Here is a 139,500-nt window from a genome sequence, read left to right on the forward strand (position 1 = left end):
TGTCGACTCTCCTCTCCTGTGGGGAAGGCACTGGCTTAGTCCCCGATTCCACGCGAGCGCTAGTGCAAAAGGCCTAGCCTTGCCTATGCCAGGACATGAAGTGAGCATAGAGTGCCATCCTAGGCAACGCACACTGCTGTAGGTTTGTGATTGACCCTGCTTAGTTCGTCTTGTCAGGGAGAACGCACGGCGCGAACATGGAGCCCCGGAAAGCAAGGCCCAAGATACACTAGCTCTCCCGCAGCCCTTCTTCTTTGAAGTGTCAGAGCGAATGCCCAAAGCCTTGCTTTGAAGCAGCAGCGAAGGGCAGTTCGCGCCAGCTGAAAACCTCTGCGAACGTATAGCAGTAGCTGGTAAATCAGAGTCGGATCTGTAGGCTGCTGTGGCTGCTTGCCTTAGCCTAGTATTCGTAGGACGGTGGGGGAGCCCCGCATAGAGCGAAAGCCTCTTTGCCCGGGCATCCCCTCTGGGAAGGCACAGCTTTCGTTGGGAAATCAGAGTCGCGTCTGAGGGATGCTGCTGCTGCTTCCCTGAGCTAGTCTCCCCTGCACGTTGTAATAAACCCGCATGGAACGAAATCCTTCTATGCCCAGGCATCCTCTCTGGGAAAGCATAGCATTCGTTGGGCAATCAGAGTCGGGTTTGTGGGAAGCTGCTGCTTCTTGCCTGAGCTACTCTGCTCAGGACAGTGCAAGATACCCGCATGGAGCGAAATTTTCTTTCACCTAGCATCCCCTCTGCCAGAGAGAGAAGCGTGGTTGCACCTCTGGAAAGGGCCTTAAGGAAAGGGACACGTCTGTCACCGTGCTCCCCAAGAGCAAGTCTGGGGAAGGTGCAGCACGCTGCCACGGGCAAAGAGGAGCCCTTGGCTTTGTGGTCGGGGCACGGTCGCGAAGCAGGAGAGATGGCACTGGCAGGAACAGCCGGCCTGTTGTAAGACAAGAGTCACCAGCTACTTGTGAAAACAGAGTCGCGTCTGAGGTATGCTGCCGCTGCTTCCCTGATCTAGTCTCCCTTGCACGTTGTAATAATCCCGCATGGAACGAAATCCTTCTATGCCCAGGCATCCTCTGTGGGAAAGCATAGCATTCGTTGGGCAATCAGAGTCGGGTTTGTGGGAAGCTGCTGCTTCTTGCCTGAGCTACTCTGCTCAGGACAGTGCAAGATACCCGCATGGAGCGAAATTTTCTTTCACCTAGCATCCCCTCTGCCAGAGAGAGAAGCGTGGTTGCACCTCTGGAAAGGGCCTTAAGGAAAGGGACACGTCTGTCACCGTGCTCCCCAAGAGCAAGTCTGGGGAAGGTGCAGCACGCTGCCACGGGCAAAGAGAAGGAGCCGTTGGCTTTGTGTTCGGGAAACGTTCGCGATGCAGGAGAGTTGGCACTGGCAGGAACAGCGGGCCCGTTGTAAGACAAGTGTCACCATCTACCTGTGCTGAGGGTCGGAGGCCTGGCTGCTAAGGTGACAGAAGAGTATGACTATGGCAGGCAGGTGTGCTCCACACTGAGGAAGGAGTCTGGGCAGAAGGCAGGCCTGTCCTGTGTCTCTGGTCCCAAGGGGACAGCGTCTCCTTGACCACCTGTGCCTAGGGCAGACTTGGGCTTGCCACCAAGCGCCATAGCTTCAACTCGCAGAAACAGCTCCCTGGACGAACGGGCAGTCCGATGCCGTCTTCCTCCAAGATGTGACAACGTTGTTGGTGTCAGGAAGTGTGCCGGGGCAGCAGGGGGGACAGACCCAAACAGATCCCCAGCCCAGTGCACGGGCAGTGTGCAGGGTTCATGTCGACTCTCCTCTCCTGTGGGGAAGGCACTGGCTTAGTCCCCGATTCCACGAGAGCGCTAGTGCAAAAGGCCTAGCCTTGCCTATGCCAGGACATGAAGTGAGCATAGAGTGCCATCCTAGGCAACGCACGCTGCTGTTGGTTTTTGATTGTGCCTGCTTAGTTCAGTTGGTAAATCAGAGTCAGATCTGTAGGCTGCTGTGGCTGCTTGCCTTAGCCTAGTATTCGTAGGACGTTGGGAGAGCCCCGCATAGAGCGAAAGCCACTTTGCCCGGGCATCCCCTTTGGGAAGGCACAGCTTTCGTTGGGAAATCAGAGTCGCTTCTGAGGGATGCTGTTGCTGCTTGCCTGAGTTAGACTTCCCTGCAAATTGTAATAAACCCGCATGGAGCGAAATCATCTATGGCCAGGCCTCCTCTCTGAGAAAGCAGAGCATTCGTTGGGCAATCAGTGTCGGGTTTTTAGGAAGCTGCTGCTTCTTGCCTGAGCTATTCTGCTGAGGACAGTGCAAGATACCCGCATGGAGCGAAATTCCCTTTCACCTAGCATCCCCTCTGCCAGAGAGAGAAGCGTGGTTGCACCTCTGGAAAGGGGCTTAAGGAAAGGGACACGTCTGTCACCGTGCTCCCCAAGAGCAAGTCTGGGGAAGGTGCAGCCTGCTGCCACGGGCAAAGAGAAGGAGCCGTTGGCTTTGTGTTCAGAAACGGTCGCGATGCAGGAGAGTTGGCACTGGCAGGAACAGTGGGCCCGTTGTAAGACAAGTGTCACCAGCTACTTGTGAAAACAGAGTCGCGTCTGAGGGATGCTGCTGCTGCTTCCCTGATCTAGTCTCCCCTGCACGTTGTCATAATCCCGCATGGAATGAAATCCTTCTACGCCCAGGCATCCTCTCTGGGAAAGCATAGCATTCGTTGGGCAATCAGAGTCGGGTTTGTGGGAAGCTGCTGCTTCTTGCCTGAGCTAGTCTGCTCAGGACAGTGCAAGATACCCGCATGGAGCGAAATTATCTTTTACCTAGCATCCCCTCTGCCAGAGAGAGAAGCGTGGTTGCACCTCTGGAAAGGGCCTTATGGAAAGGGACACGTCTGTCACTGTGCTCCCCAAGAGCAAGTCTGGGGAAGGTGCAGCACGCTGCCACGGGCAAAGAGAAGGAGCCGTTGGCTTTGTGTTCGGGAAACGTTCGCGATGCAGGAGAGTTGGCACTGGCAGGAACAGCGGGCCCGTTGTAAGACAAGTGTCACCATTTACCTGTGCTGAGGGTCGGAGGCCTGGCTGCTAAGGTGACAGAAGAGTATGACTATGGCAGGCAGGTGTGCTCCACACTGAGGAAGGAGTCTGGGCAGAAGGCAGGCCTGTCCTGTGTCTCTGGTCCCAAGGGGACAGCGTCTCCTTGACCACCTGTGCCTAGGGCAGACTTGGGCTTGCCACCAAGCGCCATAGCTTCAACTCGCAGAAACAGCTCCCTGGACGAACGGGCAGTCCGATGCTGTCTTCCTCAAGATGTGACAACGTTGTTGGTGTCAGGAAGTGTGCCGGGGTAGGAGGGGGGACAGACCCAAACAGATCCCCAGCCCAGTGCACGGGCAGTGTGCAGGGTTCATGTCGACTCTCCTCTCCTGTGGGGAAGGCACTGGCTTAGTCCCCGATTCCGCGCGAGCGCTAGTGCAAAAGGCCTAGCCTTGCCTATGCCAGGACATGAAGTGAGCATAGAGTGCCATCCTAGGCAACGCACGCTGCTGTTGGTTTTTGATTGTGCCTGCTTAGTTCAGTTGGTAAATCAGAGTCAGATCTGTAGGCTGCTGTGGCTGCTTGCCTTAGCCTAGTATTCGTAGGACGGTGGGAGAGCCCCGCGTAGAGCGAAAGCCACTTTGCCCGGGCATCCCTTTTGGGAAGTCACAGCTTTCGTTGGGAAATCAGAGTCGCGTCTGAGGGATGCTGTTGCTGCTTGCCTGAGTTAGACTTCCCTGCAAATTGTAATAAACCCGCATGGAGCGAATCATCTATGGCCAGGCCTCCTCTCTGAGAAAGCAGAGCTTCGTTGGGCAATCAGTGTCGGGTTTTTAGGAAGCTGCTGCTTCTTGCCTGAGCTATTCTGCTGAGGACAGTGCAAGATACCCGCATGGAGCGAAATTCCCTTTCACCTAGCATCCCCTCTGCCAGAGAGAGAAGCGTGGTTGCACCTCTGGAAAGGGCCTTAAGGAAAGGGACACGTCTGTCACCGTGCTCCCCAAGAGCAAGTCTGGGGAAGGTGCAGCACGCTGCCACGGGCAAAGAGAAGGAGCCGTTGGCTTTGTGTTCGGGAAACGGTCGCGATGCAGGAGAGTTGGCACTGGCAGGAACAGCGGGCCCGTTGTAAGACAAGTGTCACCATCTACCTGTGCTGAGGGATGGAGGCCTGGCTGCTAAGGTGACAGTAGAGTAGGACTAGGGCAGGCACGCGTGCTCCACACTGAGGAAGGAGTCTGTGCAGAAGGCAGGCCGGTCCTGTGTCTCTGGTCCCAAGGGGACAGCGTCTCCTTGAGCCCCTCTGCCTAGGGCAGACTTGGGCTTGCCACCAAGCGCCATAGCCGCAACTCGCAGAAACAGCTCCCTGGACGAACGGGCAGTCCGATGCCGTCTTCCTCCAAGATGTGACAACGTTGTTGGTGTCAGGAAGTGTGCCGGGGTAGGAGGGGGGACAGACCCAAACAGATCCCCATCCCCGTGCACGGGCAGTGTGCAGGGTTCATGTCGACTCTCCTCTCCTGTGGGGAAGGCACTGGCTTAGTCCCCGATTCCACGCGAGCTCTAGTGCAAAAGGCCTAGCCTTGCCTATGCCAGGACATGAAGTGAGCATAGAGTGCCATCCTAGGCAACGCACACTGCTGTAGGTTTGTGATTGACCCTGCTTAGTTCGTCTTGGCAGGGAGAACGCACGGCGCGAACATGGAGCCCCGGAAAGCAAGGCCCAAGATACACTAGCTCTCCCGCAGCTCCTCTTATTTGAAGTGTCAGAGCGAATGCCCAAAGCCTTGCTGTGAAGCAGCAGCGAAGGGCAGTTCGCGCCAGCTGAAAACCTCTGCGAACGTATAGCAGTAGCTGGTAAATCAGAGTCGGATCTGTAGGCTGCTGTGGCTGCTTGCCTTAGCCTAGTATTCGTAGGACGGTGGGAGAGCCCCGCATAGAGCGAAAGCCTCTTTGCCCGGGCATCCCCTCTGGGAAGGCACAGCTTTCGTTGGGAAATCAGAGTCGCGTCTGAGGGATGCTGCTGCTGCTTCCCTGAGCTAGTGTCCCCTGCACGTTGTAATAAACCCGCATGGAACGAAATCCTTCTATGCCCAGGCATCCTCTCTGGGAAAGCATAGCATTCGTTGGGCAATCAGAGTCGGGTTTGTGGGAAGCTGCTGCTTCTTGCCTGAGCTACTCTGCTCAGGACAGTGCAAGATACCCGCATGGAGCGAAATTTTCTTTCACCTAGCATCCCCTCTGCCAGAGAGAGAAGCGTGGTTGCACCTCTGGAAAGGGCCTTAAGGAAAGGGACACGTCTGTCACCGTGCTCCCAAAGAGCAAGTCTGGGGAAGGTGCAGCACGCTGCCACGGGCAAAGAGGAGCCCTTGGCTTTGTGGTCGGGGCACGGTCGCGAAGCAGGAGAGATGGCACTGGCAGGAACAGCCGGCCTGTTGTAAGACAAGAGTCACCAGCTACTTGTGAAAACAGAGTCGCGTCTGAGGTATGCTGCCGCTGCTTCCCTGATCTAGTCTCCCTTGCACGTTGTAATAATCCCGCATGGAACGAAATCCTTCTATGCCCAGGCATCCTCTGTGGGAAAGCATAGCATTCGTTGGGCAATCAGAGTCGGGTTTGTGGGAAGCTGCTGCTTCTTGCCTGAGCTACTCTGCTCAGGACAGTGCAAGATACCCGCATGGAGAGAAATTCCCTTTCACCTAGCATCCCATCTGCCAGAGAGAGAAGCGTGGTTGCACCTCTGGAAAGGGGCTTAAGGAAAGGGACACGTCTGTCACCGTGCTCCCCAAGAGCAAGTCTGGGGAAGGTGCAGCACGCTGCCACGGGCAAAGAGAAGGAGCCGTTGGCTTTGTGTTCGGGAAACGTTCGCGATGCAGGAGAGTTGGCACTGGCAGGAACAGCGGGCCCGTTGTAAGACAAGTGTCACCATCTACCTGTGCTGAGGGTCGGAGGCCTGGCTGCTAAGGTGACAGAAGAGTATGACTATGGAAGGCAGGTGTGCTCCACACTGAGGAAGGAGTCTGGGCAGAAGGCAGGCCTGTCCTGTGTCTCTGGTCCCAAGGGGACAGCGTCTCCTTGACCACCTGTGCCCAGGGCAGACTTGGGCTTGCCACCAAGCGCCATAGCTTCAACTCGCAGAAACAGCTCCCTGGACGAACGGGCAGTCCGATGCTGTCTTCCTCAAGATGTGACAACGTTGTTGGTGTCAGGAAGTGTGCCGGGGTAGGAGGGGGGACAGACCCAAACAGATCCCCAGCCCAGTGCACGGGCAGTGTGCAGGGTTCATGTCGACTCTCCTCTCCTGTGGGGAAGGCACTGGCTTAGTCCCCGATTCCGCGCGAGCGCTAGTGCAAAAGGCCTAGCCTTGCCTATGACAGGACATGAAGTGAGCATAGAGTGCCATCCTAGGCAACGCACGCTGATGTTGGTTTTTGATTGTGCCTGCTTAGTTCAGTTGGTAAATCAGAGTCAGATCTGTAGGCGGCTGTGGCTGCTTGCCTTAGCCTAGTATTCGTAGGACGGTGGGAGAGCCCCGCATAGAGCGAAAGCCACTTTGCCCGGGCATCCCCTTTGGGAAGGCACAGCTTTCGTTGGGAAATCAGAGTCGCTTCTGAGGGATGCTGTTGCTGCTTGCCTGAGTTAGACTTCCCTGCAAATTGTAATAACCGCATGGAGCGAAATCATCTATGGCCAGGCCTCCTCTCTGAGAAAGCAGAGCATTCGTTGGGCAATCAGTGTCGGGTTTTTAGGAAGCTGCTGCTTCTTGCCTGAGCTATCCTGCTGAGGACAGTGCAAGATACCCGCATGGAGCGAAATTCCCTTTCACCTAGCATCCCCTCTGCCAGAGAGAGAAGCGTGGTTGCACCTCTGGAAAGGGCCTTAAGGAAAGGGACACGTCTGTACCGTGCTCCCCAAGAGCAAGTCTGGGGAAGGTGCAGCACGCTGCCACGGGCAAAGAGAAGGAGCCGTTGGCTTTGTGTTCGGGAAACGGTCGCGATGAAGGAGAGTTGGCACTGGCAGGAACAGCGGGCCCGTTGTAAGACAAGTGTCACCATCTACCTGTGCTGAGGGACGGAGGCCTGGCTGCTAAGGTGACAGAAGAGTACGACTAGGGCAGGCACGCGTGCTCCACACTGAGGAAGGAGTCTGTGCAGAAGGCAGGCCGGTCCTGTGTCTCTGGTCCCAAGGGGACAGCGTCTCCTTGACCCCCTCTGCCTAGGGCAGACTTGGGCTTGCCACCAAGCGCCATAGCCGCAACTCGCAGAAACAGCTCCCTGGACGAACGGGCAGTCCGATGCCGTCTTCCTCCAAGATGTGACAACGTTGTTGGTGTCAGGAAGTGTGCCGGGGTAGCAGGGGGGACAGACCCAAACAGATCCCCATCCCCGTGCACGGGCAGTGTGCAGGGTTCATGTCGACTCTCCTCTCCTGTGGGGAAGGCACTGGCTTAGTCCCCGATTCCACGCGAGCGCTAGTGCAAAAGGACTAGCCTTGCCTATGCCAGGACATGAAGTGAGCATAGAGTGCCATCCTAGGCAACGCACACTGCTGTAGGTTTGTGATTGACCCTGCTTAGTTCGTCTTGGCAGGGAGAACGCACGGCGCGAACATGGAGCCCCGGAAAGCAAGGCCCAAGATACACTAGCTCTCCCGCAGCCCTTCTTCTTTGAAGTGTCAGAGCGAATGCCCAAAGCCTTGCTTTGAAGCAGCAGCGAAGGGCAGTTCGCGCCAGCTGAAAACCTCTGCGAACGTATAGCAGTAGCTGGTAAATCAGAGTCGGATCTGTAGGCTGCTGTGGCTGCTTGCCTTAGCCTAGTATTCGTAGGATGGTGGGAGAGCCCCGCATAGAGCGAAAGCCTCTTTGCCCGGGCATCCCCTCTGGGAAGGCACAGCTTTCGTTGGGAAATCAGAGTCACATCTGAGGGATGCTGCTGCTGCTTCCCTGATCTAGTCTCCCCTGCACGTTGTAATAAACCCGCATGGAACGAAATCCTTCTATGCCCAGGCATCCGATCTGGGAAAGCATAGCATTCGTTGGGCAATCAGAGTCGGGTTTGTGGGAAGCTGCTGCTTCTTGCCTGAGCTACTCTGCTCAGGACAGTGCAAGATACCCGCATGGAGCGAAATATTCTTTCACCTAGCATCCCATATGCCAGAGAGAGAAGCGTGGTTGCACCTCTGGAAAGGGCCTTAAGGAAAGGGACACGTCTGTAACCGTGCTCCCCAAGAGCAAGTCTGGGGAAGGTGCAGCACGCTGCCACGGGCAAAGAGAAGGAGCCGTTGGCTCTGTGTTCGGGAAACTGTCACGATGCAGGAGAGTTGGCACTGGCAGGAACAGCGGGCCCGTTGTAAGACAAGTGTCACCAGCTACTTGTGAAAACAGAGTCGCGTCTGAGGGATGCTGCTGCTGCTTCCCTGATCTAGTCTCCCCTGCACGTTGTAATAATCCCGCCTGGAATGAAATCCTTCTATGCCCAGGCATCCTCTCTGGGAAAGCATAGCATTCGTTGGGCATTCAGAGTCGGGTTTGTGGGAAGCTGCTGCTTCTTGCCTGAGCTAGTCTGCTCAGGACAGTGCAAGATACCCGCATGGAGCGAAATTATCTTTTACCTAGCATCCCCTCTGCCAGAGAGAGAAGCGTGGTTGAACCTCTGGAAAGGGCCTTATGGAAAGGGACACGTCTGTCACTGTGCTCCCCAAGAGCAAGTCTGGGGAAGGTGCATCACGCTGCCACGGGCAAAGAGAAGGAGCCGTTGGCTTTGTGTTTGGGAAACGGTTGCGATGAAGGAGAGTTGGCACTGGCAAGAACAGCGGGCCCGTTGTAAGACAAGTGTCACCATCTACCTGTGCTGAGGGTCGGAGGCCTGGCTGCTAAGGTGACAGAAGAGTATGACTATGGCAGGCAGGTGTGCTCCACACTGAGGAAGGAGTCTGGGCAGAAGGCAGGCCTGTCTTGTGTCTCTGGTCCCAAGGGGACAGCGTCTCCTTGACCACATGTGCATAGGGCAGACTTGGGCTTGCCACCAAGCGCCATAGCTTCAACTCGCAGAAACAGTTCCCTGGACGAACGGGCAGTCCGATGCCTTCTTACTCCAAGATGTGACAACGTTGTTGGTGTCAGGAAGTGTGCCGGGGTAGCAGGGGGGACAGACCCAAACAGATCCCCAGCCCAGTGCACGGGCAGTGTGCAGGGTTCATGTCGACTCTCCTCTCCTGTGGGGAAGGCACTGGCTTAGTCCCCGAATCCACACGAGCGCTAGTGCAAAAGGCCTAGCCTTGCCTATGCCAGGACATGAAGTGAGCATAGAGTGCCATCCTAGGCAACGCACGCTGCTGTTGGTTTTTGATTGTGCCTGCTTAGTTCAGTTGGTAAATCAGAGTCAGATCTGTAGGCTGCTGTGGCTGCTTGCCTTAGCCTAGTATTCGTAGGACGTTGGGAGAGCCCCGCATAGAGCGAAAGCCACTTTGCCCGGGCATCCCCTTTGGGAAGGCACAGCTTTCGTTGGGAAATCAGAGTCGCTTCTGAGGGATGCTGTTGCTGCTTGCCTGAGTTAGACTTCCCTGCAAATTGTAATAAACCCGCATGGAGCGAAATCATCTATGGCCAGGCCTCCTCTCTGAGAAAGCAGAGCATTCGTTGGGCAATCAGTGTCGGGTTTTTAGGAAGCTGCTGCTTCTTGCCTGAGCTATCCTGCTGAGGACAGTGCAAGATACCCGCATGGAGCGAAATTCCCTTTCACCTAGCATCCCCTCTGCCAGAGAGAGAAGCGTGGTTGCACCTCTGGAAAGGGCCTTAAGGAAAGGGACACGTCTGTCACCGTGCTCCCCAAGAGCAAGTCTGGGGAAGGTGCAGCCTGCTGCCACGGGCAAAGAGAAGGAGCCGTTGGCTTTGTGTTCGGGAAACGGTCGCGATGCAGGAGAGTTGGCACTGGCAGGAACAGCGGGCCCGTTGTAAGACAAGTGTCACCATCTACCTGTGCTGAGGGACGGAGGCCTGGCTGCTAAGGTGACAGAAGAGTACGACTAGGGCAGGCACGCGTGCTCCACACTGAGGAAGGAGTCTGTGCAGAAGGCAGGCCGGTCCTGTGTCTCTGGTCCCAAGGGGACAGCGTCTCCTTGACCCCCTCTGCCTAGGGCAGACTTGGGCTTGCCACCAAGCGCCATAGCCGCAACTCGCAGAAACAGCTCCCTGGACGAACGGGCAGTCCGATGCCGTCTTCCTCCAAGATGTGACAACGTTGTTGGTGTCAGGAAGTGTGCCGGGGTAGGAGGGGGGACAGACCCAAACAGATCCCCATCCCCGTGCACGGGCAGTGTGCAGGGTTCATGTCGACTCTCCTCTCCTGTGGGGAAGGCACTGGCTTAGTCCCCGATTCCACGCGAGCGCTAGTGCTAAAGGCCTAGCCTTGCCTATGCCAGGACATGAAGTGAGCATAGAGTGCCATCCTAGGCAACGCACACTGCTGTAGGTTTGTGATTGACCCTGCTTAGTTCGTCTTGGCAGGGAGAACGCACGGCGCGAACATGGAGCCCCGGAAAGCAAGGCCAAAGATACACTAGCTCTCCCGCAGCTCTTCTTCTTTGAAGTGTCAGAGCGAATGCCCAAAGCCTTGCTGTGAAGCAGCAGCGAAGGGCAGTTCGCGCCAGCTGAAAACCTCTGCGAACGTATAGCAGTAGCTGGTAAATCAGAGTCGGATCTGTAGGCTGCTGTGGCTGCTTGCCTTAGCCTAGTATTCGTAGGACGGTGGGAGAGCCCCGCATAGAGCGAAAGCCTCTTTGCCCGGGCATCCCCTCTGGGAAGGCACAGCTTTCGTTGGGAAATCAGAGTCGCGTCTGAGGGATGCTGCTGCTGCTTCCCTGAGCTAGTCTCCCCTGCACGTTGTAATAAACCCGCATGGAACGAAATCCTTCTATGCCCAGGCATCCTCTCTGGGAAAGCATAGCATTCGTTGGGCAATCAGAGTCGGGTTTGTGGGAAGCTGCTGCTTCTTGCCTGAGCTACTCTGCTCAGGACAGTGCAAGATACCCGCATGGAGCGAAATTTTCTTTCACCTAGCATCCCCTCTGCCAGAGAGAGAAGCGTGGTTGCACCTCTGGAAAGGGCCTTAAGGAAAGGGACACGTCTGTCACCGTGCTCCCCAAGAGCAAGTCTGGGGAAGGTGCAGCACGCTGCCACGGGCAAAGAGGAGCCCTTGGCTTTGTGGTCGGGGCACGGTCGCGAAGCAGGAGAGATGGCACTGGCAGGAACAGCCGGCCTGTTGTAAGACAAGAGTCACCAGCTACTTGTGAAAACAGAGTCGCGTCTGAGGTATGCTGCCGCTGCTTCCCTGATCTAGTCTCCCTTGCACGTTGTAATAATCCCGCATGGAACGAAATCCTTCTATGCCCAGGCATCCTCTGTGGGAAAGCATAGCATTCGTTGGGCAATCAGAGTCGGGTTTGTGGGAAGCTGCTGCTTCTTGCCTGAGCTACTCTGCTCAGGACAGTGCAAGATACCCGCATGGAGCGAAATTTTCTTTCACCTAGCATCCCCTCTGCCAGAGAGAGAAGCGTGGTTGCACCTCTGGAAAGGGCCTTAAGGAAAGGGACACGTCTGTCACCGTGCTCCCCAAGAGCAAGTCTGGGGAAGGTGCAGCACGCTGCCACGGGCAAAGAGAAGGAGCCGTTGGCTTTGTGTTCGGGAAACGGTCGCGATGCAGGAGAGTTGGCACTGGCAGGAACAGCGGGCCCGTTGTAAGACAAGTGTCACCATCTACCTGTGCTGAGGGTCGGAGGCCTGGCTGCTAAGGTGACAGAAGAGTATGACTATGGCAGGCAGGTGTGCTCCACACTGAGGAAGGAGTCTGGGCAGAAGGCAGGCCTGTCCTGTGTCTCTGGTCCCAAGGGGACAGCGTCTCCTTGACCACCTGTGCCTAGGGCAGACTTGGGCTTGCCACCAAGCGCCATAGCTTCAACTCGCAGAAACAGCTCCCTGGACGAACGGGCAGTCCGATGCCGTCTTCCTCCAAGATGTGACAACGTTGTTGGTGTCAGGAAGTGTGCCGGGGCAGCAGGGGGGACAGACCCAAACAGATCCCCAGCCCAGTGCACGGGCAGTGTGCAGGGTTCATGTCGACTCTCCTCTCCTGTGGGGAAGGCACTGGCTTAGTCCCCGATTCCACGAGAGCGCTAGTGCAAAAGGCCTAGCCTTGCCTATGCCAGGACATGAAGTGAGCATAGAGTGCCATCCTAGGCAACGCACGCTGCTGTTGGTTTTTGATTGTGCCTGCTTAGTTCAGTTGGTAAATCAGAGTCAGATCTGTAGGCTGCTGTGGCTGCTTGCCTTAGCCTAGTATTCGTAGGACGTTGGGAGAGCCCCGCATAGAGCGAAAGCCACTTTGCCCGGGCATCCCCTTTGGGAAGTCACAGCTTTCGTTGGGAAATCAGAGTCGCTTCTGAGGGATGCTGTTGCTGCTTGCCTGAGTTAGACTTCCCTGCAAATTGTAATAAACCCGCATGGAGCGAAATCATCTATGGCCAGGCCTCCTCTCTGAGAAAGCAGAGCATTCGTTGGGCAATCAGTGTCGGGTTTTTAGGAAGCTGCTGCTTCTTGCCTGAGCTATTCTGCTGAGGACAGTGCAAGATACCCGCATGGAGCGAAATTCCCTTTCACCTAGCATCCCCTCTGCCAGAGAGAGAAGCGTGGTTGCACCTCTGGAAAGGGGCTTAAGGAAAGGGACACGTCTGTCACCGTGCTCCCCAAGAGCAAGTCTGGGGAAGGTGCAGCACGCTGCCACGGGCAAAGAGAAGGAGCCGTTGGCTTTGTGTTCGGGAAACGGTCGCGATGCAGGAGAGTTGGCACTGGCAGGAACAGCGGGCCCGTTGTAAGACAAGTGTCACCATCTACCTGTGCTGAGGGATGGAGGCCTGGCTGCTAAGGTGACAGTAGAGTAGAACTAGGGCAGGCACGCGTGCTCCACACTGAGGAAGGAGTCTGTGCAGAAGGCAGGCCGGTCCTGTGTCTCTGGTCCCAAGGGGACAGCGTCTCCTTGAGCCCCTCTGCCTAGGGCAGACTTGGGCTTGCCACCAAGCGCCATAGCCGCAACTCGCAGAAACAGCTCCCTGGACGAACGGGCAGTCCGATGCCGTCTTCCTCCAAGATGTGACAACGTTGTTGGTGTCAGTAAGTGTGCCGGGGTAGGAGGGGGGACAGACCCAAACAGATCCCCATCCCCGTGCACGGGCAGTGTGCAGGGTTCATGTCGACTCTCCTCTCCTGTGGGGAAGGCACTGGCTTAGTCCCCGATTCCACGCGAGCTCTAGTGCAAAAGGCCTAGCCTTGCCTATGCCAGGACATGAAGTGAGCATAGAGTGCCATCCTAGGCAACGCACACTGCTGTAGGTTTGTGATTGACCCTGCTTAGTTCGTCTTGGCAGGGAGAACGCAAGGCGCGAACATGGAGCCCCGGAAAGCAAGGCCCAAGATACCCTAGCTCTCCCGCAGCTCCTCTTCTTTGAAGTGTCAGAGCGAATGCCCAAAGCCTTGCTGTGAAGCAGCAGCGAAGGGCAGTTCGCGCCAGCTGAAAACCTCTGCGAACGTATAGCAGTAGCTGGTAAATCAGAGTCGGATCTGTAGGCTGCTGTGGCTGCTTGCCTTAGCCTAGTATTCGTAGGACGGTGGGAGAGCCCCGCATAGAGCGAAAGCCTCTTTGCCCGGGCATCCCCTCTGGGAAGGCACAGCTTTCGTTGGGAAATCAGAGTCGCGTCTGAGGGATGCTGCTGCTGCTTCCCTGAGCTAGTCTCCCCTGCACGTTGTAATAAACCCGCATGGAACGAAATCCTTCTATGCCCAGGCATCCTCTCTGGGAAAGCATAGCATTCGTTGGGCAATCAGAGTCGGGTTTGTGGGAAGCTGCTGCTTCTTGCCTGAGCTACTCTGCTCAGGACAGTGCAAGATACCCGCATGGAGCGAAATTTTCTTTCACCTAGCATCCCCTCTGCCAGAGAGAGAAGCGTGGTTGCACCTCTGGAAAGGGCCTTAAGGAAAGGGACACGTCTGTCACCGTGCTCCCCAAGAGCAAGTCTGGGGAAGGTGCAGCACGCTGCCACGGGCAAAGAGGAGCCCTTGGCTTTGTGGTCGGGGCACGGTCGCGAAGCAGGAGAGATGGCACTGGCAGGAACAGTGGGCCCGTTGTAAGACAAGTGTCACCAGCTACTTGTGAAAACAGAGTCGCGTCTGAGGTATGCTGCCGCTGCTTCCCTGATCTAGTCTCCCTTGCACGTTGTAATAATACCGCCTGGAATGAAATCCTTCTATGCCCAGGCATCCTCTCTGTGAAAGCATAGCATTCGTTGGGCAATCAGAGTCGGGTTTGTGGGAAGCTGCTGCTTCTTGCCTGAGCTACTCTGCTCAGGACAGTGCAAGATACCCGCATGGAGCGAAATTATATTTTACCTAGCATCCCCTCTGCCAGAGAGAGAAGCGTGGTTGCACCTCTGGAAAGGGCCTTATGGAAAGGGACACGTCTGTCACTGTGCTCCCCAAGAGCAAGTCTGGGGAAGGTGCAGCACGCTGCCACGGGCAAAGTGAAGGAGCCGTTGGCTTTGTGTTCGGGAAACGTTCGCGATGCAGGAGAGTTGGCACTGGCAGGAACAGCGGGCCCGTTGTAAGACAAGTGTCACCATCTACCTGTGCTGAGGGTCGGAGGCCTGGCTGCTAAGGTGACAGAAGAGTATGACTATGGCAGGCAGGTGTGCTCCACACTGAGGAAGGAGTCTGGGCAGAAGGCAGGCCTGTCCTGTGTCTCTGGTCCCAAGGGGACAGCGTCTCCTTGACCACCTGTGCCTAGGGCAGACTTGGGCTTGCCACCAAGCGCCATAGCGTCAACTCGCAGAAACAGCTCCCTGGACGAACGGGCAGTCCGATGCTGTCTTCCTCAAGATGTGACAACGTTGTTGGTGTCAGGAAGTGTGCCGGGGTAGGAGGGGGGACAGACCCAAACAGATCCCCAGCCCAGTGCACGGGCACTGTGCAGGGTTCATGTCGACTCTCCTCTCCTGTGGGGAAGGCACTTGCTTTGTCCCCGATTCCGCGCTAGCGCTAGTGCAAAAGGCCTAGCCTTGCCTATGCCAGGACATGAAGTGAGCATAGAGTGCCATCCTAGGCAACGCACGCTGCTGTTGGTTTTTGATTGTGCCTGCTTAGTTCAGTTGGTAAATCAGAGTCAGATCTGTAGGCTGCTGTGGCTGCTTGCCTTAGCCTAGTATTCGTAGGACGGTGGGAGAGCCCCGCGTAGAGCGAAAGCCACTTTGCCCGGGCATCCCTTTTGGGAAGTCACAGCTTTCGTTGCGAAATCAGAGTCGCGTCTGAGGGATGCTGTTGCTGCTTGCCTGAGTTAGACTTCCCTGCAAATTGTAATAAACCCGCATGGAGCGAAATCATCTATGGCCAGGCCTCCTCTCTGAGAAAGCAGAGCTTCGTTGGGCAATCAGTGTCGGGTTTTTAGGAAGCTGCTGCTTCTTGCCTGAGCTATTCTGCTGAGGACAGTGCAAGATACCCGCATGGAGCGAAATTCCCTTTCACCTAGCATCCCCTCTGCCAGAGAGAGAAGCGTGGTTGCACCTCTGGAAAGGGCCTTAAGGAAAGGGACACGTCTGTCACCGTGCTCCCCAAGAGCAAGTCTGGGGAAGGTGCAGCACGCTGCCACGGGCAAAGAGAAGGAGCCGTTGGCTTTGTGTTCGGGAAACGGTCGCGATGCAGGAGAGTTGGCACTGGCAGGAACAGCGGGCCCGTTGTAAGACAAGTGTCACCATCTACCTGTGCTGAGGGATGGAGGCCTGGCTGCTAAGGTGACAGTAGAGTAGGACTAGGGCAGGCACGCGTGCTCCACACTGAGGAAGGAGTCTGTGCAGAAGGCAGGCCGGTCCTGTGTCTCTGGTCCCAAGGGGACAGCGTCTCCTTGAGCCCCTCTGCCTAGGGCAGACTTGGGCTTGCCACCAAGCGCCATAGCCGCAACTCGCAGAAACAGCTCCCTGGACGAACGGGCAGTCCGATGCCGTCTTCCTCCAAGATGTGACAACGTTGTTGGTGTCAGTAAGTGTGCCGGGGTAGGAGGGGGGACAGACCCAAACAGATCCCCATCCCCGTGCACGGGCAGTGTGCAGGGTTCATGTCGACTCTCCTCTCCTGTGGGGAAGGCACTGGCTTAGTCCCCGATTCCACGCGAGCTCTAGTGCAAAAGGCCTAGCCTTGCCTATGCCAGGACATGAAGTGAGCATAGAGTGCCATCCTAGGCAACGCACACTGCTGTAGGTTTGTGATTGACCCTGCTTAGTTCGTCTTGGCAGGGAGAACGCAAGGCGCGAACATGGAGCCCCGGAAAGCAAGGCCCAAGATACCCTAGCTCTCCCGCAGCTCCTCTTCTTTGAAGTGTCAGAGCGAATGCCCAAAGCCTTGCTGTGAAGCAGCAGCGAAGGGCAGTTCGCGCCAGCTGAAAACCTCTGCGAACGTATAGCAGTAGCTGGTAAATCAGAGTCGGATCTGTAGGCTGCTGTGGCTGCTTGCCTTAGCCTAGTATTCGTAGGACGGTGGGAGAGCCCCGCATAGAGCGAAAGCCTCTTTGCCCGGGCATCCCCTCTGGGAAGGCACAGCTTTCGTTGGGAAATCAGAGTCGCGTCTGAGGGATGCTGCTGCTGCTTCCCTGAGCTAGTCTCCCCTGCACGTTGTAATAAACCCGCATGGAACGAAATCCTTCTATGCCCAGGCATCCTCTCTGGGAAAGCATAGCATTCGTTGGGCAATCAGAGTCGGGTTTGTGGGAAGCTGCTGCTTCTTGCCTGAGCTACTCTGCTCAGGACAGTGCAAGATACCCGCATGGAGCGAAATTTTCTTTCACCTAGCATCCCCTCTGCCAGAGAGAGAAGCGTGGTTGCACCTCTGGAAAGGGCCTTAAGGAAAGGGACACGTCTGTCACCGTGCTCCCCAAGAGCAAGTCTGGGGAAGGTGCAGCACGCTGCCACGGGCAAAGAGGAGCCCTTGGCTTTGTGGTCGGGGCACGGTCGCGAAGCAGGAGAGATGGCACTGGCAGGAACAGCCGGCCTGTTGTAAGACAAGAGTCACCAGCTACTTGTGAAAACAGAGTCGCGTCTGAGGTATGCTGCCGCTGCTTCCCTGATCTAGTCTCCCTTGCACGTTGTAATAATACCGCCTGGAATGAAATCCTTCTATGCCCAGGCATCCTCTCTGTGAAAGCATAGCATTCGTTGGGCAATCAGAGTCGGGTTTGTGGGAAGCTGCTGCTTCTTGCCTGAGCTACTCTGCTCAGGACAGTGCAAGATACCCGCATGGAGCGAAATTATATTTTACCTAGCATCCCCTCTGCCAGAGAGAGAAGCGTGGTTGCACCTCTGGAAAGGGCCTTATGGAAAGGGGCACGTCTGTCACCGTGCTCCCCAAGAGCAAGTCTGGGGAAGGTGCAGCACGCTGCCACGGGCAAAGAGAAGGAGCCGTTGGCTTTGTGTTCGGGAAACGTTCGCGATGCAGGAGAGTTGGCACTGGCAGGAACAGCGGGCCCGTTGTAAGACAAGTGTCACCATCTACCTGTGCTGAGGGTCGGAGGCCTGGCTGCTAAGGTGACAGAAGAGTATGACTATGGCAGGCAGGTGTGCTCCACACTGAGGAAGGAGTCTGAGCAGAAGGCAGGCCTGTCCTGTGTCTCTGGTCCCAAGGGGACAGCGTCTCCTTGACCACCTGTGCCCAGGGCAGACTTGGGCTTGCCACCAAGCGCCATAGCGTCAACTCGCAGAAACAGCTCCCTGGACGAACGGGCAGTCCGATGCTGTCTTCCTCAAGATGTGACAACGTTGTTGGTGTCAGGAAGTGTGCCGGGGTAGGAGGGGGGACAGACCCAAACAGATCCCCAGCCCAGTGCACGGGCAGTGTGCAGGGTTCATGTCGACTCTCCTCTCCTGTGGGGAAGGCACTTGCTTAGTCCCCGATTCCGCGCGAGCGCTAGTGCAAAAGGCCTAGCCTTGCCTATGCCAGGACATGAAGTGAGCATAGAGTGCCATCCTAGGCAACGCACGCTGCTGTTGGTTTTTGATTGTGCCTGCTTAGTTCAGTTGGTAAATCAGAGTCAGATCTGTAGGCTGCTGTGGCTGCTTGCCTTAGCCTAGTATTCGTAGGACGGTGGGAGAGCCCCGCATAGAGCGAAAGCCACTTTGCCCGGGCATCCCTTTTGGGAAGTCACAGCTTTCGTTGCGAAATCAGAGTCGCGTCTGAGGGATGCTGTTGCTGCTTGCCTGAGTTAGACTTCCCTGCAAATTGTAATAAACCCGCATGGAGCGAAATCATCTATGGCCAGGCCTCCTCTCTGAGAAAGCAGAGCTTCGTTGGGCAATCAGTGTCGGGTTTTTAGGAAGCTGCTGCTTCTTGCCTGAGCTATTCTGCTGAGGACAGTGCAAGATACCCGCATGGAGCGAAATTCCCTTTCACCTAGCATCCCCTCTGCCAGAGAGAGAAGCGTGGTTGCACCTCTGGAAAGGGCCTTAAGGAAAGGGACACGTCTGTCACCGTGCTCCCCAAGAGCAAGTCTGGGGAAGGTGCAGCACGCTGCCACGGGCAAAGAGAAGGAGCCGTTGGCTTTGTGTTCGGGAAACGGTCGCGATGCAGGAGAGTTGGCACTGGCAGGAACAGCGGGCCCGTTGTAAGACAAGTGTCACCATCTACCTGTGCTGAGGGATGGAGGCCTGGCTGCTAAGGTGACAGTAGAGTAGGACTAGGGCAGGCACGCGTGCTCCACACTGAGGAAGGAGTCTGTGCAGAAGGCAGGCCTGTCCTGTGTCTCTGGTCCCAAGGGGACAGCGTCTCCTTGACCCCCTCTGCCTAGGGCAGACTTGGGCTTGCCACCAAGCGCCATAGCCGCAACTCGCAGAAACAGCTCCCTGGACGAACGGGCAGTCCGATGCCGTCTTCCTCCAAGATGTGACAACGTTGTAGGTGTCAGGAAGTGTGCCGGGGTAGCAGGGGGGACAGACCCAAACAGATCCCCATCCCCGTGCACGGGCAGTGTGCAGGGTTCATGTCGACTCTCCTCTCCTGTGGGGAAGGCACTGGCTTAGTCCCCGATTCCACGCGAGCTCTAGTGCAAAAGGCCTAGCCTTGCCTATGCCAGGACATGAAGTGAGCATAGAGTGCCATCCTAGGCAACGCACACTGCTGTAGGTTTGTGATTGACCCTGCTTAGTTCGTCTTGGCAGGGAGAACGCACGGCGCGAACATGGAGCCCCGGAAAGCAAGGCCCAAGATACACTAGCTCTCCCGCAGCTCTTCTTCTTTGAAGTGTCAGAGCGAATGCCCAAAGCCTTGCTGTGAAGCAGCAGCGAAGGGCAGTTCGCGCCAGCTGAAAACCTCTGCGAACGTATAGCAGTAGCTGGTAAATCAGAGTCGGATCTGTAGGCTGCTGTGGCTGCTTGCCTTAGCCTAGTATTCGTAGGACGGTGGGAGAGCCCCGCATAGAGCGAAAGCCTCTTTGCCCGGGCATCCCCTCTGGGAAGGCACAGCTTTCGTTGGGAAATCAGAGTCGCGTCTGAGGGATGCTGCTGCTGCTTCCCTGAGCTAGTCTCCCCTGCACGTTGTAATAAACCCGCATGGAACGAAATCCTTCTATGCCCAGGCATCCTCTCTGGGAAAGCATAGCATTCGTTGGGCAATCAGAGTCGGGTTTGTGGGAAGCTGCTGCTTCTTGCCTGAGCTACTCTGCTCAGGACAGTGCAAGATACCCGCATGGAGCGAAATTTTCTTTCACCTAGCATCCCCTCTGCCAGAGAGAGAAGCGTGGTTGCACCTCTGGAAAGGGCCTTAAGGAAAGGGACACGTCTGTCACCGTGCTCCCCAAGAGCAAGTCTGGGGAAGGTGCAGCACGCTGCCACGGGCAAAGAGGAGCCCTTGGCTTTGTGGTCGGGGCACGGTCGCGAAGCAGGAGAGATGGCACTGGCAGGAACAGCCGGCCTGTTGTAAGACAAGAGTCACCAGCTACTTGTGAAAACAGAGTCGCGTCTGAGGTATGCTGCCGCTGCTTCCCTGATCTAGTCTCCCTTGCACGTTGTAATAATCCCGCATGGAACGAAATGCTTCTATGCCCAGGCATCCTCTGTGGGAAAGCATAGCATTCGTTGGGCAATCAGAGTCGGGTTTGTGGGAAGCTGCTGCTTCTTGCCTGAGCTACTCTGCTCAGGACAGTGCAAGATACCCGCATGGAGAGAAATTCCCTTTCACCTAGCATCCCCTCTGCCAGAGAGAGAAGCGTGGTTGCACCTCTGGAAAGGGGCTTAAGGAAAGGGACACGTCTGTCACCGTGCTCCCCAAGAGCAAGTCTGGGGAAGGTGCAGCACGCTGCCACGGGCAAAGAGAAGGAGCCGTTGGCTTTGTGTTCGGGAAACGGTCGCGATGCAGGAGAGTTGGTACTGGCAGGAACAGCGGGCCCGTTGTAAGACAAGTGTCACCATCTACCTGTGCTGAGGGACGGAGGCCTGGCTGCTAAGGTGACAGAAGAGTACGACTAGGGCAGGCACGCGTGCTCCACACTGAGGAAGGAGTCTGTGCAGAAGGCAGGCCTGTCCTGTGTCTCTGGTCCCAAGGGGACAGCGTCTCCTTGACCCCCTCTGACTAGGGCAGACTTGGGCTTGCCACCAAGCGCCATAGCCGCAACTCGCAGAAACAGCTCCCTGGACGAACGGGCAGTCCGATGCCGTCTTCCTCCAAGATGTGACAACGTTGTTGGTGTCAGGAAGTGTGCCGGGGTAGCAGGGGGGACAGACCCAAACAGATCCCCAGCCCAGTGCACGGGCAGTGTGCAGGGTTCATGTCGACTCTCCTCTCCTGTGGGGAAGGCACTGGCTTAGTCCCCGATTCCACGCGAGCGCTAGTGCAAAAGGCCTAGCCTTGCCTATGCCAGGACATGAAGTGAGCATAGAGTGCCATCCTAGGCAACGCACACTGTTGTAGGTTTGTGATTGACCCTGCTTAGTTCGGCTTGGCAGGGAGAACGCACGGCGCGAACATGGAACCCCGGAAAGCAAGGCCCAAGATACACTAGCTCTCCCGCAGCTCTTCTTCTTTGAAGTGTCAGAGCGAATGCCCAAAGCCTTGCTGTGAAGCAGCAGCGAAGGGCAGTTCGCGCCAGCTGAAAACCTCTGCGAACGTATAGCAGTAGCTGGTAAATCAGAGTCGGATCTGTAGGCTTCTGTGGCTGCTTGCCTTAGCCTAGTATTCGTAGGACGGTGGGAGAGCCCCGCATAGAGCGAAAGCCTCTTTGCCCGGGCATCCCCTCTGGGAAGGCACAGCTTTCGTTGGGAAATCAGAGTCGCGTCTGAGGGATGCTGCTGCTGCTTCCCTGAGCTAGTCTCCCCTGCACGTTGTATTAAACCCGCATGGAACGAAATCCTTCTATGCCCAGGCATCCTCTCTGGGAAAGCATAGCATTCGTTGGGCAATCAGAGTCGGGTTTGTGGGAAGCTGCTGCTTCTTGCCTGAGCTACTCTGCTCAGGACAGTGCAAGATACCCGCATGGAGCGAAATTTTCGTTCACCTAGCATCCCCTCTGCCAGAGAGAGAAGCGTGGTTGCACCTCTGGAAAGGGCCTTAAGGAAAGGGACACGTCTGTCACCGTGCTCCCCAAGAGCAAGTCTGGGGAAGGTGCAGCACGCTGCCACGGGCAAAGAGAAGGAGCCGTTGGCTTTGTGTTCGGGAAACGGTCGCGATGCAGGAGAGTTGGCACTGGCAGGAACAGCGGGCCCGTTGTAAGACAAGTGTCACCAGCTACTTGTGAAAACAGAGTCGCGTCTGAGGGATGCTGCTGCTGCTTCCCTGATCTAGTCTCCCCCGCACGTTGTAATAATCCCGCATGGAATGAAATCCTTCTATGCCCAGGCATCCTCTCTGTGAAAGCATAGCATTCGTTGGGCAATCAGAGTCGGGTTTGTGGGAAGCTGCTGCTTCTTGCCTGAGCTAGTCTGCTCAGGACAGTGCAAGTACCCGCATGGAGCGAAATTATCTTTTACCTAGCATCCCCTCTGACAGAGAGAGAAGCGTGGTTGCACCTCTGGAAAGGGCCTTATGGAAAGGGGCACGTCTGTCACTGTGCTCCCCAAGAGCAAGTCTGGGGAAGGTGCAGCACGCTGCCACGGGCAAAGAGAAGGAGCCGTTGGCTTTGTGTTCGGGAAACGGTCGCGATGAAGGAGAGTTGGCACTGGCAGGAACAGCGGGCCCGTTGTAAGACAAGTGTCACCATCTACCTGTGCTGAGGGTCGGAGGCCTGGCTGCTAAGGTGACAGAAGAGTATGACTATGGCAGGCAGGTGTGCTCCACACTGAGGAAGGAGTCTGGGCAGAAGGCAGGCCTGTCCTGTGTCTCTGGTCCCAAGGGGACAGCGTCTCCTTGACCAACTGTGCCTCTGGCAGACTTGGGCTTGCCACCAAGCGCCATAGCTTCAACTCGCAGAAACAGCTCCCTGGACGAACGGGCAGTCCGATGGGGTCTTCCTCAAGATGTGACAACGTTGTTGGTGTCAGGAAGTGTTCCGGGGTAGGAGGGGGGACAGACCCAAACAGATCCCCAGGCAAGTGCACGGGCAGTGTGCAGGGTTCATGTCGACTCTCCTCTCCTGTGGCGAAGGCACTGGCTTAGTCCCCGATTCCACGCGAGCTCTAGTGCAAAAGGCCTAGCCTTGCCTATGCCAGGACATGAAGTGAGCATAGAGTGCCATCCTAGGCAACGCACGCTGCTGTTGGTTTTTGATTGTGCCTGCTTAGTTCAGTTGGTAAATCAGAGTCAGATCTGTAGGCTGCTGTGACTGCTTGCCTTAGCCTAGTATTCGTAGGACGGTGGGAGAGCCCCGCATAGAGCGAAAGCCACTTTGCCCGGGCATCCCCTTTGGGAAGTCACAGCTTTCGTTGGGAAATCAGAGTCGCGTCTGAGGGATGCTGTTGCTGCTTGCCTGAGTTAGACTTCCCTGCAAATTGTAATAAACCCGCATGGAGCGAAATCATCTATGGCCAGGCCTCCTCTCTGAGAAAGCAGAGCATTCGTTGGGCAATCAGTGTCGGGTTTTTAGGAAGCTGCTGCTTCTTGCCTGAGCTATTCTGCTGAGGACAGTGCAAGATACCCGCATGGAGCGAAATTCCCTTTCACCTAGCATCCCCTCTGCCAGAGAGAGAAGCGTGGTTGCACCTCTGGAAAGGGGCTTAAGGAAAGGGACACGTCTGTCACCGTGCTCCCCAAGAGCAAGTCTGGGGAAGGTGCAGCACGCTGCCACGGGCAAAGAGAAGGAGCCGTTGTCTTTGTGTTCGGGAAACGGTCGCCATGAAGGAGAGTTGGCACTGGCAGGAACAGCGGGCCCGTTGTAAGACAAGTGTCACCATCTACCTGTGCTGAGGTACGGAGGCCTGGCTGCTAAGGTGACAGAAGAGGGCGACTAGGGCAGGCACGCGTGCTCCACACTAAGGAAGGAGTCTGTGCAGAAGGCAGGCCGGTCCTGTGTCTCTGGTCCCAAGGGGACAGCGTCTCCTTGACCCCCTCTGCCTAGGGCAGACTTGGGCTTGCCACCAAGCGCCATAGCCGCAACTCGCAGAAACAGCTCCCTGGAGGAACGGGCAGTCCGATGCCGTCTTCCTCCAAGATGTGACAACGTTGTAGGTGTCAGGAAGTGTGCCGGGGTAGGAGGGGGGACAGACCCAAACAGATCCCCATCCCCGTGCACGGGCAGTGTGCAGGGTTCATGTCGACTCTCCTCTCCTGTGGGGAAGGCACTGGCTTAGTCCCCGATTCCACGCGAGCTCTAGTGCAAAAGGCCTAGCCTTGCCTATGCCATTACATGAAGTGAGCATAGAGTGCCATCCTAGGCAACGCACACTGCTGTAGGTTTGTGATTGACCCTGCTTAGTTCGGCTTGGCAGGGAGAACGCACGGCGCGAACATGGAGCCCCGGAAAGCAAGGCCCAAGATACACTAGCTCTCCCGCAGCTCTTCTTCTTTGAAGTGTCAGAGCGAATGCCCAAAGCCTTGCTGTGAAGCAGCAGCGAAGGGCAGTTCGCGCCAGCTGAAAACCTCTGCGAACGTATAGCAGTAGCTGGTAAATCAGAGTCGGATCTGTAGGCTGCTGTGGCTGCTTGCCTTAGCCTAGTATTCATAGGACGGTGGGAGAGCCCCGCATAGAGCGAAAGCCTCTTTGCCCGGGCATCCCCTCTGGGAAGGCACAGCTTTCGTTGGGAAATCAGAGTCGCGTCTGAGGGATGCTGCTGCTGCTTCCCTGAGCTAGTCTCCCCTGCACGTTGTAATAAACCCGCATGGAACGAAATCCTTCTATGCCCAGGCATCCTCTCTGGGAAAGCATAGCATTCGTTGGGCAATCAGAGTCGGGTTTGTGGGAAGCTGCTGCTTCTTGCCTGAGCTACTCTGCTCAGGACAGTGCAAGATACCCGCATGGAGCGAAATTTTCTTTCACCTAGCATCCCCTCTGCCAGAGAGAGAAGCGTGGTTGCACCTCTGGAAAGGGCCTTAAGGAAAGGGACACGTCTGTCACCGTGCTCCCCAAGAGCAAGTCTGGGGAAGGTGCAGCACGCTGCCACGGGCAAAGAGGAGCCCTTGGCTTTGTGGTCGGGGCACGGTCGCGAAGCAGGAGAGATAGCACTGGCAGGATAAGCGGGCCTGTTGTAAGACAAGAGTCACCAGCTACTTGTGAAACAGAGTCGCGTCTGAGGTATACTGCTGCTGCTTCCCTGATCTAGTCTCCCCTGCACGTTGTAATAATCCCGCATGGATCGAAATCCTTCTATGCCCAGGCATCCTCTCTGGGAAAGCATAGCATTCGTTGGGCAATCAGAGTCGGGTTTGTGGGAAGCTGCTGCTTCTTGCCTGAGCTAGTCTGCTCAGGACAGTGCAAGATACCCGCATGGAGCGAAATTTTCTTTCACCTAGCATCCCCTCTGCCAGAGAGAGAAGCGTGGTTGCACCTCTGGAAAGGGCCTTAAGGAAAGTGACACGTATGTCACCGTGCTCCCTAAGAGCAAGTCTGGGGAAGGTGCAGCATGCTGCCACGGGCAAAGAGAAGGAGCCGTTGGCTTTGTGTTCGGGAAACGGTCGCGATGCAGGAGAGTTGGCACTGGCAGGAACAGCGGGCCCGTTGTAAGACAAGTGTCACCAGCTACTTGTGAAAACAGAGTCGCGTCTGAGGGATGCTGCTGCTGCTTCCCTGATCTAGTCTCCCCTGCACGTTGTAATAATCCCGCCTGGAATGAAATCCTTCTATGCCCAGGCATCCTCTCTGGGAAAGCATAGCATTCGTTGGGCAATCAGAGTCGGGTTTGTGGGAAGCTGCTGTTTCTTGCCTGAGCTAGTCTGCTCAGGACAGTGCAAGATACCCGCATGGAGCGAAATTATCTTTTACCTAGCATCCCCTCTGCCAGAGAGAGAAGCGTGGTTGCACCTCTGGAAAGGGCCTTATGGAAAGGGACACGTCTGTCACTGTGCTCCCCAAGAGCAAGTCTGGGGAAGGTGCATCACGCTGCCACGGGCAAAGAGAAGGAGCCGTTGGCTTTGTGTTCGGGAAACGGTCGCGATGAAGGAGAGTTGGCACTGGCAGGAACAGCGGGCCCGTTGTAAGACAAGTGTCACCATCTACCTGTGCTGAGGGTCGGAGGCCTGGCTGCTAAGGTGACAGAAGAGTATGACTATGGCAGGCAGGTGTGCTCCACACTGAGGAAGGAGTCTGGGCAGAAGGCAGGCCTGTCCTGTGTCTCTGGTCCCAAGGGGACAGCGTCTCCTTGACCACCTGTGCCTAGGGCAGACTTGGGCTTGCCACCAAGCGCCATAGCTTCAACTCGCAGAAACAGCTCCCTGGACGAACGGGCAGTCCGATGCCGTCTTCCTCCAAGATGTGACAACGTTGTTGGTGTCAGGAAGTGTGCCGGGGTAGGAGGGGGGACAGACCCAAACAGATCCCCAGCCCAGTGCACGGGCAGTGTGCAGGGTTCATGTCGACTCTCCTCTCCTGTGGGGAAGGCAGTGGCTTAGTCCCCGATTCCACACGAGCGCTAGTGCAAAAGGCCTAGCCTTGCCTATGACAGGACATGAAGTGAGCATAGAGTGCCATCCTAGGCAACACACGCTCCTGTTGGTTTTTGATTGTGCCTGCTTAGTTCAGTTGGTAAATCAGAGTCAGATCTGTAGGCTGCTGTGGCTGCTTGCCTTAGCCTAGTATTCGTAGGACCGTGGGAGAGCCCCGCATAGAGCGAAAGCCACTTTGCCCGGGCATCCCCTTTGGGAAGTCACAGCTTTCGTTGGGAAATCAGAGTCGCGTCTGAGGGATGCTGTTGCTGCTTGCCTGAGTTAGACTTCCCTGCAAATTGTAATAAACCCGCATGGAGCGAAATCATCTATGGCCAGGCCTCCTCTCTGAGAAAGCAGAGCTTCGTTGGGCAATCAGTGTCGGGTTTTTAGGAAGCTGCTGCTTCTTGCCTGAGCTATTCTGCTGAGGACAGTGCAAGATACCCGCATGGAGCGAAATTCCCTTTCACCTAGCATTCCCTCTGCCAGAGAGAGAAGCGTGGATGCACCTCTGGAAAGGCGCTTAAGGAAAGGGACACGTCTGTCACCGTGCTCCCCAAGAGCAAGTCTGGGGAAGGTGCAGCACGCTGCCACGGGCAAAGAGAAGGAGCCGTTGGCTTTGTGTTCGGGAAACGGTCGCGATGCAGGAGAGTTGGCCCTGGCAGGAACAGCGGGCCCGTTGTAAGACAAGTGTCACCATCTACCTGTGCTGAGGGACGGAGGCCTGGCTGCTAAGGTGACAGAAGAGTACGACTAGGGCAGGCACGCGTGCTCCACACTAAGGAAGGAGTCTGTGCAGAAGGCAGGCCGGTCCTGTGTCTCTGGTCCCAAGGGGACAGCCTCTCCTTGACCCCCTCTGCCTAGGGCAGACTTGGGCTTGCCACCAAGCGCCATAGCCGCAACTCGCAGAAACAGCTCCCTGGACGAACGGGCAGTCCGATGCCGTCTTCCTCCAAGATGTGACAACGTTGTAGGTGTCAGGAAGTGTGCCGGGGTAGCAGGGGGGACAGACCCAAACAGATCCCCATCCCCGTGCACGGGCAGTGTGCAGGGTTCATGTCGACTCTCCTCTCCTGTGGGGAAGGCACTGGCTTAGTCCCCGATTCCACGCGAGCGCTAGTGCAAAAGGCCTAGCCTTGCCTATGCCAGGACATGAAGTGAGCATAGAGTGCCATCCTAGGCAACGCACACTGCTGTAGGTTTGTGATTGACCCTGCTTAGTTCGGCTTGGCAGTGAGAACGCATGGCGCGAACATGGAGCCCCGGAAAGCAAGGCCCAAGATACACTAGCTCTCCCGCAGCTCTTCTTCTTTGAAGTCTCAGAGCGAATGCCCAAAGCCTTGCTGTGAAGCAGCAGCGAAGGGCAGTTCGCGCCAGCTGAATACCTCTGCTAACGTATAGCAGTAGCTGGTAAATCAGAGTCGGATCTGTAGGCTGCTGTGGCTGCTTGCCTAAGCCTAGTATTCGTAGGACGGTTGGAGAGCCCCGCATAGAGCGAAAGCCTCTTTGCCCGGGCATCCCCTCTGGGAAGGCACAATTTCGTTGGGAAATCAGAGTCGCATCTGAGGGATGCTGCTGCTGCTTCCCTTAGCTAGTCTCCCCTGCACGTTGTAATAAACCCGCATGGAACGAAATCCTTCTATGTCCAGGCATCCTCTCTGGGAAAGCATAGCATTCGTTGGGCAATCAGAGTCGGGGTTTTGGGAAGCTGCTGCTTCTTGCCTGAGCTATCCTGCTCAGGACAGTGCAAGATACCCGCATGGAGCGAAATTCCCTTTCACCTAGCATCCCCTCTGCCAGAGAGAGAAGCGTGGATGCACCTCTGGAAAGGGCCTTATGGAAAGGGACACGTCTGTCACCGTGCTCCCCAAGAGCAAGTCTGGGGAAGGTGCAGCACGCTGCCACGGGCAAAGAGAAGGAGCCGTTGGCTTTGTGTTCGGGAAACGGTCGCGATGCAGGAGAGTTGGCACTGGCAGGAACAGCGGGCCCGTTGTAAGACAAGTGTCACCATCTACCTGTGCTGAGGGACGGAGGCCTGGCTGCTAAGGTGACAGTAGAGTAGGACTAGGGCAGGCACGCGTGCTCCACACTGAGGAAGGAGTCTGTGCAGAAGGCAGGCCGGTCCTGTGTCTCTGGTCCCAAGGGGACAGCGTCTCCTTGACCCCCTCTGCCTAGGGCAGACTTGGGCTTGCCACCAAGCGCCATAGCCGCAACTCGCAGAAACAGCTCCCTGGACGAACGGGCAGTCCGATGCCGTCTTCCTCCAAGATGTGACAACGTTGTTGGTGTCAGGAAGTGTGCCGGGGTAGCAGGGGGGACAGACCCAAACAGATCCCCATCCCCGTGCACGGGCAGTGTGCAGGGTTCATGTCGACTCTCCTCTCCTGTGGGGAAGGCACTGGCTTAGTCCCCGATTCCACGCGAGCGCTAGTGCAAAAGGCCTAGCCTTGCCTATGCCAGGACATGAAGTGAGCATAGAGTGCCATCCTAGGCAACGCACACTGCTGTAGGTTTGTGATTGACCCTGCTTAGTTCGTCTTGGCAGGGAGAACGCACGGCGCGAACATGGAGCCCCGGAAAGCAAGGCCCAAGATACACTAGCTCTCCCGCAGCTCTTCTTTGAAGTGTCAGAGCGAATGCCCAAAGCCTTGCTGTGAAGCAGCAGCGAAGGGCAGTTCGCGCCAGCTGAAAACCTCTGCGAACGTATAGCAGTAGCTGGTAAATCAGAGTCGGATCTGTAGGCTGCTGTGGCTGCTTGCCTTAGCCTAGTATTCGTAGGACGGTGGGAGAGCCCCGCATAGAGCGAAAGCCTCTTTGCCCGGGCATCCCCTCTGGGAAGGCACAGCTTTCGTTGGGAAATCAGAGTCGCGTCAGAGGGATGCTGCTGCTGCTTCCCTGAGCTAGTCTCCCCTGCACGTTGTAATAAACCCGCATGGAACGAAATCCTTCTATGCCCAGGCATCCTCTCTGGGAAAGCATAGCATTCGTTGGGCAATCAGAGTCGGGTTTGTGGGAAGCTGCTGCTTCTTGCCTGAGCTACTCTGCTCAGGACAGTGCAAGATACCCGCATGGAGCGAAATTTTCTTTCACCTAGCATCCCCTCTGCCAGAGAGAGAAGCTTGGTTGCACCTCTGGAAAGGGCCTTAAGGAAAGGGACACGTCTGTCACCGTGCTCCCCAAGAGCAAGTCTGGGGAAGGTGCAGCACGCTGCCACGGGCAAAGAGGAGCCCTTGGCTTTGTGGTCGGGGCACGGTCGCGAAGCAGGAGAGATGGCACTGGCAGGAACAGCCGGCCTGTTGTAAGACAAGAGTCACCAGCTACTTGTGAAAACAGAGTCGCGTCTGAGGTATGCTGCCGCTGCTTCCCTGATCTAGTCTCCCTTGCACGTTGTAATAATCCCGCATGGAACGAAATCCTTCTATGCCCAGGCATCCTCTGTGGGAAAGCATAGCATTCTTTGGGCAATCAGAGTCGGGTTTGTGGGAAGCTGCTGCTTCTTGCCTGAGCTACTCTGCTCAGGACAGTGCAAGATACCCGCATGGAGAGAAATTTTCTTTCACCTAGCATCCCCTCTGCCAGAGAGAGAAGCGTGGTTGCACCTCTGGAAAGGGCCTTAAGGAAAGGGACACGTCTGTCACCGTGCTCCCCAAGAGCAAGTCTGGGGAAGGTGCAGCACGCTGCCACGGGCAAAGAGAAGGAGCCGTTGGCTTTGTGTTCGGGAAACGGTCGCGATGCAGGAGAGTTGGCACTGGCAGGAACAGCGGGCCCGTTGTAAGACAAGTGTCACCATCTACCTGTGCTGAGGGTCGGAGGCCTGGCTGCTAAGGTGACAGAAGAGTATGACTATGGCAGGCAGGTGTGCTCCACACTGAGGAAGGAGTCTGGGCAGAAGGCAGGCCTGTCCTGTGTCTCTGGTCCCAAGGGGACAGCGTCTCCTTGACCACCTGTACCTAGGGCAGACTTGGGCTTGCCACCAAGCGCCATAGCTTCAACTCGCAGAAACAGCTCCCTGGACGAACGGGCAGTCCGATGCCGTCTTCCTCCAAGATGTGACAACGTTGTTGGTGTCAGGAAGTGTGCCGGGGCAGCAGGGGGGACAGACCCAAACAGATCCCCAGCCCAGTGCACGGGCAGTGTGCAGGGTTCATGTCGACTCTCCTCTCCTGTGGGGAAGGCACTGGCTTAGTCCCCGATTCCACGAGAGCGCTAGTGCAAAAGGCCTAGCCTTGCCTATGCCAGGACATGAAGTGAGCATAGAGTGCCATCCTAGGCAACGCACGCTGCTGTTGGTTTTTGATTGTGCCTGCTTAGTTCAGTTGGTAAATCAGAGTCAGATCTGTAGGCTGCTGTGGCTGCTTGCCTTAGCCTAGTATTCGTAGGACGTTGGGAGAGCCCCGCATAGAGCGAAAGCCACTTTGCCCGGGCATCCCCTTTGGGAAGTCACAGCTTTCGTTGGGAAATCAGAGGCGCTTCTGAGGGATGCTGTTGCTGCTTGCCTGAGTTAGACTTCCCTGCAAATTGTAATAAACCCGCATGGAGCGAAATCATCTATGGCCAGGCCTCCTCTCTGAGAAAGCAGAGCATTCGTTGGGCAATCAGTGTCGGGTTTTTAGGAAGCTGCTGCTTCTTGCCTGAGCTATTCTGCTGAGGACAGTGCAAGATACCCGCATGGAGCGAAATTCCCTTTCACCTAGCATCCCCTCTGCCAGAGAGAGAAGCGTGGTTGCACCTCTGGAAAGGGGCTTAAGGAAAGGGACACGTCTGTCACCGTGCTCCCCAAGAGCAAGTCTGGGGAAGGTGCAGCACGCTGCCACGGGCAAAGAGAAGGAGCCGTTGGCTTTGTGTTCAGAAACGGTCGCGATGCAGGAGAGTTGGCACTGGCAGGAACAGTGGGCCCGTTGTAAGACAAGTGTCACCAGCTACTTGTGAAAACAGAGTCGCGTCTGAGGGATGCTGCTGCTGCTTCCCTGATCTAGTCTCCCCTGCACGTTGTCATAATCCCGCATGGAATGAAATCCTTCTACGCCCAGGCATCCTCTCTGGGAAAGCATAGCATTCGTTGGGCAATCAGAGTCGGGTTTGTGGGAAGCTGCTGCTTCTTGCCTGAGCTAGTCTGCTCAGGACAGTGCAAGATACCCGCATGGAGCGAAATTATCTTTTACCTAGCATCCCCTCTGCCAGAGAGAGAAGCGTGGTTGCACCTCTGGAAAGGGCCTTATGGAAAGGGACACGTCTGTCACTGTGCTCCCCAAGAGCAAGTCTGGGGAAGGTGCAGCACGCTGCCACGGGCAAAGAGAAGGAGCCGTTGGCTTTGTGTTCGGGAAACGTTCGCGATGCAGGAGAGTTGGCACTGGCAGGAACAGCGGGCCCGTTGTAAGACAAGTGTCACCATCTACCTGTGCTGAGGGTCGGAGGCCTGGCTGCTAAGGTGACAGAAGAGTATGACTATGGCAGGCAGGTGTGCTCCACACTGAGGAAGGAGTCTGGGCAGAAGGCAGGCCTGTCCTGTGTCTCTGGTCCCAAGGGGACAGCGTCTCCTTGACCACCTGTGCCTAGGGCAGACTTGGGCTTGCCACCAAGCGCCATAGCTTCAACTCGCAGAAACAGCTCCCTGGACGAACGGGCAGTCCGATGCTGTCTTCCTCAAGATGTGACAACGTTGTTGGTGTCAGGAAGTGTGCCGGGGTAGGAGGGGGGACAGACCCAAACAGATCCCCAGCCCAGTGCACGGGCAGTGTGCAGGGTTCATGTCGACTCTCCTCTCCTGTGGGGAAGGCACTGGCTTAGTCCCCGATTCCGCGCGAGCGCTAGTGCAAAAGGCCTAGCCTTGCCTATGCCAGGACATGAAGTGAGCATAGAGTGCCATCCTAGGCAACGCACGCTGCTGTTGGTTTTTGATTGTGCCTGCTTAGTTCAGTTGGTAAATCAGAGTCAGATCTGTAGGCTGCTGTGGCTGCTTGCCTTAGCCTAGTATTCGTAGGACGGTGGGAGAGCCCCGCGTAGAGCGAAAGCCACTTTGCCCGGGCATCCCTTTAGGGAAGTCACAGCTTTCGTTGGGAAATCAGAGTCGCGTCTGAGGGATGCTGTTGCTGCTTGCCTGAGTTAGACTTCCCTGCAAATTGTAATAAACCCGCATGGAGCGAATCATCTATGGCCAGGCCTCCTCTCTGAGAAAGCAGAGCTTCGTTGGGCAATCAGTGTCGGGTTTTTAGGAAGCTGCTGCTTCTTGCCTGAGCTATTCTGCTGAGGACAGTGCAAGATACCCGCATGGAGCGAAATTCCCTTTCACCTAGCATCCCCTCTGCCAGAGAGAGAAGCGTGGTTGCACCTCTGGAAAGGGGCTTAAGGAAAGGGACACGTCTGTCACCGTGCTCCCCAAGAGCAAGTCTGGGGAAGGTGCAGCACGCTGCCACGGGCAAAGAGAAGGAGCCGTTGGCTTTGTGTTCGGGAAACGGTCGCGATGCAGGAGAGTTGGCACTGGCAGGAACAGCGGGCCCGTTGTAAGACAAGTGTCACCATCTACCTGTGCTGAGGGATGGAGGCCTGGATGCTAAGGTGACAGTAGAGTAGGACTAGGGCAGGCACGCGTGCTCCACACTGAGGAAGGAGTCTGTGCAGAAGGCAGGCCTGTCCTGTGTCTCTGGTCCCAAGGGGACAGCGTCTCCTTGACCCCCTCTGCCTAGGGCAGACTTGGGCTTGCCACCAAGCGCCATAGCCGCAACTCGCAGAAACAGCTCCCTGGACGAACGGGCAGTCCGATGCCGTCTTCCTCCAAGATGTGACAACGTTGTTGGTGTCAGGAAGTGTGCCGGGGTAGGAGGGGGGACAGACCCAAACAGATCCCCATCCCCGTGCACGGGCAGTGTGCAGGGTTCATGTCGACTCTCCTCTCCTGTGGGGAAGGCACTGGCTTAGTCCCCGATTCCACGCGAGCTCTAGTGCAAAAGGCCTAGCCTTGCCTATGCCAGGACATGAAGTGAGCATAGAGTGCCATCCTAGGCAACGCACACTGCTGTAGGTTTGTGATTGACCCTGCTTAGTTCGTCTTGGCAGGGAGAACGCACGGCGCGAACATGGAGCCCCGGAAAGCAAGGCCCAAGATACACTAGCTCTCCCGCAGCTCCTCTTCTTTGAAGTGTCAGAGCGAATGCCCAAAGCCTTGCTGTGAAGCAGCAGCGAAGGGCAGTTCGCGCCAGCTGAAAACCTCTGCGAACGTATAGCAGTAGCTGGTAAATCAGAGTCGGATCTGTAGGCTGCTGTGGCTGCTTGCCTTAGCCTAGTATTCGTAGGACGGTGGGAGAGCCCCGCATAGAGCGAAAGCCTCTTTGCCCGGGCATCCCCTCTGGGAAGGCACAGCTTTCGTTGGGAAATCAGAGTCGCGTCTGAGGGATGCTGCTGCTGCTTCCCTGATCTAGTGTCCCCTGCACGTTGTAATAAACCCGCATGGAACGAAATCCTTCTATGCCCAGGCATCCTCTCTGGGAAAGCATAGCATTCGTTGGGCAATCAGAGTCGGGTTTGTGGGAAGCTGCTGCTTCTTGCCTGAGCTATTCTGCTGAGGACAGTGCAAGATACCCGCATGGAGCGAAATTCCCTTTCACCTAGCATCCCCTCTGCCAGAGAGAGAAGCGTGGTTGCACCTCTGGAAAGGGCCTTAAGGAAAGGGACACGTCTGTCACCGTGCTCCCCAAGAGCAAGTCTGGGGAAGGTGCAGCACGCTGCCACGGGCAAAGAGGAGCCCTTGGCTTTGTGGTCGGGGCACGGTCGCGAAGCAGGAGAGATGGCACTGGCAGGAACAGCCGGCCTGTTGTAAGACAAGAGTCACCAGCTACTTGTGAAAACAGAGTCGCGTCTGAGGTATGCTGCCGCTGCTTCCCTGATCTAGTCTCCCTTGCACGTTGTAATAATCCCGCATGGAACGAAATCCTTCTATGCCCAGGCATCCTCTGTGGGAAAGCATAGCATTCGTTTGGCAATCAGAGTCGGGTTTGTGGGAAGCTGCTGCTTCTTGCCTGAGCTACTCTGCTCAGGACAGTGCAAGATACCCGCATGGAGAGAAATTCCCTTTCACCTAGCATCCCCTCTGCCAGAGAGAGAAGCGTGGTTGCACCTCTGGAAAGGGGCTTAAGGAAAGGGACACGTCTGTCACCGTGCTCCCCAAGAGCAAGTCTGGGGAAGATGCAGCACGCTGCCACGGGCAAAGAGAAGGAGCCGTTGGCTTTGTGTTCGGGAAACGTTCGCGATGCAGGAGAGTTGGCACTGGCAGGAACAGCGGGCCCGTTGTAAGACAAGTGTCACCATCTACCTGTGCTGAGGATCGGAGGCCTGGCTGCTAAGGTGACAGAAGAGTATGACTATGGCAGGCAGGTGTGCTCCACACTGAGGAAGGAGTCTGGGCAGAAGGCAGGCCTGTCCTGTGTCTCTGGTCCCAAGGGGACAGCGTCTCCTTGACCACCTGTGCCCAGGGCAGACTTGGGCTTGCCACCAAGCGCCATAGCTTCAACTAGCAGAAACAGCTCCCTGGACGAACGGGCAGTCCGATGGGGTCTTCCTCAAGATGTGACAACGTTGTTGGTGTCAGGAAGTGTTCCGGGGTAGGAGGGGGGACAGACCCAAACAGATCCCCAGGCAAGTGCACGGGCAGTGTGCAGGGTTCATGTCGACTCTCCTCTCCTGTGGCGAAGGCACTGGCTTAGTCCCCGATTCCACGCGAGCTCTAGTGCAAAAGGCCTAGCCTTGCCTATGCCAGGACATGAAGTGAGCATAGAGTGCCATCCTAGGTAACGCACACTGCTGTAGGTTTGTGATTGACCCTGCTTAGTTCGGCTTGGCAGGGAGAACGCACGGCGCGAACATGGAGCGCCGGAAAGCAAGGCCCAAGATACACTAGCTCTCCCGCAGCTCTTCTTCTTTGAAGTGTCAGAGCGAATGCCCAAAGCCTTGCTGTGAAGCAGCAGCGAAGGGCAGTTCGCGCCAGCTGAAAACCTCTGCGTACATATAGCAGTAGCTGGTAAATCAGAGTCGGATCTGTAGGCTGCTGTGGCTGCTTGCCTTAGCCTAGTATTCGTAGGACGGTGGGAGAGCCCCGCATAGAGCGAAAGCCTCTTTGCCCGGGCATCCCCTCTGGGAAGGCACAGCTTTCGTTGGGAAATCAGAGTCGCGTCTGAGGGATGCTGCTGCTGCTTCCCTGAGCTAGTCTCCCCTGCACGTTGTAATAAACCCGCATGGAACGAAATCCTTCTATGCCCAGGCATCCTCTCTGTGAAAGCATAGCATTCGTTGGGCAATCAGAGTCGGGTTTGTGGGAAGCTGCTGCTTCTTGCCTGAGCTACTCTGCTCAGGACAGTGCAAGATACCCGCATGGAGCGAAATTTTCTTTCACCTAGCATCCCCTCTGCCCGAGAGAGAAGCGTGGTTGCACCTCTGGAAAGGGCCTTAAGGAAAGGGACACGTCTGTCACCGTGCTCCCCAAGAGCAAGTCTGGGGAAGGTGCATCACGCTGCCACGGGCAGAGAAGGAGCCGTTGGCTTTGTGTTGGGAAACGGTCGCGATGAAGGAGAGTTGGCACTGGCAGGAACAGCGGGCTCGTTGTAAGACAAGTGTCACCATCTACCTGTGCTGAGGGTCGGAGGCCTGGCTGCTAAGGTGACAGAAGAGTATGACTATGGCAGGCAGGTGTGCTCCACACTGAGGAAGGAGTCTGGGCAGAAGGCAGGCCTGTCCTGTGTCTCTGGTCCCAAGGTGACAGCGTCTCCTTGACCACTTGTGCCTAGGGCAGACTATGGCTTGCCACCAAGCGCCATAGCTTCAACTCGCAGAAACAGCTCCCTGGACGAACGGGCAGTCCGATGCCGTCTTCCTCCAAGATGTGACAACGTTATTGGTGTCAGGATGTGGGCCGGGGTAGGAGGGGGGACAGACCCAAACAGATCCCCAGCCCAGTGCACGGGCAGTGTGCAGGGTTCATGTCGACTCTCCTCTCCTGTGGGGAAGGCACTGGCTTAGTCCCCGATTCCACGCGAGCGCTAGTGCAAAAGGCCTAGCCTTGCCTATGCCAGGACATGAAGTGAGCATAGAGTGCCATCCTAGGAAACGCACGCTGCTGTTGGTTTTTGATTGTGCCTGCTTAGTTCAGTTGGAAAATCAGAGTCAGATCTGTAGACTGCTGTGGCTGCTTGCCTTAGCCTAGTATTCGTAGGACGGTGGGAGAGCCCCGCATAGAGCGAAAGCCACTATGCCCGGGCATCCCCTTTGGGAAGTCACAGCTTTCGTTGGGAAATCAGAGTCGCGTCTGAGGGATGCTGTTGCTGCTTGCCTGAGTTAAACTTCCCTGCAAATTGTAATAAACCCGCATGGAGCGAAATCATCTATGGCCAGTCCTCCTCTCTGAGAAAGCAGAGCTTCGTTAGGCAATCAGTGTCGGGTTTTTAGGAAGCTGCTGCTTCTTGCCTGAGCTATTCTGCTGAGGACAGTGCAAGATACCCGCATGGAGCGAAATTCCCTTTCACCTAGCATCCCCTCTGCCAGAGAGAGAAGCGTGGTTGCACCTCTGGAAAGGGGCTTAAGGAAAGGGACACGTCTGTCACCGTGCTCCCCAAGAGCAAGTCTGGGGAAGGTGCAGCACGCTGCCACGGGCAAAGAGAAGGAGCCGTTGGCTTTGTGTTCGGGAAACGGTCGCGATGCAGGAGAGTTGGCACTGGCAGGAACAGCGGGCCCGTTGTAAGACAAGTGTCACCATCTACCTGTGCTGAGGGACGGAGGCCTGGCTGCTAAGGTGACAGAAGAGTACGACTAGGGCAGGCACGCGTGCTCCACACTGAGGAAGGAGTCTGTGCAGAAGGCAGGCCGGTCCTGTGTCTCTGGTCCCAAGGGGACAGCGTCTCCTTGACCCCCTCTGCCTAGGGCAGACTTGGGCTTGCCACCAAGCGCCATAGCCGCAACTCGCAGAAACAGCTCCCTGGACGAACGGGCAGTCCGATGCCGTCTTCCTCCAAGATGTGACAACGTTGTTGGTGTCAGGAAGTGTGCCGGGGTAGCAGGGGGGACAGACCCAAACAGATCCCCATCCCCGTGCACGGGCAGTGTGCAGGGTTCATGTCGACTCTCCTCTCCTGTGGGGAAGGCACTGGCTTAGTCCCCGATTCCATGCGAGCGCTAGTGCAAAAGGCCTAGCCTTGCCTATGCCAGGACATGAAGTGAGCATAGAGTGCCATCCTAGGCAACGCACACTGCTGTAGGTTTGTGATTGACCCTGCTTAGTTCGGCTTGGCAGGGAGAACGCACGGCGCGAACATGGAGCGCCGGAAAGCAAGGCCCAAGATACACTAGCTCTCCCGCAGCTCTTCTTCTTTGAAGTGTCAAGCGAATGCCCAAAGCCTTGCTGTGAAGCAGCAGCGAAGGGCAGTTCGCGCCAGCTGAAAACCTCTGCGTACGTATAGCAGTAGCTGGTAAATCAGAGTCGGATCTGTAGGCTGCTGTGGCTGCTTGCCTTAGCCTAGTATTCGTAGGACGGTGGGAGAGCCCCGCATAGAGCGAAAGCCTCTTTGCCCGGGCATCCCCTCTGGGAAGGCACAGCTTTCGTTGGGAAATCAGAGTCGCGTCTGAGGGATGCTGCTGCTGCTTCCCTGAGCTAGTCTCCCCTGCACGTTGTAATAAACCCGCATGGAACGAAATCCTTCTATGCCCAGGCATCCTCTCTGGGAAAGCATAGCATTCGTTGGGCAATCAGAGTCGGGTTTGTGGGAAGCTGCTGCTTCTTGCCTGAGCTACTCTGCTCAGGACAGTGCAAGATACCCGCATGGAGCGAAATTTTCTTTCACCTAGCATCCCCTATGCCAGAGAGAGAAGCGTGGTTGCACCTCTGGAAAGGGCCTTAAGGAAAGGGACACGTCTGTCACCGTGCTCCCCAAGAGCAAGTCTGGGGAAGGTGCAGCACGCTGCCACGGGCAAAGAGAAGGAGCCGTTGGCTTTGTGTTCGGGAAACGGTCGCGATGCAGGAGAGTTGGCACTGGCAGGAACAGCGGGCCCGTTGTAAGACAAGAGTCACCAGCTACTTGTGAAAACAAAGTCGCGTCTGAGGTATACTGCTGCTGCTTCCCTGATCTAGTGTCCCCTGCACGTTGTAATAAACCCGCATGGAATGAAATCCTTCTATGCACAGGCATCCTCTCTGGGAAAGCATAGCATTCGTTGGGCAATCAGAGTCGGGTTTGTGGGAAGCTGCTGCTTCTTGCCTGAGCTACTCTGCTCAGGACAGTGCAAGATACCCGCAAGGAGCGAAATTTTCTTTTACCTAGCATCCCCTCTGCCAGAGAGAGAAGCGTGGTTGCACCTCTGGAAAGGGCCTGAAGGAAAGGGACACGTCTGTCACCGTGCTCCCCAAGAGCAAGTCTGGGGAAGGTGCATCACGCTGCCACGGGCAAAGAGAAGGAGCCGTTGGCTTTGTGTTCGGGAAACGGTCACGATGCAGGAGAGTTGGCACTGGCAGGAACAGCGGGCCCGTAGTAAGACAAGTGTCACCAGCAACTTGTGAAAACAGAGTCGCGTCTGAGGGATGCTGCTGCTGCTTCCCTGATCTAGTGTCCCCTGCACTTTGTAATAATCCCGCATGGAACGAAATCCTTCTATGCCCAGGCATCCTCTCTGTGAAAGCATAGCATTCGTTGGGCTATCAGAGTCGGGTTTGTGGGAAGCTGCTGCTTCTTGCCTGAGCTAGTCTGCTCAGGACAGTGCAAGATACCCGCATGGAGCGAAATTATCTTTTACCTAGCATCCCCTCTGCCAGAGAGAGAAGCGTGGTTGCACCTCTGGAAAGGGCCTTATGGAAAGGGACACGTCTGTCACTGTGCTCCCCAAGAGCAAATCTGGGGAAGGTGCATCACGCTGCCACGGGCAAAGAGAAGGAGCCGTTGGCTTTGCGTTCGGGAAACGGTCGCGATGAAGGAGAGTTGGCACTGGCAGGAACAGCGGGCCCGTTGTAAGACAAGTGTCACCATCTACCTGTGCTGAGGGTCGGAGGCCTGGCTGCTAAGGTGACAGAAGAGTATGACTATGGCAGGCAGGTGTGCTCCACACTGAGGAAGGAGTCTGGGCAGAAGGCAGGCCTGTCCTGTGTCTCTGGTCCCAAGGGGACAGCGTCTCCTACACCACCTGTGCCTAGGGCAGACTTGGGCTTGCCACCAAGCGCCATAGCTTCAACTCGCAGAAACAGCTCCCTGGACGAACGGGCAGTCCGATGCCATCTTCCTCCAAGATGTGACAACGTTGTTGGTGTCAGGAAGTGTGCCGGGGTAGCAGGGGGGACAGACCCAAACAGATCCCCAGCCCAGTGCACGGGCCTGTGCAGGGTTCATGTCGACTCTCCTCTCCTGTGGGGAAGGCACTGGCTTAGTCCCCGAATCCACGCGAGCGCTAGTGCAAAAGGCCTAGCCTTGCCTATGACAGGACATGAAGTGAGCATAAAGTGCCATCCTAGGCAACGCACGCTGCTGTTGGTTTTTGATTGTGCCTGCTTAGTTCAGTTGGTAAATCAGAGTCAGATCTGTAGGCTGCTGTGGCTGCTTGCCTTAGCCTAGTATTCGTAGGACGGTGGGAGAGCCCCGCATAGAGCGAAAGCCACTTTGCCCGGGCATCCCCTTTGGGAAGTCACAGCTTTCGTTGGGAAATCAGAGTCGCTTCTGAGGGATGCTGTTGCTGCTTGCCTGAGTTAGACTTCCCTGTAAATTGTAATAAACGCGCATGGAGCGAAATCATCTATGGCCTGGCCTCCTCTCTGAGAAAGCAGAGCATTCGTTGGGCAATCAGTGTCGGGTTTTTAGGAATCTGCTGCTTCTTGCCTGAGCTATTCTTCTGAGGACAGTGCAAGTACCCGCATGGAGTGAAATTCCCTTTCACCTAGCATCCCCTCTGCCAGAGAGAGAAGCGTGGTTGCACCTCTGGAAAGGGGCTTAAGGAAAGGGACACGTCTGTCACCGTGCTCCCCAAGAGCAAGTCTGGGGAAGGTGCAGCACGCTGCCACGGGCAAAGAGAAGGAGCCGTTGGCTTTGTGTTCGGGAAACGGTCGCGATGCAGGAGAGTTGGCACTGGCAGGAACAGCGGGCCCGTTGTAAGGCAAGAGTCACCAGCTACTTGTGAAAACAGAGTCGCGTCTGAGGGATGCTGCTGCTGCTTCCCTGATCTAGTCTCCCCTGCACGTTGTAATAATCCCGCATGGAATGAAATCCTTCTATGCCCAGGCATCCTCTCTGTGAAAGCATAGCATTCGTTGGGCAATCAGAGTCGGGTTTGTGGGAAGCTGCTGCTTCTTGCCTGAGCTAGTCTGCTCAGGACAGTGCAAGATACCCGCATGGAGCGAAATTCCCTTTCACCTAGCATCCCCTCTGCCAGAGAGAGAAGCGTGGTTGCACCTCTGGAAAGGGGCTTAAGGAAAGAGACACGTCTGTCACCGTGCTCCCCAAGAGCAAGTCTGGGGAAGGTGCAGCACGCTGCCACGGGCAAAGAGAAGGAGCCGTTGGCTTTGTGTTCGGGAAACGGTCGCGATGCAGGAGAGTTGGCACTGGCAGGAACAGCGGGCCCGTTGTAAGACAAGTGTCACCATCTACCTGTGCTGAGGGACGGAGGCCTGGCTGCTAAGGTGACAGAAGAGTACGACTAGGGCAGGCACGCGTGCTCCACACTGAGGAAGGAGTCTGTGCAGAAGGCAGGCCGGTCCTGTGTCTCTGGTCCCAAGGGGACAGCGTCTCCTTGACCCCCTCTGCCTAGGTCAGACTTGGGCTTGCCACCAAGCGCCATAGCCGCAACTCGCAGAAACAGCTCCCTGGACGAACGGGCAGTCCGATGCCGTCTTCCTCCAAGATGTGACAACGTTGTTGGTGTCAGGAAGTGTGCCGGGGTAGCAGGGGGGACAGACCCAAACAGATCCCCATCCCCGTGCACGGGCAGTGTGCAGGGTTCATGTCGACTCTCCTCTCCTGTGGGGAAGGCACTGGCTTAGTCCCCGATTCCATGCGAGCGCTAGTGCAAAAGGCCTAGCCTTGCCTATGCCAGGACATGAAGTGAGCATAGAGTGCCATCCTAGGCAACGCACACTGCTGTAGGTTTGTGATTGACCCTGTTTAGTTCGGCTTGGCAGGGAGAACGCACGGCGCGAACATGGAGCGCCGGAAAGCAAGGCCCAAGATACACTAGCTCTCCCGCAGCTCTTCTTCTTTGAAGTGTCAGAGCGAATGCCCAAAGCCTTGCTGTGAAGCAGCAGCGAAGGGCAGTTCGCGCCAGCTGAAAACCTCTGCGTACGTATAGCAGTAGCTGGTAAATCAGAGTCGGATCTGTAGGCTGCTGTGGCTGCTTGCCTTAGCCTAGTATTCGTAGGACGGTGGGAGAGCCCCGCATAGAGCGAAAGCCTCTTTGCCCGGGCATCCCCTCTGGGAAGGCACAGCTTTCGTTGGGAAATCAGAGTCGCGTCTGAGGGATGCTGCTGCTGCTTCCCTGAGCTAGTCTCCCCTGCACGTTGTAATAAACCCGCATGGAACGAAATCCTTCTATGCCCAGGCATCCTCTCTGGGAAAGCATAGCATTCGTTGGGCAATCAGAGTCGGGTTTGTGGGAAGCTGCTGCTTCTTGCCTGAGCTACTCTGCTCAGGACAGTGCAAGATACCCGCATGGAGCGAAATTTTCTTTCACCTAGCATCCCCTATGCCAGAGAGAGAAGCGTGGTTGCACCTCTGGAAAGGGCCTTAAGGAAAGGGACACGTCTGTCACCGTGCTCCCCAAGAGCAAGTCTGGGGAAGGTGCAGCACGCTGCCACGGGCAAAGAGAAGGAGCCGTTGGCTTTGTGTTCGGGAAACGGTCGCGATGCAGGAGAGTTGGCACTGGCAGGAACAGCGGGCCCGTTGTAAGACAAGAGTCACCAGCTACTTGTGAAAACAAAGTCGCGTCTGAGGTATGCTGCTGCTGCTTCCCTGATCTAGTGTCCCCTGCACGTTGTAATAATCCCGCATGGAACGAAATCCTTCTATGCACAGGCATCCTCTCTGGGAAAGCATAGCATTCGTTGGGCAATCAGAGTCGGGTTTGTGGGAAGCTGCTGCTTCTTGCCTGAGCTACTCTGCTCAGGACAGTGCAAGATACCCGCATGGAGCGAAATTTTCTTTTACCTAGCATCCCCTCTGCCAGAGAGAGAAGCGTGGTTGCACCTCTGGAAAGGGCCTGAAGGAAAGGGACACGTCTGTCACCGTGCTCCCCAAGAGCAAGTCTGGGGAAGGTGCATCACGCTGCCACGGGCAAAGAGAAGGAGCCGTTGGCTTTGTGTTCGGGAAACGGTCACGATGCAGGAGAGTTGGCACTGGCAGGAACAGCGGGCCCGTAGTAAGACAAGTGTCACCAGCAACTTGTGAAAACAGAGTCGCGTCTGAGGGATGCTGCTGCTGCTTCCCTGATCTAGTGTCCCCTGCACGTTGTAATAATCCCGCATGGAACGAAATCCTTCTATGCCCAGGCATCCTCTCTGTGAAAGCATAGCATTCGTTGGGCAATCAGAGTCGGGTTTGTGGGAAGCTGCTGCTTCTTGCCTGAGCTAGTCTGCTCAGGACAGTGCAAGATACCCGCATGGAGCGAAATTATCTTTTACCTAGCATCCCCTCTGCCAGAGAGAGAAGCGTGGTTGCACCTCTGGAAAGGGCCTTATGGAAAGGGACACGTCTGTCACTGTGCTCCCCAAGAGCAAATCTGGGGAAGGTGCATCACGCTGCCACGGGCAAAGAGAAGGAGCCGTTGGCTTTGCGTTCGGGAAACGGTCGCGATGAAGGAGAGTTGGCACTGGCAGGAACAGCGGGCCCGTTGTAAGACAAGTGTCACCATCTACCTGTGCTGAGGGTCGGAGGCCTGGCTGCTAAGGTGACAGAAGAGTATGACTATGGCAGGCAGGTGTGCTCCACACTGAGGAAGGAGTCTGGGCAGAAGGCAGGCCTGTCCTGGTCTCTGGTCCCAAGGGGACAGCGTCTCCTACACCACCTGTGCCTAGGGCAGACTTGGGCTTGCCACCAAGCGCCATAGCTTCAACTCGCAGAAACAGCTCCCTGGACGAACGGGCAGTCCGATGCCGTCTTCCTCCAAGATGTGACAACGTTGTTGGTGTCAGGAAGTGTGCCGGGGGTAGCAGGGGGGACAGACCCAAACAGATCCCCAGCCCAGTGCACGGGCCTGTGCAGGGTTCATGTCGACTCTCCTCTCCTGTGGGGAAGGCACTGGCTTAGTCCCCGAATCCACGCGAGCGCTAGTGCAAAAGGCCTAGCCTTGCCTATGACAGGACATGAAGTGAGCATAAAGTGCCATCCTAGGCAACGCACGCTGCTGTTGGTTTTTGATTGTGCCTGCTTAGTTCAGTTGGTAAATCAGAGTCAGATCTGTAGGCTGCTGTGGCTGCTTGCCTTAGCCTAGTATTCGTAGGACGGTGGGAGAGCCCCGCATAGAGCGAAAGCCTCTTTGCCCGGGCATCCCCTCTGGGAAGGCACAGCTTTCGTTGGGAAATCAGAGTCGCGTCTGAGGGATGCTGCTGCTGCTTCCCTGAGCTAGTCTCCCCTGCACGTTGTAATAAACCCGCATGGAACGAAATCCTTCTATGCCCAGGCATCCTCTCTGGGAAAGCATAGCATTCGTTGGGCAATCAGAGTCGGGTTTGTGGGAAGCTGCTGCTTCTTGCCTGAGCTACTCTGCTCAGGACAGTGCAAGATACCCGAATGGAGCGAAATTTTCTTTCACCTAGCATCCCCTATGCTAGAGAGAGAAGCGTGGGTGCACCTCTGGAAAGGGCCTTAAGGAAAGGGACACGTCTGTCACCGTGCTCCCCAAGAGCAAGTCTGGGGAAGGTGCAGCACGCTGCCACGGGCAAAGAGAAGGAGCCGTTGGCTTTGTGTTCGGGAAACGGTCGCGATGCAGGAGAGTTGGCACTGGCAGGAACAGCGGGCCCGTTGTAAGACAAGAGTCACCAGCTACTTGTGAAAACAAAGTCGCGTCTGAGGTATGCTGCTGCTGCTTCCCTGATCTAGTGTCCCCTGCACGTTGTAATAAACCCGCATGGAACGAAATCCTTCTATGCACAGGCATCCTCTCTGGGAAAGCATAGCATTCGTTGGGCAATCAGAGTCGGGTTTGTGGGAAGCTGCTGCTTCTTGCCTGAGCTACTCTGCTCAGGACAGTGCAAGATACCCGCAAGGAGCGAAATTTTCTTTTACCTAGCATCCCCTCTGCCAGAGAGAGAAGCGTGGTTGCACCTCTGGAAAGGGCCTGAAGGAAAGGGACACGTCTGTCACCGTGCTCCCCAAGAGCAAGTCTGGGGAAGGTGCATCACGCTGCCACGGGCAAAGAGAAGGAGCCGTTGGCTTTGTGTTCGGGAAACGGTCACGATGCAGGAGAGTTGGCACTGGCAGGAACAGCGGGCCCGTAGTAAGACAAGTGTCACCAGCAACTTGTGAAAACAGAGTCGCGTCTGAGGGATGCTGCTGCTGCTTCCCTGATCTAGTGTCCCCTGCACGTTGTAATAATCCCGCATGGAACGAAATCCTTCTATGCCCAGGCATCCTCTCTGTGAAAGCATAGCATTCGTTGGGCAATCAGAGTCGGGTTTGTGGGAAGCTGCTGCTTCTTGTCTGAGCTAGTCTGATCAGGACAGTGCAAGATACCCGCATGGAGCGAAATTATCTTTTACCTAGCATCCCCTCTGCCAGAGAGAGAAGCGTGGTTGCACCTCTGGAAAGGGCCTTATGGAAAGGGACACGTCTGTCACTGTGCTCCCCAAGAGCAAATCTGGGGAAGGTGCATCACGCTGCCACGGGCAAAGAGAAGGAGCCGTTGGCTTTGCGTTCGGGAAACGGTCGCGATGAAGGAGAGTTGGCACTGGCAGGAACAGCGGGCCCGTTGTAAGACAAGTGTCACCATCTACCTGTGCTGAGGGTCGGAGGCCTGGCTGCTAAGGTGACAGAAGAGTATGACTATGGCAGGCAGGTGTGCTCCACACTGAGGAAGGAGTCTGGGCAGAAGGCAGGCCTGTCCTGTGTCTCTGGTCCCAAGGGGACAGCGTCTCCTACACCACCTGTGCCTAGGGCAGACTTGGGCTTGCCACCAAGCGCCATAGCTTCAACTCGCAGAAACAGCTCCCTGGACTAACGGGCAGTCCGATGCCGTCTTCCTCCAAGATGTGACAACGTTGTTGGTGTCAGGAAGTGTGCCGGGGGTAGCAGGGGGGACAGACCCAAAGAGATCCCCAGCCCAGTGCACGGGCCTGTGCAGGGTTCATGTCGACTCTCCTCTCCTGTGGGGAAGGCACTGGCTTAGTCCCCGAATCCACGCGAGCGCTAGTGCAAAAGGCCTAGCCTTGCCTATGACAGGACATGAAGTGAGCATAAAGTGCCATCCTAGGCAACGCACGCTGCTGTTGGTTTTTGATTGTGCCTGCTTAGTTCAGTTGGTAAATCAGAGTCAGATCTGTAGGCTGCTGTGGCTGCTTGCCTTAGCCTAGTATTCGTAGGACGGTGGGAGAGCCCCGCATAGAGCGAAAGCCACTTTGCCCGGGCATCCCCTTTGGGAAGTCACAGCTTTCGTTGGGAAATCAGAGTCGCTTCTGAGGGATGCTGTTGCTGCTTGCCTGAGTTAGACTTCCCTGTAAATTGTACTAAACCCGCATGGAGCGAAATCATCTATGGCCAGGCCTCCTCTCTGAGAAAGCAGAGCATTCGTTGGGCAATCAGTGTCGGGTTTTTAGGAATCTGCTGCTTCTTGCCTGAGCTATTCTTCTGAGGACAGTGCAAGTACCCGCATGGAGTGAAATTCCCTTTCACCTAGCATCCCCTCTGCCAGAGAGAGAAGCGTGGTTGCACCTCTGGAAAGGGGCATAAGGAAAGGGACACGTCTGTCACCGTGCTCCCCAAGAGCAAGTCTGGGGAAGGTGCAGCACGCTGCCACGGGCAAAGAGAAGGAGCCGTTGGCTTTGTGTTCGGGAAACGGTCGCGATGCAGGAGAGTTGGCACTGGCAGGAACAGCGGGCCCGTTGTAAGGCAAGAGTCACCAGCTACTTGTGAAAACAGAGTCGCGTCTGAGGGATGCTGCTGCTGCTTCCCTGATCTAGTCTCCCCTGCACGTTGTAATAATCCCGCATGGAATGAAATCCTTCTATGCCCAGGCATCCTCTCTGTGAAAGCATAGCATTCGTTGGGCAATCAGAGTCGGGTTTGTGGGAAGCTGCTGCTTCTTGCCTGAGCTAGTCTGCTCAGGACAGTGCAAGATACCCGCATGGAGCGAAATTCCCTTTCACCTAGCATCCCCTCTGCCAGAGAGAGAAGCGTGGTTGCACCTCTGGAAAGGGGCTTAAGGAAAGAGACACGTCTGTCACCGTGCTCCCCAAGAGCAAGTCTGGGGAAGGTGCAGCACGCTGCCACGGGCAAAGAGAAGGAGCCGTTGGCTTTGTGTTCGGGAAACGGTCGCGATGCAGGAGAGTTGGCACTGGCAGGAACAGCGGGCCCGTTGTAAGACAAGTGTCACCATCTACCTGTGCTGAGGGACGGAGGCCTGGCTGCTAAGGTGACAGAAGAGTACGACTAGGGCAGGCACGCGTGCTCCACACTAAGGAAGGAGTCTGTGCAGAAGGCAGGCCGGTCCTGTGTCTCTGGTCCCAAGGGGACAGCGTCTCCTTGACCCCCTCTGCCTAGGGCAGACTTGGGCTTGCCACCAAGCGCCATAGCCGCAACTCGCAGAAACAGCTCCCTGGACGAACGGGCAGTCCGATGCCGTCTTCCTCCAAGATGTGACAACGTTGTTGGTGTCAGGAAGTGTGCCGGGGGTAGCAGGGGGGACAGACCCAAACAGATCCCCATCCCCGTGCACGGGCAGTGTGCAGGGTTCATGTCGACTCTCCTCTCCTGTGGGGAAGGCACTGGCTTAGTCCCCGATTCCATGCGAGCGCTAGTGCATAAGGCCTAGCCTTGCCTATGCCAGGACATGAAGTGAGCATAGAGTGCCATCCTAGGCAACGCACACTGCTGTAGGTTTGTGATTGACCCTGCTTAGTTCGGCTTGGCAGGGAGAACGCACGGCGCGAACATGGAGCGCCGGAAAGCAAGGCCCAAGATACACTAGCTCTCCCGCAGCTCTTCTTCTTTGAAGTGTCAGAGCGAATGCCCAAAGCCTTGCTGTGAAGCAGCAGCGAAGGGCAGTTCGCGCCAGCTGAAAACCTCTGCGTACGTATAGCAGTAGCTGGTAAATCAGAGTCGGATCTGTAGGCTGCTGTGGCTGCTTGCCTTAGCCTAGTATTCGTAGGACGGTGGGAGAGCCCCGCATAGAGCGAAAGCCTCTTTGCCCGGGCATCCCCTCTGGGAAGGCACAGCTTTCGTTGGGAAATCAGAGTCGCGTCTGAGGGATGCTGCTGCTGCTTCCCTGAGCTAGTCTCCCCTGCACGTTGTAATAAACCCGCATGGAACGAAATCCTTCTATGCCCAGGCATCCTCTCTGGGAAAGCATAGCATTCGTTGGGCAATCAGAGTCGGGTTTGTGGGAAGCTGCTGCTTCTTGCCTGAGCTACTCTGCTCAGGACAGTGCAAGATACCCGCATGGAGCGAAATTTTCTTTCACCTAGCATCCCCTATGCCAGAGAGAGAAGCGTGGTTGCACCTCTGGAAAGGGCCTTAAGGAAAGGGACACGTCTGTCACCGTGCTCCCCAAGAGCAAGTCTGGGGAAGGTGCAGCACGCTGCCACGGGCAAAGAGAAGGAGCCGTTGGCTTTGTGTTCGGGAAACGGTCGCGATGCAGGAGAGTTGGCACTGGCAGGAACAGCGGGCCCGTTGTAAGACAAGAGTCACCAGCTACTTGTGAAAACAAAGTCGCGTCTGAGGTATGCTGCTGCTGCTTCCCTGATCTAGTGTCCCCTGCACGTTGTAATAATCCCGCATGGAACGAAATCCTTCTATGCACAGGCATCCTCTCTGGGAAAGCATAGCATTCGTTGGGCAATCAGAGTCGGGTTTGTGGGAAGCTGCTGCTTCTTGCCTGAGCTACTCTGCTCAGGACAGTGCAAGATACCCGCATGGAGCGAAATTTTCTTTTACCTAGCATCCCCTCTGCCAGAGAGAGAAGCGTGGTTGCACCTCTGGAAAGGGCCTGAAGGAAAGGGACACGTCTGTCACCGTGCTCCCCAAGAGCAAGTCTGGGGAAGGTGCATCACGCTGCCACGGGCAAAGAGAAGGAGCCGTTGGCTTTGTGTTCGGGAAACGGTCACGATGCAGGAGAGTTGGCACTGGCAGGAACAGCGGGCCCGTAGTAAGACAAGTGTCACCAGCAACTTGTGAAAACAGAGTCGCGTCTGAGGGATGCTGCTGCTGCTTCCCTGATCTAGTGTCCCCTGCACGTTGTAATAATCCCGCATGGAACGAAATCCTTCTATGCCCAGGCATCCTCTCTGTGAAAGCATAGCATTTGTTGGGCAATCAGAGTCGGGTTTGTGGGCAGCTGCTGCTTCTTGCCTGAGCTAGTCTGCTCAGGACAGTGCAAGATACCCGCATGGAGCGAAATTATCTTTTACCTAGCATCCCCTCTGCCAGAGAGAGAAGCGTGGTTGCACCTCTGGAAAGGGCCTTATGGAAAGGGACACGTCTGTCACTGTGCTCCCCAAGAGCAAATCTGGGGAAGGTGCATCACGCTGCCACGGGCAAAGAGAAGGAGCCGTTGGCTTTGCGTTCGGGAAACGGTCGCGATGAAGGAGAGTTGGCACTGGCAGGAACAGCGGGCCCGTTGTAAGACAAGTGTCACCATCTACCTGTGCTGAGGGTCGGAGGCCTGGCTGCTAAGGTGACAGAAGAGTATGACTATGGCAGGCAGGTGTGCTCCACACTGAGGAAGGAGTCTGGGCAGAAGGCAGGCCTGTCCTGTGTCTCTGGTCCCAAGGGGACAGCGTCTCCTACACCACCTGTGCCTAGGGCAGACTTGGGCTTGCCACCAAGCGCCATAGCTTCAACTCGCAGAAACAGCTCCCTGGACGAACGGGCAGTCCGATGCCGTCTTCCTCCAAGATGTGACAACGTTGTTGGTGTCAGGAAGTGTGCCGGGGTAGCAGGGGGGACAGACCCAAACAGATCCCCAGCCCAGTGCACGGGCCTGTGCAGGGTTCATGTCGACTCTCCTCTCCTGTGGGGAAGGCACTGGCTTAGTCCCCGATTCCACGCGAGCGCTAGTGCAAAAGGCCTAGCCTTGCCTATGACAGGACATGAAGTGAGCATAAAGTGCCATCCTAGGCAACGCACGCTGCTGTTGGTTTTTGATTGTGCCTGCTTAGTTCAGTTGGTAAATCAGAGTCAGATCTGTAGGCTGCTGTGGCTGCTTGCCTTAGCCTAGTATTCGTAGGACGGTGGGAGAGCCCCGCATAGAGCGAAAGCCACTTTGCCCGGGCATCCCCTTTGGGAAGTCACAGCTTTCGTTGGGAAATCAGAGTCGCTTCTGAGGGATGCTGTTGCTGCTTGCCTGAGTTAGACTTCCCTGTAAATTGTACTAAACCCGCATGGAGCGAAATCATCTATGGCCAGGCCTCCTCTCTGAGAAAGCAGAGCATTCGTTGGGCAATCAGTGTCGGGTTTTTAGGAAGCTGCTGCTTCTTGCCTGAGCAATTCTTCTGAGGACAGTGCAAGATACCCGCATGGAGTGAAATTCCCTTTCACCTAGCATCCCCTCTGCCAGAGAGAGAAGCGTGGTTGCACCTCTGGAAAGGGGCTTAAGGAAAGGGACACGTCTGTCACCGTGCTCCCCAAGAGCAAGTCTGGGGAAGGTGCAGCACGCTGCCACGGGCAAAGAGAAGGAGCCGTTGGCTTTGTGTTCGGGAAACGGTCGCGATGCAGGAGAGTTGGCACTGGCAGGAACAGCGGGCCCGTTGTAAGGCAAGAGTCACCAGCTACTTGTGAAAACAGAGTCGCGTCTGAGGGATGCTGCTGCTGCTTCCCTGATCTAGTCTCCCCTGCACGTTGTAATAATCCCGCATGGAATGAAATCCTTCTATGCCCAGGCATCCTCTCTGGGAAAGCATAGCATTCGTTGGGCAATCGGAGTCGGGTTTGTGGGAAGCTGCTGCTTCTTGCCTGAGCTAGTCTGCTCAGGACAGTGCAAGATACCCGCATGGAGCGAAATTATCTTTTACCTAGCATCCCCTCTGCCAGAGAGAGAAGCGTGGTTGCACCTCTGGAAAGGGCCTTATGGAAAGGGGCACGTCTGTCACTGTGCTCCCCAAGAGCAAGACTGGGGAAGGTGCATCACGCTGCCACGGGCAGAGAAGGAGCCGTTGGCTTTGTGTTCGGGAAACGGTCGCGATGAAGGAGAGTTGGCACTGGCAGGAACAGCGGGCCCGTTGTAAGACAAGTGTCACCATCTACCTGTGCTGAGGGTCAGAGGCCTGGCTGCTAAGGTGACAGAAGAGTATGACTATGGCAGGCAGGAGTGCTCCACACTGAGGAAGGAGTCTGGGCAGAAGGCAGGCCTGTCCTGTGTCTCTGGTCCCAAGGGGACAGCGTCTCCTTGACCACCTGTGCCTAGGGCAGACTTGGGCTTGCCACCAAGCGCCATAGCTTCAACTCGCAGAAACAGCTCCCTGGACGAACGGGCAGTCCGATGCTGTCTTCCTCAAGATGTGACAACGTTGTTGGTGTCAGGAAGTGTGCCGGGGTAGGAGGGGGGACAGACCCAAACAGATCCCCAGCCCAGTGCATGGGCAGTGTGCAGGGTTCATGTCGACTCTCCTCTCCTGTGGGGAAGGCACTGGCTTAGTCCCCGATTCCACGCGAGCGCTAGTGCAAAAGGCCTAGCCTTGCCTATGCCAGGACATGAAGTGAGCATAGAGTGCCATCCTAGGCAACGCACGCTGCTGTTGGTTTTTGATTGTGCCTGCTTAGTTCAGTTGGTAAATCAGAGTCAGATCTGTAGGCTGCTGTGGCTGCTTGCCTTAGCCTAGTATTCGTAGGACGGTGGGAGAGCCCCGCATAGAGCGAAAGCCACTTTGCCCGGGCATCCCCTTTGGGAAGTCACAGCTTTCGTTGGGAAATCAGAGTCGCGTCTGAGGGATGCTTGCTGCTTGCCTGAGTTAGACTTCCCTGCAAATTGTAATAAACCCGCATGGAGCGAAATCATCTATGGCCAGGCCTCCTCTCTGAGAAAGCAGAGCTTCGTTGGGCAATCAGTGTCGGGTTTTTTGGAAGCTGCTGCTTCTTGCCTGAGCTATTCTGCTGAGGATAGTGCAAGATACCCGCATGGAGCGAAATTCCCTTTCACCTAGCATCCCCTCTGCCAGAGAGAGAAGCGTGGTTGCACCTCTGGAAAGGGGCTTAAGGAAAGGGACACGTCTGTCACCGTGCTCCCCAAGAGCAAGTCTGGGGAAGGTGCAGCACGCTGCCACGGGCAAAGAGAAGGAGCCGTTGGCTTTGTGTTCGGGAAACGGTCGCGATGCAGGAGAGTTGGCACTGGCAGGAACAGCGGGCCCGTTGTAAGACAAGTGTCACCATCTACCTGTGCTGAGGGACGGAGGCCTGGCTGCTAAGGTGACAGAAGAGTACGACTAGGGCAGGCACGCGTGCTCACACTGAGGAAGGAGTCTGTGCAGAATGCAGGCCTGTCCTGTGTCTCTGGTCCCAAGGGGACAGCGTCTCCTTGACCCCCTCTGCCTAGGGCAGACTTGGGCTTGCCACCAAGCGCCATAGCTTCAACTCGCAGAAACAGCTCCCTGGACGAACGGGCAGTCCGATGCCGTCTTCCTCCAAGATGTGACAACGTTGTTGGTGTCAGGAAGTGTGCCGGGGTAGGAGGGGGGACAGACCCAAACAGATCCCCAGCCCAGTGCACGGGCAGTGTGCAGGGTTCATGTCGACTCTCCTCTCCTGTGGGGAAGGCACTGGCTTAGTCCCCGATTCCACGCGAGCGCTAGTGCAAAAGGCCTAGCCTTGCCTATGACAGGACATTAAGTGAGCATAGAGTGCCATCCTAGGCAACGCACGCTGCTGTTGGTTTTTGATTGTGCCTGCTTAGTTCAGTTGGTAAATCAGAGTCAGATCTGTAGGCTGCTGTGGCTGCTTGCCTTAGCCTAGTATTCGTAGGACGGTGGGAGAGCCCCGCATAGAGCGAAAGACACTATGCCCGGGCATCCCCTTTGGGAAGTCACAGCCTTCGTTGGGAAATCAGAGTCGCGTCTGAGGGATGCTGTTGCTGCTTGCCTGAGTTAGACTTCCCTGCAAATTGTAATAAACCCGCATGGAGCGAAATCATCTATGGCCAGGCCTCCTCTCTGAGAAAGCAGAGCTTCGTTAGGCAATCAGTGTCGGGTTTTTAGGAAGCTGCTGCTTCTTGCCTGAGCTATTCTGCTGAGGACAGTGCAAGATACCCGTATGGAGCGAAATTCCCTTTCACCTAGCATCCCCTCTGCCAGAGAGAGAAGCGTGGTTGCACCTCTGGAAAGGGCCTTATGGAAAGGGACACGTCTGTCACTGTGCTCCCCAAGAGCAAATCTGGGGAAGGTGCATCACGCTGCCACGGGCAAAGAGAAGGAGCCGTTGGCTTTGTGTTCGGGAAACGGTCGCGATGCAGGAGAGTTGGCACTGGCAGGAACAGCGGGCCCGTTGTAAGACAAGTGTCACCATCTACCTGTGCTGAGGGTCGGAGGCCTGGCTGCTAAGGTGACAGAAGAGTATGACTATGGCAGGCAGGTGTGCTCCACACTGAGGAAGGAGTCTGGGCAGAAGGCAGGCCTGTCCTGTGTCTCTGGTCCAAAGGGGACAGCGTCTCCTTGACCACCTGTGCCTAGGGCAGACTTGGGCTTGCCACCAAGCGCCATAGCTTCAACTCGCAGAAACAGCTCCCTGGACGAACGGGCAGTCCGATGCCGTCTTACTCCAAGATGTGACAACGTTGTTGGTGTCAGGAAGTGTGCCGGGGTAGGAGGGGGGACAGACCCAAACAGATCCCCAGCCCAGTGCACGGGCAGTGTGCAGGGTTCATGTCGACTCTCCTCTCCTGTGGGGAAGGCACTGGCTTAGTCCTCGAATACACGCGAGCGCTAGTGCAAAAGGCCTAGCCTTGCCTATGCCAGGACATGAAGTGAGCATAGAGTGCCATCCTAGGCAACGCACGCTGCTGTTGGTTTTTGATTGTGCCTGCTTAGTTCAGTTGGTAAATCAGAGTCAGATCTGTAGGCTGCTGTGGCTGCTTGCCTTAGCCTAGTATTCGTAGGACGGTGGGAGAGCCCCGCATAGAGCGAAAGCCACTTTGCCCGGGCATCCCCTTTGGGAAGTCACAGCTTTCGTTGGGAAATCAGAGTCGCGTCCGAGGGATGCTGTTGCTGCTTGCCTGAGTTAGACTTCCCTGCAAATTGTAATAAACCCGCATGGAGCGAAATCATCTATGGCCAGGCCTCCTCTCTGAGAAAGCAGAGCTTCGTTGGGCAATCAGTGTCAGGTTTTTAGGAAGCTGCTGCTTCTTGCCTGAGCTATTCTGCTGAGGACAGTGCAAGATACCCGCATGGAGCGAAATTCCCTTTCACCTAGCATCCCCTCTGCCAGAGAGAGAAGCGTGGTTGCACCTCTGGAAAGGGGCTTAAGGAAAGGGACACGTCTGTCACCGTGCTCCCCAAGAGCAAGTCTGGGGAAGGTGCAGCACGCTACCACGGGCAAAGAGAAGGAGCCGTTGGCTTTGTGTTCGGGAAACGGTCGCGATGCAGGAGAGTTGGCACTGGCAGGAACAGCGGGCCCGTTGTAAGACAAGTGTCACCATCTACCTGTGCTGAGGGACGGAGGCCTGGCTGCTAAGGTGACAGAAGAGTACGACTAGGGCAGGCACGTGTGCCCCACATTGAGGAAGGAGTCTGTGCAGAAGGCAGGCCGGTCCTGTGTCTCTGGTCCCAAGGGGACAGCGTCTCCTTGACCCCCTCTGCCTAGGGCAGACTTGGGCTTGCCACCAAGCACCATAGCCGCAACTCGCAGAAACAGCTCCCTGGACGAACGGGCAGTCCGATGCCGTCTTCCTCCAAGATGTGACAACGTTGTTGGTGTCAGGAAGTGTGCCGGGGTAGGAGGGGGGACAGACCCAAACAGATACCCATCCCCGTGCACGGGCAGTGTGCAGGGTTCATGTCGACTCTCCTCTCCTGTGGGGAAGGCACTGGCTTAGTCCCCGATTCCACGCGAGCGCTAGTGCAAAAGGCCTAGCCTTGCCTATGCCAGGACATGAAGTGAGCATAGAGTGCCATCCTAGGCAACGCACACTGCTGTAGGTTTGTGATTGACCCTGCTTAGTTCGGCTTGGCAGGGAGAACGCACGGCGCGAACATGGAGCCCCGGAAAGCAAGGCCCAAGATACACTAGCTCTCCCGCAGCTCTTCTTCTTTGAAGTGTCAGAGCGAATGCCCAAAGCCTTGCTGTGAAGCAGCAGCGAAGGGCAGTTCGCGCCAGCTGAAAACCTCTGCGAACGTATAGCAGTAGCTGGTAAATCAGAGTCGGATCTGTAGGCTGCTGTGGCTGCTTGCCTTAGCCTAGTATTCGTAGGACAGTGGGAGAGCCCCGCATAGAGCGAAAGCCTCTTTGCCCGGGCATCCCCTCTGGGAAGGCACAGCTTTCGTTGGGAAATCAGAGTCCGTCTGAGGGATGCTGCTGCTGCTTCCCTGAGCTAGTCTCCCCTGCACGTTGTAATAAACCCGCATGGAACGAAATCCTTCTATGCCCAGGCATCCTCTCTGGGAAAGCATAGCATTCGTTGGGCAATCAGAGTCGGGTTTGTGGGAAGCTGCTGCTTCTTGCCTGAGCTACTCTGCTCAGGACAGTGCAAGATACCCGCATGGAGCGAAATTTTCTTTCACCTAGCATCCCCTCTGCCCGAGAGAGAAGCGTGGTTGCACCTCTGGAAAGGGCCTTAAGGAAAGGGACACGTCTGTCACCGTGCTCCCCAAGAGCAAGTCTGGGGAAGGTGCATCACGCTGCCACGGGCAGAGAAGGAGCCGTTGGCTTTGTGTTGGGAAACGGTCGCGATGAAGGAGAGTTGGCACTGGCAGGAACAGCGGGCTCGTTGTAAGACAAGTGTCACCATCTACCTGTGCTGAGGGTCGGAGGCCTGGCTGCTAAGGTGACAGAAGAGTATGACTATGGCAGGCAGGTGTGCTCCACACTGAGGAAGGAGTCTGGGCAGAAGGCAGGCCTGTCCTGTGTCTCTGGTCCCAAGGGGACAGCGTCTCCTTGACCTCTTGTGCCTAGGGCAGACTATGGCTTGCCACCAAGCGCCATAGCTTCAACTCGCAGAAACAGCTCCCTGGACGAACGGGCAGTCCGATGCCGTCTTCCTCCAAGATGTGACAACGTTATTGGTGTCAGGATGTGGGCCGGGGTAGGAGGGGGGACAGACCCAAACAGATCCCCAGCCCAGTGCACGGGCAGTGTGCAGGGTTCATGTCGACTCTCCTCTCCTGTGGGGAAGGCACTGGCTTAGTCCCCGATTCCACGCGAGCGCTAGTGCAAAAGGCCTAGCCTTGCCTATGCCAGGACATGAAGTGAGCATAGAGTGCCATCCTAGGAAACGCACGCTGCTGTTGGTTTTTGATTGTGCCTGCTTAGTTCAGTTGGAAAATCAGAGTCAGATCTGTAGACTGCTGTGGCTGCTTGCCTTAGCCTAGTATTCGTAGGACGGTGGGAGAGCCCCGCATAGAGCGAAAGCCACTATGCCCGGGCATCCCCTTTGGGAAGTCACAGCTTTCGTTGGGAAATCAGAGTCGCGTCTGAGGGATGCTGTTGCTGCTTGCCTGAGTTAAACTTCCCTGCAAATTGTAATAAACCCGCATGGAGCGAAATCATCTATGGCCAGGCCTCCTCTCTGAGAAAGCAGAGCTTCGTTAGGCAATCAGTGTCGGGTTTTTAGGAAGCTGCTGCTTCTTGCCTGAGCTATTCTGCTGAGGACAGTGCAAGATACCCGCATGGAGCGAAATTCCCTTTCACCTAGCATCCCCTCTGCCAGAGAGAGAAGCGTGGTTGCACCTCTGGAAAGGGGCTTAAGGAAAGGGACACGTCTGTCACCGTGCTCCCCAAGAGCAAGTCTGGGGAAGGTGCAGCACGCTGCCACGGGCAAAGAGAAGGAGCCGTTGGCTTTGTGTTCGGGAAACGGTCGCGATGCAGGAGAGTTGGCACTGGCAGGAACAGCGGGCCCGTTGTAAGACAAGTGTCACCATCTACCTGTGCTGAGGGACGGAGGCCTGCCTGCTAAGGTGACAGAAGAGTACGACTAGGGCAGGCACGCGTGCTCCACACTGAGGAAGGAGTCTGTGCAGAAGGCAGGCCGGTCCTGTGTCTCTGGTCCCAAGGGGACAGCGTCTCCTTGACCCCCTCTGCCTAGGGCAGACTTGGGCTTGCCACCAAGCGCCATAGCCGCAACTCGCAGAAACAGCTCCCTGGACGAACGGGCAGTCCGATGCCGTCTTCCTCCAAGATGTGACAACGTTGTTGGTGTCAGGAAGTGTGCCGGGGTAGCAGGGGGGACAGACCCAAACAGATCCCCATCCCCGTGCACGGGCAGTGTGCAGGGTTCATGTCGACTCTCCTCTCCTGTGGGGAAGGCACTGGCTTAGTCCCCGATTCCATGCGAGCGCTAGTGCAAAAGGCCTAGCCTTGCCTATGCCAGGACATGAAGTGAGCATAGAGTGCCATCCTAGGCAACGCACACTGCTGTAGGTTTGTGATTGACCCTGCTTAGTTCGGCTTGGCAGGGAGAACGCACGGCGCGAACATGGAGCGCCGGAAAGCAAGGCCCAAGATACACTAGCTCTCCCGCAGCTCTTCTTCTTTGAAGTGTCAGAGCGAATGCCCAAAGCCTTGCTGTGAAGCAGCAGCGAAGGGCAGTTCGCGCCAGCTGAAAACCTCTGCGTACGTATAGCAGTAGCTGGTAAATCAGAGTCGGATCTGTAGGCTGCTGTGGCTGCTTGCCTTAGCCTAGTATTCGTAGGACGGTGGGAGAGCCCCGCATAGAGCGAAAGCCTCTTTGCCCGGGCATCCCCTCTGGGAAGGCACAGCTTTCGTTGGGAAATCAGAGTCGCGTCTGAGGGATGCTGCTGCTGCTTCCCTGAGCTAGTCTCCCCTGCACGTTGTAATAAACCCGCATGGAACGAAATCCTTCTATGCCCAGGCATCCTCTCTGGGAAAGCATAGCATTCGTTGGGCAATCAGAGTCGGGTTTGTGGGAAGCTGCTGCTTCTTGCCTGAGCTACTCTGCTCAGGACAGTGCAAGATACCCGCATGGAGCGAAATTTTCTTTCACCTAGCATCCCCTATGCCAGAGAGAGAAGCGTGGTTGCACCTCTGGAAAGGGCCTTAAGGAAAGGGACACGTCTGTCACCGTGCTCCCCAAGAGCAAGTCTGGGGAAGGTGCAGCACGCTGCCACGGGCAAAGAGAAGGAGCCGTTGGCTTTGTGTTCGGGAAACGGTCGCGATGCAGGAGAGTTGGCACTGGCAGGAACAGCGGGCCCGTTGTAAGACAAGAGTCACCAGCTACTTGTGAAAACAAAGTCGCGTCTGAGGTATACTGCTGCTGCTTCCCTGATCTAGTGTCCCCTGCACGTTGTAATAAACCCGCATGGAACGAAATCCTTCTATGCACAGGCATCCTCTCTGGGAAAGCATAGCATTCGTTGGGCAATCAGAGTCGGGTTTGTGGGAAGCTGCTGCTTCTTGCCTGAGCTACTCTGCTCAGGACAGTGCAAGATACCCGCAAGGAGCGAAATTTTCTTTTACCTAGCATCCCCTCTGCCAGAGAGAGAAGCGTGGTTGCACCTCTGGAAAGGGCCTGAAGGAAAGGGACACGTCTGTCACCGTGCTCCCCAAGAGCAAGTCTGGGGAAGGTGCATCACGCTGCCACGGGCAAAGAGAAGGAGCCGTTGGCTTTGTGTTCGGGAAACGGTCACGATGCAGGAGAGTTGGCACTGGCAGGAACAGCGGGCCCGTAGTAAGACAAGTGTCACCAGCAACTTGTGAAAACAGAGTGGCGTCTGAGGGATGCTGCTGCTGCTTCCCTGATCTAGTGTCCCCTGCACTTTGTAATAATCCCGCATGGAACGAAATCCTTCTATGCCCAGGCATCCTCTCTGTGAAAGCATAGCATTCGTTGGGCTATCAGAGTCGGGTTTGTGGGAAGCTGCTGCTTCTTGCCTGAGCTAGTCTGCTCAGGACAGTGCAAGATACCCGCATGGAGCGAAATTATCTTTTACCTAGCATCCCCTCTGCCAGAGAGAGAAGCGTGGTTGCACCTCTGGAAAGGGCCTTATGGAAAGGGACACGTCTGTCACTGTGCTCCCCAAGAGCAAATCTGGGGAAGGTGCATCACGCTGCCACGGGCAAAGAGAAGGAGCCGTTGGCTTTGCGTTCGGGAAACGGTCGCGATGAAGGAGAGTTGGCACTGGCAGGAACAGCGGGCCCGTTGTAAGACAAGTGTCACCATCTACCTGTGCTGAGGTACGGAGGCCTGGCTGCTAAGGTGACAGAAGAGTATGACTATGGCAGGCAGGTGTGCTCCACACTGAGGAAGGAGTCTGGGCAGAAGGCAGGCCTGTCCTGTGTCTCTGGTCCCAAGGGGACAGCGTCTCCTACACCACCTGTGCCTAGGGCAGACTTGGGCTTGCCACCAAGCGCCATAGCTTCAACTCGCAGAAACAGCTCCCTGGACGAACGGGCAGTCCGATGCCGTCTTCCTCCAAGATGTGACAACGTTGTTGGTGTCAGGAAGTGTGCCGGGGTAGCAGGGGGGACAGACCCAAACAGATCCCCAGCCCAGTGCACGGACCTGTGCAGGGTTCATGTCGACTCTCCTCTCCTGTGGGGAAGGCACTGGCTTAGTCCCCGAATCCACGCGAGCGCTAGTGCAAAAGGCCTAGCCTTGCCTATGACAGGACATGAAGTGAGCATAAAGTGCCATCCTAGGCAACGCACGCTGCTGTTGGTTTTTGATTGTGCCTGCTTAGTTCAGTTGGTAAATCAGAGTCAGATCTGTAGGCTGCTGTGGCTGTTTGCCTTAGCCTAGTATTCGTAGGACGGTGGGAGAGCCCCGCATAGAGCGAAAGCCACTTTGCCCGGGCATCCCCTTTGGGAAGTCACAGCTTTCGTTGGGAAATCAGAGTCGCTTCTGAGGGATGCTGTTGCTGCTTGCCTGAGTTAGACTTCCCTGTAAATTGTAATAAACGCGCATGGAGCGAAATCATCTATGGCCTGGCCTCCTCTCTGAGAAAGCAGAGCATTCGTTGGGCAATCAGTGTCGGGTTTTTAGGAATCTGCTGCTTCTTGCCTGAGCTATTCTTCTGAGGACAGTGCAAGTACCCGCATGGAGTGAAATTCCCTTTCACCTAGCATCCCCTCTGCCAGAGAGAGAAGCGTGGTTGCACCTCTGGAAAGGGGCTTAAGGAAAGGGACACGTCTGTCACCGTGCTCCCCAAGAGCAAGTCTGGGGAAGGTGCAGCACGCTGCCACGGGCAAAGAGAAGGAGCCGTTGGCTTTGTGTTCGGGAAACGGTCGCGATGCAGGAGAGTTGGCACTGGCAGGAACAGCGGGCCCGTTGTAAGGCAAGAGTCACCAGCTACTTGTGAAAACAGAGTCGCGTCTGAGGGATGCTGCTGCTGCTTCCCTGATCTAGTCTCCCCTGCACGTTGTAATAATCCCGCATGGAATGAAATCCTTCTATGCCCAGGCATCCTCTCTGTGAAAGCATAGCATTCGTTGGGCAATCAGAGTCGGGTTTGTGGGAAGCTGCTGCTTCTTGCCTGAGCTAGTCTGCTCAGGACAGTGCAAGATACCCGCATGGAGCGAAATTCCCTTTCACCTAGCATCCCCTCTGCCAGAGAGAGAAGCGTGGTTGCACCTCTGGAAAGGGGCTTAAGGAAAGAGACACGTCTGTCACCGTGCTCCCCAAGAGCAAGTCTGGGGAAGGTGCAGCACGCTGCCACGGGCAAAGAGAAGGAGCCGTTGGCTTTGTGTTCGGGAAACGGTCGCGATGCAGGAGAGTTGGCACTGGCAGGAACAGCGGGCCCGTTGTAAGACAAGTGTCACCATCTACCTGTGCTGAGGGACGGAGGCCTGGCTGCTAAGGTGACAGAAGAGTACGACTAGGGCAGGCACGCGTGCTCCACACTGAGGAAGGAGTCTGTGCAGAAGGCAGGCCGGTCCTGTGTCTCTGGTCCCAAGGGGACAGCGTCTCCTTGACCCCCTCTGCCTAGGTCAGACTTGGGCTTGCCACCAAGCGCCATAGCCGCAACTCGCAGAAACAGCTCCCTGGACGAACGGGCAGTCCGATGCCGTCTTCCTCCAAGATGTGACAACGTTGTTGGTGTCAGGAAGTGTGCCGGGGTAGCAGGGGGGACAGACCCAAACAGATCCCCATCCCCGTGCACGGGCAGTGTGCAGGGTTCATGTCGACTCTCCTCTCCTGTGGGGAAGGCACTGGCTTAGTCCCCGATTCCATGCGAGCGCTAGTGCAAAAGGCCTAGCCTTGCCTATGCCAGGACATGAAGTGAGCATAGAGTGCCATCCTAGGCAACGCACACTGCTGTAGGTTTGTGATTGACCCTGTTTAGTTCGGCTTGGCAGGGAGAACGCACGGCGCGAACATGGAGCGCCGGAAAGCAAGGCCCAAGATACACTAGCTCTCCCGCAGCTCTTCTTCTTTGAAGTGTCAGAGCGAATGCCCAAAGCCTTGCTGTGAAGCAGCAGCGAAGGGCAGTTCGCGCCAGCTGAAAACCTCTGCGTACGTATAGCAGTAGCTGGTAAATCAGAGTCGGATCTGTAGGCTGCTGTGGCTGCTTGCCTTAGCCTAGTATTCGTAGGACGGTGGGAGAGCCCCGCATAGAGCGAAAGCCTCTTTGCCCGGGCATCCCCTCTGGGAAGGCACAGCTTTCGTTGGGAAATCAGAGTCGCGTCTGAGGGATGCTGCTGCTGCTTCCCTGAGCTAGTCTCCCCTGCACGTTGTAATAAACCCGCATGGAACGAAATCCTTCTATGCCCAGGCATCCTCTCTGGGAAAGCATAGCATTCGTTGGGCAATCAGAGTCGGGTTTGTGGGAAGCTGCTGCTTCTTGCCTGAGCTACTCTGCTCAGGACAGTGCAAGATACCCGCATGGAGCGAAATTTTCTTTCACCTAGCATCCCCTATGCCAGAGAGAGAAGCGTGGTTGCACCTCTGGAAAGGGCCTTAAGGAAAGGGACACGTCTGTCACCGTGCTCCCCAAGAGCAAGTCTGGGGAAGGTGCAGCACGCTGCCACGGGCAAAGAGAAGGAGCCGTTGGCTTTGTGTTCGGGAAACGGTCGCGATGCAGGAGAGTTGGCACTGGCAGGAACAGCGGGCCCGTTGTAAGACAAGAGTCACCAGCTACTTGTGAAAACAAAGTCGCGTCTGAGGTATGCTGCTGCTGCTTCCCTGATCTAGTGTCCCCTGCACGTTGTAATAAACCCGCATGGAACGAAATCCTTCTATGCACAGGCATCCTCTCTGGGAAAGCATAGCATTCGTTGGGCAATCAGAGTCGGGTTTGTGGGAAGCTGCTGCTTCTTGCCTGAGCTACTCTGCTCAGGACAGTGCAAGATACCCGCATGGAGCGAAATTTTCTTTTACCTAGCATCCCCTCTGCCAGAGAGAGAAGCGTGGTTGCACCTCTGGAAAGGGCCTGAAGGAAAGGGACACGTCTGTCACCGTGCTCCCCAAGAGCAAGTCTGGGGAAGGTGCATCACGCTGCCACGGGCAAAGAGAAGGAGCCGTTGGCTTTGTGTTCGGGAAACGGTCACGATGCAGGAGAGTTGGCACTGGCAGGAACAGCGGGCCCGTAGTAAGACAAGTGTCACCAGCAACTTGTGAAAACAGAGTCGCGTCTGAGGGATGCTGCTGCTGCTTCCCTGATCTAGTGTCCCCTGCACGTTGTAATAATCCCGCATGGAACGAAATCCTTCTATGCCCAGGCATCCTCTCTGTGAAAGCATAGCATTCGTTGGGCAATCAGAGTCGGGTTTGTGGGAAGCTGCTGCTTCTTGCCTGAGCTAGTCTGCTCAGGACAGTGCAAGATACCCGCATGGAGCGAAATTATCTTTTACCTAGCATCCCCTCTGCCAGAGAGAGAAGCGTGGTTGCACCTCTGGAAAGGGCCTTATGGAAAGGGACACGTCTGTCACTGTGCTCCCCAAGAGCAAATCTGGGGAAGGTGCATCACGCTGCCACGGGCAAAGAGAAGGAGCCGTTGGCTTTGCGTTCGGGAAACGGTCGCGATGAAGGAGAGTTGGCACTGGCAGGAACAGCGGGCCCGTTGTAAGACAAGTGTCACCATCTACCTGTGCTGAGGGTCGGAGGCCTGGCTGCTAAGGTGACAGAAGAGTATGACTATGGCAGGCAGGTGTGCTCCACACTGAGGAAGGAGTCTGGGCAGAAGGCAGGCCTGTCCTGTGTCTCTGGTCCCAAGGGGACAGCGTCTCCTACACCACCTGTGCCTAGGGCAGACTTGGGCTTGCCACCAAGCGCCATAGCTTCAACTCGCAGAAACAGCTCCCTGGACGAACGGGCAGTCCGATGCCGTCTTCCTCCAAGATGTGACAACGTTGTTGGTGTCAGGAAGTGTGCCGGGGTAGCAGGGGGGACAGACCCAAACAGATCCCCAGCCCAGTGCACGGGCCTGTGCAGGGTTCATGTCGACTCTCCTCTCCTGTGGGGAAGGCACTGGCTTAGTCCCCCGAATCCACGCGAGCGCTAGTGCAAAAGGCCTAGCCTTGCCTATGACAGGACATGAAGTGAGCATAAAGTGCCATCCTAGGCAACGCACGCTGCTGTTGGTTTTTGATTGTGCCTGCTTAGTTCAGTTGGTAAATCAGAGTCAGATCTGTAGGCTGCTGTGGCTGCTTGCCTTAGCCTAGTATTCGTAGGACGGTGGGAGAGCCCCGCATAGAGCGAAAGCCTCTTTGCCCGGGCATCCCCTCTGGGAAGGCACAGCTTTCGTTGGGAAATCAGAGTCGCGTCTGAGGGATGCTGCTGCTGCTTCCCTGAGCTAGTCTCCCCTGCACGTTGTAATAAACCCGCATGGAACGAAATCCTTCTATGCCCAGGCATCCTCTCTGGGAAAGCATAGCATTCGTTGGGCAATCAGAGTCGGGTTTGTGGGAAGCTGCTGCTTCTTGCCTGAGCTACTCTGCTCAGGACAGTGCAAGATACCCGAATGGAGCGAAATTTTCTTTCACCTAGCATCCCCTATGCTAGAGAGAGAAGCGTGGGTGCACCTCTGGAAAGGGCCTTAAGGAAAGGGACACGTCTGTCACCGTGCTCCCCAAGAGCAAGTCTGGGGAAGGTGCAGCACGCTGCCACGGGCAAAGAGAAGGAGCCGTTGGCTTTGTGTTCGGGAAACGGTCGCGATGCAGGAGAGTTGGCACTGGCAGGAACAGCGGGCCCGTTGTAAGACAAGAGTCACCAGCTACTTGTGAAAACAAAGTCGCGTCTGAGGTATGCTACTGCTGCTTCCCTGATCTAGTGTCCCCTGCACGTTGTAATAAACCCGCATGGAACGAAATCCTTCTATGCACAGGCATCCTCTCTGGGAAAGCATAGCATTCGTTGGGCAATCAGAGTCGGGTTTGTGGGAAGCTGCTGCTTCTTGCCTGAGCTACTCTGCTCAGGACAGTGCAAGATACCCGCAAGGAGCGAAATTTTCTTTTACCTAGCATCCCCTCTGCCAGAGAGAGAAGCGTGGTTGCACCTCTGGAAAGGGCCTGAAGGAAAGGGACACGTCTGTCACCGTGCTCCCCAAGAGCAAGTCTGGGGAAGGTGCATCACGCTGCCACGGGCAAAGAGAAGGAGCCGTTGGCTTTGTGTTCGGGAAACGGTCACGATGCAGGAGAGTTGGCACTGGCAGGAACAGCGGGCCCGTAGTAAGACAAGTGTCACCAGCAACTTGTGAAAACAGAGTCGCGTCTGAGGGATGCTGCTGCTGCTTCCCTGATCTAGTGTCCCCTGCACGTTGTAATAATCCCGCATGGAACGAAATCCTTCTATGCCCAGGCATCCTCTCTGTGAAAGCATAGCATTCGTTGGGCAATCAGAGTCGGGTTTGTGGGAAGCTGCTGCTTCTTGTCTGAGCTAGTCTGCTCAGGACAGTGCAAGATACCCGCATGGAGCGAAATTATCTTTTACCTAGCATCCCCTCTGCCAGAGAGAGAAGCGTGGTTGCACCTCTGGAAAGGGCCTTATGGAAAGGGACACGTCTGTCACTGTGCTCCCCAAGAGCAAATCTGGGGAAGGTGCATCACGCTGCCACGGGCAAAGAGAAGGAGCCGTTGGCTTTGCGTTCGGGAAACGGTCGCGATGAAGGAGAGTTGGCACTGGCAGGAACAGCGGGCCCGTTGTAAGACAAGTGTCACCATCTACCTGCGCTGAGGGTCGGAGGCCTGGCTGCTAAGGTGACAGAAGAGTATGACTATGGCAGGCAGGTGTGCTCCACACTGAGGAAGGAGTCTGGGCAGAAGGCAGGCCTGTCCTGTGTTTCTGGTCCCAAGGGGACAGCGTCTCCTACACCACCTGTGCCTAGGGCAGACTTGGGCTTGCCACCAAGCGCCATAGCTTCAACTCGCAGAAACAGCTCCCTGGACGAACGGGCAGTCCGATGCCGTCTTCCTCCAAGATGTGACAACGTTGTTGGTGTCAGGAAGTGTGCCGGGGTAGCAGGGGGGACAGACCCAAACAGATCCCCAGCCCAGTGCACGGGCCTGTGCAGGGTTCATGTCGACTCTCCTCTCCTGTGGGGAAGGCACTGGCTTAGTCCCCGAATCCACGCGAGCGCTAGTGCAAAAGGCCTAGCCTTGCCTATGACAGGACATGAAGTGAGCATAAAGTGCCATCCTAGGCAACGCACGATGCTGTTGGTTTTTGATTGTGCCTGCTTAGTTCAGTTGGTAAATCAGAGTCAGATCTGTAGGCTGCTGTGGCTGCTTGCCTTAGCCTAGTATTCGTAGGACGGTGGGAGAGCCCCGCATAGAGCGAAAGCCACTTTGCCCGGGCATCCCCTTTGGGAAGTCACAGCTTTCGTTGGGAAATCAGAGTCGCTTCTGAGGGATGCTGTTGCTGCTTGCCTGAGTTAGACTTCCCTGTAAATTGTACTAAACCCGCATGGAGCGAAATCATCTATGGCCAGGCCTCCTCTCTGAGAAAGCAGAGCATTCGTTGGGCAATCAGTGTCGGGTTTTTAGGAAGCTGCTGCTTCTTGCCTGAGCAATTCTTCTGAGGACAGTGCAAGATACCCGCATGGAGTGAAATTCCCTTTCACCTAGCATCCCCTCTGCCAGAGAGAGAAGCGTGGTTGCACCTCTGGAAAGGGGCTTAAGGAAAGGGACACGTCTGTCACCGTGCTCCCCAAGAGCAAGTCTGGGGAAGGTGCAGCACGCTGCCACGGGCAAAGAGAAGGAGCCGTTGGCTTTGTGTTCGGGAAACGGTCGCGATGCAGGAGAGTTTGCACTGGCAGGAACAGCGGGCCCGTTGTAAGGCAAGAGTCACCAGCTACTTGTGAAAACAGAGTCGCGTCTGAGGGATGCTGCTGCTGCTTCCCTGATCTAGTCTCCCCTGCACGTTGTAATAATCCCGCATGGAATGAAATCCTTCTATGCCCAGGCATCCTCTCTGGGAAAGCATAGCATTCGTTGGGCAATCGGAGTCGGGTTTGTGGGAAGCTGCTGCTTCTTGCCTGAGCTAGTCTGCTCAGGACAGTGCAAGATACCCGCATGGAGCGAAATTATCTTTTACCTAGCATCCCCTCTGCCAGAGAGAGAAGCGTGGTTGCACCTCTGGAAAGGGCCTTATGGAAAGGGGCACGTCTGTCACTGTGCTCCCCAAGAGCAAGACTGGGGAAGGTGCATCACGCTGCCACGGGCAGAGAAGGAGCCGTTGGCTTTGTGTTCGGGAAACGGTCGCGATGAAGGAGAGTTGGCACTGGCAGGAACAGCGGGCCCGTTGTAAGACAAGTGTCACCATCTACCTGTGCTGAGGGTCAGAGGCCTGGCTGCTAAGGTGACAGAAGAGTATGACTATGGCAGGCAGGAGTGCTCCACACTGAGGAAGGAGTCTGGGCAGAAGGCAGGCCTGTCCTGTGTCTCTGGTCCCAAGGGGACAGCGTCTCCTTGACCACCTGTGCCTAGGGCAGACTTGGGCTTGCCACCAAGCGCCATAGCTTCAACTCGCAGAAACAGCTCCCTGGACGAACGGGCAGTCCGATGCTGTCTTCCTCAAGATGTGACAACGTTGTTGGTGTCAGGAAGTGTGCCGGGGTAGGAGGGGGGACAGACCCAAACAGATCCCCAGCCCAGTGCATGGGCAGTGTGCAGGGTTCATGTCGACTCTCCTCTCCTGTGGGGAAGGCACTGGCTTAGTCCCCGATTCCACGCGAGCGCTAGTGCAAAAGGCCTAGCCTTGCCTATGCCAGGACATGAAGTGAGCATAGAGTGCCATCCTAGGCAACGCACGCTGCTGTTGGTTTTTGATTGTGCCTGCTTAGTTCAGTTGGTAAATCAGAGTCAGATCTGTAGGCTGCTGTGGCTGCTTGCCTTAGCCTAGTATTCGTAGGACGGTGGGAGAGCCCCGCATAGAGCGAAAGCCACTTTGCCCGGGCATCCCCTTTGGGAAGTCACAGCTTTCGTTGGGAAATCAGAGTCGCGTCTGAGGGATGCTTGCTGCTTGCCTGAGTTAGACTTCCCTGCAAATTGTAATAAACCCGCATGGAGCGAAATCATCTATGGCCAGGCCTCCTCTCTGAGAAAGCAGAGCTTCGTTGGGCAATCAGTGTCGGGTTTTTTGGAAGCTGCTGCTTCTTGCCTGAGCTATTCTGCTGAGGATAGTGCAAGATACCCGCATGGAGCGAAATTCCCTTTCACCTAGCATCCCCTCTGCCAGAGAGAGAAGCGTGGTTGCACCTCTGGAAAGGGGCTTAAGGAAAGGGACACGTCTGTCACCGTGCTCCCCAAGAGCAAGTCTGGGGAAGGTGCAGCACGCTGCCACGGGCAAAGAGAAGGAGCCGTTGGCTTTGTGTTCGGGAAACGGTCGCGATGCAGGAGAGTTGGCACTGGCAGGAACAGCGGGCCCGTTGTAAGACAAGTGTCACCATCTACCTGTGCTGAGGGACGGAGGCCTGGCTGCTAAGGTGACAGAAGAGTACGACTAGGGCAGGCACGCGTGCTCACACTGAGGAAGGAGTCTGTGCAGAATGCAGGCCTGTCCTGTGTCTCTGGTCCCAAGGGGACAGCGTCTCCTTGACCCCCTCTGCCTAGGGCAGACTTGGGCTTGCCACCAAGCGCCATAGCTTCAACTCGCAGAAACAGCTCCCTGGACGAACGGGCAGTCCGATGCCGTCTTCCTCCAAGATGTGACAACGTTGTTGGTGTCAGGAAGTGTGCCGGGGTAGGAGGGGGGACAGACCCAAACAGATCCCCAGCCCAGTGCACGGGCAGTGTGCAGGGTTCATGTCGACTCTCCTCTCCTGTGGGGAAGGCACTGGCTTAGTCCCCGATTCCACGCGAGCGCTAGTGCAAAAGGCCTAGCCTTGCCTATGACAGGACATTAAGTGAGCATAGAGTGCCATCCTAGGCAACGCACGCTGCTGTTGGTTTTTGATTGTGCCTGCTTAGTTCAGTTGGTAAATCAGAGTCAGATCTGTAGGCTGCTGTGGCTGCTTGCCTTAGCCTAGTATTCGTAGGACGGTGGGAGAGCCCCGCATAGAGCGAAAGACACTATGCCCGGGCATCCCCTTTGGGAAGTCACAGCCTTCGTTGGGAAATCAGAGTCGCGTCTGAGGGATGCTGTTGCTGCTTGCCTGAGTTAGACTTCCCTGCAAATTGTAATAAACCCGCATGGAGCGAAATCATCTATGGCCAGGCCTCCTCTCTGAGAAAGCAGAGCTTCGTTAGGCAATCAGTGTCGGGTTTTTAGGAAGCTGCTGCTTCTTGCCTGAGCTATTCTGCTGAGGACAGTGCAAGATACCCGTATGGAGCGAAATTCCCTTTCACCTAGCATCCCCTCTGCCAGAGAGAGAAGCGTGGTTGCACCTCTGGAAAGGGCCTTATGGAAAGGGACACGTCTGTCACTGTGCTCCCCAAGAGCAAATCTGGGGAAGGTGCATCACGCTGCCACGGGCAAAGAGAAGGAGCCGTTGGCTTTGTGTTCGGGAAACGGTCGCGATGCAGGAGAGTTGGCACTGGCAGGAACAGCGGGCCCGTTGTAAGACAAGTGTCACCATCTACCTGTGCTGAGGGTCGGAGGCCTGGCTGCTAAGGTGACAGAAGAGTATGACTATGGCAGGCAGGTGTGCTCCACACTGAGGAAGGAGTCTGGGCAGAAGGCAGGCCTGTCCTGTGTCTCTGGTCCAAAGGGGACAGCGTCTCCTTGACCACCTGTGCCTAGGGCAGACTTGGGCTTGCCACCAAGCGCCATAGCTTCAACTCGCAGAAACAGCTCCCTGGACGAACGGGCAGTCCGATGCCGTCTTACTCCAAGATGTGACAACGTTGTTGGTGTCAGGAAGTGTGCCGGGGTAGGAGGGGGGACAGACCCAAACAGATCCCCAGCCCAGTGCACGGGCAGTGTGCAGGGTTCATGTCGACTCTCCTCTCCTGTGGGGAAGGCACTGGCTTAGTCCTCGAATACACGCGAGCGCTAGTGCAAAAGGCCTAGCCTTGCCTATGCCAGGACATGAAGTGAGCATAGAGTGCCATCCTAGGCAACGCACGCTGCTGTTGGTTTTTGATTGTGCCTGCTTAGTTCAGTTGGTAAATCAGAGTCAGATCTGTAGGCTGCTGTGGCTGCTTGCCTTAGCCTAGTATTCGTAGGACGGTGGGAGAGCCCCGCATAGAGCGAAAGCCACTTTGCCCGGGCATCCCCTTTGGGAAGTCACAGCTTTCGTTGGGAAATCAGAGTCGCGTCCGAGGGATGCTGTTGCTGCTTGCCTGAGTTAGACTTCCCTGCAAATTGTAATAAACCCGCATGGAGCGAAATCATCTATGGCCAGGCCTCCTCTCTGAGAAAGCAGAGCTTCGTTGGGCAATCAGTGTCAGGTTTTTAGGAAGCTGCTGCTTCTTGCCTGAGCTATTCTGCTGAGGACAGTGCAAGATACCCGCATGGAGCGAAATTCCCTTTCACCTAGCATCCCCTCTGCCAGAGAGAGAAGCGTGGTTGCACCTCTGGAAAGGGGCTTAAGGAAAGGGACACGTCTGTCACCGTGCTCCCCAAGAGCAAGTCTGGGGAAGGTGCAGCACGCTACCACGGGCAAAGAGAAGGAGCCGTTGGCTTTGTGTTCGGGAAACGGTCGCGATGCAGGAGAGTTGGCACTGGCAGGAACAGCGGGCCCGTTGTAAGACAAGTGTCACCATCTACCTGTGCTGAGGGACGGAGGCCTGGCTGCTAAGGTGACAGAAGAGTACGACTAGGGCAGGCACGTGTGCCCCACATTGAGGAAGGAGTCTGTGCAGAAGGCAGGCCGGTCCTGTGTCTCTGGTCCCAAGGGGACAGCGTCTCCTTGACCCCCTCTGCCTAGGGCAGACTTGGGCTTGCCACCAAGCACCATAGCCGCAACTCGCAGAAACAGCTCCCTGGACGAACGGGCAGTCCGATGCCGTCTTCCTCCAAGATGTGACAACGTTGTTGGTGTCAGGAAGTGTGCCGGGGTAGGAGGGGGGACAGACCCAAACAGATACCCATCCCCGTGCACGGGCAGTGTGCAGGGTTCATGTCGACTCTCCTCTCCTGTGGGGAAGGCACTGGCTTAGTCCCCGATTCCACGCGAGCGCTAGTGCAAAAGGCCTAGCCTTGCCTATGCCAGGACATGAAGTGAGCATAGAGTGCCATCCTAGGCAACGCACACTGCTGTAGGTTTGTGATTGACCCTGCTTAGTTCGGCTTGGCAGGGAGAACGCACGGCGCGAACATGGAGCCCCGGAAAGCAAGGCCCAAGATACACTAGCTCTCCCGCAGCTCTTCTTCTTTGAAGTGTCAGAGCGAATGCCCAAAGCCTTGCTGTGAAGCAGCAGCGAAGGGCAGTTCGCGCCAGCTGAAAACCTCTGCGAACGTATAGCAGTAGCTGGTAAATCAGAGTCGGATCTGTAGGCTGCTGTGGCTGCTTGCCTTAGCCTAGTATTCGTAGGACAGTGGGAGAGCCCCGCATAGAGCGAAAGCCTCTTTGCCCGGGCATCCCCTCTGGGAAGGCACAGCTTTCGTTGGGAAATCAGAGTCCGTCTGAGGGATGCTGCTGCTGCTTCCCTGAGCTAGTCTCCCCTGCACGTTGTAATAAACCCGCATGGAACGAAATCCTTCTATGCCCAGGCATCCTCTCTGGGAAAGCATAGCATTCGTTGGGCAATCAGAGTCGGGTTTGTGGGAAGCTGCTGCTTCTTGCCTGAGCTACTCTGCTCAGGACAGTGCAAGATACCCGCATGGAGCGAAATTTTCTTTCACCTAGCATCCCCTCTGCCCGAGAGAGAAGCGTGGTTGCACCTCTGGAAAGGGCCTTAAGGAAAGGGACACGTCTGTCACCGTGCTCCCCAAGAGCAAGTCTGGGGAAGGTGCATCACGCTGCCACGGGCAGAGAAGGAGCCGTTGGCTTTGTGTTGGGAAACGGTCGCGATGAAGGAGAGTTGGCACTGGCAGGAACAGCGGGCTCGTTGTAAGACAAGTGTCACCATCTACCTGTGCTGAGGGTCGGAGGCCTGGCTGCTAAGGTGACAGAAGAGTATGACTATGGCAGGCAGGTGTGCTCCACACTGAGGAAGGAGTCTGGGCAGAAGGCAGGCCTGTCCTGTGTCTCTGGTCCCAAGGGGACAGCGTCTCCTTGACCTCTTGTGCCTAGGGCAGACTATGGCTTGCCACCAAGCGCCATAGCTTCAACTCGCAGAAACAGCTCCCTGGACGAACGGGCAGTCCGATGCCGTCTTCCTCCAAGATGTGACAACGTTATTGGTGTCAGGATGTGGGCCGGGGTAGGAGGGGGGACAGACCCAAACAGATCCCCAGCCCAGTGCACGGGCAGTGTGCAGGGTTCATGTCGACTCTCCTCTCCTGTGGGGAAGGCACTGGCTTAGTCCCCGATTCCACGCGAGCGCTAGTGCAAAAGGCCTAGCCTTGCCTATGCCAGGACATGAAGTGAGCATAGAGTGCCATCCTAGGAAACGCACGCTGCTGTTGGTTTTTGATTGTGCCTGCTTAGTTCAGTTGGAAAATCAGAGTCAGATCTGTAGACTGCTGTGGCTGCTTGCCTTAGCCTAGTATTCGTAGGACGGTGGGAGAGCCCCGCATAGAGCGAAAGCCACTATGCCCGGGCATCCCCTTTGGGAAGTCACAGCTTTCGTTGGGAAATCAGAGTCGCGTCTGAGGGATGCTGTTGCTGCTTGCCTGAGTTAAACTTCCCTGCAAATTGTAATAAACCCGCATGGAGCGAAATCATCTATGGCCAGGCCTCCTCTCTGAGAAAGCAGAGCTTCGTTAGGCAATCAGTGTCGGGTTTTTAGGAAGCTGCTGCTTCTTGCCTGAGCTATTCTGCTGAGGACAGTGCAAGATACCCGCATGGAGCGAAATTCCCTTTCACCTAGCATCCCCTCTGCCAGAGAGAGAAGCGTGGTTGCACCTCTGGAAAGGGGCTTAAGGAAAGGGACACGTCTGTCACCGTGCTCCCCAAGAGCAAGTCTGGGGAAGGTGCAGCACGCTGCCACGGGCAAAGAGAAGGAGCCGTTGGCTTTGTGTTCGGGAAACGGTCGCGATGCAGGAGAGTTGGCACTGGCAGGAACAGCGGGCCCGTTGTAAGACAAGTGTCACCATCTACCTGTGCTGAGGGACGGAGGCCTGCCTGCTAAGGTGACAGAAGAGTACGACTAGGGCAGGCACGCGTGCTCCACACTGAGGAAGGAGTCTGTGCAGAAGGCAGGCCGGTCCTGTGTCTCTGGTCCCAAGGGGACAGCGTCTCCTTGACCCCCTCTGCCTAGGGCAGACTTGGGCTTGCCACCAAGCGCCATAGCCGCAACTCGCAGAAACAGCTCCCTGGACGAACGGGCAGTCCGATGCCGTCTTCCTCCAAGATGTGACAACGTTGTTGGTGTCAGGAAGTGTGCCGGGGTAGCAGGGGGGACAGACCCAAACAGATCCCCATCCCCGTGCACGGGCAGTGTGCAGGGTTCATGTCGACTCTCCTCTCCTGTGGGGAAGGCACTGGCTTAGTCCCCGATTCCATGCGAGCGCTAGTGCAAAAGGCCTAGCCTTGCCTATGCCAGGACATGAAGTGAGCATAGAGTGCCATCCTAGGCAACGCACACTGCTGTAGGTTTGTGATTGACCCTGCTTAGTTCGGCTTGGCAGGGAGAACGCACGGCGCGAACATGGAGCGCCGGAAAGCAAGGCCCAAGATACACTAGCTCTCCCGCAGCTCTTCTTCTTTGAAGTGTCAGAGCGAATGCCCAAAGCCTTGCTGTGAAGCAGCAGCGAAGGGCAGTTCGCGCCAGCTGAAAACCTCTGCGTACGTATAGCAGTAGCTGGTAAATCAGAGTCGGATCTGTAGGCTGCTGTGGCTGCTTGCCTTAGCCTAGTATTCGTAGGACGGTGGGAGAGCCCCGCATAGAGCGAAAGCCTCTTTGCCCGGGCATCCCCTCTGGGAAGGCACAGCTTTCGTTGGGAAATCAGAGTCGCGTCTGAGGGATGCTGCTGCTGCTTCCCTGAGCTAGTCTCCCCTGCACGTTGTAATAAACCCGCATGGAACGAAATCCTTCTATGCCCAGGCATCCTCTCTGGGAAAGCATAGCATTCGTTGGGCAATCAGAGTCGGGTTTGTGGGAAGCTGCTGCTTCTTGCCTGAGCTACTCTGCTCAGGACAGTGCAAGATACCCGCATGGAGCGAAATTTTCTTTCACCTAGCATCCCCTATGCCAGAGAGAGAAGCGTGGTTGCACCTCTGGAAAGGGCCTTAAGGAAAGGGACACGTCTGTCACCGTGCTCCCCAAGAGCAAGTCTGGGGAAGGTGCAGCACGCTGCCACGGGCAAAGAGAAGGAGCCGTTGGCTTTGTGTTCGGGAAACGGTCGCGATGCAGGAGAGTTGGCACTGGCAGGAACAGCGGGCCCGTTGTAAGACAAGAGTCACCAGCTACTTGTGAAAACAAAGTCGCGTCTGAGGTATACTGCTGCTGCTTCCCTGATCTAGTGTCCCCTGCACGTTGTAATAAACCCGCATGGAACGAAATCCTTCTATGCACAGGCATCCTCTCTGGGAAAGCATAGCATTCGTTGGGCAATCAGAGTCGGGTTTGTGGGAAGCTGCTGCTTCTTGCCTGAGCTACTCTGCTCAGGACAGTGCAAGATACCCGCAAGGAGCGAAATTTTCTTTTACCTAGCATCCCCTCTGCCAGAGAGAGAAGCGTGGTTGCACCTCTGGAAAGGGCCTGAAGGAAAGGGACACGTCTGTCACCGTGCTCCCCAAGAGCAAGTCTGGGGAAGGTGCATCACGCTGCCACGGGCAAAGAGAAGGAGCCGTTGGCTTTGTGTTCGGGAAACGGTCACGATGCAGGAGAGTTGGCACTGGCAGGAACAGCGGGCCCGTAGTAAGACAAGTGTCACCAGCAACTTGTGAAAACAGAGTGGCGTCTGAGGGATGCTGCTGCTGCTTCCCTGATCTAGTGTCCCCTGCACTTTGTAATAATCCCGCATGGAACGAAATCCTTCTATGCCCAGGCATCCTCTCTGTGAAAGCATAGCATTCGTTGGGCTATCAGAGTCGGGTTTGTGGGAAGCTGCTGCTTCTTGCCTGAGCTAGTCTGCTCAGGACAGTGCAAGATACCCGCATGGAGCGAAATTATCTTTTACCTAGCATCCCCTCTGCCAGAGAGAGAAGCGTGGTTGCACCTCTGGAAAGGGCCTTATGGAAAGGGACACGTCTGTCACTGTGCTCCCCAAGAGCAAATCTGGGGAAGGTGCATCACGCTGCCACGGGCAAAGAGAAGGAGCCGTTGGCTTTGCGTTCGGGAAACGGTCGCGATGAAGGAGAGTTGGCACTGGCAGGAACAGCGGGCCCGTTGTAAGACAAGTGTCACCATCTACCTGTGCTGAGGTACGGAGGCCTGGCTGCTAAGGTGACAGAAGAGTATGACTATGGCAGGCAGGTGTGCTCCACACTGAGGAAGGAGTCTGGGCAGAAGGCAGGCCTGTCCTGTGTCTCTGGTCCCAAGGGGACAGCGTCTCCTACACCACCTGTGCCTAGGGCAGACTTGGGCTTGCCACCAAGCGCCATAGCTTCAACTCGCAGAAACAGCTCCCTGGACGAACGGGCAGTCCGATGCCGTCTTCCTCCAAGATGTGACAACGTTGTTGGTGTCAGGAAGTGTGCCGGGGTAGCAGGGGGGACAGACCCAAACAGATCCCCAGCCCAGTGCACGGACCTGTGCAGGGTTCATGTCGACTCTCCTCTCCTGTGGGGAAGGCACTGGCTTAGTCCCCGAATCCACGCGAGCGCTAGTGCAAAAGGCCTAGCCTTGCCTATGACAGGACATGAAGTGAGCATAAAGTGCCATCCTAGGCAACGCACGCTGCTGTTGGTTTTTGATTGTGCCTGCTTAGTTCAGTTGGTAAATCAGAGTCAGATCTGTAGGCTGCTGTGGCTGTTTGCCTTAGCCTAGTATTCGTAGGACGGTGGGAGAGCCCCGCATAGAGCGAAAGCCACTTTGCCCGGGCATCCCCTTTGGGAAGTCACAGCTTTCGTTGGGAAATCAGAGTCGCTTCTGAGGGATGCTGTTGCTGCTTGCCTGAGTTAGACTTCCCTGTAAATTGTAATAAACGCGCATGGAGCGAAATCATCTATGGCCTGGCCTCCTCTCTGAGAAAGCAGAGCATTCGTTGGGCAATCAGTGTCGGGTTTTTAGGAATCTGCTGCTTCTTGCCTGAGCTATTCTTCTGAGGACAGTGCAAGTACCCGCATGGAGTGAAATTCCCTTTCACCTAGCATCCCCTCTGCCAGAGAGAGAAGCGTGGTTGCACCTCTGGAAAGGGGCTTAAGGAAAGGGACACGTCTGTCACCGTGCTCCCCAAGAGCAAGTCTGGGGAAGGTGCAGCACGCTGCCACGGGCAAAGAGAAGGAGCCGTTGGCTTTGTGTTCGGGAAACGGTCGCGATGCAGGAGAGTTGGCACTGGCAGGAACAGCGGGCCCGTTGTAAGGCAAGAGTCACCAGCTACTTGTGAAAACAGAGTCGCGTCTGAGGGATGCTGCTGCTGCTTCCCTGATCTAGTCTCCCCTGCACGTTGTAATAATCCCGCATGGAATGAAATCCTTCTATGCCCAGGCATCCTCTCTGTGAAAGCATAGCATTCGTTGGGCAATCAGAGTCGGGTTTGTGGGAAGCTGCTGCTTCTTGCCTGAGCTAGTCTGCTCAGGACAGTGCAAGATACCCGCATGGAGCGAAATTCCCTTTCACCTAGCATCCCCTCTGCCAGAGAGAGAAGCGTGGTTGCACCTCTGGAAAGGGGCTTAAGGAAAGAGACACGTCTGTCACCGTGCTCCCCAAGAGCAAGTCTGGGGAAGGTGCAGCACGCTGCCACGGGCAAAGAGAAGGAGCCGTTGGCTTTGTGTTCGGGAAACGGTCGCGATGCAGGAGAGTTGGCACTGGCAGGAACAGCGGGCCCGTTGTAAGACAAGTGTCACCATCTACCTGTGCTGAGGGACGGAGGCCTGGCTGCTAAGGTGACAGAAGAGTACGACTAGGGCAGGCACGCGTGCTCCACACTGAGGAAGGAGTCTGTGCAGAAGGCAGGCCGGTCCTGTGTCTCTGGTCCCAAGGGGACAGCGTCTCCTTGACCCCCTCTGCCTAGGTCAGACTTGGGCTTGCCACCAAGCGCCATAGCCGCAACTCGCAGAAACAGCTCCCTGGACGAACGGGCAGTCCGATGCCGTCTTCCTCCAAGATGTGACAACGTTGTTGGTGTCAGGAAGTGTGCCGGGGTAGCAGGGGGGACAGACCCAAACAGATCCCCATCCCCGTGCACGGGCAGTGTGCAGGGTTCATGTCGACTCTCCTCTCCTGTGGGGAAGGCACTGGCTTAGTCCCCGATTCCATGCGAGCGCTAGTGCAAAAGGCCTAGCCTTGCCTATGCCAGGACATGAAGTGAGCATAGAGTGCCATCCTAGGCAACGCACACTGCTGTAGGTTTGTGATTGACCCTGTTTAGTTCGGCTTGGCAGGGAGAACGCACGGCGCGAACATGGAGCGCCGGAAAGCAAGGCCCAAGATACACTAGCTCTCCCGCAGCTCTTCTTCTTTGAAGTGTCAGAGCGAATGCCCAAAGCCTTGCTGTGAAGCAGCAGCGAAGGGCAGTTCGCGCCAGCTGAAAACCTCTGCGTACGTATAGCAGTAGCTGGTAAATCAGAGTCGGATCTGTAGGCTGCTGTGGCTGCTTGCCTTAGCCTAGTATTCGTAGGACGGTGGGAGAGCCCCGCATAGAGCGAAAGCCTCTTTGCCCGGGCATCCCCTCTGGGAAGGCACAGCTTTCGTTGGGAAATCAGAGTCGCGTCTGAGGGATGCTGCTGCTGCTTCCCTGAGCTAGTCTCCCCTGCACGTTGTAATAAACCCGCATGGAACGAAATCCTTCTATGCCCAGGCATCCTCTCTGGGAAAGCATAGCATTCGTTGGGCAATCAGAGTCGGGTTTGTGGGAAGCTGCTGCTTCTTGCCTGAGCTACTCTGCTCAGGACAGTGCAAGATACCCGCATGGAGCGAAATTTTCTTTCACCTAGCATCCCCTATGCCAGAGAGAGAAGCGTGGTTGCACCTCTGGAAAGGGCCTTAAGGAAAGGGACACGTCTGTCACCGTGCTCCCCAAGAGCAAGTCTGGGGAAGGTGCAGCACGCTGCCACGGGCAAAGAGAAGGAGCCGTTGGCTTTGTGTTCGGGAAACGGTCGCGATGCAGGAGAGTTGGCACTGGCAGGAACAGCGGGCCCGTTGTAAGACAAGAGTCACCAGCTACTTGTGAAAACAAAGTCGCGTCTGAGGTATGCTGCTGCTGCTTCCCTGATCTAGTGTCCCCTGCACGTTGTAATAAACCCGCATGGAACGAAATCCTTCTATGCACAGGCATCCTCTCTGGGAAAGCATAGCATTCGTTGGGCAATCAGAGTCGGGTTTGTGGGAAGCTGCTGCTTCTTGCCTGAGCTACTCTGCTCAGGACAGTGCAAGATACCCGCATGGAGCGAAATTTTCTTTTACCTAGCATCCCCTCTGCCAGAGAGAGAAGCGTGGTTGCACCTCTGGAAAGGGCCTGAAGGAAAGGGACACGTCTGTCACCGTGCTCCCCAAGAGCAAGTCTGGGGAAGGTGCATCACGCTGCCACGGGCAAAGAGAAGGAGCCGTTGGCTTTGTGTTCGGGAAACGGTCACGATGCAGGAGAGTTGGCACTGGCAGGAACAGCGGGCCCGTAGTAAGACAAGTGTCACCAGCAACTTGTGAAAACAGAGTCGCGTCTGAGGGATGCTGCTGCTGCTTCCCTGATCTAGTGTCCCCTGCACGTTGTAATAATCCCGCATGGAACGAAATCCTTCTATGCCCAGGCATCCTCTCTGTGAAAGCATAGCATTCGTTGGGCAATCAGAGTCGGGTTTGTGGGAAGCTGCTGCTTCTTGCCTGAGCTAGTCTGCTCAGGACAGTGCAAGATACCCGCATGGAGCGAAATTATCTTTTACCTAGCATCCCCTCTGCCAGAGAGAGAAGCGTGGTTGCACCTCTGGAAAGGGCCTTATGGAAAGGGACACGTCTGTCACTGTGCTCCCCAAGAGCAAATCTGGGGAAGGTGCATCACGCTGCCACGGGCAAAGAGAAGGAGCCGTTGGCTTTGCGTTCGGGAAACGGTCGCGATGAAGGAGAGTTGGCACTGGCAGGAACAGCGGGCCCGTTGTAAGACAAGTGTCACCATCTACCTGTGCTGAGGGTCGGAGGCCTGGCTGCTAAGGTGACAGAAGAGTATGACTATGGCAGGCAGGTGTGCTCCACACTGAGGAAGGAGTCTGGGCAGAAGGCAGGCCTGTCCTGTGTCTCTGGTCCCAAGGGGACAGCGTCTCCTACACCACCTGTGCCTAGGGCAGACTTGGGCTTGCCACCAAGCGCCATAGCTTCAACTCGCAGAAACAGCTCCCTGGACGAACGGGCAGTCCGATGCCGTCTTCCTCCAAGATGTGACAACGTTGTTGGTGTCAGGAAGTGTGCCGGGGTAGCAGGGGGGACAGACCCAAACAGATCCCCAGCCCAGTGCACGGGCCTGTGCAGGGTTCATGTCGACTCTCCTCTCCTGTGGGGAAGGCACTGGCTTAGTCCCCGAATCCACGCGAGCGCTAGTGCAAAAGGCCTAGCCTTGCCTATGACAGGACATGAAGTGAGCATAAAGTGCCATCCTAGGCAACGCACGCTGCTGTTGGTTTTTGATTGTGCCTGCTTAGTTCAGTTGGTAAATCAGAGTCAGATCTGTAGGCTGCTGTGGCTGCTTGCCTTAGCCTAGTATTCGTAGGACGGTGGGAGAGCCCCGCATAGAGCGAAAGCCTCTTTGCCCGGGCATCCCCTCTGGGAAGGCACAGCTTTCGTTGGGAAATCAGAGTCGCGTCTGAGGGATGCTGCTGCTGCTTCCCTGAGCTAGTCTCCCCTGCACGTTGTAATAAACCCGCATGGAACGAAATCCTTCTATGCCCAGGCATCCTCTCTGGGAAAGCATAGCATTCGTTGGGCAATCAGAGTCGGGTTTGTGGGAAGCTGCTGCTTCTTGCCTGAGCTACTCTGCTCAGGACAGTGCAAGATACCCGAATGGAGCGAAATTTTCTTTCACCTAGCATCCCCTATGCTAGAGAGAGAAGCGTGGGTGCACCTCTGGAAAGGGCCTTAAGGAAAGGGACACGTCTGTCACCGTGCTCCCCAAGAGCAAGTCTGGGGAAGGTGCAGCACGCTGCCACGGGCAAAGAGAAGGAGCCGTTGGCTTTGTGTTCGGGAAACGGTCGCGATGCAGGAGAGTTGGCACTGGCAGGAACAGCGGGCCCGTTGTAAGACAAGAGTCACCAGCTACTTGTGAAAACAAAGTCGCGTCTGAGGTATGCTACTGCTGCTTCCCTGATCTAGTGTCCCCTGCACGTTGTAATAAACCCGCATGGAACGAAATCCTTCTATGCACAGGCATCCTCTCTGGGAAAGCATAGCATTCGTTGGGCAATCAGAGTCGGGTTTGTGGGAAGCTGCTGCTTCTTGCCTGAGCTACTCTGCTCAGGACAGTGCAAGATACCCGCAAGGAGCGAAATTTTCTTTTACCTAGCATCCCCTCTGCCAGAGAGAGAAGCGTGGTTGCACCTCTGGAAAGGGCCTGAAGGAAAGGGACACGTCTGTCACCGTGCTCCCCAAGAGCAAGTCTGGGGAAGGTGCATCACGCTGCCACGGGCAAAGAGAAGGAGCCGTTGGCTTTGTGTTCGGGAAACGGTCACGATGCAGGAGAGTTGGCACTGGCAGGAACAGCGGGCCCGTAGTAAGACAAGTGTCACCAGCAACTTGTGAAAACAGAGTCGCGTCTGAGGGATGCTGCTGCTGCTTCCCTGATCTAGTGTCCCCTGCACGTTGTAATAATCCCGCATGGAACGAAATCCTTCTATGCCCAGGCATCCTCTCTGTGAAAGCATAGCATTCGTTGGGCAATCAGAGTCGGGTTTGTGGGAAGCTGCTGCTTCTTGTCTGAGCTAGTCTGCTCAGGACAGTGCAAGATACCCGCATGGAGCGAAATTATCTTTTACCTAGCATCCCCTCTGCCAGAGAGAGAAGCGTGGTTGCACCTCTGGAAAGGGCCTTATGGAAAGGGACACGTCTGTCACTGTGCTCCCCAAGAGCAAATCTGGGGAAGGTGCATCACGCTGCCACGGGCAAAGAGAAGGAGCCGTTGGCTTTGCGTTCGGGAAACGGTCGCGATGAAGGAGAGTTGGCACTGGCAGGAACAGCGGGCCCGTTGTAAGACAAGTGTCACCATCTACCTGCGCTGAGGGTCGGAGGCCTGGCTGCTAAGGTGACAGAAGAGTATGACTATGGCAGGCAGGTGTGCTCCACACTGAGGAAGGAGTCTGGGCAGAAGGCAGGCCTGTCCTGTGTTTCTGGTCCCAAGGGGACAGCGTCTCCTACACCACCTGTGCCTAGGGCAGACTTGGGCTTGCCACCAAGCGCCATAGCTTCAACTCGCAGAAACAGCTCCCTGGACGAACGGGCAGTCCGATGCCGTCTTCCTCCAAGATGTGACAACGTTGTTGGTGTCAGGAAGTGTGCCGGGGTAGCAGGGGGGACAGACCCAAACAGATCCCCAGCCCAGTGCACGGGCCTGTGCAGGGTTCATGTCGACTCTCCTCTCCTGTGGGGAAGGCACTGGCTTAGTCCCCGAATCCACGCGAGCGCTAGTGCAAAAGGCCTAGCCTTGCCTATGACAGGACATGAAGTGAGCATAAAGTGCCATCCTAGGCAACGCACGATGCTGTTGGTTTTTGATTGTGCCTGCTTAGTTCAGTTGGTAAATCAGAGTCAGATCTGTAGGCTGCTGTGGCTGCTTGCCTTAGCCTAGTATTCGTAGGACGGTGGGAGAGCCCCGCATAGAGCGAAAGCCACTTTGCCCGGGCATCCCCTTTGGGAAGTCACAGCTTTCGTTGGGAAATCAGAGTCGCTTCTGAGGGATGCTGTTGCTGCTTGCCTGAGTTAGACTTCCCTGTAAATTGTACTAAACCCGCATGGAGCGAAATCATCTATGGCCAGGCCTCCTCTCTGAGAAAGCAGAGCATTCGTTGGGCAATCAGTGTCGGGTTTTTAGGAATCTGCTGCTTCTTGCCTGAGCTATTCTTCTGAGGACAGTGCAAGTACCCGCATGGAGTGAAATTCCCTTTCACCTAGCATCCCCTCTGCCAGAGAGAGAAGCGTGGTTGCACCTCTGGAAAGGGGCTTAAGGAAAGGGACACGTCTGTCACCGTGCTCCCCAAGAGCAAGTCTGGGGAAGGTGCAGCACGCTGCCACGGGCAAAGAGAAGGAGCCGTTGGCTTTGTGTTCGGGAAACGGTCGCGATGCAGGAGAGTTGGCACTGGCAGGAACAGCGGGCCCGTTGTAAGGCAAGAGTCACCAGCTACTTGTGAAAACAGAGTCGCGTCTGAGGGATGCTGCTGCTGCTTCCCTGATCTAGTCTCCCCTGCACGTTGTAATAATCCCGCATGGAATGAAATCCTTCTATGCCCAGGCATCCTCTCTGTGAAAGCATAGCATTCGTTGGGCAATCAGAGTCGGGTTTGTGGGAAGCTGCTGCTTCTTGCCTGAGCTAGTCTGCTCAGGACAGTGCAAGATACCCGCATGGAGCGAAATTCCCTTTCACCTAGCATCCCCTCTGCCAGAGAGAGAAGCGTGGTTGCACCTCTGGAAAGGGGCTTAAGGAAAGAGACACGTCTGTCACCGTGCTCCCCAAGAGCAAGTCTGGGGAAGGTGCAGCACGCTGCCACGGGCAAAGAGAAGGAGCCGTTGGCTTTGTGTTCGGGAAACGGTCGCGATGCAGGAGAGTTGGCACTGGCAGGAACAGCGGGCCCGTTGTAAGACAAGTGTCACCATCTACCTGTGCTGAGGGACGGAGGCCTGGCTGCTAAGGTGACAGAAGAGTACGACTAGGGCAGGCACGCGTGCTCCACACTGAGGAAGGAGTCTGTGCAGAAGGCAGGCCGGTCCTGTGTCTCTGGTCCCAAGGGGACAGCGTCTCCTTGACCCCCTCTGCCTAGGTCAGACTTGGGCTTGCCACCAAGCGCCATAGCCGCAACTCGCAGAAACAGCTCCCTGGACGAACGGGCAGTCCGATGCCGTCTTCCTCCAAGATGTGACAACGTTGTTGGTGTCAGGAAGTGTGCCGGGGTAGCAGGGGGGACAGACCCAAACAGATCCCCATCCCCGTGCACGGGCAGTGTGCAGGGTTCATGTCGACTCTCCTCTCCTGTGGGGAAGGCACTGGCTTAGTCCCCGATTCCATGCGAGCGCTAGTGCAAAAGGCCTAGCCTTGCCTATGCCAGGACATGAAGTGAGCATAGAGTGCCATCCTAGGCAACGCACACTGCTGTAGGTTTGTGATTGACCCTGTTTAGTTCGGCTTGGCAGGGAGAACGCACGGCGCGAACATGGAGCGCCGGAAAGCAAGGCCCAAGATACACTAGCTCTCCCGCAGCTCTTCTTCTTTGAAGTGTCAGAGCGAATGCCCAAAGCCTTGCTGTGAAGCAGCAGCGAAGGGCAGTTCGCGCCAGCTGAAAACCTCTGCGTACGTATAGCAGTAGCTGGTAAATCAGAGTCGGATCTGTAGGCTGCTGTGGCTGCTTGCCTTAGCCTAGTATTCGTAGGACGGTGGGAGAGCCCCGCATAGAGCGAAAGCCTCTTTGCCCGGGCATCCCCTCTGGGAAGGCACAGCTTTCGTTGGGAAATCAGAGTCGCGTCTGAGGGATGCTGCTGCTGCTTCCCTGAGCTAGTCTCCCCTGCACGTTGTAATAAACCCGCATGGAACGAAATCCTTCTATGCCCAGGCATCCTCTCTGGGAAAGCATAGCATTCGTTGGGCAATCAGAGTCGGGTTTGTGGGAAGCTGCTGCTTCTTGCCTGAGCTACTCTGCTCAGGACAGTGCAAGATACCCGCATGGAGCGAAATTTTCTTTCACCTAGCATCCCCTATGCCAGAGAGAGAAGCGTGGTTGCACCTCTGGAAAGGGCCTTAAGGAAAGGGACACGTCTGTCACCGTGCTCCCCAAGAGCAAGTCTGGGGAAGGTGCAGCACGCTGCCACGGGCAAAGAGAAGGAGCCGTTGGCTTTGTGTTCGGGAAACGGTCGCGATGCAGGAGAGTTGGCACTGGCAGGAACAGCGGGCCCGTTGTAAGACAAGAGTCACCAGCTACTTGTGAAAACAAAGTCGCGTCTGAGGTATGCTGCTGCTGCTTCCCTGATCTAGTGTCCCCTGCACGTTGTAATAAACCCGCATGGAACGAAATCCTTCTATGCACAGGCATCCTCTCTGGGAAAGCATAGCATTCGTTGGGCAATCAGAGTCGGGTTTGTGGGAAGCTGCTGCTTCTTGCCTGAGCTACTCTGCTCAGGACAGTGCAAGATACCCGCATGGAGCGAAATTTTCTTTTACCTAGCATCCCCTCTGCCAGAGAGAGAAGCGTGGTTGCACCTCTGGAAAGGGCCTGAAGGAAAGGGACACGTCTGTCACCGTGCTCCCCAAGAGCAAGTCTGGGGAAGGTGCATCACGCTGCCACGGGCAAAGAGAAGGAGCCGTTGGCTTTGTGTTCGGGAAACGGTCACGATGCAGGAGAGTTGGCACTGGCAGGAACAGCGGGCCCGTAGTAAGACAAGTGTCACCAGCAACTTGTGAAAACAGAGTCGCGTCTGAGGGATGCTGCTGCTGCTTCCCTGATCTAGTGTCCCCTGCACGTTGTAATAATCCCGCATGGAACGAAATCCTTCTATGCCCAGGCATCCTCTCTGTGAAAGCATAGCATTCGTTGGGCAATCAGAGTCGGGTTTGTGGGAAGCTGCTGCTTCTTGCCTGAGCTAGTCTGCTCAGGACAGTGCAAGATACCCGCATGGAGCGAAATTATCTTTTACCTAGCATCCCCTCTGCCAGAGAGAGAAGCGTGGTTGCACCTCTGGAAAGGGCCTTATGGAAAGGGACACGTCTGTCACTGTGCTCCCCAAGAGCAAATCTGGGGAAGGTGCATCACGCTGCCACGGGCAAAGAGAAGGAGCCGTTGGCTTTGCGTTCGGGAAACGGTCGCGATGAAGGAGAGTTGGCACTGGCAGGAACAGCGGGCCCGTTGTAAGACAAGTGTCACCATCTACCTGTGCTGAGGGTCGGAGGCCTGGCTGCTAAGGTGACAGAAGAGTATGACTATGGCAGGCAGGTGTGCTCCACACTGAGGAAGGAGTCTGGGCAGAAGGCAGGCCTGTCCTGTGTCTCTGGTCCCAAGGGGACAGCGTCTCCTACACCACCTGTGCCTAGGGCAGACTTGGGCTTGCCACCAAGCGCCATAGCTTCAACTCGCAGAAACAGCTCCCTGGACGAACGGGCAGTCCGATGCCGTCTTCCTCCAAGATGTGACAACGTTGTTGGTGTCAGGAAGTGTGCCGGGGTAGCAGGGGGGACAGACCCAAACAGATCCCCAGCCCAGTGCACGGGCCTGTGCAGGGTTCATGTCGACTCTCCTCTCCTGTGGGGAAGGCACTGGCTTAGTCCCCGAATCCACGCGAGCGCTAGTGCAAAAGGCCTAGCCTTGCCTATGACAGGACATGAAGTGAGCATAAAGTGCCATCCTAGGCAACGCACGCTGCTGTTGGTTTTTGATTGTGCCTGCTTAGTTCAGTTGGTAAATCAGAGTCAGATCTGTAGGCTGCTGTGGCTGCTTGCCTTAGCCTAGTATTCGTAGGACGGTGGGAGAGCCCCGCATAGAGCGAAAGCCTCTTTGCCCGGGCATCCCCTCTGGGAAGGCACAGCTTTCGTTGGGAAATCAGAGTCGCGTCTGAGGGATGCTGCTGCTGCTTCCCTGAGCTAGTCTCCCCTGCACGTTGTAATAAACCCGCATGGAACGAAATCCTTCTATGCCCAGGCATCCTCTCTGGGAAAGCATAGCATTCGTTGGGCAATCAGAGTCGGGTTTGTGGGAAGCTGCTGCTTCTTGCCTGAGCTACTCTGCTCAGGACAGTGCAAGATACCCGAATGGAGCGAAATTTTCTTTCACCTAGCATCCCCTATGCTAGAGAGAGAAGCGTGGGTGCACCTCTGGAAAGGGCCTTAAGGAAAGGGACACGTCTGTCACCGTGCTCCCCAAGAGCAAGTCTGGGGAAGGTGCAGCACGCTGCCACGGGCAAAGAGAAGGAGCCGTTGGCTTTGTGTTCGGGAAACGGTCGCGATGCAGGAGAGTTGGCACTGGCAGGAACAGCGGGCCCGTTGTAAGACAAGAGTCACCAGCTACTTGTGAAAACAAAGTCGCGTCTGAGGTATGCTGCTGCTGCTTCCCTGATCTAGTGTCCCCTGCACGTTGTAATAAACCCGCATGGAACGAAATCCTTCTATGCACAGGCATCCTCTCTGGGAAAGCATAGCATTCGTTGGGCAATCAGAGTCGGGTTTGTGGGAAGCTGCTGCTTCTTGCCTGAGCTACTCTGCTCAGGACAGTGCAAGATACCCGCAAGGAGCGAAATTTTCTTTTACCTAGCATCCCCTCTGCCAGAGAGAGAAGCGTGGTTGCACCTCTGGAAAGGGCCTGAAGGAAAGGGACACGTCTGTCACCGTGCTCCCCAAGAGCAAGTCTGGGGAAGGTGCATCACGCTGCCACGGGCAAAGAGAAGGAGCCGTTGGCTTTGTGTTCGGGAAACGGTCACGATGCAGGAGAGTTGGCACTGGCAGGAACAGCGGGCCCGTAGTAAGACAAGTGTCACCAGCAACTTGTGAAAACAGAGTCGCGTCTGAGGGATGCTGCTGCTGCTTCCCTGATCTAGTGTCCCCTGCACGTTGTAATAATCCCGCATGGAACGAAATCCTTCTATGCCCAGGCATCCTCTCTGTGAAAGCATAGCATTCGTTGGGCAATCAGAGTCGGGTTTGTGGGAAGCTGCTGCTTCTTGTCTGAGCTAGTCTGCTCAGGACAGTGCAAGATACCCGCATGGAGCGAAATTATCTTTTACCTAGCATCCCCTCTGCCAGAGAGAGAAGCGTGGTTGCACCTCTGGAAAGGGCCTTATGGAAAGGGACACGTCTGTCACTGTGCTCCCCAAGAGCAAATCTGGGGAAGGTGCATCACGCTGCCACGGGCAAAGAGAAGGAGCCGTTGGCTTTGCGTTCGGGAAACGGTCGCGATGAAGGAGAGTTGGCACTGGCAGGAACAGCGGGCCCGTTGTAAGACAAGTGTCACCATCTACCTGCGCTGAGGGTCGGAGGCCTGGCTGCTAAGGTGACAGAAGAGTATGACTATGGCAGGCAGGTGTGCTCCACACTGAGGAAGGAGTCTGGGCAGAAGGCAGGCCTGTCCTGTGTTTCTGGTCCCAAGGGGACAGCGTCTCCTACACCACCTGTGCCTAGGGCAGACTTGGGCTTGCCACCAAGCGCCATAGCTTCAACTCGCAGAAACAGCTCCCTGGACGAACGGGCAGTCCGATGCCGTCTTCCTCCAAGATGTGACAACGTTGTTGGTGTCAGGAAGTGTGCCGGGGTAGCAGGGGGGACAGACCCAAACAGATCCCCAGCCCAGTGCACGGGCCTGTGCAGGGTTCATGTCGACTCTCCTCTCCTGTGGGGAAGGCACTGGCTTAGTCCCCGAATCCACGCGAGCGCTAGTGCAAAAGGCCTAGCCTTGCCTATGACAGGACATGAAGTGAGCATAAAGTGCCATCCTAGGCAACGCACGATGCTGTTGGTTTTTGATTGTGCCTGCTTAGTTCAGTTGGTAAATCAGAGTCAGATCTGTAGGCTGCTGTGGCTGCTTGCCTTAGCCTAGTATTCGTAGGACGGTGGGAGAGCCCCGCATAGAGCGAAAGCCACTTTGCCCGGGCATCCCCTTTGGGAAGTCACAGCTTTCGTTGGGAAATCAGAGTCGCTTCTGAGGGATGCTGTTGCTGCTTGCCTGAGTTAGACTTCCCTGTAAATTGTACTAAACCCGCATGGAGCGAAATCATCTATGGCCAGGCCTCCTCTCTGAGAAAGCAGAGCATTCGTTGGGCAATCAGTGTCGGGTTTTTAGGAATCTGCTGCTTCTTGCCTGAGCTATTCTTCTGAGGACAGTGCAAGTACCCGCATGGAGTGAAATTCCCTTTCACCTAGCATCCCCTCTGCCAGAGAGAGAAGCGTGGTTGCACCTCTGGAAAGGGGCTTAAGGAAAGGGACACGTCTGTCACCGTGCTCCCCAAGAGCAAGTCTGGGGAAGGTGCAGCACGCTGCCACGGGCAAAGAGAAGGAGCCGTTGGCTTTGTGTTCGGGAAACGGTCGCGATGCAGGAGAGTTGGCACTGGCAGGAACAGCGGGCCCGTTGTAAGGCAAGAGTCACCAGCTACTTGTGAAAACAGAGTCGCGTCTGAGGGATGCTGCTGCTGCTTCCCTGATCTAGTCTCCCCTGCACGTTGTAATAATCCCGCATGGAATGAAATCCTTCTATGCCCAGGCATCCTCTCTGTGAAAGCATAGCATTCGTTGGGCAATCAGAGTCGGGTTTGTGGGAAGCTGCTGCTTCTTGCCTGAGCTAGTCTGCTCAGGACAGTGCAAGATACCCGCATGGAGCGAAATTCCCTTTCACCTAGCATCCCCTCTGCCAGAGAGAGAAGCGTGGTTGCACCTCTGGAAAGGGGCTTAAGGAAAGAGACACGTCTGTCACCGTGCTCCCCAAGAGCAAGTCTGGGGAAGGTGCAGCACGCTGCCACGGGCAAAGAGAAGGAGCCGTTGGCTTTGTGTTCGGGAAACGGTCGCGATGCAGGAGAGTTGGCACTGGCAGGAACAGCGGGCCCGTTGTAAGACAAGTGTCACCATCTACCTGTGCTGAGGGACGGAGGCCTGGCCTTAAGGTGACAGAAGAGTACGACTAGGGCAGGCACGCGTGCTCCACACTGAGGAAGGAGTCTGTGCAGAAGGCAGGCCGGTCCTGTGTCTCTGGTCCCAAGGGGACAGCGTCTCCTTGACCCCCTCTGCCTAGGGCAGACTTGGGCTTGCCACCAAGCGCCATAGCCGCAACTCGCAGAAACAGCTCCCTGGACGAACGGGCAGTCCGATGCCGTCTTCCTCCAAGATGTGACAACGTTGTTGGTGTCAGGAAGTGTGCCGGGGTAGCAGGGGGGACAGACCCAAACAGATCCCCATCCCCGTGCACGGGCAGTGTGCAGGGTTCATGTCGACTCTCCTCTCCTGTGGGGAAGGCACTGGCTTAGTCCCCGATTCCATGCGAGCGCTAGTGCAAAAGGCCTAGCCTTGCCTATGCCAGGACATGAAGTGAGCATAGAGTGCCATCCTAGGCAACGCACACTGCTGTAGGTTTGTGATTGACCCTGCTTAGTTCGGCTTGGCAGGGAGAACGCACGGCGCGAACATGGAGCGCCGGAAAGCAAGGCCCAAGATACACTAGCTCTCCCGCAGCTCTTCTTCTTTGAAGTGTCAGAGCGAATGCCCAAAGCCTTGCTGTGAAGCAGCAGCGAAGGGCAGTTCGCGCCAGCTGAAAACCTCTGCGTACGTATAGCAGTAGCTGGTAAATCAGAGTCGGATCTGTAGGCTGCTGTGGCTGCTTGCCTTAGCCTAGTATTCGTAGGACGGTGGGAGAGCCCCGCATAGAGCGAAAGCCTCTTTGCCCGGGCATCCCCTCTGGGAAGGCACAGCTTTCGTTGGGAAATCAGAGTCGCGTCTGAGGGATGCTGCTGCTGCTTCCCTGAGCTAGTCTCCCCTGCACGTTGTAATAAACCCGCATGGAACGAAATCCTTCTATGCCCAGGCATCCTCTCTGGGAAAGCATAGCATTCGTTGGGCAATCAGAGTCGGGTTTGTGGGAAGCTGCTGCTTCTTGCCTGAGCTACTCTGCTCAGGACAGTGCAAGATACCCGCATGGAGCGAAATTTTCTTTCACCTAGCATCCCCTATGCCAGAGAGAGAAGCGTGGTTGCACCTCTGGAAAGGGGCTTAAGGAAAGGGACACGTCTGTCACCGTGCTCCCCAAGAGCAAGTCTGGGGAAGGTGCAGCACGCTGCCACGGGCAAAGAGAAGGAGCCGTTGGCTTTGTGTTCGGGAAACGGTCGCGATGCAGGAGAGTTGGCACTGGCAGGAACAGCGGGCCCGTTGTAAGACAAGAGTCACCAGCTACTTGTGAAAACAAAGTCGCGTCTGAGGGATGCTGCTGCTGCTTCCCTGATCTAGTGTCCCCTGCACGTTGTAATAATCCCGCATGGAACGAAATCCTTCTATGCACAGGCATCCTCTCTGGGAAAGCATAGCATTCGTTGGGCAATCAGAGTCGGGTTTGTGGGAAGCTGCTGCTTCTTGCCTGAGCTACTCTGCTCAGGACAGTGCAAGATACCCGCATGGAGCGAAATTATCTTTTACCTAGCATCCCCTCTGCCAGAGCGAGAAGCGTGGTTGCACCTCTGGAAAGGGCCTTATGGAAAGGGACACGTCTGTCACTGTGCTCCCCAAGAGCAAATCTGGGGAAGGTGCATCACGCTGCCACGGGCAAAGAGAAGGAGCCGTTGGCTTTGCGTTCGGGAAACGGTCGCGATGAAGGAGAGTTGGCACTGGCAGGAACAGCGGGCCCGTTGTAAGACAAGTGTCACCATCTACCTGTGCTGAGGGTCGGAGGCCTGGCTGCTAAGGTGACAGAAGAGTATGACTATGGCAGGCAGGTGTGCTCCACACTGAGGAAGGAGTCTGGGCAGAAGGCAGGCCTGTCCTGTGTCTCTGGTCCCAAGGGGACAGCGTCTCCTACACCACCTGTGCCTAGGGCAGACTTGGGCTTGCCACCAAGCGCCATAGCTTCAACTCGCAGAAACAGCTCCCTGGACGAACGGGCAGTCCGATGCCGTCTTCCTCCAAGATGTGACAACGTTGTTGGTGTCAGGAAGTGTGCCGGGGTAGCAGGGGGGACAGACCCAAACAGATCCCCAGCCCAGTGCACGGGCCTGTGCAGGGTTCATGTCGACTCTCCTCTCCTGTGGGGAAGGCACTGGCTTAGTCCCCGAATCCACGCGAGCGCTAGTGCAAAAGGCCTAGCCTTGCCTATGACAGGACATGAAGTGAGCATAAAGTGCCATCCTAGGCAACGCACGCTGCTGTTGGTTTTTGATTGTGCCTGCTTAGTTCAGTTGGTAAATCAGAGTCAGATCTGTAGGCTGCTGTGGCTGCTTGCCTTAGCCTAGTATTCGTAGGACGGTGGGAGAGCCCCGCATAGAGCGAAAGCCACTTTGCCCGGGCATCCCCTTTGGGAAGTCACAGCTTTCGTTGGGAAATCAGAGTCGCTTCTGAGGGATGCTGTTGCTGCTTGCCTGAGTTAGACTTCCCTGTAAATTGTACTAAACCCGCATGGAGCGAAATCATCTATGGCCAGGCCTCCTCTCTGAGAAAGCAGAGCATTCGTTGGGCAATCAGTGTCGGGTTTTTAGGAAGCTGCTGCTTCTTGCCTGAGCAATTCTTCTGAGGACAGTGCAAGATACCCGCATGGAGCGAAATTCCCTTTCACCTAGCATCCCCTCTGCCAGAGAGAGAAGCGTGGTTGCACCTCTGGATAGGGGCTTAAGGAAAGGGACACGTCTGTCACCGTGCTCCCCAAGAGCAAGTCTGGGGAAGGTGCAGCACGCTGCCACGGGCAAAGAGAAGGAGCCGTTGGCTTTGTGTTCGGGAAACGGTCGCGATGCAGGAGAGTTGGCACTGGCAGGAACAGCGGGCCCGTTGTAAGGCAAGAGTCACCAGCTACTTGTGAAAACAGAGTCGCGTCTGAGGGATGCTGCTGCTGCTTCCCTGATCTAGTCTCCCCTGCACGTTGTAATAATCCCTCATGGAATGAAATCCTTCTATGCCCAGGCATCCTCTCTGTGAAAGCATAGCATTCGTTGGGCAATCAGAGTCGGGTTTGTGGGAAGCTGCTGCTTCTTGCCTGAGCTAGTCTGCTCAGGACAGTGCAAGTTACCCGCATGGAGCTAAATTATCTTTTACCTAGCATCCCCTCTGCCAGAGAGAGAAGCGTGGTTGCACCTCTGGAAAGGGCCTTATGGAAAGGGGCACGTCTGTCACTGTGCTCCCCAAGAGCAAGTCTGGGGAAGGTGCATCACGCTGCCACGGGCAGAGAAGGAGCCGTTGGCTTTGTGTTCAGGAAACGGTCGCGATGAAGGAGAGTTGGCACTGGCAGGAACAGCGGGCCCGTTGTAAGACAAGTGTCACCATCTACCTGTGCTGAGGGTCGGAGGCCTGGCTGCTAAGGTGACAGAAGAGTATGACTATGGCAGGCAGGTGTGCTCCACACTGAGGAAGGAGTCTGGGCAGAAGGCAGGCCTGTCCTGTGTCTCTGGTCCCAAGGGGACAGCGTCTCCTTGACCACCTGTGCCTAGGGCAGACTTGGGCTTGCCACCAAGCGCCATAGCTTCAACTCGCAGAAACAGCTCCCTGGACGAACGGGCAGTCCGATGCCGTCTTCCTCCAAGATGTGACAACGTTGTTGGTGTCAGGAAGTGTGCCGGGGTAGGAGGGGGGACAGACCCAAACAGATCCCCAGCCCAGCGCACGGGCAGTGTGCAGGGTTCATGTCGACTCTCCTCTCCTGTGGGGAAGGCACTGGCTTAGTCCCCGATTCCACGCGAGCGCTAGTGCAAAAGGCCTAGCCTTGCCTATGCCAGGACATGAAGTGAGCATAGAGTGCCATCCTAGGCAACGCACGCTGCTGTTGGTTTTTGATTGTGCCTGCTTAGTTCAGTTGGTAAATCAGAGTCAGATCTGTAGGCTGCTGTGGCTGCTTGCCTTAGCCTAGTATTCGTAGGACGGTGGGAGAGCCCCGCATAGAGCGAAAGCCACTTTGCCCGGGCATCCCCTTTGGGAAGTCACAGCTTTCGTTGGGAAATCAGAGTCGCGTCTGAGGGATGCTGTTGCTGCTTGCCTGAGTTAGACTTCCCTGCAAATTGTAATAAACCCGCATGGAGCGAAATCATCTATGGCCAGGCCTCCTCTCTGAGAAAGCAGAGCTTCGTTGGGCAATCAGTGTCGGGTTTTTAGGAAGCTGCTGCTTCTTGCCTGAGCTATTCTGCTGAGGACAGTGCAAGATACCTGCATGGAGCGAAATTCCCTTTCACCTAGCATCCCCTCTGCCAGAGAGAGAAGCGTGGTTGCACCTCTGGAAAGGGGCTTAAGGAAAGGGACACGTCTGTCACCGTGCTCCCCAAGAGCAAGTCTGGGGAAGGTGCAGCACGCTGCCACGGGCAAAGGGAAGGAGCCGTTGGCTTTGTGTTCGGGAAACGGTCGCGATGCAGGAGAGTTGTCACTGGCAGGAACAGCGGGCCCGTTGTAAGACAAGTGTCATCAGCTACTTGTGAAAACAGAGTCGCGTCTGAGGGATGCTGCTGCTGCTTCCCTGATCTAGTCTCCCCTGCACGTTGTAATAATCCCGCATGGAATGAAATCCTTCTATGCCCAGGCATCCTCTCTGGGAAAGCATAGCATTCGTTGGGCAATCAGAGTCGGGTTTGTGGGAAGCTGCTGCTTCTTGCCTGAGCTAGTCTGCTCAGGACAGTGCAAGATACCCGCATGGAGCGAAATTATCTTTTACCTAGCATCCCCTCTGCCAGAGAGAGAAGCGTGGTTGCACCTCTGGAAAGGGCCTTATGGAAAGGGGCACGTCTGTCACTGTGCTCCCCAAGAGCAAGTCTGGGGAAGGTGCATCACGCTGCCACGGGCAGAGAAGGAGCCGTTGGCTTTGTGTTCGGGAAACGGTCGCGATGAAGGAGAGTTGGCACTGGCAGGAACAGCGGGCCCGTTGTAAGACAAGTGTCACCATCTACCTGTGCTGAGGGTCGGAGGCCTGGCTGCTAAGGTGACAGAAGAGTATGACTATGGCAGGCAGGTGTGCTCCACACTGAGGAAGGAGTCTGGGCAGAAGGCAGGCCTGTCCTGTGTCTCTGGTCCCAAGGGGACAGCGTCTCCTTGACCACCTGTGCCTAGGGCAGACTTGGGCTTGCCACCAATCGCCATAGCTTCAACTCGCAGAAACAGCTCCCTGGACGAACGGGCAGTCCGATGCCGTCTTCCTCCAAGATGTGACAACGTTGTTGGTGTCAGGAAGTGTGCCGGGGTAGGAGGGGGGACAGACCCAAACAGATCCCCAGCCCAGTGCACGGGCAGTGTGCAGGGTTCATGTCGACTCTCCTCTCCTGTGGGGAAGGCACTGGCTTAGTCCCCGATTCCACGCGAGCGCTAGTGCAAAAGGCCTAGCCTTGCCTATGACAGGACATGAAGTGAGCATAGAGTGCCATCCTACGCAACGCACGCTGCTGTTGGTTTTTGATTGTGCCTGCTTAGTTCAGTTGGAAAATGAGAGTCAGATCTGTAGACTGCTGTGGCTGCTTGCCTTAGCCTAGTATTCGTAGGACGGTGGGAGAGCCCCGCATAGAGCGAAAGCCACTATGCCCGGGCATCCCCTTTGGGAAGTCACAGCTTTCGTTGCGAAATCAGAGTCGCGTCTGAGGGATGCTGTTGCTGCTTGCCTGAGTTAGACTTCCCTGCAAATTGTAATAAACCCGCATGGAGCGAAATCATCTATGGCCAGGCCTCCTCTCTGAGAAAGCAGAGCTTCTTTAGGCAATCAGTGTCGGGTTTTTAGGAAGCTGCTGCTTCTTGCCTGAGCTATTCTGCTGAGGACAGTGCAAGATACCCGTATGGAGCGAAATTTTCTTTTACCTAGCATCCCCTCTGCCAGAGAGAGAAGCGTGGTTGCACCTCTGGAAAGGGCCTTAAGGAAAGGGACACGTCTGTCACCGTGCTCCCCAAGAGCAAGTCTGGGGAAGGTGCATGACGCTGCCATGGGCAAAGAGAAGGAGCCGTTGGCTTTGTGTTCGGGAAACGGTCGCGATGAAGGAGAGTTGGCACTGGCAGGAACAGCGGGCCCGTTGTAAGACAAGTGTCACCAGCTACTTGTGAAAACAGAGTCGCGTCTGAGGGATGCTGCTGCTGCTTCCCTGATCTAGTCTCCCCTGCACGTTGTAATAATCCCGCATGGAATGAAATCCTTCTATGCCCAGGCATCCTCTCTGTGAAAACATAGCATTCGTTGGGCAATCAGAGTCGGGTTTGTGGGAAGCTGCTGCTTCTTGCCTGAGCTAGTCTGCTCAGGACAGTGCAAGATACCCGCATGGAGGGAAATTCCCTTTCACCTAGCATCCCCTCTGCCAGAGAGAGAAGCGTGGTTGCACCTCTGGAAAGGGGCTTAAGGAAAGAGACACGTCTGTCACCGTGCTCCCCAAGAGCAAGTCTGGGGAAGGTGCAGCACGCTGCCACGGGCAAAGAGAAGGAGCCGTTGGCTTTGTGTTCGGGAAACGGTCGCGATGCAGGAGAGTTGGCACTGGCAGGAACAGCGGGCCCGTTGTAAGACAAGTGTCACCATCTACCTGTGCTGAGGGACGGAGGCCTGGCTGCTAAGGTGACAGAAGAGTACGACTAGGGCAGGCACGCGTGCTCCACACTGAGGAAGGAGTCTGTGCAGAAGGCAGGCCGGTCCTGTGTCTCTGGTCCCAAGGGGACAGCGTCTCCTTGACCCCCTCTGCCTAGGGCAGACTTGGGCTTGCCACCAAGCGCCATAGCCGCAACTCGCAGAAACAGCTCCCTGGACGAACGGGCAGTCCGATGCCGTCTTCCTCCAAGATGTGACAACGTTGTTGATGTCAGGAAGTGTGCCGGGGTAGCAGGGGGGACAGACCCAAACAGATCCCCATCCCCGTGCACGGGCAGTGTGCAGGGTTCATGTCGACTCTCCTCTCCTGTGGGGAAGGCACTGGCTTAGTCCCCGATTCCACGCGAGCGCTAGTGCAAAAGGCCTAGCCTTGCCTATGCCAGGACATGAAGTGAGCATAGAGTGCCATCCTAGGCAACGCACACTGCTGTAGGTTTGTGATTGACCCTGCTTAGTTCGGCTTGGCAGGGAGAACGCACGGCGCGAACATGGAGCGCCGGAAAGCAAGGCCCAAGATACACTAGCTCTCCCGCAGCTCTTCTTCTTTGAAGTGTCAGAGCGAATGCCCAAAGCCTTGCTGTGAAGCAGCAGCGAAGGGCAGTTCGCGCCAGCTGAAAACCTCTGCGTACGTATAGCAGTAGCTGGTAAATCAGAGTCGGATCTGTAGGCTGCTGTGGCTGCTTGCCTTAGCCTAGTATTCGTAGGACGGTGGGAGAGCCCCGCATAGAGCGAAAGCCTCTTTGCCCGGGCATCCCCTCTGGGAAGGCACAGCTTTCGTTGGGAAATCAGAGTCGCGTCTGAGGGATGCTGCTGCTGCTTCCCTGAGCTAGTCTCCCCTGCACGTTGTAATAAACCTGCATGGAACGAAATCCTTCTATGCCCAGGCATCCTCTCTGGGAAAGCATAGCATTCGTTGGGCAATCAGAGTCGGGTTTGTGGGAAGCTGCTGCTTCTTGCCTGAGCTACTCTGCTCAGGACAGTGCAAGATACCCGCATGGAGCGAAATTTTCTTTCACCTAGCATCCCCTCTGCCAGAGAGAGAAGCGTGGTTGCACCTCTGGAAAGGGCCTTAAGGAAAGGGACACGTCTGTCACCGTGCTCCCCAAGAGCAAGTCTGGGGAAGGTGCAGCACGCTGCCACGGGCAAAGAGAAGGAGCCGTTGGCTTTGTGTTCGGGAAACGGTCGCGATGCAGGAGAGTTGGCACTGGCAGGAACAGCGGGCCCGTTGTAAGACAAGAGTCACCAGCTACTTGTGAAAACAAAGTCGCGTCTGAGGTATGCTGCTGCTGCTTCCCTGATCTAGTGTCCCCTGCACGTTGTAATAATCCCGCATGGAACGAAATCCTTCTATGCACAGGCATCCTCTCTGGGAAAGCATAGCATTCGTTGGGCAATCAGAGTCGGGTTTGTGGGAAGCTGCTGCTTCTTGCCTGAGCTACTCTGCTCAGGACAGTGCAAGATACCCGCATGGAGCGAAATTTTCTTTTACCTAGCATCCCCTCTGCCAGAGAGAGAAGCGTGGTTGCACCTCTGGAAAGGGCCTTATGGAAAGGGACACGTCTGTCACCGTGCTCCCCAAGAGCAAGTCTGGGGAAGGTGCATCACGCTGCCACGGGCAAAGAGAAGGAGCCGTTGGCTTTGCGTTCGGGAAACGGTCGCGATGAAGGAGAGTTGGCACTGGCAGGAACAGCGGGCCCGTTGTAAGACAAGTGTCACCATCTACCTGTGCTGAGGGTCGGAGGCCTGGCTGCTAAGGTGACAGAAGAGTATGACTATGGCAGGCAGGTGTGCTCCACACTGAGGAAGGAGTCTGGGCAGAAGGCAGGCCTGTCCTGTGTCTCTGGTCCCAAGGGGACAGCGTCTCCTACACCACCTGTGCCTAGGGCAGACTTGGGCTTGCCACCAAGCGCCATAGCTTCAACTCGCAGAAACAGCTCCCTGGACGAACGGGCAGTCCGATGCCGTCTTCCTCCAAGATGTGACAACGTTGTTGGTGTCAGGAAGTGTGCCGGGGTAGGAGGGGGTACAGACCCAAACAGATCCCCAGCCCAGCGCACGGGCAGTGTGCAGGGTTCATGTCGACTCTCCTCTCCTGTGGGGAAGGCACTGGCTTAGTCCCCGATTCCACGCGAGCGCTAGTGCAAAAGGCCTAGCCTTGCCTATGACAGGACATGAAGTGAGCATAAAGTGCCATCCTAAGCAACGCACGCTGCTGTTGGTTTTTGATTGTGCCTGCTTAGTTCAGTTGGTAAATCAGAGTCAGATCTGTAGGCTGCTGTGGCTGCTTGCCTTAGCCTAGTATTCGTACGACGGTGGGAGAGCCCCGCATAGAGCGAAAGCCACTTTGCCCGGGCATCCCCTTTGGGAAGTCACAGCTTTCGTTGGGAAATCAGAGTCGCTTCTGAGGGATGCTGTTGCTGCTTGCCTGAGTTAGACTTCCCTGTAAATTGTACTAAACCCACATGGAGCGAAATCATCTATGGCCAGGCCTCCTCTCAGAGAAAGCAGAGCATTCGTTGGGCAATCAGTGTCGGGTTTTTAGGAAGCTGCTGCTTCTTGCCTGAGCAATTCTTCTGAGGACAGTGCAAGATACCCGCATGGAGTGAAATTCACTTTCACCTAGCATCCCCTCTGCCAGAGAGAGAAGCGTGGTTGCACCTCTGGAAAGGGGCTTAAGGAAAGGGACACGTCTGTCACCGTGCTCCCCAAGAGCAAGTCTGGGGAAGGTGCAGCACGCTGCCACGGGCAAAGAGAAGGAGCCGTTGGCTTTGTGTTCGGGAAACGGTCGCGATGCAGGAGAGTTGGCACTGGCAGGAACAGCGGGCCCGTTGTAAGGCAAGAGTCACCAGCTACTTGTGAAAACACAGTCGCGTCTGAGGGATGCTGCTGCTGCTTCCCTGATCTAGTCTCCCCTGCACGTTGTAATAATCCCGCATGGAATGAAATCCTTCTATGCCCAGGCATCCTCTCTGTGAAAGCATAGCATTCGTTGGGCAATCAGAGTCGGGTTTGTGGGAAGCTGCTGCTTCTTGCCTGAGCTAGTCTGCTCAGGACAGTGCAAGTTACCCGCATGGAGCGAAATTATCTTTTACCTAGCATCCCCTCTGCCAGAGAGAGAAGCGTGGTTGCACCTCTGGAAAGGGCCTTATGGAAAGGGGCACGTCTGTCACTGTGCTCCCCAAGAGCAAGTCTGGGGAAGGTGCATCACGCTGCCACGGGCAGAGAAGGAGCCGTTGGCTTTGTGTTCGGGAAACGGTCGCGATGCAGGAGAGTTGGCACTGGCAGGAACAGCGGGCCCGTTGTAAGACAAGTGTCACCATCTACCTGTGCTGAGGGTCGGAGGCCTGGCTGCTAAGGTGACAGAAGAGTATGACTATGGCAGGCAGGTGTGCTCCACACTGAGGAAGGAGTCTGGGCAGAAGGCAGGCCTGTCCTGTGTCTCTGGTCCCAAGGGGACAGCGTCTCCTTGACCACCTGTGCCTAGGGCAGACTTGGGCTTGCCACCAAGCGCCATAGCTTCAACTCGCAGAAACAGCTCCCTGGACGAACGGGCAGTCCGATGCCGTCTTCCTCCAAGATGTGACAACGTTGTTGGTGTCAGGAAGTGTGCCGGGGTAGGAGGGGGTACAGACCCAAACAGATCCCCAGCCCAGCGCACGGGCAGTGTGCAGGGTTCATGTCGACTCTCCTCTCCTGTGGGGAAGGCACTGGCTTAGTCCCCGATTCCACGCGAGCGCTAGTGCAAAAGGCCTAGCCTTGCCTATGCCAGGACATGAAGTGAGCATAGAGTGCCATCCTAGGAAAAGCACGCTGCTGTTGGTTTTTGATTGTGCCTGCTTAGTTCAGTTGGAAAATGAGAGTCAGATCTGTAGACTGCTGTGGCTGCTTGCCTTAGCCTAGTATTCGTAGGACGGTGGGAGAGCCCCGCATAGAGCGAAAGCCACTTTGCCCGGGCATTCCCTTTGGGAAGTCACAGCTTTCGTTGGGAAATCAGAGTCGCGTCTGAGGGATGCTGTTGCTGCTTGCCTGAGTTAGACTTCCCTGCAAATTGTAATAAACCCGCATGGAGCGAAATCATCTATGGCCAGGCCTCCTCTCTGAGAAAGCAGAGCTTCGTTGGGCAATCAGTGTCGGGTTTTTAGGAAGCTGCTGCTTCTTGCCTGAGCTATTCTGCTGAGGACAGTGCAAGATACCTGCATGGAGCGAAATTCCCTTTCACCTAGCATCCCCTCTGCCAGAGAGAGAAGCGTGGTTGCACCTCTGGAAAGGGGCTTAAGGAAAGGGACACGTCTGTCACCGTGCTCCCCAAGAGCAAGTCTGGGGAAGGTGCAGCACGCTGCCACGGGCAAAGGGAAGGAGCCATTGGCTTTGTGTTCGGGAAACGGTCGCGATGCAGGAGAGTTGGCACTGGCAGGAACAGCGGGCCCGTTGTAAGACAAGTGTCACCAGCTACTTGTGAAAACAGAGTCGCGTCTGAGGGATGCTGCTGCTGCTTCCCTGATCTAGTCTCCCCTGCACGTTGTAATAATCCCGCATGGAATGAAATCCTTCTATGCCCAGGCATCCTCTCTGGGAAAGCATAGCATTCGTTGGGCAATCAGAGTCGGGTTTGTGGGAAGCTGCTGCTTCTTGCCTGAGCTAGTCTGCTCAGGACAGTGCAAGATACCCGCATGGAGCGAAATTATCTTTTACCTAGCATCCCCTCTGCCAGAGAGAGAAGCGTGGTTGCACCTCTGGAAAGGGCCTTATGGAAAGGGGCACGTCTGTCACTGTGCTCCCCAAGAGCAAGTCTGGGGAAGGTGCATCACGCTGCCACGGGCAGAGAAGGAGCCGTTGGCTTTGTGTTCGGGAAACGGTCGCGATGCAGGAGAGTTGGCACTGGCAGGAACAGCGGGCTCGTTGTAAGACAAGTGTCACCATCTACCTGTGCTGAGGGTCGGAGGCCTGGCTGCTAAGGTGACAGAAGAGTATGACTATGGCAGGCAGGTGTGCTCCACACTGAGGAAGGAGTCTGGGCAGAAGGCAGGCCTGTCCTGTGTCTCTGGTCCCAAGGGGACAGCGTCTCCTTGACCACCTGTGCCTAGGGCAGACTTGGGCTTGCCACCAATCGCCATAGCTTCAACTCGCAGAAACAGCTCCCTGGACGAACGGGCAGTCCGATGCCGTCTTCCTCCAAGATGTGACAACGTTGTTGGTGTCAGGAAGTGTGCCGGGGTAGGAGGGGGGACAGACCCAAACAGATCCCCAGCCCAGTGCACGGGCAGTGTGCAGGGTTCATGTCGACTCTCCTCTCCTGTGGGGAAGGCACTGGCTTAGTCCCCGATTCCACGCGAGCGCTAGTGCAAAAGGCCTAGCCTTGCCTATGACAGGACATGAAGTGAGCATAGAGTGCCATCCTACGCAACGCACGCTGCTGTTGGTTTTTGATTGTGCCTGCTTAGTTCAGTTGGTAAATCAGAGTCAGATCTGTAGGCTGCTGTGGCTGCTTGCCTTAGCCTAGTATTCGTAGGACGGTGGGAGAGCCCCGCATAGAGCGAAAGCCACTATGCCCGGGCATCCCCTTTGGGAAGTCACAGCTTTCGTTGCGAAATCAGAGTCGCGTCTGAGGGATGCTGTTGCTGCTTGCCTGAGTTAGACTTCCCTGCAAATTGTAATAAACCCGCATGGAGCGAAATCATCTATGGCCAGGCCTCCTCTCTGAGAAAGCAGAGCTTCGTTAGGCAATCAGTGTCGGGTTTTTAGGAAGCTGCTGCTTCTTGCCTGAGCTATTCTGCTGAGGACAGTGCAAGATACCCGTATGGAGCGAAATTTTCTTTTACCTAGCATCCCCTCTGCCAGAGAGAGAAGCGTGGTTGCACCTCTGGAAAGGGCCTTAAGGAAAGGGACACGTCTGTCACCGTGCTCCCCAAGAGCAAGTCTGGGGAAGGTGCATCACGCTGCCATGGGCAAAGAGAAGGAGCCGTTGGCTTTGTGTTCGGGAAACGGTCGCGATGAAGGAGAGTTGGCACTGGCAGGAACAGCGGGCCCGTTGTAAGACAAGTGTCACCAGCTACTTGTGAAAACAGAGTCGCGTCTGAGGGATGCTGCTGCTGCTTCCCTGATCTAGTCTCCCCTGCACTTTGTAATAATCCCGCATGGAATGAAATCCTTCTATGCCCAGGCATCCTCTCTGTGAAAACATAGCATTCGTTGGGCAATCAGAGTCGGGTTTGTGGGAAGCTGCTGCTTCTTGCCTGAGCTAGTCTGCTCAGGACAGTGCAAGATACCCGCATGGAGCGAAATTATCCTTTACCTAGCATCCCCTCTGCCAGAGAGAGAAGCGTGGTTGCACCTCTGGAAAGGGCCTTATGGAAAGGGACACGTCTGTCACTGTGCTCCCCAAGAGCAAATCTGGGGAAGGTGCATCACGCTGCCACGGGCAAAGAGAAGGAGCCGTTGGCTTTGCGTTCGGGAAACGGTCGCGATGAAGGAGAGTTGGCACTGGCAGGAACAGCGGGCCCGTTGTAAGACAAGTGTCACCATCTACCTGTGCTGAGGGTCGGAGGCCTGGCTGCTAAGGTGACAGAAGAGTATGACTATGGCAGGCAGGTGTGCTCCACACTGAGGAAGGAGTCTGGGCAGAAGGCAGGCCTGTCCTGTGTCTCTGGTCCCAAGGGGACAGCGTCTCCTACACCACCTGTGCCTAGGGCAGACTTGGGCTTGCCACCAAGCGCCATAGCTTCAACTCGCAGAAACAGCTCCCTGGACGAACGGGCAGTCCGATGCCGTCTTCCTCCAAGATGTGACAACGTTGTTGGTGTCAGGAAGTGTGCCGGGGTAGCAGGGGGGACAGACCCAAACAGATCCCCAGCCCAGTGCACGGGCCTGTGCAGGGTTCATGTCGACTCTCCTCTCCTGTGGGGAAGGCACTGGCTTAGTCCCCGAATCCACGCGAGCGCTAGTGCAAAAGGCCTAGCCTTGCCTATGACAGGACATGAAGTGAGCATAGAGTGCCATCCTAGGAAACGCACGCTGCTGTTGGTTTTTGATTGTGCCTGCTTAGTTCAGTTGGAAAATGAGAGTCAGATCTGTAGACTGCTGTGGCTGCTTGCCTTAGCCTAGTATTCGTAGGACGGTGGGAGAGCCCCGCATAGAGCGAAAGCCACTTTGCCCGGGCATCCCCTTTGGGAAGTCACAGCTTTCGTTGGGAAATCAGAGTCGCGTCTGAGGGATGCTGTTGCTGCTTGCCTGAGTTAGACTTCCCTGCAAATTGTAATAAACCCGCATGGAGCGAAATCATCTATGGCCAGGCCTCCTCTCTGAGAAAGCAGAGCTTCGTTGGGCAATCAGTGTCGGGTTTTTAGGAAGCTGCTGCTTCTTGCCTGAGCTATTCTGCTGAGGACAGTGCAAGATACCTGCATGGAGCGAAATTCCCTTTCACCTAGCATCCCCTCTGCCAGAGAGAGAAGCGTGGTTGCACCTCTGGAAAGGGGCTTAAGGAAAGGGACACGTCTGTCACCGTGCTCCCCAAGAGCAAGTCTGGGGAAGGTGCAGCACGCTGCCACGGGCAAAGGGAAGGAGCCGTTGGCTTTGTGTTCGGGAAACGGTCGCGATGCAGGAGAGTTGGCACTGGCAGGAACAGCGGGCCCGTTGTAAGACAAGTGTCACCAGCTACTTGTGAAAACAGAGTCGCGTCTGAGGGATGCTGCTGCTGCTTCCCTGATCTAGTCTCCCCTGCACGTTGTAATAATCCCGCATGGAATGAAATCCTTCTATGCCCAGGCATCCTCTCTGGGAAAGCATAGCATTCGTTGGGCAATCAGAGTCGGGTTTGTGGGAAGCTGCTGCTTCTTGCCTGAGCTAGTCTGCTCAGGACAGTGCAAGATACCCGCATGGAGCGAAATTATCTTTTACCTAGCATCCCCTCTGCCAGAGAGAGAAGCGTGGTTGCACCTCTGGAAAGGGCCTTATGGAAAGGGGCACGTCTGTCACTGTGCTCCCCAAGAGCAAGTCTGGGGAAGGTGCATCACGCTGCCACGGGCAGAGAAGGAGCCGTTGGCTTTGTGTTCGGGAAACGGTCGCGATGCAGGAGAGTTGGCACTGGCAGGAACAGCGGGCTCGTTGTAAGACAAGTGTCACCATCTACCTGTGCTGAGGGTCGGAGGCCTGGCTGCTAAGGTGACAGAAGAGTATGACTATGGCAGGCAGGTGTGCTCCACACTGAGGAAGGAGTCTGGGCAGAAGGCAGGCCTGTCCTGTGTCTCTGGTCCCAAGGGGACAGCGTCTCCTTGACCACCTGTGCTTAGGGCAGACTTGGGCTTGCCACCAATCGCCATAGCTTCAACTCGCAGAAACAGCTCCCTGGACGAACGGGCAGTCCGATGCCGTCTTCCTCCAAGATGTGACAACGTTGTTGGTGTCAGGAAGTGTGCCGGGGTAGGAGGGGGGACAGACCCAAACAGATCCCCAGCCCAGTGCACGGGCAGTGTGCAGGGTTCATGTCGACTCTCCTCTCCTGTGGGGAAGGCACTGGCTTAGTCCCCGATTCCACGCGAGCGCTAGTGCAAAAGGCCTAGCCTTGCCTATGACAGGACATGAAGTGAGCATAGAGTGCCATCCTACGCAACGCACGCTGCTGTTGGTTTTTGATTGTGCCTGCTTAGTTCAGTTGGTAAATCAGAGTCAGATCTGTAGGCTGCTGTGGCTGCTTGCCTTAGCCTAGTATTCGTAGGACGGTGGGAGAGCCCCGCATAGAGCGAAAGCCACTATGCCCGGGCATCCCCTTTGGGAAGTCACAGCTTTCGTTGCGAAATCAGAGTCGCGTCTGAGGGATGCTGTTGCTGCTTGCCTGAGGTAGACTTCCCTGCAAATTGTAATAAACCCGCATGGAGCGAAATCATCTATGGCCAGGCCTCCTCTCTGAGAAAGCAGAGCTTCGTTAGGCAATCAGTGTCGGGTTTTTAGGAAGCTGCTGCTTCTTGCCTGAGCTATTCTGCTGAGGACAGTGCAAGATACCCGTATGGAGCGAAATTTTCTTTTACCTAGCATCCCCTCTGCCAGAGAGAGAAGCGTGGTTGCACCTCTGGAAAGGGCCTTAAGGAAAGGGACACGTCTGTCACCGTGCTCCCCAAGAGCAAGTCTGGGGAAGGTGCATCACGCTGCCATGGGCAAAGAGAAGGAGCCGTTGGCTTTGTGTTCGGGAAACGGTCGCGATGAAGGAGAGTTGGCACTGGCAGGAACAGCGGGCCCGTTGTAAGACAAGTGTCACCAGCTACTTGTGAAAACAGAGTCGCGTCTGAGGGATGCTGCTGCTGCTTCCCTGATCTAGTCTCCCCTGCACGTTGTAATAATCCCGCATGGAATGAAATCCTTCTATGCCCAGGCATCCTCTCTGTGAAAACATAGCATTCGTTGGGCAATCAGAGTCGGGTTTGTGGGAAGCTGCTGCTTCTTGCCTGAGCTAGTCTGCTCAGGACAGTGCAAGATACCCGCATGGAGCGAAATTATCCTTTACCTAGCATCCCCTCTGCCAGAGAGAGAAGCGTGGTTGCACCTCTGGAAAGGGCCTTATGGAAAGGGACACGTCTGTCACTGTGCTCCCCAAGAGCAAATCTGGGGAAGGTGCATCACGCTGCCACGGGCAAAGAGAAGGAGCCGTTGCCTTTGCGTTCGGGAAACGGTCGCGATGAAGGAGAGTTGGCACTGGCAGGAACAGCGGGCCCGTTGTAAGACAAGTGTCACCATCTACCTGTGCTGAGGGTCGGAGGCCTGGCTGCTAAGGTGACAGAAGAGTATGACTATGGCAGGCAGGTGTGCTCCACACTGAGGAAGGAGTCTGGGCAGAAGGCAGGCCTGTCCTGTGTCTCTGGTCCCAAGGGGACAGCGTCTCCTACACCACCTGTGCCTAGGGCAGACTTGGGCTTGCCACCAAGCGCCATAGCTTCAACTCGCAGAAACAGCTCCCTGGACGAACGGGCAGTCCGATGCCGTCTTCCTCCAAGATGTGACAACGTTGTTGGTGTCAGGAAGTGTGCCGGGGTAGCAGGGGGGACAGACCCAAACAGATCCCCAGCCCAGTGCACGGGCCTGTGCAGGGTTCATGTCGACTCTCCTCTCCTGTGGGGAAGGCACTGGCTTAGTCCCCGAATCCACGCGAGCGCTAGTGCAAAAGGCCTAGCCTTGCCTATGACAGGACATGAAGTGAGCATAGAGTGCCATCCTAGGAAACGCACGCTGCTGTTGGTTTTTGATTGTGCCTGCTTAGTTCAGTTGGAAAATGAGAGTCAGATCTGTAGACTGCTGTGGCTGCTTGCCTTAGCCTAGTATTCGTAGGACGGTGGGAGAGCCCCGCATAGAGCGAAAGCCACTTTGCCCGGGCATCCCCTTTGGGAAGTCACAGCTTTCGTTGGGAAATCAGAGTCGCGTCTGAGGGATGCTGTTGCTGCTTGCCTGAGTTAGACTTCCCTGCAAATTGTAATAAACCCGCATGGAGCGAAATCATCTATGGCCAGGCCTCCTCTCTGAGAAAGCAGAGCTTCGTTGGGCAATCAGTGTCGGGTTTTTAGGAAGCTGCTGCTTCTTGCCTGAGCTATTCTGCTGAGGACAGTGCAAGATACCTGCATGGAGCGAAATTCCCTTTCACCTAGCATCCCCTCTGCCAGAGAGAGAAGCGTGGTTGCACCTCTGGAAAGGGGCTTAAGGAAAGGGACACGTCTGTCACCGTGCTCCCCAAGAGCAAGTCTGGGGAAGGTGCAGCACGCTGCCACGGGCAAAGGGAAGGAGCCGTTGGCTTTGTGTTCGGGAAACGGTCGCGATGCAGGAGAGTTGGCACTGGCAGGAACAGCGGGCCCGTTGTAAGACAAGTGTCACCAGCTACTTGTGAAAACAGAGTCGCGTCTGAGGGATGCTGCTGCTGCTTCCCTGATCTAGTCTCCCCTGCACGTTGTAATAATCCCGCATGGAATGAAATCCTTCTATGCCCAGGCATCCTCTCTGGGAAAGCATAGCATTCGTTGGGCAATCAGAGTCGGGTTTGTGGGAAGCTGCTGCTTCTTGCCTGAGCTAGTCTGCTCAGGACAGTGCAAGATACCCGCATGGAGCGAAATTATCTTTTACCTAGCATCCCCTCTGCCAGAGAGAGAAGCGTGGTTGCACCTCTGGAAAGGGCCTTATGGAAAGGGGCACGTCTGTCACTGTGCTCCCCAAGAGCAAGTCTGGGGAAGGTGCATCACGCTGCCACGGGCAGAGAAGGAGCCGTTGGCTTTGTGTTCGGGAAACGGTCGCGATGCAGGAGAGTTGGCACTGGCAGGAACAGCGGGCTCGTTGTAAGACAAGTGTCACCATCTACCTGTGCTGAGGGTCGGAGGCCTGGCTGCTAAGGTGACAGAAGAGTATGACTATGGCAGGCAGGTGTGCTCCACACTGAGGAAGGAGTCTGGGCAGAAGGCAGGCCTGTCCTGTGTCTCTGGTCCCAAGGGGACAGCGTCTCCTTGACCACCTGTGCCTAGGGCAGACTTGGGCTTGCCACCAATCGCCATAGCTTCAACTCGCAGAAACAGCTCCCTGGACGAACGGGCAGTCCGATGCCGTCTTCCTCCAAGATGTGACAACGTTGTTGGTGTCAGGAAGTGTGCCGGGGTAGGAGGGGGGACAGACCCAAACAGATCCCCAGCCCAGTGCACGGGCAGTGTGCAGGGTTCATGTCGACTCTCCTCTCCTGTGGGGAAGGCACTGGCTTAGTCCCCGATTCCACGCGAGCGCTAGTGCAAAAGGCCTAGCCTTGCCTATGACAGGACATGAAGTGAGCATAGAGTGCCATCCTACGCAACGCACGCTGCTGTTGGTTTTTGATTGTGCCTGCTTAGTTCAGTTGGTTAATCAGAGTCAGATCTGTAGGCTGCTGTGGCTGCTTGCCTTAGCCTAGTATTCGTAGGACGGTGGGAGAGCCCCGCATAGAGCGAAAGCCACTATGCCCGGGCATCCCCTTTGGGAAGTCACAGCTTTCGTTGCGAAATCAGAGTCGCGTCTGAGGGATGCTGTTGCTGCTTGCCTGAGTTAGACTTCCCTGCAAATTGTAATAAACCCGCATGGAGCGAAATCATCTATGGCCAGGCCTCCTCTCTGAGAAAGCAGAGCTTCGTTAGGCAATCAGTGTCGGGTTTTTAGGAAGCTGCTGCTTCTTGCCTGAGCTATTCTGCTGAGGACAGTGCAAGATACCCGTATGGAGCGAAATTTTCTTTTACCTAGCATCCCCTCTGCCAGAGAGAGAAGCGTGGTTGCACCTCTGGAAAGGGCCTTAAGGAAAGGGACACGTCTGTCACCGTACTCCCCAAGAGCAAGTCTGGGGAAGGTGCATCACGCTGCCATGGGCAAAGAGAAGGAGCCGTTGGCTTTGTGTTCGGGAAACGGTCGCGATGAAGGAGAGTTGGCACTGGCAGGAACAGCGGGCCCGTTGTAAGACAAGTGTCACCAGCTACTTGTGAAAACAGAGTCGCGTCTGAGGGATGCTGCTGCTGCTTCCCTGATCTAGTCTCCCCTGCACGTTGTAATAATCCCGCATGGAATGAAATCCTTCTATGCCCAGGCATCCTCTCTGGGAAAGCATAGCATTCGTTGGGCAATCAGAGTCGGGTTTGTGGGAAGCTGCTGCTTCTTGCCTGAGCTAGTCTGCTCAGGACAGTGCAAGATACCCGCATGGAGCGAAATTATCCTTTACCTAGCATCCCCTCTGCCAGAGAGAGAAGCGTGGTTGCACCTCTGGAAAGGGCCTTATGGAAAGGGACACGTCTGTCACTGTGCTCCCCAAGAGCAAATCTGGGGAAGGTGCATCACGCTGCCACGGGCAAAGAGAAGGAGCCGTTGGCTTTGCGTTCGGGAAACGGTCGCGATGAAGGAGAGTTGGCACTGGCAGGAACAGCGGGCCCGTTGTAAGACAAGTGTCACCATCTACCTGTGCTGAGGGTCGGAGGCCTGGCTGCTAAGGTGACAGAAGAGTATGACTATGGCAGGCAGGTGTGCTCCACACTGAGGAAGGAGTCTGGGCAGAAGGCAGGCCTGTCCTGTGTCTCTGGTCCCAAGGGGACAGCGTCTCCTACACCACCTGTGCCTAGGGCAGACTTGGGCTTGCCACCAAGCGCCATAGCTTCAACTCGCAGAAACAGCTCCCTGGACGAACGGGCAGTCCGATGCCGTCTTCCTCCAAGATGTGACAACGTTGTTGGTGTCAGGAAGTGTGCCGGGGTAGCAGGGGGGACAGACCCAAACAGATCCCCAGCCCAGTGCACGGGCCTGTGCAGGGTTCATGTCGACTCTCCTCTCCTGTGGGGAAGGCACTGGCTTAGTCCCCGAATCCACGCGAGCGCTAGTGCAAAAGGCCTAGCCTTGCCTATGACAGGACATGAAGTGAGCATAGAGTGCCATCCTAGGAAACGCACGCTGCTGTTGGTTTTTGATTGTGCCTGCTTAGTTCAGTTGGAAAATGAGAGTCAGATCTGTAGACTGCTGTGGCTGCTTGCCTTAGCCTAGTATTCGTAGGACGGTGGGAGAGCCCCGCATAGAGCGAAAGCCACTTTGCCCGGGCATCCCCTTTGGGAAGTCACAGCTTTCGTTGGGAAATCAGAGTCGCGTCTGAGGGATGCTGTTGCTGCTTGCCTGAGTTAGACTTCCCTGCAAATTGTAATAAACCCGCATGGAGCGAAATCATCTATGGCCAGGCCTCCTCCCTGAGAAAGCAGAGCTTCGTTGGGCAATCAGTGTCGGGTTTTTAGGAAGCTGCTGCTTCTTGCCTGAGCTATTCTGCTGAGGACAGTGCAAGATACCTGCATGGAGCGAAATTCCCTTTCACCTAGCATCCCCTCTGCCAGAGAGAGAAGCGTGGTTGCACCTCTGGAAAGGGGCTTAAGGAAAGGGACACGTCTGTCACCGTGCTCCCCAAGAGCAAGTCTGGGGAAGGTGCAGCACGCTGCCACGGGCAAAGGGAAGGAGCCGTTGGCTTTGTGTTCGGGAAACGGTCGCGATGCAGGAGAGTTGGCACTGGCAGGAACAGCGGGCTCGTTGTAAGACAAGTGTCACCATCTACCTGTGCTGAGGGTCGGAGGCCTGGCTGCTAAGGTGACAGAAGAGTATGACTATGGCAGGCAGGTGTGCTCCACACTGAGGAAGGAGTCTGGGCAGAAGGCAGGCCTGTCCTGTGTCTCTGGTCCCAAGGGGACAGCGTCTCCTACACCACCTGTGCCTAGGGCAGACTTGGGCTTGCCACCAAGCGCCATAGCTTCAACTCGCAGAAACAGCTCCCTGGACGAACGGGCAGTCCGATGCCGTCTTCCTCCAAGATGTGACAACGTTGTTGGTGTCAGGAAGTGTGCCGGGGTAGCAGGGGGGACAGACCCAAACAGATCCCCAGCCCAGTGCACGGGCCTGTGCAGGGTTCATGTCGACTCTCCTCTCCTGTGGGGAAGGCACTGGCTTTGTCCCCGAATCCACGCGAGCGCTAGTGCAAAAGGCCTAGCCTTGCCTATGACAGGACATGAAGTGAGCATAAAGTGCCATCCTAGGCAACGCACGCTGCTGTTGGTTTTTGATTGTGCCTGCTTAGTTCAGTTGGTAAATCAGAGTCAGATCTGTAGGCTGCTGTGGCTACTTGCCTTAGCCTAGTATTCGTAGGACGGTGGGAGAGCCCCGCATAGAGCGAAAGCCACTTTGCCCGGGCATCCCCTTTGGGAAGTCACAGCTTTCGTTGGGAAATCAGAGTCGCTTCTGAGGGATGCTGTTGCTGCTTGCCTGAGTTAGACTTCCCTGTAAATTGTACTAAACCCGCATGGAGCGAAATCATCTATGGCCAGGCCTCCTCTCTGAGAAAGCAGAGCATTCATTGGGCAATCAGTGTCGGGTTTTTAGGAAGCTGCTGCTTCTTGCCTGAGCAATTCTTCTGAGGACAGTGCAAGATACCCGCATGGAGTGAAATTCCCTTTCACCTAGCATCCCCTCTGCCAGAGAGAGAAGCGTGGTTGCACCTCTGGAAAGGGGCTTAAGGAAAGGGACACGTCTGTCACCGTGCTCCCCAAGAGCAAGTCTGGGGAAGGTGCAGCACGCTGCCACGGGCAAAGAGAAGGAGCCGTTGGCTTTGTGTTCGGGAAACGGTCGCGATGCAGGAGAGTTGGCACTGGCAGGAACAGCGGGCCCGTTGTAAGGCAAGAGTCACCAGCTACTTGTGAAAACAGAGTCGCGTCTGAGGGATGCTGCTGCTGCTTCCCTGATCTAGTCTCCCCTGCACGTTGTAATAATCCCGCATGGAATGAAATCCTTCTATGCCCAGGCATCCTCTCTGTGAAAGCATAGCATTCGTTGGGCAATCAGAGTCGGGTTTGTGGGAAGCTGCTGCTTCTTGCCTGAGCTAGTCTGCTCAGGACAGTGCAAGTTACCCGCATGGAGCGAAATTATCTTTTACCTAGCATCCCCTCTGCCAGAGAGAGAAGCGTGGTTGCACCTCTGGAAAGGGCCTTATGGAAAGGGGCACGTCTGTCACTGTGCTCCCCAAGAGCAAGTCTGGGGAAGGTGCATCACGCTGCCACGGGCAGAGAAGGAGCCGTTGGCTTTGTGTTCGGGAAACGGTCGCGATGAAGGAGAGTTGGCACTGGCAGGAACAGCGGGCCCGTTGTAAGACAAGTGTCACCATCTACCTGTGCTGAGGGTCGGAGGCCTGGCTGCTAAGGTGACAGAAGAGTATGACTATGGCAGGCAGGTGTGCTCCACACTGAGGAAGGAGTCTGGGCAGAAGGCAGGCCTGTCCTGTGTCTCTGGTCCCAAGGGGACAGCGTCTCCTTGACCACCTGTGCCTAGGGCAGACTTGGGCTTGCCACCAAGCGCCATAGCTTCAACTCGCAGAAACAGCTCCCTGGACGAACGGGCAGTCCGATGCCGTCTTCCTCCAAGATGTGACAACGTTGTTGGTGTCAGGAAGTGTGCCGGGGTAGGAGGGGGGACAGACCCAAACAGATCCCCAGCCCAGCGCACGGGCAGTGTGCAGGGTTCATGTCGACTCTCCTCTCCTGTGGGGAAGGCACTGGCTTAGTCCCCGATTCCACGCGAGCGCTAGTGCAAAAGGCCTAGCCTTGCCTATGCCAGGACATGAAGTGAGCATAGAGTGCCATCCTAGGAAACGCACGCTGCTGTTGGTTTTTGATTGTGCCTGCTTAGTTCAGTTGGAAAATGAGAGTCAGATCTGTAGACTGCTGTGGCTGCTTGCCTTAGCCTAGTATTCGTAGGACGGTGGGAGAGCCCCGCATAGAGCGAAAGCCACTTTGCCCGGGCATCCCCTTTGGGAAGTCACAGCTTTCGTTTTGAAATCAGAGTCGCGTCTGAGGGATGCTGTTGCTGCTTGCCTGAGTTAGACTTCTCTGCAAATTGTAATAAACCCGCATGGAGCGAAATCATCTATGGCCAGGCCTCCTCTCTGAGAAAGCAGAGCTTCGTTGGGCAATCAGTGTCGGGTTTTTAGGAAGCTGCTGCTTCTTGCCTGAGCTATTCTGCTGAGGACAGTGCAAGATACCCGCATGGAGCGAAATTCCCTTACACCTAGCATCCCCTCTGCCAGAGAGAGAAGCGTGGTTGCACCTCTGGAAAGGGGCTTAAGGAAAGGGACACGTCTGTCACCGTGCTCCCCAAGAGCAAGTCTGGGGAAGGTGCAGCAGGCTGCCACGGGCAAAGGGAAGGAGCCGTTGGCTTTGTGTTCGGGAAACGGTCGCGATGCAGGAGAGTTGGCACTGGCAGGAACAGCGGGCCCGTTGTAAGACAAGTGTCACCATCTACCTGTGCTGAGGGACGGAGGCCTGGCTGCTAAGGTGACAGAAGAGTACGACTAGGGCAGGCACGCGTGCTCCACACTGAGGAAGGAGTCTGTGCAGAAGGCAGGCCTGTCCTGTGTCTCTGGTCCCAAGGGGACAGCGTCTCCTTGACCCCCTCTGCCAAGGGCAGACTTGGGCTTGCCACCAAGCGCCATAGCCTCAACTCGCAGAAACAGCTCCCTGGACGAACGGGCAGTCCGATGCCGTCTTCCTCCAAGATGTGACAACGTTGTTGGTGTCAGGAAGTGTGCCGGGGTAGGAGGGGGGACAGACCCAAACAGATCCCCATCCCCGTGCACGGGCAGTGTGCAGGGTTCATGTCGACTCTCCTCTCCTGTGGGGAAGGCACTGGCTTAGTCCCCGATTCCACGCGAGCTCTAGTGCAAAAGGCCTAGCCTTGCCTATGCCAGGACATGAAGTGAGCATAGAGTGCCATCCTAGGCAACGCACACTGCTGTAGGTTTGTGATTGACCCTGCTTAGTTCGGCTTGGCAGGGAGAACGCACGGCGCGAACATGGAGCCCCGGAAAGCAAGGCCCAAGATACACTAGCTCTCCCGCAGCTCTTCTTCTTTGAAGTGTCAGAGCGAATGCCCAAAGCCTTGCTGTGAAGCAGCAGCGAAGGGCAGTTCGCGCCAGCTGAAAACCTCTGCGAACGTATAGCAGTAGCTGGTAAATCAGAGTCGGATCTGTAGGCTGCTATGGCTGCTTGCCTTAGCCTAGTATTCGTAGGACGGTGGGAGAGCCCCTCATAGAGCGAAAGCCTCTTTGCCCGGGCATCCCCTCTGGGAAGGCACAGCTTTCGTTGGGAAATCAGAGTCACGTCTGAGGGATGCTGCTGCTGCTTCCCTGATCTAGTGTCCCCTGCACGTTGTAATAATCCCGCATGAAACGAAATCCTTCTATGCCCAGGCATCCTCTCTGGGAAAGCATAGCATTCGTTGGGCATTAGAGTCGGGTTTGTGGGAAGCTGCTGCTTCTTGCCTGAGCTACTCTGCTCAGGACAGTGCAAGATACCCGCATGGAGCGAAATTATCTTTTACCTAGCATCCCCTCTGCCAGAGAGAGAAGCGTGGTTGCACCTCTGGAAAGGGCCTGAAGGAAAGGGACACGTCTGTCACCGTGCTCCCCAAGAGCAAGTCTGGGGAAGGTGCATCACGCTGCCACGGGCATAGAGAAGGAGCCGTTGGCTTTGTGTTCGGGAAACGGTCGCGATGCAGGAGAGTTGGCACTGGCAGGAACAGCGGGCCCGTTTAAGACAAGTGTCACCATCTACCTGTGCTGAGGGTCGGAGGCCTGGCTGCTAAGGTGACAGAAGAGTATGACTATGGCAGGCAGGTGTGCTCCACACTGAGGAAGGAGTCTAGGCAGAAGGCAGGCCTGTCCTGTGTCTCTGGTCCCAAGGGGACAGCGTCTCCTTGACCACCTGTGCCTAGGGCAGACTTGGGCTTGCCACCAAGCGCCATAGCTTCAACTCGCAGAAACAGCTCCCTGGACGAACGGGCAGTCCGATGCCGTCTTCCTCCAAGATGTGACAACGTTGTTGGTGTCAGGAAGTGTGCCGGGGTACGAGGGGGGACAGACCCAAACAGATCCCCAGCCCAGTGCACGGGCAGTGTGCAGGGTTCATGTCGACTCTCCTCTCCTGTGGCGAAGGCACTGGCTTAGTCCCCGATTCCACGCGAGCGCTAGTGCAAAAGGCCTAGCCTTGCCTATGACAGGACATGAAGTGAGCATAGAGTGCCATCCTAGGCAACGCACGCTGCTGTTGGTTTTTGATTGTGCCTGCTTAGTTCAGTTGGTAAATCAGAGTCAGATCTGTAGGCTGCTGTGGCTGCTTGCCTTAGCCTAGTATTCGTAGGACGGTGGGAGAGCCCCGTATAGAGCGAAAGCCACTATGCCCGGGCATCCCCTTTGGGAAGTCACAGCTTTCGTTGGGAAATCAGAGTCGCGTCTGAGGGATGCTGTTGCTGCTTGCCTGAGTTAGACTTCCCTGCAAATTGTAATAAACCCGCATGGAGCGAAATCATCTATGGCCAGGCCTCCTCTCTGAGAAAGCAGAGCTTCGTTAGGCAATCAGTGTCGGGTTTTTAGGAAGCTGCTGCTTCTTGCCTGAGCTATTCTGCTGAGGACAGTGCAAGATACCCGTATGGAGCGAAATTCCCTTTCACCTAGCATCCCCTCTGCCAGAGAGAGAAGCGTGGTTGCACCTCTGGAAAGGGGCTTAAGGAAAGGGACACGTCTGTCACCGTGCTCCCCAAGAGCAAGTCTGGGGAAGGTGCAGCACGCTGCCACGGGCAAAGAGAAGGAGCCGTTGGCTTTGTGTTCGGGAAACGGTCGCGATGCAGGAGAGTTGTCACTGGCAGGAACAGCGGGCCCGTTGTAAGACAAGTGTCACCATCTACCTGTGCTGAGGGACGGAGGCCTGGCTGCTAAGGTGACAGAAGAGTACGACTAGGGCAGGCACGCGTGCTCCACACTGAGGAAGGAGTCTGTGCAGAAGGCAGGCCTGTCCTGTGTCTCTGGTCCCAAGGGGACAGCGTCTCCTTGACCCCCTCTGCCAAGGGCAGACTTGGGCTTGCCACCAAGCGCCATAGCCTCAACTCGCAGAAACAGCTCCCTGGACGAACGGGCAGTCCGATGCCGTCTTCCTCCAAGATGTGACAACGTTGTTGGTGTCAGGAAGTGTGCCGGGGTAGGAGGGGGGACAGACCCAAACAGATCCCCATCCCCGTGCACGGGCAGTGTGCAGGGTTCATGTCGACTCTCCTCTCCTGTGGGGAAGGCACTGGCTTAGTCCCCGATTCCACGCGAGCGCTAGTGCAAAAGGCCTAGCCTTGCCTATGACAGGACATGAAGTGAGCATAGAGTGCCATCCTAGGCAACGCACGCTGCTGTTGGTTTTTGATTGTGCCTGCTTAGTTCAGTTGGTAAATCAGAGTCAGATCTGTAGGCTGCTGTGGCTGCTTGCCTTAGCCTAGTATTCGTAGGACGGTGGGAGAGCCCCGCATAGAGCGAAAGCCACTATGCCCGGGCATCCCCTTTGGGAAGTCACAGCTTTCGTTGGGAAATCAGAGTCGCGTCTGAGGGATGCTGTTGCTGCTTGCCTGAGTTAGACTTCCCTGCAAATTGTAATAAACCCGCATGGAGCGACATCATCTATGGCCAGGCCTCCTCTCTGAGAAAGCAGAGCTTCGTTAGGCAATCAGTGTCGGGTTTTTAGGAAGCTGCTGCTTCTTGCCTGAGCTATTCTGCTGAGGACAGTGCAAGATACCCGTATGGAGCGAAATTCCCTTTCACCTAGCATCCCCTCTGCCAGAGAGAGAAGCGTGGTTGCACCTCTGGAAAGGGCCTTAAGGAAAGGGACACGTCTGTCACCGTGCTCCCCAAAGCAAGTCTGGGGAAGGTGCAGCACGCTGCCACGGGCAAAGAGAAGGAGCCGTTGGCTTTGTGTTCGGGAAACGGTCGCGATGCAGGAGAGTTGGCACTGGCAGGAACAGCGGGCTCGTTGTAAGACAAGTGTCACCATCTACCTGTGCTGAGGGTCGGAGGCCTGGCTGCTAAGGTGACAGAAGAGTATGACTATGGCAGGCAGGTGTGCTCCACACTGAGGAAGGAGTCTGGGCAGAAGGCAGGCCTGTCCTGTGTCTCTGGTCCCAAGGGGACAGCGTCTCCTTGACCACCTGTGCCTAGGGCAGACTTGGGCTTGCCACCAAGCGCCATAGCTTCAACTCGCAGAAACAGCTCCCTGGACGAACGTGCAGTCCGATGCTGTCTTCCTCAAGATGTGACAACGTTGTTGGTGTCAGGAAGTGTGCCGGGGTAGGAGGGGGGACAGACCCATACAGATCCCCTGCCCAGTGCACGGGCAGTGTGCAGGGTTCATGTCGACTCTCCTCTCCTGTGGCGAAGGCACTGGCTTAGTCCCCGATTCCACGCGAGCGCTAGTGCAAAAGGCCTAGCCTTGCCTATGCCAGGACATGAAGTGAGCATAGAGTGCCATCCTAGGCAACGCACGCTGCTGTTGGTTTTTGATTGTGCCTGCTTAGTTCAGTTGGTAAATCAGAGTCAGATCTGTAGGCTGCTGTGGCTGCTTGCCTTAGCCTAGTATTCGTAGGACGGTGGGAGAGCCCCGCATAGAGCGAAAGCCACTTTGCCCGGGTATCCCCTTTGGGAAGTCGCAGCTTTCGTTGGGAAATCAGAGTCGCGTCTGAGAGATGCTGTTGCTGCTTGCCTGAGTTAGACTTCCCTGCAAATTGTAATAAACCCGCATGGAGCGAAATCATCTATGGCCAGGCCTCCTCTCTGAGAAAGCAGAGCTTCGTTGGGCAATCAGTGTCGGGTTTTTAGGAAGCTGCTGCTTCTTGCCTGAGCTATTCTGCTGAGGACAGTGCAAGATACCCGCATGGAGCGAAATTCCCTTTCACCTAGCATCCCCTCTGCCAGAGAGAGAAGCGTGGTTGCACCTCTGGAAAGGGGCTTAAGGAAAGGGACACGTCTGTCACCGTGCTCCCCAAGAGCAAGTCTGGGGAAGGTGCAGCACGCTGCCACGGGCAAAGAGAAGGAGCCGTTGGCTTTGTGTTCGGGAAACGGTCGCGATGCAGGAGAGTTGGCACTGGCAGGAACAGCGGGCCCGTTGTAAGACAAGTGTCACCATCTACCTGTGCTGAGGGACGGAGGCCTGGGTGCTAAGGTGACAGTAGAGTACGACTAGGGCAGGCACGCGTGCTCCACACTGAGGAAGGAGTCTGTGCAGAAGGCAGGCCTGTCCTGTGTCTCTGGTCCCAAGGGGACAGCGTCTCCTTGACCCCCTCTGCCAAGGGCAGACTTGGGCTTGCCACCAAGCGCCATAGCCGCAACTCGCAGAAACAGCTCCCTGGACGAACGGGCAGTCCGATGCCGTCTTCCTCCAAGATGTGACAACGTTGTTGGTGTCAGGAAGTGTGCCGGGGTAGGAGGGGGGACAGACCCAAACAGATCCCCATCCCCGTGCACGGGCAGTGTGCAGGGTTCATGTCGACTCTCCTCTCCTGTGGGGAAGGCACTGGCTTAGTCCCCGATTCCACGCGAGCTCTAGTGCAAAAGGCCTAGCCTTGCCTATGCCAGGACATGAAGTGAGCATAGAGTGCCATCCTAGGCAACGCACACTGCTGTAGGTTTGTGATTGACCCTGCTTAGTTCGGCTTGGCAGGGAGAACGCACGGCGCGAACATGGAGCCCCGGAAAGCAAGGCCCAAGATACACTAGCTCTCCCGCAGCTCTTCTTCTTTGAAGTGTCAGAGCGAATGCCCAAAGCCTTGCTGTGAAGCAGCAGCGAAGGGCAGTTCGCGCCAGCTGAAAACCTCTGCGAACGTATAGCAGTAGCTGGTAAATCAGAGTCGGATCTGTAGGCTGCTGTGGCTGCTTGCCTTAGCCTAGTATTCGTAGGACGGTGGGAGAGCCCCTCATAGAGCGAAAGCCTCTTTGCCCGGGCATCCCCTCTGGGAAGGCACAGCTTTCGTTGGGAAATCAGAGTCACGTCTGAGGGATGCTGCTGCTGCTTCCCTGATCTAGTGTCCCCTGCACGTTGTAATAATCCCGCATGAAACGAAATCCTTCTATGCCCAGGCATCCTCTCTGGGAAAGCATAGCATTCGTTGGGCAATCAGAGTCGGGTTTGTGGGAAGCTGCTGCTTCTTGCCTGAGCTAGTCTGCTCAGGACAGTGCAAGATACCCGCATGGAGCGAAATTATCTTTTACCTAGCATCCCCTCTGCCAGAGAGAGAAGCGTGGTTGCACCTCTGGAAAGGGCCTTATGGAAAGGGACACGTCTGTCACTGTGCTCCCCAAGAGCAAATCTGGGGAAGGTATATCACGCTGCCACGGGCAAGGAGAAGGAGCCGTTGGTTTTGTGTTCGGGAAACGGTCGCGATGAAGGAGAGTTGGCACTGGCAGGAACAGCGGGCCCGTTGTAAGACAAGTGTCACCATCTACCTGTGCTGAGGGTCGGAGGCCTGGCTGCTAAGGTGACAGAAGAGTATGACTATGGCAGGCAGGTGTGCTCCACACTGAGGAAGGAGTCTGGGCAGAAGGCAGGCCTGTCCTGTGTCTCTGGTCCCAAGGGGACAGCGTCTCCTTGACCACCTGTGCCTAGGGCAGACTTGGGCTTGCCACCAAGCGCCATAGCTTCAACTCGCAGAAACAGCTCCCTGGACGAACGGGCAGTCCGATGCCGTCTTCCTCCAAGATGTGACAACGTTGTTGGTGTCAGGAAGTGTGCCGGGGTAGCAGGGGGGACAGACCCAAACAGATCCCCAGCCCAGTGCACGGGCAGTGTGCAGGGTTCATGTCGACTCTCCTCTCCTGTGGCGAAGGCACTGGCTTAGTCCCCGATTCCACGCGAGCGCTAGTGCAAAAGGCCTAGCCTTGCCTATGCCAGGACATGAAGTGACCATAGAGTGCCATACTAGGCAACGCACGCTGCTGTTGGTTTTTGATTGTGCCTGCTTAGTTCAGTTGGTAAATCAGAGTCAGATCTGTAGGCTGCTGTGGCTGCTTGCCTTAGCCTAGTATTCGTAGGACGGTGGGAGAGCCCCGCATAGAGCGAAAGCCACTTTGCCCGGGCATCCCCTTTGGGAAGTCACAGCTTTCGTTGGGAAATCAGAGTCGCGTCTGAGGGATGCTGTTGCTGCTTGCCTGAGTTAGACTTCCCTGCAAATTGTAATAAACCTGCATGGAGCGAAATCATCTATGGCCAGGCCTCCTCTCTGTGAAAGCAGAGCTTCGTTGGGCAAACATTGACAGGTTTTTAGGAAGCTGCTGCTTCTTGCCTGAGCTATTCTTCTGAGGATAGTGCAAGATACCCGCATGGAGCGAAATTCCCTTTCACCTAGCATCCCCTCTGCCAGAGAGAGAAGCGTGGTTGCACCTTTGGAAAGGGGCTTAAGGAAAGGGACACGTCTGTCACCGTGCTCCCCAAGAGCAAGTCTGGGGAAGGTGCAGCACGCTGCCACGGGCAAAGAGAAGGAGCCGTTGGCTTTGTGTTCGGGAAACGGTCGCGATGCAAGAGAGTTGGCACTGGCAGGAACAGCGGGCCCGTTGTAAGACAAGTGTCACCAGCTACTTGTGAAAACAGAGTCGCTTCTGAGGGATGCTGCTGCTGCTTCCCTGATCTAGTCTCCCCTGCACGTTGTAATAATCCCGCATGGAATGAAATCCTTCTATGCCCAGGCATCCTCTCTGTGAAAGCATAGCATTCGTTGGGCAATCAGAGTCGGGTTTGTGGGAAGCTGCTGCTTCTTGCCTGAGCTAGTCTGCTCAGGACAGTGCAAGATACCCGCATGGAGCGAAATTATCTTTTACCTAGCATCCCCTCTGCCAGAGAGAGAAGCGTGGTTGCACCTCTGGAAAGGGCCTTATGGAAAGGGACACGTCTGTCACTGTGCTCCCCAAGAGCAAGTCTGGGGAAGGTGCATCACGCTGCCACAGGCAAAGAGAAGGAGCCGTTGGCTTTGTGTTCGGGAAACGGTCGCGATGAAGGAGAGTTGGCACTAGCAGGAACAGCGGGCCCGTTGTAAGACAAGTGTCACCATCTACCTGTGCTGAGGGTCGGAGGCCTGGCTGCTAAGGTGACAGAAGAGTATGACTATGGCAGGCAGGTGTGCTCCACACTGAGGAAGGAGTCTGGGCAGAAGGCAGGCCTGTCCTGTGTCTCTGGTCCCAAGGGGACAGCGTCTCCTACACCACCTGTGCCTAGGGCAGACTTGGGCTTGCCACCAAGCGCCATAGCTTCAACTCGCAGAAACAGCTCCCTGGACGAACGGGCAGTCCGATGCCGTCTTCCTCCAAGATGTGACAACGTTGTTGGTGTCAGGAAGTGTGCCGGGGTAGCAGGGGGGACAGACCCAAACAGATCCCCAGCCCAGTGCACGGGCCTGTGCAGGGTTCATGTCGACTCTCTTCTCCTGTGGGGAAGGCACTGGCTTAGTCCCCGAATCCACGCGAGCGCTAGTGCAAAAGGCCTAGCCTTGCCTATGACAGGACATGAAGTGAGCATAAAGTGCCATCCTAGGCAACGCACGCTGCTGTTGGTTTTTGATTGTGCCTGCTTAGTTCAGTTGGTAAATCAGAGTCAGATCTGTAGGCTGCTGTGGCTGCTTGCCTTAGCCTAGTATTCGTAGGACGGTGGGAGAGCCCCGCATAGAGCGAAAGCCACTTTGCCCGGGCATCCCCTTTGGGAAGTCACAGCTTTCGTTGGGAAATCAGAGTCGCTTCTGAGGGATGCTGTTGCTGCTTGCCTGAGTTAGACTTCCCTGTAAATTGTACTAAACCCGCATGGAGCGAAATCATCTATGGCCAGGCCTCCTCTCTGAGAAAGCAGAGCATTCGTTGGGCAATCAGTGTCGGGTTTTTAGGAAGCTGCTGCTTCTTGCCTGAGCAATTCTTCTGAGGACAGTGCAAGATACCCGCATGGAGTGAAATTCCCTTTCACCTAGCATCCCCTCTGCCAGAGAGAGAAGCGTGGTTGCACCTCTGGAAAGGGGCTTAAGGAAAGGGACACGTCTGTCACCGTGCTCCCCAAGAGCAAGTCTGGGGAAGGTGCAGCACGCTGCCACGGGCAAAGAGAAGGAGCCGTTGGCTTTGTGTTCGGGAAACGGTCGCGATGCAGGAGAGTTGGCACTGGCAGGAACAGCGGGCCCGTTGTAAGGCAAGAGTCACCAGCTACTTGTGAAAACAGAGTCGCGTCTGAGGGATGCTGCTGCTGCTTCCCTGATCTAGTCTCCCCTGCACGTTGTAATAATCCCGCATGGAATGAAATCCTTCTATGCCCAGGCATCCTCTCTGGGAAAGCATAGCATTCGTTGGGCAATCGGAGTCGGGTTTGTGGGAAGCTGCTGCTTCTTGCCTGAGCTAGTCTGCTCAGGACAGTGCAAGATACCCGCATGGAGCGAAATTATCTTTTACCTAGCATCCCCTCTGCCAGAGAGAGAAGCGTGGTTGCACCTCTGGAAAGGGCCTTATGGAAAGGGGCACGTCTGTCACTGTGCTCCCCAAGAGCAAGACTGGGGAAGGTGCATCACGCTGCCACGGGCAGAGAAGGAGCCGTTGGCTTTGTGTTCGGGAAACGGTCGCGATGAAGGAGAGTTGGCACTGGCAGGAACAGCGGGCCCGTTGTAAGACAAGTGTCACCATCTACCTGTGCTGAGGGTCAGAGGCCTGGCTGCTAAGGTGACAGAAGAGTATGACTATGGCAGGCAGGAGTGCTCCACACTGAGGAAGGAGTCTGGGCAGAAGGCAGGCCTGTCCTGTGTCTCTGGTCCCAAGGGGACAGCGTCTCCTTGACCACCTGTGCCTAGGGCAGACTTGGGCTTGCCACCAAGCGCCATAGCTTCAACTCGCAGAAACAGCTCCCTGGACGAACGGGCAGTCCGATGCTGTCTTCCTCAAGATGTGACAACGTTGTTGGTGTCAGGAAGTGTGCCGGGGTAGGAGGGGGGACAGACCCAAACAGATCCCCAGCCCAGTGCACGGGCAGTGTGCAGGGTTCATGTCGACTCTCCTCTCCTGTGGGGAAGGCACTGGCTTAGTCCCCGATTCCACGCGAGCGCTAGTGCAAAAGGCCTAGCCTTGCCTATGCCAGGACATGAAGTGAGCATAGAGTGCCATCCTAGGCAACGCACGCTGCTGTTGGTTTTTGATTGTGCCTGCTTAGTTCAGTTGGTAAATCAGAGTCAGATCTGTAGGCTGCTGTGGCTGCTTGCCTTAGCCTAGTATTCGTAGGACGGTGGGAGAGCCCCGCATAGAGCGAAAGCCACTTTGCCCGAGCATCCCCTTTGGGAAGTCACAGCTTTCGTTGGGAAATCAGAGTCGCGTCTGAGGGATGCTGTTGCTGCTTGCCTGAGTTAGACTTCCCTGCAAATTGTAATAAACCCGCATGGAGCGAAATCATCTATGGCCAGGCCTCCTCTCTGAGAAAGCAGAGCTTCGTTGGGCAATCAGTGTCGGGTTTTTTGGAAGCTGCTGCTTCTTGCCTGAGCTATTCTGCTGAGGATAGTGCAAGATACCCGCATGGAGCGAAATTCCCTTTCACCTAGCATCCCCTCTGCCAGAGAGAGAAGCGTGGTTGCACCTCTGGAAAGGGGCTTAAGGAAAGGGACACGTCTGTCACCGTGCTCCCCAAGAGCAAGTCTGGGGAAGGTGCAGCACGCTGCCACGGGCAAAGAGAAGGAGCCGTTGGCTTTGTGTTCGGGAAACGGTCGCGATGCAGGAGAGTTGGCACTGGCAGGAACAGCGGGCCCGTTGTAAGACAAGTGTCACCATCTACCTGTGCTGAGGGACGGAGGCCTGGCTGCTAAGGTGACAGAAGAGTACGACTAGGGCAGGCACGCGTGCTCCACACTGAGGAAGGAGTCTGTGCAGAATGCAGGCCTGTCCTGTGTCTCTGGTCCCAAGGGGACAGCGTCTCCTTGACCCCCTCTGCCTAGGGCAGACTTGGGCTTGCCACCAAGCGCCATAGCTTCAACTCGCAGAAACAGCTCCCTGGACGAACGGGCAGTCCGATGCCGTCTTCCTCCAAGATGTGACAACGTTGTTGGTGTCAGGAAGTGTGCCGGGGTAGGAGGGGGGACAGACCCAAACAGATCCCCAGCCCAGTGCACGGGCAGTGTGCAGGGTTCATGTCGACTCTCCTCTCCTGTGGGGAAGGCACTGGCTTAGTCCCCGATTCCACGCGAGCGCTAGTGCAAAAGGCCTAGCCTTGCCTATGACAGGACATTAAGTGAGCATAGAGTGCCATCCTAGGCAACGCACGCTGCTGTTGGTTTTTGATTGTGCCTGCTTAGTTCAGTTGGTAAATCAGAGTCAGATCTGTAGGCTGCTGTGGCTGCTTGCCTTAGCCTAGTATTCGTAGGACGGTGGGAGAGCCCCGCATAGAGCGAAAGACACTATGCCCGGGCATCCCCTTTGGGAAGTCACAGCCTTCGTTGGGAAATCAGAGTCGCGTCTGAGGGATGCTGTTGCTGCTTGCCTGAGTTAGACTTCCCTGCAAATTGTAATAAACCCGCATGGAGCGAAATCATCTATGGCCAGGCCTCCTCTCTGAGAAAGCAGAGCTTCGTTAGGCAATCAGTGTCGGGTTTTTAGGAAGCTGCTGCTTCTTGCCTGAGCTATTCTGCTGAGGACAGTGCAAGATACCCGTATGGAGCGAAATTCCCTTTCACCTAGCATCCCCTCTGCCAGAGAGAGAAGCGTGGTTGCACCTCTGGAAAGGGCCTTATGGAAAGGGACACGTCTGTCACTGTGCTCCCCAAGAGCAAATCTGGGGAAGGTGCATCACGCTGCCACGGGCAAAGAGAAGGAGCCGTTGGCTTTGTGTTCGGGAAACGGTCGCGATGCAGGAGAGTTGGCACTGGCAGGAACAGCGGGCCCGTTGTAAGACAAGTGTCACCATCTACCTGTGCTGAGGGTCGGAGGCCTGGCTGCTAAGGTGACAGAAGAGTATGACTATGGCAGGCAGGTGTGCTCCACACTGAGGAAGGAGTCTGGGCAGAAGGCAGGCCTGTCCTGTGTCTCTGGTCCAAAGGGGACAGCGTCTCCTTGACCACCTGTGCCTAGGGCAGACTTGGGCTTGCCACCAAGCGCCATAGCTTCAACTCGCAGAAACAGCTCCCTGGACGAACGGGCAGTCCGATGCCGTCTTACTCCAAGATGTGACAACGTTGTTGGTGTCAGGAAGTGTGCCGGGGTAGGAGGGGGGACAGACCCAAACAGATCCCCAGCCCAGTGCACGGGCAGTGTGCAGGGTTCATGTCGACTCTCCTCTCCTGTGGGGAAGGCACTGGCTTAGTCCTCGAATACACGCGAGCGCTAGTGCAAAAGGCCTAGCCTTGCCTATGCCAGGACATGAAGTGAGCATAGAGTGCCATCCTAGGCAACGCACGCTGCTGTTGGTTTTTGATTGTGCCTGCTTAGTTCAGTTGGTAAATCAGAGTCAGATCTGTAGGCTGCTGTGGCTGCTTGCCTTAGCCTAGTATTCGTAGGACGGTGGGAGAGCCCCGCATAGAGCGAAAGCCACTTTGCCCGGGCATCCCCTTTGGGAAGTCACAGCTTTCGTTGGGAAATCAGAGTCGCGTCCGAGGGATGCTGTTGCTGCTTGCCTGAGTTAGACTTCCCTGCAAATTGTAATAAACCCGCATGGAGCGAAATCATCTATGGCCAGGCCTCCTCTCTGAGAAAGCAGAGCTTCGTTGGGCAATCAGTGTCAGGTTTTTAGGAAGCTGCTGCTTCTTGCCTGAGCTATTCTGCTGAGGACAGTGCAAGATACCCGCATGGAGCGAAATTCCCTTTCACCTAGCATCCCCTCTGCCAGAGAGAGAAGCGTGGTTGCACCTCTGGAAAGGGGCTTAAGGAAAGGGACACGTCTGTCACCGTGCTCCCCAAGAGCAAGTCTGGGGAAGGTGCAGCACGCTGCCACGGGCAAAGAGAAGGAGCCGTTGGCTTTGTGTTCGGGAAACGGTCGCGATGCAGGAGAGTTGGCACTGGCAGGAACAGCGGGCCCGTTGTAAGACAAGTGTCACCATCTACCTGTGCTGAGGGACGGAGGCCTGGCTGCTAGGGTGACAGAAGAGTACGACTAGGGCAGGCACGCGTGCTCCACACTGAGGAAGGAGTCTGTGCAGAATGCAGGCCTGTCCTGTGTCTCTGGTCCCAAGGGGACAGCGTCTCCTTGACCCCCTCTGCCTAGGGCAGACTTGGGCTTGCCACCAAGCGCCATAGCTTCAACTCGCAGAAACAGCTCCCTGGACGAACGGGCAGTCCGATGCCGTCTTCCTCCAAGATGTGACAACGTTGTTGGTGTCAGGAAGTGTGCCGGGGTAGGAGGGGGGACAGACCCAAACAGATCCCCAGCCCAGTGCACGGGCAGTGTGCAGGGTTCATGTCGACTCTCCTCTCCTGTGGGGAAGGCACTGGCTTAGTCCCCGATTCCACGCGAGCGCTAGTGCAAAAGGCCTAGCCTTGCCTATGCCAGGACATGAAGTGAGCATAGAGTGCCATCCTAGGCAACGCACGCTGCTGTTGGTTTTTGATTGTGCCTGCTTAGTTCAGTTGGTAAATCAGAGTCAGATCTGTAGGCTGCTGTGGCTGCTTGCCTTAGCCTAGTATTCGTAGGACGGTGGGAGAGCCCCGCATAGAGCGAAAGACACTATGCCCGGGCATCCCCTTTGGGAAGTCACAGCCTTCGTTGGGAAATCAGAGTCGCGTCTGAGGGATGCTGTTGCTGCTTGCCTGAGTTAGACTTCCCTGCAAATTGTAATAAACCCGCATGGAGCGAAATCATCTATGGCCAGGCCTCCTCTCTGAGAAAGCAGAGCTTCGTTAGGCAATCAGTGTCGGGTTTTTAGGAAGCTGCTGCTTCTTGCCTGAGCTATTCTGCTGAGGACAGTGCAAGATACCCGTATGGAGCGAAATTCCCTTTCACCTAGCATCCCCTCTGCCAGAGAGAGAAGCGTGGTTGCACCTCTGGAAAGGGCCTTATGGAAAGGGACACGTCTGTCACTGTGCTCCCCAAGAGCAAATCTGGGGAAGGTGCATCACGCTGCCACGGGCAAAGAGAAGGAGCCGTTGGCTTTGTGTTCGGGAAACGGTCGCGATGCAGGAGAGTTGGCACTGGCAGGAACAGCGGGCCCGTTGTAAGACAAGTGTCACCATCTACCTGTGCTGAGGGACGGAGGCCTGGCTGCTAAGGTGACAGAAGAGTACGACTAGGGCAGGCACGCGTGCTCCACACTGAGGAAGGAGTCTGTGCAGAAGGCAGGCCGGTCCTGTGTCTCTGGTCCCAAGGGGACAGCGTCTCCTTGATCCCCTCTGCCTAGGGCAGACTTGGGCTTGCCACCAAGCGCCATAGCCGCAACTCGCAGAAACAGCTCCCTGGACGAACGGGCAGTCCGATGCCGTCTTCCTCCAAGATGTGACAACGTTGTTGGTGTCAGGAAGTGTGCCGGGGTAGCAGGGGGGACAGACCCAAACAGATCCCCATCCCCGTGCACGGGCAGTGTGCAGGGTTCATGTCGACTCTCCTCTCCTGTGGGGAAGGCACTGGCTTAGTCCCCGATTCCATGCGAGCGCTAGTGCAAAAGGCCTAGCCTTGCCTATGCCAGGACATGAAGTGAGCATAGAGTGCCATCCTAGGCAACGCACACTGCTGTAGGTTTGTGATTGACCCTGCTTAGTTCGGCTTGGCAGGGAGAACGCACGGCGCGAACATGGAGCGCCGGAAAGCAAGGCCCAAGATACACTAGCTCTCCCGCAGCTCTTCTTCTTTGAAGTGTCAGAGCGAATGCCCAAAGCCTTGCTGTGAAGCAGCAGCGAAGGGCAGTTCGCGCCAGCTGAAAACCTCTGCGTACGTATAGCAGTAGCTGGTAAATCAGAGTCGGATCTGTAGGCTGCTGTGGCTGCTTGCCTTAGCCTAGTATTCGTAGGACGGTGGGAGAGCCCCGCATAGAGCGAAAGCCTCTTTGCCCGGGCATCCCCTCTGGGAAGGCACAGCTTTCGTTGGGAAATCAGAGTCGCGTCTGAGGGATGCTGCTGCTGCTTCCCTGAGCTAGTCTCCCCTGCACGTTGTAATAAACCCGCATGGAACGAAATCCTTCTATGCCCAGGCATCCTCTCTGGGAAAGCATAGCATTCGTTGGGCAATCAGAGTCGGGTTTGTGGGAAGCTGCTGCTTCTTGCCTGAGCTACTCTGCTCAGGACAGTGCAAGATACCCGAATGGAGCGAAATTTTCTTTCACCTAGCATCCCCTATGCCAGAGAGAGAAGCGTGGTTGCACCTCTGGAAAGGGCCTTAAGGAAAGGGACACGTCTGTCACCGTGCTCCCCAAGAGCAAGTCTGGGGAAGGTGCAGCACGCTGCCACGGGCAAAGAGAAGGAGCCGTTGGCTTTGTGTTCGGGAAACGGTCGCGATGCAGGAGAGTTGGCACTGGCAGGAACAGCGGGCCCGTTGTAAGACAAGAGTCACCAGCTACTTGTGAAAACAAAGTCGCGTCTGAGGTATGCTGCTGCTGCTTCCCTGATCTAGTGTCCCCTGCACGTTGTAATAATCCCGCATGGAACGAAATCCTTCTATGCACAGGCATCCTCTCTGGGAAAGCATAGCATTCGTTGGGCAATCAGAGTCGGGTTTGTGGGAAGCTGCTGCTTCTTGCCTGAGCTACTCTGCTCAGGACAGTGCAAGATACCCGCATGGAGCGAAATTTTCTTTTTCCTAGCATCCCCTCTGCCAGAGAGAGAAGCGTGGTTGCACCTCTGGAAAGGGCCTGAAGGAAAGGGACACGTCTGTCACCGTGCTCCCCAAGAGCAAGTCTGGGGAAGGTGCATCACGCTGCCACGGGCAAAGAGAAGGAGCCGTTGGCTTTGTGTTCGGGAAACGGTCACGATGCAGGAGAGTTGGCACTGGCAGGAACAGCGGGCCCGTAGTAAGACAAGTGTCACCAGCAACTTGTGAAAACAGAGTCGCGTCTGAGGGATGCTGCTGCTGCTTCCCTGATCTAGTGTCCCCTGCACGTTGTAATAATCCCGCATGGAACGAAATCCTTCTATGCCCAGGCATCCTCTCTGTGAAAGCATAGCATTTGTTGGGCAATCAGAGTCGGGTTTGTGGGCAGCTGCTGCTTCTTGCCTGAGCTAGTCTGCTCAGGACAGTGCAAGATACCCGCATGGAGCGAAATTATCTTTTACCTAGCATCCCCTCTGCCAGAGAGAGAAGCGTGGTTGCACCTCTGGAAAGGGCCTTATGGAAAGGGACACGTCTGTCACTGTGCTCCCCAAGAGCAAATCTGGGGAAGGTGCTTCACGCTGCCACGGGCAAAGAGAAGGAGCCGTTGGCTTTGCGTTCGGGAAACGGTCGCGATGAAGGAGAGTTGGCACTGGCAGGAACAGCGGGCCCGTTGTAAGACAAGTGTCACCATCTACCTGTGCTGAGGGTCGGAGGCCTGGCTGCTAAGGTGACAGAAGAGTATGACTATGGCAGGCAGGTGTGCTCCACACTGAGGAAGGAGTCTGGGCAGAAGGCAGGCCTGTCCTGTGTCTCTGGTCCCAAGGGGACAGCGTCTCCTACACCACCTGTGCCTAGGGCAGACTTGGGCTTGCCACCAAGCGCCATAGCTTCAACTCGCAGAAACAGCTCCCTGGACGAACGGGCAGTCCGATGCCGTCTTCCTCCAAGATGTGACAACGTTGTTGGTGTCAGGAAGTGTGCCGGGGTAGCAGGGGGGACAGACCCAAACAGATCCCCAGCCCAGTGCACGGGCCTGTGCAGGGTTCATGTCGACTCTCCTCTCCTGTGGGGAAGGCACTGGCTTAGTCCCCGATTCCACGCGAGCGCTAGTGCAAAAGGCCTAGCCTTGCCTATGACAGGACATGAAGTGAGCATAAAGTGCCATCCTAGGCAACGCACGCTGCTGTTGGTTTTTGATTGTGCCTGCTTAGTTCAGTTGGTAAATCAGAGTCAGATCTGTAGGCTGCTGTGGCTGCTTGCCTTAGCCTAGTATTCGTAGGATGGTGGGAGAGCCCCGCATAGAGCGAAAGCCACTTTGCCCGGGCATCCCCTTTGGGAAGTCACAGCTTTCGTTGGGAAATCAGAGTCGCTTCTGAGGGATGCTGTTGCTGCTTGCCTGAGTTAGACTTCCCTGTAAATTGTACTAAACCCGCATGGAGCGAAATCATCTATGGCCAGGCCTCCTCTCTGAGAAAGCAGAGCATTCGTTGGGCAATCAGTGTCGGGTTTTTAGGAAGCTGCTGCTTCTTGCCTGAGCAATTCTTCTGAGGACAGTGCAAGATACCCGCATGGAGTGAAATTCCCTTTCACCTAGCATCCCCTCTGCCAGAGAGAGAAGCGTGGTTGCACCTCTGGAAAGGGGCTTAAGGAAAGGGACACGTCTGTCACCGTGCTCCCCAAGAGCAAGTCTGGGGAAGGTGCAGCACGCTGCCACGGGCAAAGAGAAGGAGCCGTTGGCTTTGTGTTCGGGAAACGGTCGCGATGCAGGAGAGTTGGCACTGGCAGGAACAGCGGGCCCGTTGTAAGGCAAGAGTCACCAGCTACTTGTGAAAACAGAGTCGCGTCTGAGGGATGCTGCTGCTGCTTCCCTGATCTAGTCTCCCCTGCACGTTGTAATAATCCCGCATGGAATGAAATCCTTCTATGCCCAGGCATCCTCTCTGGGAAAGCATAGCATTCGTTGGGCAATCGGAGTCGGGTTTGTGGGAAGCTGCTGCTTCTTGCCTGAGCTAGTCTGCTCAGGACAGTGCAAGATACCCGCATGGAGCGAAATTATCTTTTACCTAGCATCCCCTCTGCCAGAGAGAGAAGCGTGGTTGCACCTCTGGAAAGGGCCTTATGGAAAGGGGCACGTCTGTCACTGTGCTCCCCAAGAGCAAGACTGGGGAAGGTGCATCACGCTGCCACGGGCAGAGAAGGAGCCGTTGGCTTTGTGTTCGGGAAACGGTCGCGATGAAGGAGAGTTGGCACTGGCAGGAACAGCGGGCCCGTTGTAAGACAAGTGTCACCATCTACCTGTGCTGAGGGTCAGAGGCCTGGCTGCTAAGGTGACAGAAGAGTATGACTATGGCAGGCAGGAGTGCTCCACACTGAGGAAGGAGTCTGGGCAGAAGGCAGGCCTGTCCTGTGTCTCTGGTCCCAAGGGGACAGCGTCTCCTTGACCACCTGTGCCTAGGGCAGACTTGGGCTTGCCACCAAGCGCCATAGCTTCAACTCGCAGAAACAGCTCCCTGGACGAACGGGCAGTCCGATGCTGTCTTCCTCAAGATGTGACAACGTTGTTGGTGTCAGGAAGTGTGCCGGGGTAGGAGGGGGGACAGACCCAAACAGATCCCCAGCCCAGTGCACGGGCAGTGTGCAGGGTTCATGTCGACTCTCCTCTCCTGTGGGGAAGGCACTGGCTTAGTCCCCGATTCCACGCGAGCGCTAGTGCAAAAGGCCTAGCCTTGCCTATGCCAGGACATGAAGTGAGCATAGAGTGCCATCCTAGGCAACGCACGCTGCTGTTGGTTTTTGATTGTGCCTGCTTAGTTCAGTTGGTAAATCAGAGTCAGATCTGTAGGCTGCTGTGGCTGCTTGCCTTAGCCTAGTATTCGTAGGACGGTGGGAGAGCCCCGCATAGAGCGAAAGCCACTTTGCCCGGGCATCCCCTTTGGGAAGTCACAGCTTTCGTTGGGAAATCAGAGTCGCGTCTGAGGGATGCTGTTGCTGCTTGCCTGAGTTAGACTTCCCTGCAAATTGTAATAAACCCGCATGGAGCGAAATCATCTATGGCCAGGCCTCCTCTCTGAGAAAGCAGAGCTTCGTTGGGCAATCAGTGTCGGGTTTTTTGGAAGCTGCTGCTTCTTGCCTGAGCTATTCTGCTGAGGATAGTGCAAGATACCCGCATGGAGCGAAATTCCCTTTCACCTAGCATCCCCTCTGCCAGAGAGAGAAGCGTGGTTGCACCTCTGGAAAGGGGCTTAAGGAAAGGGACACGTCTGTCACCGTGCTCCCCAAGAGCAAGTCTGGGGAAGGTGCAGCACGCTGCCACGGGCAAAGAGAAGGAGCCGTTGGCTTTGTGTTCGGGAAACGGTCGCGATGCAGGAGAGTTGGCACTGGCAGGAACAGCGGGCCCGTTGTAAGACAAGTGTCACCATCTACCTGTGCTGAGGGACGGAGGCCTGGCTGCTAAGGTGACAGAAGAGTACGACTAGGGCAGGCACGCGTGCTCCACACTGAGGAAGGAGTCTGTGCAGAATGCAGGCCTGTCCTGTGTCTCTGGTCCCAAGGGGACAGCGTCTCCTTGACCCCCTCTGCCTAGGGCAGACTTGGGCTTGCCACCAAGCGCCATAGCTTCAACTCGCAGAAACAGCTCCCTGGACGAACGGGCAGTCCGATGCCGTCTTCCTCCAAGATGTGACAACGTTGTTGGTGTCAGGAAGTGTGCCGGGGTAGGAGGGGGGACAGACCCAAACAGATCCCCAGCCCAGTGCACGGGCAGTGTGCAGGGTTCATGTCGACTCTCCTCTCCTGTGGGGAAGGCACTGGCTTAGTCCCCGATTCCACGCGAGCGCTAGTGCAAAAGGCCTAGCCTTGCCTATGACAGGACATTAAGTGAGCATAGAGTGCCATCCTAGGCAACGCACGCTGCTGTTGGTTTTTGATTGTGCCTGCTTAGTTCAGTTGGTAAATCAGAGTCAGATCTGTAGGCTGCTGTGGCTGCTTGCCTTAGCCTAGTATTCGTAGGACGGTGGGAGAGCCCCGCATAGAGCGAAAGACACTATGCCCGGGCATCCCCTTTGGGAAGTCACAGCCTTCGTTGGGAAATCAGAGTCGCGTCTGAGGGATGCTGTTGCTGCTTGCCTGAGTTAGACTTCCCTGCAAATTGTAATAAACCCGCATGGAGCGAAATCATCTATGGCCAGGCCTCCTCTCTGAGAAAGCAGAGCTTCGTTAGGCAATCAGTGTCGGGTTTTTAGGAAGCTGCTGTTTCTTGCCTGAGCTATTCTGCTGAGGACAGTGCAAGATACCCGTATGGAGCGAAATTCCCTTTCACCTAGCATCCCCTCTGCCAGAGAGAGAAGCGTGGTTGCACCTCTGGAAAGGGCCTTATGGAAAGGGACACGTCTGTCACTGTGCTCCCCAAGAGCAAATCTGGGGAAGGTGCATCACGCTGCCACGGGCAAAGAGAAGGAGCCGTTGGCTTTGTGTTCGGGAAACGGTCGCGATGCAGGAGAGTTGGCACTGGCAGGAACAGCGGGCCCGTTGTAAGACAATTGTCACCATCTACCTGTGCTGAGGGTCGGAGGCCTGGCTGCTAAGGTGACAGAAGAGTATGACTATGGCAGGCAGGTGTGCTCCACACTGAGGAAGGAGTCTGGGCAGAAGGCAGGCCTGTCCTGTGTCTCTGGTCCAAAGGGGACAGCGTCTCCTTGACCACCTGTGCCTAGGGCAGACTTGGGCTTGCCACCAAGCGCCATAGCTTCAACTCGCAGAAACAGCTCCCTGGACGAACGGGCAGTCCGATGCCGTCTTACTCCAAGATGTGACAACGTTGTTGGTGTCAGGAAGTGTGCCGGGGTAGGAGGGGGGACAGACCCAAACAGATCCCCAGCCCAGTGCACGGGCAGTGTGCAGGGTTCATGTCGACTCTCCTCTCCTGTGGGGAAGGCACTGGCTTAGTCCTCGAATACACGCGAGCGCTAGTGCAAAAGGCCTAGCCTTGCCTATGCCAGGACATGAAGTGAGCATAGAGTGCCATCCTAGGCAACGCACGCTGCTGTTGGTTTTTGATTGTGCCTGCTTAGTTCAGTTGGTAAATCAGAGTCAGATCTGTAGGCTGCTGTGGCTGCTTGCCTTAGCCTAGTATTCGTAGGACGGTGGGAGAGCCCCGCATAGAGCGAAAGCCACTTTGCCCGGGCATCCCCTTTGGGAAGTCACAGCTTTCGTTGGGAAATCAGAGTCGCGTCCGAGGGATGCTGTTGCTGCTTGCCTGAGTTAGACTTCCCTGCAAATTGTAATAAACCCGCATGGAGCGAAATCATCTATGGCCAGGCCTCCTCTCTGAGAAAGCAGAGCTTCGTTGGGCAATCAGTGTCAGGTTTTTAGGAAGCTGCTGCTTCTTGCCTGAGCTATTCTGCTGAGGACAGTGCAAGATACCCGCATGGAGCGAAATTCCCTTTCACCTAGCATCCCCTCTGCCAGAGAGAGAAGCGTGGTTGCACCTCTGGAAAGGGGCTTAAGGAAAGGGACACGTCTGTCACCGTGCTCCCCAAGAGCAAGTCTGGGGAAGGTGCAGCACGCTACCACGGGCAAAGAGAAGGAGCCGTTGGCTTTGTGTTCGGGAAACGGTCGCGATGCAGGAGAGTTGGCACTGGCAGGAACAGCGGGCCCGTTGTAAGACAAGTGTCACCATCTACCTGTGCTGAGGGACGGAGGCCTGGCTGCTAAGGTGACAGAAGAGTACGACTAGGGCAGGCACGTGTGCCCCACATTGAGGAAGGAGTCTGTGCAGAAGGCAGGCCGGTCCTGTGTCTCTGGTCCCAAGGGGACAGCGTCTCCTTGACCCCCTCTGCCTAGGGCAGACTTGGGCTTGCCACCAAGCACCATAGCCGCAACTCGCAGAAACAGCTCCCTGGACGAACGGGCAGTCCGATGCCGTCTTCCTCCAAGATGTGACAACGTTGTTGGTGTCAGGAAGTGTGCCGGGGTAGGAGGGGGGACAGACCCAAACAGATACCCATCCCCGTGCACGGGCAGTGTGCAGGGTTCATGTCGACTCTCCTCTCCTGTGGGGAAGGCACTGGCTTAGTCCCCGATTCCACGCGAGCGCTAGTGCAAAAGGCCTAGCCTTGCCTATGCCAGGACATGAAGTGAGCATAGAGTGCCATCCTAGGCAACGCACACTGCTGTAGGTTTGTGATTGACCCTGCTTAGTTCGGCTTGGCAGGGAGAACGCACGGCGCGAACATGGAGCCCCGGAAAGCAAGGCCCAAGATACACTAGCTCTCCCGCAGCTCTTCTTCTTTGAAGTGTCAGAGCGAATGCCCAAAGCCTTGCTGTGAAGCAGCAGCGAAGGGCAGTTCGCGCCAGCTGAAAACCTCTGCGAACGTATAGCAGTAGCTGGTAAATCAGAGTCGGATCTGTAGGCTGCTGTGGCTGCTTGCCTTAGCCTAGTATTCGTAGGACAGTGGGAGAGCCCCGCATAGAGCGAAAGCCTCTTTGCCCGGGCATCCCCTCTGGGAAGGCACAGCTTTCGTTGGGAAATCAGAGTCCGTCTGAGGGATGCTGCTGCTGCTTCCCTGAGCTAGTCTCCCCTGCACGTTGTAATAAACCCGCATGGAACGAAATCCTTCTATGCCCAGGCATCCTCTCTGGGAAAGCATAGCATTCGTTGGGCAATCAGAGTCGGGTTTGTGGGAAGCTGCTGCTTCTTGCCTGAGCTACTCTGCTCAGGACAGTGCAAGATACCCGCATGGAGCGAAATTTTCTTTCACCTAGCATCCCCTCTGCCCGAGAGAGAAGCGAGGTTGCACCTCTGGAAAGGGCCTTAAGGAAAGGGACACGTCTGTCACCGTGCTCCCCAAGAGCAAGTCTGGGGAAGGTGAATCACGCTGCCACGGGCAGAGAAGGAGCCGTTGGCTTTGTGTTCGGGAAACGGTCGCGATGAAGGAGAGTTGGCACTGGCAGGAACAGCGGGCTCGTTGTAAGACAAGTGTCACCATCTACCTGTGCTGAGGGTCGGTGGCCTGCTGCTAAGGTGACAGAAGAGTATGACTATGGCAGGCAGGTGTGCTCCACACTGAGGAAGTAGTCTGGGCAGAAGGCAGGCCTGTCCTGTGTCTCTGGTCCCAAGGGGACAGCGTCTCCTTGACCACTTGTGCCTAGGGCAGACTATGGCTTGCCACCAAGCACCATAGCTTCAACTCGCAGAAACAGCTCCCTGGACGAACGGGCAGTCCGATGCCGTCTTCCTCCAAGATGTGACAACGTTATTGGTGTCAGGATGTGGGCCGGGGTAGGAGGGGGGACAGACCCAAACAGATCCCCAGCCCAGTGCACGGGCAGTGTGCAGGGTTCATGTCGACTCTCCTCTCCTGTGGGGAAGGCACTGGCTTAGTCCCCGATTCCACGCGAGCGCTAGTGCAAAAGGCCTAGCCTTGCCTATGCCAGGACATGAAGTGAGCATAGAGTGCCATCCTAGGAAACGCACGCTGCTGTTGGTTTTTGATTGTGCCTGCTTAGTTCAGTTGGAAAATCAGAGTCAGATCTGTAGACTGCTGTGGCTGCTTGCCTTAGCCTAGTATTCGTAGGACGGTGGGAGAGCCCCGCATAGAGCGAAAGCCACTATGCCCGGGCATCCCCTTTGGGAAGTCACAGCTTTCGTTGGGAAATCAGAGTCGCGTCTGAGGGATGCTGTTGCTGCTTGCCTGAGTTAAACTTCCCTGCAAATTGTAATAAACCCGCATGGAGCGAAATCATCTATGGCCAGGCCTCCTCTCTGAGAAAGCAGAGCTTCGTTAGGCAATCAGTGTCGGGTTTTTAGGAAGCTGCTGCTTCTTGCCTGAGCTATTCTGCTGAGGACAGTGCAAGATACCCGCATGGAGCGAAATTCCCTTTCACCTAGCATCCCCTCTGCCAGAGAGAGAAGCGTGGTTGCACCTCTGGAAAGGGGCTTAAGGAAAGGGACACGTCTGTCACCGTGCTCCCCAAGAGCAAGTCTGGGGAAGGTGCAGCACGCTGCCACGGGCAAAGAGAAGGAGCCGTTGGCTTTGTGTTCGGGAAACGGTCGCGATGCAGGAGAGTTGGCACTGGCAGGAACAGCGGGCCCGTTGTAAGACAAGTGTCACCATCTACCTGTGCTGAGGGACGGAGGCCTGGCTGCTAAGGTGACAGAAGAGTACGACTAGGGCAGGCACGCGTGCTCCACACTGAGGAAGGAGTCTGTGCAGAAGGCAGGCCGGTCCTGTGTCTCTGGTCCCAAGGGGACAGCGTCTCCTTGACCCCCTCTGCCTAGGGCAGACTTGGGCTTGCCACCAAGCGCCATAGCCGCAACTCGCAGAAACAGCTCCCTGGACGAACGGACAGTCCGATGCCGTCTTCCTCCAAGATGTGACAACGTTGTTGGTGTCAGGAAGTGTGCCGGGGTAGCAGGGGGGACAGACCCAAACAGATCCCCATCCCCGTGCACGGGCAGTGTGCAGGGTTCATGTCGACTCTCCTCTCCTGTGGGGAAGGCACTGGCTTAGTCCCCGATTCCATGCGAGCGCTAGTGCAAAAGGCCTAGCCTTGCCTATGCCAGGACATGAAGTGAGCATAGAGTGCCATCCTAGGCAACGCACACTGCTGTAGGTTTGTGATTGACCCTGCTTAGTTCGGCTTGGCAGGGAGAACGCACGGCGCGAACATGGAGCGCCGGAAAGCAAGGCCCAAGATACACTAGCTCTCCCGCAGCTCTTCTTCTTTGAAGTGTCAGAGCGAATGCCCAAAGCCTTGCTGTGAAGCAGCAGCGAAGGGCAGTTCGCGCCAGCTGAAAACCTCTGCGTACATATAGCAGTAGCTGGTAAATCAGAGTCGGATCTGTAGGCTGCTGTGGCTGCTTGCCTTAGCCTAGTATTCGTAGGACGGTGGGAGAGCCCCGCATAGAGCGAAAGCCTCTTTGCCCGGGCATCCCCTCTGGGAAGGCACAGCTTTCGTTGGGAAATCAGAGTCGCGTCTGAGGGATGCTGCTGCTGCTTCCCTGAGCTAGTCTCCCCTGCACGTTGTAATAAACCCGCATGGAACGAAATCCTTCTATGCCCAGGCATCCTCTCTGTGAAAGCATAGCATTCGTTGGGCAATCAGAGTCGGGTTTGTGGGAAGCTGCTGCTTCTTGCCTGAGCTACTCTGCTCAGGACAGTGCAAGATACCCGCATGGAGCGAAATTTTCTTTCACCTAGCATCCCCTCTGCCCGAGAGAGAAGCGAGGTTGCACCTCTGGAAAGGGCCTTAAGGAAAGGGACACGTCTGTCACCGTGCTCCCCAAGAGCAAGTCTGGGGAAGGTGCATCACGCTGCCACGGGCAGAGAAGGAGCCGTTGGCTTTGTGTTGGGAAACGGTCGCGATGAAGGAGAGTTGGCACTGGCAGGAACAGCGGGCTCGTTGTAAGACAAGTGTCACCATCTACCTGTGCTGAGGGTCGGAGGCCTGGCTGCTAAGGTGACAGAAGAGTATGACTATGGCAGGCAGGTGTGCTCCACACTGAGGAAGGAGTCTGGGCAGAAGGCAGGCCTGTCCTGTGTCTCTGGTCCCAAGGGGACAGCGTCTCCTTGACCACTTGTGCCTAGGGCAGACTATGGCTTGCCACCAAGCGCCATAGCTTCAACTCGCAGAAACAGCTCCCTGGACGAACGGGCAGTCCGATGCCGTCTTCCTCCAAGATGTGACAACGTTATTGGTGTCAGGATGTGGGCCGGGGTAGGAGGGGGGACAGACCCAAACAGATCCCCAGCCCAGTGCACGGGCAGTGTGCAGGGTTCATGTCGACTCTCCTCTCCTGTGGGGAAGGCACTGGCTTAGTCCCCGATTCCACGCGAGCGCTAGTGCAAAAGGCCTAGCCTTGCCTATGCCAGGACATGAAGTGAGCATAGAGTGCCATCCTAGGAAACGCACGCTGCTGTTGGTTTTTGATTGTGCCTGCTTAGTTCAGTTGGAAAATCAGAGTCAGATCTGTAGACTGCTGTGGCTGCTTGCCTTAGCCTAGTATTCGTAGGACGGTGGGAGAGCCCCGCATAGAGCGAAAGCCACTATGCCCGGGCATCCCCTTTGGGAAGTCACAGCTTTCGTTGGGAAATCAGAGTCGCGTCTGAGGGATGCTGTTGCTGCTTGCCTGAGTTAAACTTCCCTGCAAATTGTAATAAACCCGCATGGAGCGAAATCATCTATGGCCAGGCCTCCTCTCTGAGAAAGCAGAGCTTCGTTAGGCAATCAGTGTCGGGTTTTTAGGAAGCTGCTGCTTCTTGCCTGAGCTATTCTGCTGAGGACAGTGCAAGATACCCGCATGGAGCGAAATTCCCTTTCACCTAGCATCCCCTCTGCCAGAGAGAGAAGCGTGGTTGCACCTCTGGAAAGGGGCTTAAGGAAAGGGACACGTCTGTCACCGTGCTCCCCAAGAGCAAGTCTGGGGAAGGTGCAGCACGCTGCCACGGGCAAAGAGAAGGAGCCGTTGGCTTTGTGTTCGGGAAACGGTCGCGATGCAGGAGAGTTGGCACTGGCAGGAACAGCGGGCCCGTTGTAAGACAAGTGTCACCATCTACCTGTGCTGAGGGACGGAGGCCTGGCTGCTAAGGTGACAGAAGAGTACGACTAGGGCAGGCACGCGTGCTCCACACTGAGGAAGGAGTCTGTGCAGAAGGCAGGCCGGTCCTGTGTCTCTGGTCCCAAGGGGACAGCGTCTCCTTGACCCCCTCTGCCTAGGTCAGACTTGGGCTTGCCACCAAGCGCCATAGCCGCAACTCGCAGAAACAGCTCCCTAACGAACGGGCAGTCCGATGCCGTCTTCCTCCAAGATGTGACAACGTTGTTGGTGTCAGGAAGTGTGCCGGGGTAGCAGGGGGGACAGACCCAAACAGATCCCCATCCCCGTGCACGGGCAGTGTGCAGGGTTCATGTCGACTCTCCTCTCCTGTGGGGAAGGCACTGGCTTAGTCCCCGATTCCATGCGAGCGCTAGTGCAAAAGGCCTAGCCTTGCCTATGCCAGGACATGAAGTGAGCATAGAGTGCCATCCTAGGCAACGCACACTGCTGTAGGTTTGTGATTGACCCTGTTTAGTTCGGCTTGGCAGGGAGAACGCACGGCGCGAACATGGAGCGCCGGAAAGCAAGGCCCAAGATACACTAGCTCTCCCGCAGCTCTTCTTCTTTGAAGTGTCAGAGCGAATGCCCAAAGCCTTGCTGTGAAGCAGCAGCGAAGGGCAGTTCGCGCCAGCTGAAAACCTCTGCGTACGTATAGCAGTAGCTGGTAAATCAGAGTCGGATCTGTAGGCTGCTGTGGCTGCTTGCCTTAGCCTAGTATTCGTAGGACGGTGGGAGAGCCCCGCATAGAGCGAAAGCCTCTTTGCCCGGGCATCCCCTCTGGGAAGGCACAGCTTTCGTTGGGAAATCAGAGTCGCGTCTGAGGGATGCTGCTGCTGCTTCCCTGAGCTAGTCTCCCCTGCACGTTGTAATAAACCCGCATGGAACGAAATCCTTCTATGCCCAGGCATCCTCTCTGGGAAAGCATAGCATTCGTTGGGCAATCAGAGTCGGGTTTGTGGGAAGCTGCTGCTTCTTGCCTGAGCTACTCTGCTCAGGACAGTGCAAGATACCCGCATGGAGCGAAATTTTCTTTCACCTAGCATCCCCTATGCCAGAGAGAGAAGCGTGGTTGCACCTCTGGAAAGGGCCTTAAGGAAAGGGACACGTCTGTCACCGTGCTCCCCAAGAGCAAGTCTGGGGAAGGTGCAGCACGCTGCCACGGGCAAAGAGAAGGAGCCGTTGGCTTTGTGTTCGGGAAACGGTCGCGATGCAGGAGAGTTGGCACTGGCAGGAACAGCGGGCCCGTTGTAAGACAAGAGTCACCAGCTACTTGTGAAAACAAAGTCGCGTCTGAGGTATGCTGCTGCTGCTTCCCTGATCTAGTGTCCCCTGCACGTTGTAATAATCCCGCATGGAACGAAATCCTTCTATGCACAGGCATCCTCTCTGGGAAAGCATAGCATTCGTTGGGCAATCAGAGTCGGGTTTGTGGGAAGCTGCTGCTTCTTGCCTGAGCTACTCTGCTCAGGACAGTGCAAGATACCCGCAAGGAGCGAAATTTTCTTTTACCTAGCATCCCCTCTGCCAGAGAGAGAAGCGTGGTTGCACCTCTGGAAAGGGCCTGAAGGAAAGGGACACGTCTGTCACCGTGCTCCCCAAGAGCAAGTCTGGGGAAGGTGCATCACGCTGCCACGGGCAAAGAGAAGGAGCCGTTGGCTTTGTGTTCGGGAAACGGTCACGATGCAGGAGAGTTGGCACTGGCAGGAACAGCGGGCCCGTAGTAAGACAAGTGTCACCAGCAACTTGTGAAAACAGAGTCGCGTCTGAGGGATGCTGCTGCTGCTTCCCTGATCTAGTGTCCCCTGCACGTTGTAATAATCCCGCATGGAACGAAATCCTTCTATGCCCAGGCATCCTCTCTGTGAAAGCATAGCATTCGTTGGGCAATCAGAGTCGGGTTTGTGGGAAGCTGCTGCTTCTTGCCTGAGCTAGTCTGCTCAGGACAGTGCAAGATACCCGCATGGAGCGAAATTATCTTTTACCTAGCATCCCCTCTGCCAGAGAGAGAAGCGTGGTTGCACCTCTGGAAAGGGCCTTATGGAAAGGGACACGTCTGTCACTGTGCTCCCCAAGAGCAAATCTGGGGAAGGTGCATCACGCTGCCACGGGCAAAGAGAAGGAGCCGTTGGCTTTGCGTTCGGGAAACGGTCGCGATGAAGGAGAGTTGGCACTGGCAGGAACAGCGGGCCCGTTGTAAGACAAGTGTCACCATCTACCTGTGCTGAGGGTCGGAGGCCTGGCTGCTAAGGTGACAGAAGAGTATGACTATGGCAGGCAGGTGTGCTCCACACTGAGGAAGGAGTCTGGGCAGAAGGCAGGCCTGTCCTGTGTCTCTGGTCCCAAGGGGACAGCGTCTCCTACACCACCTGTGCCTAGGGCAGACTTGGGCTTGCCACCAAGCGCCATAGCTTCAACTCGCAGAAACAGCTCCCTGGACGAACGGGCAGTCCGATGCCGTCTTCCTCCAAGATGTGACAACGTTGTTGGTGTCAGGAAGTGTGCCGGGGTAGCAGGGGGGACAGACCCAAACAGATCCCC

The sequence above is a fragment of the Neovison vison genome, chromosome 11 (genome assembly GCF_020171115.1).
Source record: "Neovison vison isolate M4711 chromosome 11, ASM_NN_V1, whole genome shotgun sequence".
NCBI lineage: Eukaryota > Metazoa > Chordata > Mammalia > Carnivora > Mustelidae > Neogale > Neogale vison.